Genomic DNA, 137,384 nt, shown 5'->3' with positions numbered 1-137,384 from the left:
CCCATCAAGACATCCGGGTTTCTAACGAGGGTTAACGGGATCCCCTCACCACAGAGAGCAGGGTGAGGCCGGGCAGGGCGGAACGGACGCCACCCCCTCCCAGCCCGTGCGCCCCGCCGGCAGGTAACGGCCCCGGCTCCGGCCCCGGCCCCGCTCCGGGAGGAGAGACCCGGCCGGGAGCCGCGGAGCGTGGACAGCTCCCGGTGCGCGGGCACGGCCGCTCCGAAGGAGGCACCGGGAGGAGGAGGGTGAGGGCGGGGAGAGGGTCGCGGCCAGCACCGGGGCCCTGCCGGAGGCGCGGGGCCGTGAGCGGCGAGGGCGCGACCCTGACGTGAGGCGCGGCCGGTGGGCGCCGAGTCCTGCGGCCCCGCTGCCCCCCCCCCCCCACGGTACCTGCGGCCCCGCTGCCCCCCCCCTCACGGTACCTGCGGCCCCGCTCCCCCCCCCCCTCACGGTACCTGCGGCCCCGCTGCCCCCCCCCCCTCACGGTACCTGCGGCCCCGCTGCCCCCCCCCCCTCACGGTACCTGCGGCCCCGCTGCCCCCCCCCCCTCACGGTACCTGCGGCCCCGCTGCCCCCCCCCCCTCACGGTACCTGCGGCCCGCGGCCGGCGCTCGGGGCCGCCGCTCCCGCTCCGCCTTTCTCCGGCGCCGCCGCGCGCCCCGCTCGCAAACGGCGGGAGGGACGCGCCGCGCGCGCACTTCGGGGCCCGCCCCCTCTGTGAGGGGTCTGCGCATGCGCCGCCGCCTCAGGGCCGCGACCGCGGGTCTTGGTCAGAGCGCGGAGCGGTCGGTGCGGGGGGAAAGCGGCATGGACACGGACACGGACACAGACACAGCTCTGTTCAGCCGCTGGCATCGCCCACCCGTTGTGTGCAGTCATGGAACCATGGAATGGGGTGTGTTGAAAGGGACCTTAAAGCTCCTCCAGCTCCAACCCCTGCCACGGGCAGGGACCCCTTCCACTGGAGCAGCTTGCTCCAAGCCCCTGTGTCCAACCTGGCCTTGAGCACTGCCAGGGATGGGGCAGCCACAGCTTCTCTGGGCACCCTGTGCCAGCACCGCAGCACCCTCACAGGGAAGAGCTTCTGCCTAAGAGCTCATCTCAGTCTCCCCTCGGGCAGGTTAAAGCCATTCCCCTTGGCCTGTCCTTGCCAAAAGCCGCTCTCTCTCCAGGTTTCTTGTCCAGGTACTGGGGAAGCAGAGGAATTTTTCATTGGAAAACAACACAAAGGGTTGGATCAAAGGGCAGGGACAGGCGGGTGTTACACAGCGACACAGCAGATGAAGATGCACATGAGCAAAGGCTGTTTATTGGAGCTGTTTACCAAGGTGAAGCCATTGCTACAGGGAAACAGTGCTGAGGAGAGATGGTGCTAAACACACAGTGGGGAGATCCTCTTCCCTGCAAGGCCACATACCGGTCAGGAGCTCTGGAGCCAGCAAATACATTATTGCTGTAGATACCACCTGTAGTCACAGGCCCATCTGATCTTGTGCTTTAAACAATCCCCCTTGAACACACAGAACAGCTGCTGTAGCCATCATTGCCCGCTGCTGGTACAAGTCCCAGTAAGGAGTGACTTGGGGAGATGATACGCTCCGTGACCTTCTTCGGTTCAGAAGCATCTCTGTAACACCTTGATAACTTAAAGAAACTTAGCCAAAATCAGTAGCCATTTCTGAAAACCCCACCTTGGTGCCTCCTGGGTTGTTCCTGCTGCCCCAGCTCCAACTGGAGCTGCCCAGTGCCCCTTTTCTAGGACATGGCTTTAAGGTCTCAGCCTGGAGCCATTACTGCTTTCAGCTGGAGCTCCCTCACAGAGTTGCTCCTGAGGGCATGCCTAAAGCTCGGTTAAATAACCTAGAAAAGCAAAGTGGCACTTGTGCTGTGAACCCCTCACTCACTAAGTTGTTGCATCCATGCCAGCTTCCCTCACTGAGAATTATTCAGCAAACAAGTGTCTGGACTAGAGCTTTTGCCATCACCTGTTTTCATGTGAGAGCTGCTACAGAACTGACTCAAGCGCTTTGCAGACACTCCTGATGCTTTCAAGAGAAAACACAAACTCTCCGGCCACATTTGGGGCTGTACTTGTAAGGCACAGAGATCAACAAGGTTTCAGTATTCACCTTTCTCAAGCTCTCAGCTTCTGAACTGAGGGCTAAAATTACATGATTCTGGCTTTACTGAGCACAGCATCTGCTAGAAGTTCAATTTTGACTCTGACCATCAGAGGACAAGTTAAACTACCAGGTGAAAGAGTGTTATCTTCACAACCAGGCAGCAGGAACACATGCCGCTGCAGCATTCCACTGGGGAGTAGGCAGGAAAGGGAAATTAAAGCTGACACACAATTAAAGTGAGTCTGCAAAGTGCTCCTGAAAGCCCATGGAAAGCAAATGGGAATCAGGCAGAAGCTATTTCTAGGCAGAATTTGGGGGTGAGAGCATAAAAATAGGCTTTTGCTCAAAACTAAATTCAAACCCTCCCAAGAACCCAAATTTAGTGCTTAACACCTCCCGTATCTTGCTTCGTGCCAGCTCACACACACCAAGCTGCAAGCCTGGTTGCAGAAATGAAAGGAAAACAGAATCAGGAAAGATTTCCCACGATTAGCTTAGACATAAGGAGCTCTGCCTGGCTTCCAGCACAGGGAGCACTCTGCAATCCTAATGGAGTTAAAACAGGCAGAGGGGCTCAGCACCTCTGGAATGTCAGCCCACTTATCTCTGCAGGTGGCACTGCCTTATCTCATTCACATCAGCACTTGTCCTGGTGCAGCTGCAGTGGATGTGAAACTCTTCATCATGACGAGGCAGCGGGAGGGAAAATAACTTGAGGAAAGGGGGGAGCAGGAATTCTGCTCTTAGCCAGTCAGGAACTGCTAGATACATTCTGATAGGTGCTGCTGAGGACTTCCCACTGGCTGCCTTCTCCAGCAGTGCAAAGCCCTGCAAGCACACAAAGAGCAGGTGAGGACAGGAGCTGGGTACCACACACAACACTGCATTAGAGAGGGCAGTGGAGCAGGATGAAAAGGGCTGGCTGGTCACTGCAGTAAGAGGCAAACAAAGCCACTGCACATACAGTGAGGTAGAAGCCCCTCTTCCTCCTCTCCACTGTGAAGCCTCTTTTATAAACCCAGTACAGCAGCAGCATTTCTGGTTGCCACTGTGGTGGCTCCTGCCCCATACAGGTAAGCAGACAAACCTACATCCCACCTACTCCCTTGCTGATCTGTCAGCAGAGCATACAACTCTAGTTTTCCCAGTGGGTTTCATCTCAAAGGATTTTTATGTAAAGGAGTGACTGCATCTGGTGCTGCCTTCTTGCTGGAGGAATGTTCTGGCTGCAAACAGCACCCAGCCTGCTCCAGGGTAGCTCAGGATGGAGAAGAAACCTCTACCTTCTGAGAGGACCCTCCATCTCTGAGGAACATTTCTCTCATCACTGAAGCCTGCTCTCTGTGTGTCTTCCCACATGAAGCTAACACAGCCTGTTTATCACATGATGTCCAGAGATCCCTGAGGAACTGAGGCCCCTGGATTAGCTCTACCATGTTTCCAGCTAATTCTACAACAGCAGTCACTGCTTCCCACTGAAAAGCCGCAGGAAAATTCCTGTACAGGTCATTCAGTAACTGTGGGGGTTAAATGCTCTTCACTCAGAGAACTCCACGAGCTTGCTCATCCAGCCATGTGTGCTGACACTGCACAAGGCACTCACCTAGAAGAGCTTCTCGTAGCATTTGTCACAATGGACAATGTCCCGGTGGATGAATATTTTATCCAGAAGATCTCCCATTGCTCTGTGGCAAATTCCACACTGCCAAAAGGAAAAGCAGGTGGTCAGACAGTAACCAAAGCACCGTGCAGGAATGACAGCACAAGGGGGCAAAGGAACGGTCTCTATATCACTTTATAAAGGTGTGAGGATGGCAAAGCAGTGGCCTCTCAGGCCTGACTTCTCTATGGCAGACTAATTTCACTGCAGGCTTCCTCCTCCCACACTCACCATTTCCACCAAATTGTAAACCCTGCGAAGTCTGAGATGCAGCAAGACCTGCGCTGGGGCACAAAGGCCACAAAGCAGCACACAAGGTCAGCCGCATGAGGAAAAAGGGTAAGGGGTGGTGCTGCTTCTTCAGAGGACAATAAAGAATTCTCCTTGTTCTAGTATGCAGTTATGTGAGGAACTGAAAACTTTCTGGGGACACAACCAATACAACACGCCTTTTTCTGTGCCAGTGTGGATGCAAGCATTTGACAAACACTATATATACATGACTAAGTCTGAGGACAGAATTTAACAGACAGATTCCAACCCCCACCACTCCATTTCACAGTAGCACACAGAAGGCAATCAGTAGTTAAGGGGTGTTTTTACCCTGAAGCAGTATTCGTGGCAGCAGATGTTAAGATGCTCTATTATGATCTTAGGGCAGTCTCGGATCTCACGGCTGCAGTAGCTGCAAACAGGTTCACTGGACCTGTGAGGGAACAGAAGTGTGAATTCCCCTGTAACACAAACTGATTCCAGGCCCAGCACTGGTAGCAGAGGCTCCTTTCCTACCACCAACATCACTCCCCATGAGCTGCCTGCTCCTACCTGTGTCTGACTCCATCCAGTGACAGAGGGACATTTGTTATCCCAGGGACAAAACCAGGGCAATACAGATCTTAATGTCACTATATTTTCCAAACATCATTTACACTTCATGCTGCTATTCCACCAAAACCATACGTATATTCTAATACAGCAAAACCTTAAAGTCATTTGTGTTAAAGAGTTTGCTGAAACCCCCAAGGCAGCCCCCAAGGTAATGTCCTACCTCTGGAGGGGAGCACTGGACAGGTAACGGTGGTGGCTGTAGGTTGCTCTCTCCAAATCACTCATATCCACAAGGTTGCCACTGGAGACAGAAGGAAGTATCAGCACTTGGCAGTGATAGATGGGAAAAGCATCTCAGATGGAGTCATTAATCATTAATCTAAAGCTCTAACTGCAACATCCCAGCTGCCTGCTCTTTGCAGAGGAGGCTGGTCCTTCCTAGAAGGCATTTACCTAATAGAGAGGGAGTGGGGCTGTCAGCAGCAGCATCTCCACCTTTGCCGGTTTCATGCTGCTTTTCAGAGCACTGGGAGATGCATTTGGCTGCTGCTGTCCCCTGGGAGACAGGCAGAATATGGGTAGCACAGCTGGGAAATGGGATGCACCCTGAAACCAGTGCCTTCGAGCCTGAGGCCAAGGGAGGTGGCACAGCAGCATGCTCTGCAGGGTGTCCCACCCTGTCACCCTCCCTGCCAGGAGCAGGGGACATCAGGGAGTCAGTGCTGAGAGTCCTATGCAAGGTCTGTCAAATGCAGCCCAGAGGGGGCTGGGAAGGTTTAACAACCATGCCAGTGCAAAGGGAAAGATACTGCTCTCCCCTGCTTTCCACTGGCAAAATGAGATGGGGTTGACAAAATCCTGCTCTGGCTGCTGGGTGGGCAACCTGTGAAATCCTGCCTCCGATTTCCACTCATCAGGGAAACTTCTCTGGCCTCACCACGGTCCTGATGTTTACATATGGACCCTACAAACAGCAGCTATTTGACTGCTTACCACACTCCCAAATCCGGACCTACTATGCAGGAAAAGGCACAAAACACACCCTCAGTCTCACCCAGCTGAGTGTTCCCTCTCTGTTCTGCCTGTGGTGTTCCAGGCACTGCAGCAACACGCTGATCTTTGGCTGCTGACATCTGCTTTGCCAGCCTACAGGAAAGGCTGGAGATTTATGGAGCCTGTCATCAGCTACCACAATAATGCCAGCATAGCACTGCGAGGACAAATGCCAGCAGGGAGGCATCGAGCTGGCTGTTAACTGCCTGCCGTGTCAGGGTAAGCCCGAGGTACACACGGCCACTTTCTGCTCTTGGTCACTTTGGTGTTAATCTGGAGAAGTTTTACTTATCTTTGAGCAGAATACAAAAGACTGAAGATATAAGCTTGAAAGTGACATCTTTTAACTTGTTCTAACTCATAAATAACTTTTTTTGAAGTGTCAACCCTCCACCTCCACATTTTTCTCAGCAATTCCAACCATTTGTTTATGTGTATAAACGCACAGTGATGCCTGACAGTGCCGATATGCAGCCTAAAACACTCCAGCGTGGTGTTTTCATCCTGTCATCCACCTTAGAGGCTGGCTCACTTGGAGGGGGGGTTATCCTTCCACTTGGAGTTGGGAGACAGACATCCTCCTGTCTCCACAACAGGACTGACAGCAGGGTGAGGTCCCCAGAGCAGAATTCCCTGCCTACTCCATGAAATGATCCATCCAAGGCTAATCCAGTCATGCTGACACAGCACTAACTGTGAGCTTGCTCAATGTGTGTGAGCTGGCAAAGCCACACGCTGTTGCTCTGCACACATACGTTGAGACGTGACTGTGTGTGGACACTCTCATACCTGCCATAGCGTGGGGAGGCCGATAACTCGCTGCTGTTCATGTACTCCTTCACGAAGAGGACCGCTTTTCTAGGAAGGGGTGGAAGCACAAGGAGAAACATTTGCATTAGAAAAGACTGGGGCTAATGAGAGACAGAGCAAGGGACCACATGTGTGCCCTTGGACACGTCACGTGCTTGAAAAGACAGAGAGAGAAGCTGTTGTTCTTGAATAAATACTAAATATCAAGCATTGTTGCTAAATAACACCTAATAGAACCCAGTAATTAACCCACCGAAACAAATCAAGTTAATTACAAAGAATGGGATGGATAATACAACTCTCATCCAGTTATCCCTGGTTTTGCAAGGATAAGTCTTTTCCAAACCATGTCAGGATTACGCAGACAATAAGTATTTAGAGAGCTCATGGTTCTGCCTGTTAACAGGAAAGCTCTGCTGGCACAGCACTGCTCACTGTGGCTGTCACTGGAGTATCTCCAGCGTTGTCATCCATTCTCATTTGCTGCTGGCTTGCTTTGGGAACGGTTTTGCTTACAGAGCTGCCCTTTCTTGCATATTTCCCTCTCTTTACAATTCTGATTTCAAAATTACATGCCCCCATCTGTCTGTCTGTGGCTCTGTTGCAGATCGAAGGGAGACTCAGTGCCCACCGGCTCTTCCTCTAGCCATGAAATGAACTAATCAGCCTCTTTATCCATGGTGCATTTTGGTTGTTCCCTATAAGCTATGATTAATCCTCTTTCCTTACATGAGCAAACTAAGCCATGGCACAGCTAAAGAAAGGAAAGAAAAGCTGTTTTGTAACTTAGCATAGACACTTCCCATATAAAGTGTTTCAGATGAGTCTTCTGCTCAGATCGGTGCTGCAATATGTGGCTGCAGCAAAGCTGCAGGACCCAAATATTCCCCACCAAAGCCTCTACTGACCTCTCACTGCTTTGAAACCCCTCTCTAAAATGCTAAAAACTGGATGGTGGTTTTCAACTCTGAAGAGGAGCCTGTGGAGACCATGAACCCCAGAACACAGCTCTGAGCTGACAGTTGCGCTGTGGTGGGACACTAACACACTACAGATCAGGGTCCTGCACCCACCCCACACCTCTGATAAGGGTATATGGCATGAGGAGCTCCATCACATCCCTCCAGCTACAATATGTTATGGAGGATTTGTGATTTTGCCATGCTAAAAAGACATAACTCACACAGCGAACTACATCGCGGTATCTATGAAAGGGCACCTGGAGAAAAGCACTCAGCCCATGTCTCCCTTTTAGGTGGCTCTGTCTATGCTCTTATAGCCAGAAGTGGCTAAGTGTCCTGTGGCCCAGAGCAGCAAAGGCTGGCTGGTCTTTAAACAGGATGGCCATGAGCAAAACCTCTACTGCAGCAGGGGGATCACAACCCACTGACCCTTACCCAGTAGCGCTGGAGTCAGGCTGGTACCCTGAGGCCAGTGCTGGGCTGTTGTGTGGTGAGGCAGTGTTTGAAGTGCAGATCCTCTCACTGGAACTGGAGAGAAGCCTGCAAGAACGAGGAAAATCTGTGGGCACTGGGGACATGAGCTGTGACATGATCCCAGCTGGTAGCCAAGGGAAGACTGACCACTAGGGGAGTAGGCTGGGAAGAGGCAATATGATGGCCTTTAATCATATTGATGGATTCATCTCTACCACTGACCAAAAAGGCCCCTTTCTCTTTATAAAGCTACAAAACAGGACTGATTCCCTGGAGAAGTGACTTGGAAAAGTCACTTTACAGGGCTGTGGGAGAAAAGATCAAACAAGATCTTCAAACAAGTACAGATCTTAAGTGAATGATGAAGCCTGAAGGGGAGCAGCTATGGAGGGAAATGGCACGCAACATATTGCAGGAGAGAAGGAGATGGGGATGAATTTGCCACAGTCCAGTATAATTATCCCCAGCATAATCATAGCCAATTTAGTAATCTCCAAAGCTGCAGAAGGGAGAAGGTGGCTACTAAAATGTCTTTGGAAAACAGCTCTGTCTGTCCACTCAGGGAGACCTGTTCAGTTTGACTTGCAGGGGTGAAGCTGATCCTGTGCCTCCTGCTCACACCCACAACATAGTCTACTTTACAGATCCAACCTCAGAGCTATGCTGGTGCCTCCATACAGTGTCAGATGCATGGGGATGGACTGACACTGCCATGAAGGAGTGCAGAAAGCCCAGGGTAATGGTATTCTATACTGGATACCTCCTATATGTTCTGTTCTGAACACCCATGTTCTGTGACCAGTTCAGTCAGTTATTGACATTCTGCATATAGTGATCCTCTGTTTTGATATCCCTCTTTTTTCCTGCAGCCTTTACAAAGGCCAGTTTCTGGTCAAGGGAGGGCAGCCAGGAACAGCTCTTCGTTCTCCTGTCCCTCTGTTCTGGCACCTCACATGGTGAAAAATCTCCAGAGATGGATGTATCACAGACCCTGTGCTGGGTGGCTTTTACTATGAAAGGTTTAAGAGTAGTTCTGTGCCTCCAGATCACACATCCACTGCCTGGAAAACACTCCTCTCTCTCTCAGCTCTTGGCTTTGCTTCCTAGCTTCTTTTCCACCACTGTTTCATGGAGGTTTGCCTCACAACCATGAAGACTGCCCATTTACCTGGTGCTGTTACAGTTTAAGCTGTCCATGTAGAACGGCACCCTGTGGCTTCTCTGGGAAATGGACATGGTGGTGTCTCTGGGAAGGGAGTCGTAGCTATGAAAGGAAGTGACACAATCTCAAGCACTGAACTTGAGCACGTGTGGGATTCTCACAAGAGAATCTTGGCTAAATGTCTCCCTGCTTAGTGTCAAAATCACCCCCGCACCACAGCCATCCACACAAACAGCTCCTCACTGCGTGTGCTTAGATCCAAGGAATGAGTAAGAGGAGGGTTGTGACACTCAGATGGTGAGTGAATGTAGCAGTGGGGTGTTCTTTGTGTTAACAAGCCTGGATCCCCCCCGCTTTGCCCTCTTACCGCCCAGCCATGGGGCTGAAGTCGCAGAGCCCTCTGGCACTGGCGCTGTCATATCTGCTGTTCCTTGGGCTGCTGCTTCCATTATAATCCGAGGTAGGTCTGGCAAGGAGGCACAAAGACCTGATTATCACTGTACTCCCTGGAGTCCCCCCAGCACCCAAGCAGTGTTTGCCCCAGCAGTCACCACCATGGTGCCTCCTCCTCCTGCTTTGCCCATTTCACCAGTGCTGGTTCTGAAGCTGCAGGATACACACGAAGCTCTGGGGCTAAGAAAGGGTCAAAACCTAACCCCTGCACCACCCACATGTGTGAGGTGCGGACAACTGGCCCATACAGTGTCAGACCTGCATGTTTTCCCTTTTCCAAGGCAGAAATCATCAGGGGAATGGCTTTAACCTGTGGGCAGAGCTCAGGCTCTTTCAGCAGAGAAAATGAGCTTACAGCTTACAGTCATTCTTTTCTTGCAGGTGCCCTGGGGCACAGATTATGTTTATATTGTATATCAGCAAATTGATCCTGATCAAAGCTTCAGGCAACTGTATAACTTAATGTTCAACAATGCTGAAAACCCCTGAAAATCAATGCTGCATGAAAGAGAGAAAGAGGGACAGGCTGAGATCACCATAAGATGAGAAAACCCTGCTTTGGGCAAGACATGCATTTGGTCTCTGATATAAACCCAAGGGTGGGAGTGAAGTGTGAGGTTCCTGCTCTGCAGAGACGTGTCAGCATCACACAGTGCCAAGGGTGACATCAGGCTATGAAATACAATAAAGATCTGTCCTGGTTTTTCTAGTCCCAGTCTGCAAATGCCTCCAAAAGCAAGTGAGAGCTTTGTGACACCAACTGAAAAATGCTGGAAGAGGTGTTGGTGGCATTCAGATCCTATGAATGTAGATATCAATATAAATAGTAGTTCTAAGTGTACAACTTGTCTCTCATATCATTGAGAGTCATGAGAAATAATCAGACTGCTTCTGAATCCTCATCTCTGCAGTTACAGAGGAGAAGCAGATGTGGTTTCTACACACCTATGAGGTTTCCGTGCCCTGGGTAGGTGACCTGAGCACAACCTGCCAGGAACTCTCTGGTGTTACAGAGCAATTATCAGCTTGGATCTCCCGAATCCCTTCTTCAGCCCATCAGGTCCAAGAATGATCCTGTTCCATGTGTTGTGACACCTGCCAATACTGTTGCTCCCTCTGGGAACGAAGTCATGCAACCTGGACCAGAGTTTGTCCTGGGTTTACCAGTAGCCATTTTGCTCCCTCTTAGTAACTGGTGCAAACTCTGTGTTTTGACTTCCAGCCTGGGCAGAGAGCTGATACCACCGATTGTTTTTAATTGTTGTTAAGTAATGTTTATTCTGGCCAAGGACTTTGTGAGTCTCATGCTCTGCCGGGGACAAGGGGAGGCTGGGAGGAAGCAGAGACAGGACACCTGACCCAAACTAGCCAAAGAGGTATTCCATACCACAGCATGTCATGCCCAGGGAGGTAACTGGGAGTGACCCGGAAGGGCATGGTCTCTCTTCAGGAGGGTCAAACTTGTTCAGTGGTGGTATCGTATTCTCTTCTCTTGTTATTTTCTCTTACCAATATTATCATTGGTGGTAGCAGCAGTGATTTGTGTTATACCTTAGTTACTGGGCTGTTCTTATCTCAACCCGTGGCAGTTACATTCTCTCGATTCTCCTCCCCATCCCTCCAGGAGGCAGAGAGGGTCGGGGTGGGGAGGCAGGTGAGTGAACAAGCTTTTGTGGTTGGGTTTAAACCATGACAGACTTTCTGGCACATATTTCTGTGCCAGCAGCTTTCCCTGGCTCTGCACCCCATGCCTAGGCCCTTACCTTCTGGTGCTGAAGGCCTGGCTGTCCACATAGGATGGTATCCTGTGACTGGGTGCTGACATGCTGATGCTAAAGGGCTGGCTGTCCATGTACAGTGGCACAGGCTGCTGGGTCTCACTGCCACTGAGCACACTATCTGAGCTGAAGTTGGACCTGCTGAAGAATTAGAACAGATTTGACCATAAAGCCAACAACTGTATTTGCTACAACAGCTCACACAAGTGTTCAGAATTTGCTGAGGCTGGATCATGCCTCTTTTAACTGGCAACAAGGAAAACCTGGGACATAATGCTGCTGGAGGTGCTTAAGGCCAAGGGAAACAGAGGTCTGTCCTACTTCCCCTCACCTACACAAGCTGAATTCCCAGCACAATGAAATGCTGCAAGATTCAGCAGTCATCCAAGTTAATTTGTCATCTGAAACAAAATATGAACAACTGGATGTGCAGGGAATCCTAAACCAAACATTAATTCCTTTTGTCAGCATCATTTGATTAGTATATGCTGGGCAAATTTCCACAGGCCCAGGGCTTCAGCCAGATTTGTATCAAGACTGAGAACGGTGAAGGATGAGGATTTGAGAGCCACTGATGGGGAGAAACAGAGGAATGGTCCCACAGTACCTGGCTGCCAGATCAGGCTCATTGGGCCTCCAGTCTCCTGGGCTCTCATGGCGATTGTCTGTGGTGGGGCAGGTTTGTTCTTCCCAAGCTGGAGTGATCCTGGTCAGGGAGGAAGAAGCCTGTTAGAAGCTTTGGCACTTGTGTCTCAACCTGTCCACTGTGTTGAGCCAACACAGGAACACACACGGTTTTGCTGGTTTCTGAATTCTCCAGCCAAGAACTGAGCAGAACAGAGCAAGAGGGAGAGCACAAGATGCAGGAGAAGCCATAAAGCATGCCTGATCCCTGACTCCGTACCTTTCCCGGTGTGGGTCAGGTTCATTTCCACGTGGGGTCTCTGGAGCAGTGATGCTGCTTTCTCTAGGCAGAGAGCTGAGCCTGCCAAGACAGGAGATCATTATAGTCTGGAGGAGCACCACTGGGCATAGAGTTACTGTAGGATGCAGCTGCAGCCCCTGGTGAATCTCCTGCCCTCCAGGAAAGCACAATATCCCTGCATGGGAATATGCTAGATAATCCAAAGAGGTGTGAAAAAAAGGAGGGAAAATACAGATGCCTTAAAAAAAAAAAGAAAGGTGAAAAACAAAGCTCCTGATGAGCATCATCTACCTGTTCATTCTTTCCAACTTGACAGTTTAATTCTGGTCATTCAGTTATGACCATTATGGGTTATCCTGTACCTCTGTGTTACATTTCACACTGCTAAGAGCATAACCTGGCCTCACTTGGGTTAGCACCACAGAAGTGTATCCACTAGATAACCACAGTGCAGAGCCACACTGGACATGCCCACATTAATCCAGGGAGAAGTTTGTTTGATTTTTCTATCTGGTTTTGTATGTTTATGTACACCAACCCCTCTGGGACTCCGGATGCCCTGTAGGAAATCTGGTACTGGCTTTGATTCCTGCATCAAAACTGCATTTAACTACCTTATTCCTTACCTAGTCATGCTGGGTTCATGGTCAGTGTGTTCCCTTGACCTGGGAGGCTCCGTGTGGACAGTGTGGGCAGAAGGTTCTTGTCCCTTCTCAGTATGGTTGGTTGAGTCTGAAAACCTAAAGTAAAGATTTCTGCTTAAGGCACTGGAGATTAAAACATGGGTGGACATCCATTCCCTAGGCAGGAGTCATCAGGCAGGGAGCAGGAGACACAGTTTGGCCAGATCTATTTGCATACTGCCCAGGTACCAGATCTGATGGGAATCATGCTTACGAATCCCATTCTAGCTTGCAGGTTGCAGCTGAAGGCTTTGCAGCCAAGATTGTTGCAGAAGGAAAACATCAGGCACAGGGGAAAGCACTTGTGTGAGAATTCCCTGGACTGACAGATGCTTCTGACACTTCAGGACACACTCATGCTTGATTCTGCAGCATTCCTGAGTGCTTGGAGAGTACTTGCTGAAATCTCTGGGCAGTTGGTCTCAGTTCCATCAGGAACAGATGAACATGAAGAATTATGAAGTGTGGGTGAGTCCTGATGACCACTTACCCTTCTTGGATCAGCTCTGGTTTGTGGTCATCCAAGGCCCTCATGCTCTTGTGCCCCCTTTCCCTAGGGGTGTTCTCCTCTTGGAAATCTTGGGAAGACCTGGCAAAGGGAAAGAAACCCCACTCATGGCTGCCAGGTACAAACACCTGAAAGTGCAGTTTTCAGTGCACCCTGAGAAGAAAGAAAGTCATGAGGCTTTGGTGGAGGATATTGCAAGGGCTAAGCTGTAACCAGCACAGCATGAAGCTCTGCTTAACTGCTTGGGATTCAGTGGAAGGGTCAAGCAGCAACATTTTCACATGCTGAAATTAGCTCTTTAAAATACTAGCCCAAACTATGTTTCCTTCTTGCGGAGTACCAGATTATTTACTGTGGCTTTATCATACATCAGGAGGTGTTTGTCATGCCAGGCATCACATCTGCTACAGTCTGATAGTACCTGAGGTTGACTCACTCACTGAATGTATCCAGTGATACCCCTCCACACAGCTTCACCTCCCCTTGCAGCCCAGGTCCTTACATTGCGTCATTCCAGTGTGGTTTGCTGTATGCTGGGGCCTCAGGACCTGTGTATCTGTTCTCCTGGGTGCTGCTGCTTCTCTCCTCATAGCCCAGGACAGATCTGATAAGGAAAGAAAGGCCCATGGCACCTTTAACAGCTGGCACATGAATACTCGCACTATCTACTCACCAGGCAAGGCCTGTGTCAGTCTGTACCATTCCATGTCCCCCACCAGGATTTGTCTCTAGGGACCATATTTAGACTATAGTTGCATTTCAGCTGCCTTTCAGCTCCCCGCTGCCCCTGCAGCATCACTGTAGCACTTCGCTGAATGAGGAGGTACCAACTGTACCCTACCAAGCACAAACACCAAGAGGAGAGAAAAAGCTGAGGTGGGGCTGCTGGGTTTCTATCAGAGAAGACGGAGGAGGGATACAACACAAACCTCTTGGTTTATTTTGCAAGCTGTGCCTTAAGCCTCAGCTGCCTTCGCCCTTGGGACAAAAGGTGTAAAAAGAAGCCCCTGTCTGTGCCTGCACATTCAGACGTCCGCTAATCCTCAGTACTCACACACTAAATGTATCCCACTCGTACCTTTTGAAGGAATATTCTGTGTCCTCCAGGTGCACAGGGGCTCTCTCAGTACGAGGAACTGGGACATCAGAATGCAGGCTAGACCTGTCAAAAAACCGAAGGAATCTACAGCTTGCCAAAGGCTTCCAAGGGCACTTGTGGGAAATCACAACAGTGCACTTCATGCGAGACCAGAAAATGGGAAGTGTTTTCTCGGAGAACTGGTTTTCCCTCAGAAAAACACATTTTCACTGTCTCTGATTAAGGAGAATAGAGGCTGTTGGTGGAACTAATGCAGTTTGTAGGCTTCAGTTCACACACATCTTGGCTGGATACAAGACTTTTCCAGCCTGCCACAGGATCATGCACCTGGGATGAAGTACAATAGGAATGACTTCAGGGAAGATGTTCCTACATTACTAGCAGCAGCTCTAGGTTTGGGATTTACCCTAGTGGGAGCCCTGTGATCCTGCTCACCTCAGCTAGGAGGTCTGAAGACATCATTTGCTCATCTCAGGTCTTTTGGTAAGCAAATACATGGAGCCAAGTCCCAAAGTAATGGACGTGTGACAGTGACCACTCAGAATTTTCTGCCTCCCCTTGCTTTGGTGCCCAGTTTGGATTCTGATTCCAGCTCTATTCCAGACAAGTTACTTGTTCATACCACCGCCCCCCCCCCCTTCCCTCTGTGAGCAGCACTGTGAGTACCAGCAGCAGGCCCTGACCTTGCAGGTTCAGACTTAGCATCATCCAGGTGGTCAGAGGTCTCATAGGGGTGGTGCAGCTTGTCTGTGGCATCTGCAGCAATGTCTCTGCAACCAGAGTTGGACCTGGCAAGAGAAGAGAGTCGTGGGTCACAGAAAGAAGCTTGGCACATTGGAGAACAGAGCAAGGAGCAAAAACATCAAGCATAAGATTTTCCTGTCTCAAACACAACCCCTTTTCCTCCTTCCTGCTTAGCTTGGTAAAGCTCCTGCAGCAGATCTGAAGGACAGATGTAAAGCCAACCAATTCATGCTAGTACAAGCAAAAGAGCTGGAAAAATCTCAGCCCATTTTGAGCTGGTGGAACAGGTCCAGCCCACTTTGCAAGTGCTGCTCCCAGAACAGGGAGTTCCTGCTAGGGAGTACTGGGTCAGCAGAAGACCCTTCTCACTCCAAAAGTGAGAAAGAAAGGTTATTTTTACACTGTTAGTAGGTTTACACTTACTTTGGTGGGTAAAATCCATTGTTGGCTTCTGTGTGTTCAGGATAACTGAAAAGGAGAGACATCAACTTTAGGAGGCATCTTTGGTTTGGTTTGTGATGTTCTACTATGATTTTCTTCTGCATTTTATTAAAGAGAGGAGAGGAAAAACCTAAAACTTCCCAGAGGTGCTCCTTAGTGGATTTCTACAGGTCAAATGGCAAGAAACTCTGGGGAAATGCAAGTCAATGATGGAATTTCACCCCAGCTTTACCTTCCATTCGTGGACACCATGGTTGCTCTGAGGGCCCGTTCATCCCATGGGAATGGCTCAGACTTTTCCTTCAGAGGTTTGTCACTAGAAAAAAGAAAATGCCAGTGAGAGATGCCCTGGCAGCATTTATACGGTATCACCCTAGAAGAGTCTACAAACAGTTAGGAGGAGCACAAACTGGGGCTAACAATATATCAGGATGGGAAGGGCTAACCTTCTGAGTACTGTGATCCTGACCACTGCTCATGGGTTACTCAGAGATGGGCTGCTCCCTGCAGTGAGAGTCTACTCACCCCTTTGCTAAAGCGAGCCTAAGTACCCTACAACAGTTGTTCTCTCTCTGCTCATGGTCAGAAAGGGCAGGCAGGCCCTACACCCATCTATCTTTCACTCCCCAGACCTCTCAAGCTGTGCATCCATCTCCTTCCTTTCCTCAATTACTCCCTCTCCAGTTTTAAGTGGGTTAAGTAATGAGGCAGCCTCTAATTTTTGCCTCACAATTAGGAGCAGCTATGTGACCCAAGTGACCCTGAGCACAATGAGTGCCTTGTCATCAACCTGTCCTTGCAATGACATTCACAGATATATTTACAGGCCTCAGCTACATGACCATGAAAATAGTCCAGCCTCTACCTTTTCTTAAGCACTCCAGACTTTGCTTCAGCTGCTGACACCAGTTTGGGGACATTTTTAGCTTTATCTTCACTGATGGAGGTGGAGAGCAATTAACTGTATATGCTACAGAAACTCATTTGGTCAATCCAAGCCTTCAGCTGCTTAAGCACAACAGAGCAAAAGGTGAGGCCACACATGCAACTGCCTGCTTCATTCTAGAGGCAGCCAAGCATTCAGGGTGGTAACACTGAGAACAAAAGAGGCCTGAGAGTATGGGGTATATTTTATGTATCTGAAATGCTCAAAAGTACAGACCAGAGGACAAAGACCACTGGACATAAGTGTACAAGGAGGGAGTGATCTCTCAGGGGAGCCAGAAGTTCCCTGCCATCAACTTCAAATTAGAGCTCTGCCCCTTAACATGCCCATCACCTGTATCCATGCCTTTAGCTTCCTCAAGTTTGCCTCCGTACAACACATCTTTCTACACTTCCCCATTACTCCGCCACCCCTTCAGACTTTCTACAGGGTGCAGAGCACTAGAACCAATGTCAGCAGGAGCCACCAGCAACCAAAGTTCAACACATCCCTTGGAGGAAGAAGAAGCTCCCCAGGGAACAGTAGTGGGGAGGCAATTGGAGCAGTAATAAAAAGAATGAATGCATGAGGTAGACTCTTTAGGGACTGAGCCAGAGAGGAGAATCCTTGAGGGACGTGAAGGAAGAGTAAACTGACAAGTTGCAGCTTAGCCAGCAGATGATGCTCTTGGAGTGCAGCCCAGGACCATGACTGAGGACATCCCATCTGCTTGAGACCACTAGCAGGTAAATGCCATGTCTGAGCAAAAAGCAGGGTTACACCTTATGTTCAGCAGCACAGATCAGCCTTTCTCAACTGCTTACCTGTCCCCATGCTGTGACTCGGTTTCAGATGAGGATTTCCCATTAGGGGCCTGTCCATTTTCCCCATTTCTGCAAGGGAAACAGCAAGAACGATTAGGTAGGGACAGGAGGGGACACAACGTGAGGCATAGGAACTGTATGGCAAGGTGCTCGTTGGAACCGTGCTACCTACAGTGCAGGGACTGGATTAAAATGAAATCCTGATCAGTTTAGGAGATAGAAAGCTCTGCTCTTTCTGGGTATCATAAAGAACTGGGTAATGTTCAAGCTGTGGGAGGCCTGCAGCTTCCATGTGGGTGTATTTCCTCCCAGATTGCTAAGGCTTTTGTAAAAGCTCCTTTCCCAGATTCCCAGTCCTATGGTATTTATTTTTCCAGGACTGCACTGTTTCCAGAGCAATCATGTGTAGTGGGAAACCACCAAGTGCAGCATGTCCCTCATTATCCTTAGCAGACCTTTAGGGTGATACAAGACCAACAGACTGACCTGATTTCAGCAGAAGCGGAGATTCTCTCTGAAGTTTCCTTCAAGGATGTAGTTGTTTGGCTCTTGGTGCCTGTTTCAGGGCTGCAAGAGAAGGCAAAGACAGAAGCTGTCATTACTGAAGGAGCTAGCTCCCCACTGCAGCTGCCCAAAGCTTCCCTGCATCCAAGTGTGAATGAATAACATCACTGTTTTCAATACCTTCACTTACAAAGTCATCTTATCAGAAGCAATTTCTACCTTAAAACACTGACATTGCCAGGAATAGCTGCCTTCTGCCAACCACACACACACAGAATAAACCCAACAGAACCAGGTCAGTAAGCAAAGTGCTCTTTGCAGTGCTGTGGAAAACCAGGTCAACATTTTTTATCCCCCAGTCATGAATTCAACCAACCAAAATTAAAAGCAACTGAAAATTATCCCCCTACACATACTTTGTAAGGAAAACTTTGGCAAGTTTGGGTTTTTTCCTTTCAGGTTTTGAACACTTTTATCAGGATGCTGTCAGCTCCTTGCAGGATCTTCCTTAAACCTTCCTTAAAACAGCTGCCTGCATCTAAGAAAAGTCTCCCATGTACAAGGCTGACAAATGTGCTTCATTTCACCCCCCAGAGGGGTGCCCACAGGATCCTCTGACCTACACAGCTACCTGTGGGCTGATACAGCTGCAGATGATATCTGAGACCTCCTGGCTGTGCTGCAACACTTACCTGGAGGGAGATGATGCTGTTGTCTTTGGCTCATTCCAGGAAGATCCATCAGTGACTTTTCTTAGCCCATTAGTACTGACAATAAAACAACCAAGTAACAAAGCATTAAAACCAGAAGGTTTTTTAAGTGCTTTCTGTGTGGGGGACACATCCTTGTCTGGCCCACAGCTCTGGTGCCTGCTTCCTGGCCAATGAGGCCAAACCCTGCTGTGCTGCTGTCCCCATGCCCTGCTGCACTGACGTGACCAGAATCTGCCTTTCTGCTGAAATACTCTCCCTTTAGAAACTGCCTTTTCCTATTTAACACTCTGGAGCTGTTTCCAGCCCCAGTGTTTGAGTCTGCACTAAACCCCAACTTCCCCAAACAGATTAAAGCTGAGTGCATCCACAAAATTGATTTTGCTATGTGTAAGTGTGTAACATGTGAGGGAAGGAGGAAAACTGCTTTCAAGCCCTGCCTTAAAGGTGCACCACAGTGGCACAGAATTGCTACCAACATTCATAAGGCAGCTCCTTCATCCTGAAAACAAAGGTTTCAGGCTGAAAAGCCTCATTTATTGGGCTCCCTGCTGGCCCACTAAGGACCAGAGTGGTAGAGAAGCCAATAATGCTGCTGCCTGGCATCGAGCCACCCCTCAGAGCAGGAACACAGAGCTGAATCCCAAATTAAACAGATCTGTTTGAAAACATAGGAGAATCCCATGAGGATTCTTCTCTGAATCCTTCCATGAGGACAGATTGAAAGTTGGGGTTGTTCAGCCCAGTGAAGAGAAGGCTCAGGGGAGACCACCACTGTTGCGTTCCAATATCTAAAGAGGGCCAAGTTGGATGGTTCTTGGAGCAACCTAAAGGTGTCCCTGCCCATGGCAGGGGGTTGTAACTGAGTGAGCTTTAAGGTCCCTTCAACCCAAAGCAGTCTGGGATTCTATGATTCTACCTCCTAGGGCAAACATTTCCATTTCAGCCAAGCATTTCTGCCTCTCATGGCTGCCCCACACCATGTGCGGCTGTTCCAACCAGTGTGGGCTTAGGGGCATTGCCACTGCTGCCCCTTTAGACCAGAGGCAGCCTGTCCCCAGGTCTCACGTACCACAGGAAGTATGCTCCACCTTGCCTGTCACTGCTCCTGAATACACTTAGGCTTCACAGTAGCCTGTGAAAAGGGCTGGAGATTTGAAACCAGGCTAAACATTTCCCATCGAAGCAAAGATCAATTTAAAGATAATGAACCTTTCAAACCTCTCTGCTCACACCTCTCTGCTGCCATTAGACAATAATAATTAAATCTAACCCTAAGGAAAGCAGAGAGCTGGCTCAGGGGAGTGCAAATAGTGAGGCATTGAGTATTTCATGTCTAGGTGATGAGGTCAGGTCACACAGCCAGTTTGGGAGTAAAGGAAGATCATCACTATCTGATGGCTGCTCCAACTCCTCTTGGAGTTGTCTCTCCAGAAGTGCCACCAGGCTCATTCCTGTGGTGTGAGCTCCTTGTGAAGTCAGGAGTGTGATCAGCAGAGGAGCTCAGTGGCAGGTTGACCCACATTAGAGTTGGCCTGTAGTTACATGCAGCTTGTCACCCCCAGGACTGTCAGTTGGGCACTTGATGCCTCTCCCTATGTCTGCCCATTTGTTCCACTAAGTCAGCCTGTGTCATTTTCATTTTGGATTTCCTGAGCAGCCCCTTTGAAAAGCCCCATCTCTCGTGTTCAGTCAGCTGCTACCTTCAGACAAATACAGTTATCTGCGAAGATGGCAAATCAGGGTGCTCTGAAACCAGAGACAGCCAACCCGCTACTCCAGGATGAGGTAAATACCTGTTGTCATCTGGTGTGGACCTGCAGGAACCGGTTGAACTCCTCCTCTGCTGTCCCTCCTCTTCTATCTCAACTCTTGCAAAAGGCAAAAAGAGAGACAAATATCACTGCTTCATATTCCCACTGCTAACTCAGGCAGCTTATCCTTGTTTCCCATAAACTAGGTTTTCCCCCTGTTTCCCCCAGAGGCAGATTTTCCTGCTCCTCATGCTCCTTGTGTTCTGCCATGGGTGAGCACCTCAGATGAAGTAAGATCAGTGGCATTCTGCTGACACAGTTGCTTTACAAACAGCATCATCTGAATGCTGAAATCCCAGAGAGTGCCCAAGGCATTGTTCCCCATCCCACCCACTGCTTTAGAAGCTAAATGCTAGAAGAGCATTCACCCTGCTAATTGGAGCCAGAAGAAAGGTAATGAAGAGTCTCTCCTTGTTTCAGGTTGCCATAACACAAAGCATCATCAGTTCTATATTCTCAGTGTTTCCAACACTTTGGGCTCTCAAAAGCCAGCGTGAGACAACCCAGAGCATCCTTTTCAAGGGAAGTGTCCCTCCTGTGCTTTGAAACACCCAAGATCTGCTGTCCCAGCACTTAACAGCAGCCATGGTACAGCACAGACACACAACCCCAGCAGTGCTTCAGAGGGCCAGTGACCTACCTCTTGGCAAACAAGGGCGGAAATTCTTGTGTTGGGCTGCTGTAAAGGAAGCATAAAGGCAAGAGTTAGAAGTTTGGAGGTAAAGACACACTCTGGGCAGGGCAATGCCCACAGAGTCTCTGACCCATACTGACCCAGATGGTGCAAGGCATTAAGGGGTCATGTAACACCATTTGGGCAGAGCTGGCAGTGACCATGTCTGTTAAACCTCTGCAAATTACAGAGCAGAGGGAATAAAAACAGGAGGAGCTGCTACTTACAATATGCAAAGCAAAGAAGCTCCCCCAAAGGGCTTCTTTAATTTCATACCTTCCTGATGGCTGTTTTTCTTCCTGCATACAAACCTGCCTCCCAGAGGAACTAGCAGTCAGTGCAAACACCCTTAATAGCCTCACAGATCCCAGAGAATGCCAGGATGGTTTGGGTTGGAAGAGACCTCAAAGCTCCTCCAGTTCCAAGCCCCTGCCACTAGCAGGGACACCTTCCACTAGAGCAGCTTGCTCCAAGACCCTTTCAACCTGGCCTTGAACACTGCCAGGGATGGGGCAGCCACAGCTTCTCTGGGCACCCTGTGCCAGCGCCTCAGCACCCTCACAGGGAAGAGCTTCTGCCTAAGAGCTCATCTCAGTCTCCCCTCTGGCAGGTTAAAGCCATTCCCCTTGTCCTGTCCCTACAGGCCCTTGTCCAAAGCCTCTCTCCCGGTGTCTTGCAGCACCATCCAAACACTTCTCCCACTCTGGGCAAAGCTGAGCGCTGCTGGCCATCCTCTCCCTGCTTCCTGTTGCCCTTGCAACCTCCCTGTGCCTCATTGTGTCACCCTGAGTTATGTCAAGAGGAAAAGGGTTTACAGTGAAAGCAAGCTGCAAAAGTCACTGCCATGATAAACAGGGGAAGTTTAGATTGGATATAAGGAGGAAATTCTTTCCTGTTAGGGTTGTGAGACACTGGAATGGGTTGCCCAGGGAGGTTGTGAGTGCTCCATCCCTGGCGGTGTTCAAAGCCAGGTTGGATGAAGCCTTGTGTGGGATGGTTTAGTGTGAAGTGTCCCTGTCCATGGCAGGGGGGTTGGAACTAAATGATCTTGAGGTCCTTTCCAACCCTAACTATTCTATGATTCTATGATGGGCTCCTGGGGGTCAGAGTCCTTGGAAATCTGCTTTATTTTACCTTTTCCAGGAAAAAGATGGACAAAAAAAGTCCTGAACACCAGTAGCTCCCACACATCTTCACACTCCTGTTACGTACCCACATCACTGTTAGGTTCTTTTTTTCCCACAGAACTATTCTGAAGCTGATCAGGATCTTGTAAGTCTTATCATCCAAAAAGAGTGTAAAGGCAAACTGTGGCAAAAAGCTGCTCCACAGTGGATGCAGTTTATATTTGCTCTGATTTTCCTCCTGCATGCAACAAACTGCAGGGAGCAGTAGTGAGAACTGAGTCTGAACACTGAAGTCTTGATTGCAGGCCTCCAAATGCCTGGTGCACCAAGTGCAGATACCCTTGGCATTCCTGGAGAGACGGCAGCTCTGTCATCTCCTCTCATTGGAAAGGAGCCCATCCCCTTCAGAGAAGCCTGGCTCAGGCCACCACTGCTGTGAGTCCCCTCTGCAGCCCCTGCCCCGCTCCTGCCCCATGCCGCACACTCACCCACTGCTTTTCTTGGCTGCAGAGAGGACATAAGCACGTTCCCTGCTTGCACTGTGCCTCAGGACACTGTTGGCTGCCTCCGTCCTGGAGGGAAGGGAAGAGAAGGGGTCACATTCTGCTCATGCCTGTAGCCTTGAAGAGACATGAGGTGAACAAGCCATGTGCCAGCCCTGCAGAGCTCCTGTGCTCTGGGAGCAGAAATCCAGCCAGAGCTGAAAGGGGTAACAACATCTGATCTTTTTCTTTCACATCATTGATGCTGGGTCACAGCACTTGCACATGTAAAGTATGAGGAAAAAAAACAACCTTCCTCTTCCAGGTGGGCAGAGGGAGTTCTCCTTTTGAAGACCTGGACTGTTAATACTGCACACCATGGGACCAAAAAGTGGGGCACAGCCTTTGGGGCTGACACGCTACATGGACTGCATGTGTCTTACAGACATCAGCACCACCAGATGTACAAATGGAGAGGTGCAGATCCATGAAAGGACTTTTGCTGTGGGCAAATAACCAAGTTTTCATTTGTAAAAGCCTTGTATCTGAGGAAAAGCATCTTCAGAAACTTGACCAAAAGCAACAGGGACTCTGTCTGCATCGATGCAAGTCCACCGTACAGACAAAACACATTCTACTCCTGGTATGAGAACAAGAGACCCATCTGGATCTGCACTTAGGTGCAAGTCCCCCTGTGGTCCAGACTCAGTTGCACACATATAGGCTGCGGGAGGTAGTTCCTCCCCTCACTGCCAGGCTGGTTGTAGTCTCTATTTTCCACATAGACACGATGCAGCTAATGGGTTCCACAACCTGTACCCAGCTACCAGATTAATTGGGGTATGCTGTCAGGTTGAATCATGTCAGGCTTTTAATTATATGTGGTTGGGAGTGCAGTCACCCATGGGCATAGCTGTGCTCTGAGTAGAAATATCTGCTTATCATTATCTTACTGCAGTGAGCCCTAATGGCTCAGCTGCAATCATCAAACTGACCCTCCCAGTAACAGTTAAACTGAAGCCTACTTGTCACTGCCCGGCAAGCAGAAGGTGGTTAGATGAGGACATACCTCTTTTTGTGTTCATCTGGAGTGAAAGGCACATCTTCCTCGTCCAAGTCCACTGACTTTTGCTTAACATTATATGGAGCTCTGAAACAGGAAGGGGAGAGCCAAGGTAAGGGAACTGCCTCTGTAGAGGCAGCACAATCAAAACCCAGGATAAATCCAAGGGCAGGGTATGTGGCAGTGGGTTCAGACCCTGTAAGTGTGGCACACAAGTGTGGAAGGCACTTGTATTTTTTATGCATGTGTCCCCACATGAGTTAGTCAAGGGGTTAAGCCTAGAGGCTGGTTCATCATAAATGCTCAGCTGCATTACAGATTAGAGCCATGGTCTTTGACAGGTAAAGCTGTATAGGAAACCACAGCAGTGGTGCTCTGTCCCTCCTTTCCCCTGGTTGCAGAAAGGTCTGCAACACTGCAAGTCCCCAGGCTGCATCCTCCAGCTTCTGCCTTAACTACTATCTAGTGATAGAATTCACCCTGCACAAAGGCCATTACCAGTTTGAGGGACCCCTGATGCCCACTCAAGCCTGGAGGGAGCACTGGGAACTGCTGCAGTTTCTAGCAAAGCTCTGCAGTGCTTGGCTGATGAAGCCATGCCTGGATGTCCTGCGCATGGGCATCCACATGCAGATGGCCTCACCACTGAGGCTCAGGTGCTGCTGAGCCTGGCACGGGCAGAAGTGCTGCTCCCCTTGGCACACTCACAGCTTCTTGTAGTCCTCAGTGGTCATCCTGTAGCCAGAGGAGGAGCGGCACAGGCTGTGTCGCTTCGTGGTGGTGGTGCTGCAGATGTACAAACCACATGTTAGCATGACCCTCTCCAGCAATTACCCTTCACTTCCCCTTCCTCAGGTAAGCCCATGCTCCATGTGATAGGGGGAACAGGGTGATCCCATATATCCACTTTCTGAACTCGGGGGATCCTGTTTAACTAAAGGGCAGCATTTGCCTCCTTTGCACAGGCTTGGACTAGGATTTGAGGTTGCTTTGCTTCCCCAGGGCCACTGTGAGTTGTCAGTATGGGCAAACCCTCTGTGGGATGGTGCTACTCCAAGACACACACATACCTTTTTTGTGCTTCATTAGAAGGTGAAGAATCTGGCACAGAAGAGGTCTTATCAATGGTTTTTGTGAACACTCCTCTGGGGAGGAAAGAGACACGTCAGGAACTCAAACTAAGTGACTTGCAGCCATTCCATAGCCTAACAGTGTCTGCGTGTCCTGATGGAAGGAAGGTGCTGATCAGTGTATCATACAGAGGAGATCTGCGACTCTGTTAACAGCACCATCAAACTACCTGTTAAAAGAAACACTCTCTCTTCACCAAGATATTCCCCAAGCATTATAACGTTCCTAATAGAAGAACCCAAGACATAGTAATATTTTTCATGCTTGCTGCTCCTGATCTAGTTCTCCTACCCCTGCAGCCCAAATACATCCCACTTTATACTGACCTGATGAGGTAACCAGATTGAGGCTTGGGGGGAACAGACCTGTGCAAAGAAGACATTGGTGAGTAGAGACACATGGGGAAAACAGCAGCAGCAGCACCAGGATTTAAGGGTCCCTGTGGCCATCAAGCTAAAAATCCAGCTAACTGGGCTGTGATACCTCAGCTCTGCACACACAATTGTAGTACATTATATTGAACAATGCAGGCTCTCCTCAGGGGCTATTTTTCTTCAGGCACAGCAGTGAGTGACTATGAGGAGGTGAAGAAAGAGCTCAGGTTTGTGAAGAACCAGTGAAAGTGTGCACTGACCCTGTGAGATAACACAGAAAAGAAGCAACAGGATGTGTCCCCAGAATTACCTGTCACTCTGGGGAGCACTGGGTACTGAGGATCTCCCACTGCCATGGCCAGATCTGAGTAAAGAGAAAACACAATGACATAATTAACTTCTGATCTTGCTGAGCTGCCTCACTGAACATGGCAATGGTGTTGGACATCAGTGGATGGGGGGAATGGCTTTAACCTGTCAGAGGGGAGACTGAGATGAGCTCTTAGGCAGAAGCTCTTCCCTGGGAGGGTGCTGAGGCGCTGGCACAGGGTGCCCAGAGAAGCTGTGGCTGCCCCACCCCTGGCAGTGTTCAAGGCCAGGTCGGACAGGACTTGGAGCAACCTGGGCTAGTGGAAGGTGTCCCTGCCTGTGCAGAGGGCTGGAACTGGATGAGCTTTAAGGTCCCTCCCAATGCAAACCAGTCTGGGATCCTATGTTTTTGGAGAGAGCTGCTGAGAGAAAACTGATGTGGGCTTGGATTTGTTTCTAAGAGGAGCTGGTGCAGGTTGTGGTGTTCCCTGGTACAAGGGTTGCCGTGTTACACAGCCCTGTGAGCTGCAGGGGGAGATGCAGACCTGGCTGTTTTACTACTTAAACTCCCTCCCATCAAGGTCTGCTCCTGCCTTTGTCTCCCTGGAGATGGTGAAACACAATCTGACTTCAAAGAACTTTGGAGTTCTCCCAAAGACTTGAAACCTGCCTGTGTTGCTGGATTCCAGCTCTCAGGAAAGGGCATTTCTCAGAGCTTCTCCCCAGCCTGTATTTATCAGAAATATGCAGGAGCACCACTTTCTTCTGGAAATGACAGTTCCTGGCATCATGGGGACCCCAAAACATGCTAGCACCAAGTGTGCTGCTTCTGCAGGCTGGAGAACAGAACTCAGGGGAGGCTGATGAGGGAAAGGAGAAGAGGAGCATTCCTCATTGGCCACACTTACAGTGTGCTGCTGCTCTTCTCATCCTCAGAGTCTGAGTTGTGGTGGTGGATCCAGCTCTTATCTCCTTTCAGGGTGGTGCGAACCTTCATCTGCTTAATGATCCTCCTGCGGTCTTCATCCGTGGGAGGAAGGGCACGTCCTGGGAGAGGCGGAGGGAAAGGGAGGAATGAGAAGGGTTGCTGAGAGAAGGCAAGGATTATCACTATCAGCAGGTGAGCTGGGGCACATTAACAAGTCATTTTCTCTCAAGACGATCAAAGACAACTGAAAATTAAATTTATTGCTAATGGAAATAAGGCATTTCCACTCTTCTCCCTGTCACTGTTACAGCTTACCTCTGGATTTGGGAACATCACCCCATCTATTCACATCTAAGTCCTGTGAGCATGTTGCTTATAACTAAACCTGAGTTGAGTCTGCCATGGAGTTCTGCAGGGTGGGAATGTTCCTGGGACCACTCAGAACAGTCTGGCAGCCCCAGTATGATTTGTTTCATATTCCTCTGATGATAACACATTCTTAGGAGTTTATCAGTAATAAAGGCAGTGTTCTCATTGCTGTCTGGCTATTGCACACTGCAGAAGCGTGGTCTCAGCTCAAAATCTCAGCCAGGTTCTAAGCTCTCCAGCTCTCTCTGCCTTCATGGCTACTGAAATCACAGCTAAATGCACGACATGTTGGAGCTCAGGTTGGAGCAGGTCACAGCTAAGGAAGAGCTGTCCCCTCCCTTGAACACACTGCATTGAGGGAGTTGAGCAGAGACAGATACAACCAAGCAAAGCCATCCCTGCAGCTTGGGATGGGGAAAAGAATTACCTTTGGTGACACCCAGGGACATCATGGCTCTCGGAAGCACCTTCCCCTTCAGTCACTGCTTGAAGACAACAAGCCCCTGGAAGAAATGGAAAAGAGGAAAAGCTACAAAAACCTGTGGAGTTCTGTGAAAGGGAGAGCATCACAGCAGCGGCACAGCCACAGAGCCTGGAAGGCGGTGAGACTCCGGTATATAAACCGAAGGTGAGATCTCTCCCCATGTCATGTACTTTCAGCATTGAAGTCAAACACATGGGACTTTTTACTTTGTGAGCAAACAAAAGGAAGCAAAACTCCTCAAAATGGACACATTGTTTTCAGATTAGTAGAACCTTTATCCGGAATATTTCTTTTCCTTTTTCACTCCACGGTGTTTCATGTAAAATGGGATAAGCCCTTGTTTCAGAGGAGAAAATCCAGGGCAACTTCCAGCTTCTCCAGCCCTTCCTTCCCAAAACTCTCTGCTGAGCCTGAATTCCTAAGTACCTATGCTATTCATTAATGAAAACACCCAGCCCTGTTTGGGAGCCTGTTAATCTAAAATTAGGCTGTTATCTCCTGGTGGGCTTGTCCCTGCAGTACTGCCACGAAGCCACACACCCATGAGGAATGCCGAGTGCTGAGCTCACAGCACTGCTTCTTGGCAAACTTGGCTCCTCTGCCTTGTCTCAGCTGCAGATCTACCCACTGCACCATCCACTCCTCATTCAGTTTGCACTGATGGTGAACAAGCTCTCTGCTATTACCCCAAGGCTCCCTCTCTTCTGAAACACTCCCAAACATTAATTCAGCTTTCTCTAGCAGTAGGCAGCCCATCTCGTTCCTTATCCTTCCCAGATCCCCCTTGCCATGCAGATTTAACCAAGCCTGCTATAAGGGTGGTAGGACACTGGCACAGGCTGCCCAGAGAAGCTGGGGCTGCCCCATCCCTGGCAGTGTTCAAGGCCAGGTTGGACGGGGCTTGGAGCAAGCTGCTCTAGTGGAAAGTGTCCCTGCCCATGACAGGGGCTTGGAACTGGATGAGCTTTAAGGTCCCTTCCAACCCAAACCAGTCTGGGATTCTACGATCTACAGATGCCAAGGGAGTAGTTGCAATGAAGAAACAAGAACAAGAAAGATACATGGGAGCCACTAACCCAAACCACAGACAGATCAGCAAACTACTAGCAGGAATAACACTCGCATCTTCCTCCTTAACTGCATTTGCCCGTGTTTCATTTTGTCCATGAAAGTGTTTCTTCAAAAATATGCTTTTATGCTACCAGAGCCTCCATGCATGACATTAAGTTACAAGAGGGAAAATGGTTTTGTTGGTACAGCTTCTTTGGGAATTATTAGTACAGCCATAATAGGATACTATTTCCTCTATTGGTACAGAAACAAATGCACTTGCCTGGAGCCAGAGGCAACTGCAGCTGATCCCAACAGCAGGTCCTCAGCTCTAGGCACCTCCAGACTTCAGATAAGACAAATACTTTCTCTCCCAGTGGGTTAAGTCCAGGTTTCACTAGAGTGGGCAGGATTTCTGGAGTGTTGAGGATCCAAAAGCAGCTTCCACCTTGTGAGTGTCTTTCAGAAGCAGGAAGGAGGGCCCGTGAGTTTGGGAGCCAGGAAAACCCTCCTTCTGGCAGCACTGTGGGGTACCTGGAAGCCCTGGAGCTGGCTGTGACACAGGCTCTAGCCATACACCACTGCAGCTATGTTTGCAGGACAGGTCCTCAAAGAGCCCCAGAAGAAACACTTTCCTTTGCTCAAGATGTCAGAGACATGGTGTTCCCTGGCCTCCTCTTGCCAACACAACTCAAATATTAACCCAGGCACCTGGCACTTGTGGCACAATCAGAGACAAAAGGGAAAAACACAGTCCAGATAACTTGCCATGGTCTAAAAGCGATGCTTCAGGACAGGAAACATGGCGACGGATCCCTCTGTATTTTGTGCAATCCAAGTCCCCATGTCAACACCATCCGGGTGCTGACACAGAGCACCTCTCGTGTAGACCAAAACCTCTTTCTTCTGCCTAAACCTAGATCCATCTCTTGCCTTAGAGTGGGGAAATAAGCTCTGCCAGGCTGGATGCAGCTTTCTGTATTCTGTTTATTCACTGCCTCATAGAAAATGCTTTTACTGGCAAGTAGGAACATCTCTATTAAAAGGACATGCAGTAAGTCACCAAGTCACTGGTTTAGATACCAGAGCTGGTCAAGAAAATACATTGTCTCTCAAATGTTCACTACAAATATATAATCTGAGACCAAACAAAAAATCCCTATTCCCCATTTATATAGCAGGGTTTCCTCCAGATGCGCGGTGGAAGCCCTTCAGAGCCAAGTGCCTCCTATTAAGCACCTGCACAACACCATCACCAGGCCCTTGATCCTAATTGGCACCCTTGGGTGCCATCATTATGTGAATGAGCAATAGTCCATCTCCACTTCCTGATCCCAACAACTCCTGCAGGCTCTGCTGCACCGTTAGGCATTGCCCAGTTTGCTCTGAAACACTGGGCTTTGGAGAACAATTCCCTTCATACACTTCCTCTGGACAACTTCACAGAGCCGCCCTGGGCTCCATGTGTGCAAAGTGTCCTGGGATGCTGAAATACGAGATTGGGTTGTGTGACCCCAGCTCTGAGAGGTGATCCCCTGCTGACAGCAGCCACAGAAAGGAAGGAATTGCATCTGGCTGTGGACAGAGAGCCATGTATTTCCTTTGCTGCTGAGTAGCTCGAGGCTGCCCCTGTGGCACACCACTTCCCAGGTGCCCTATCCAGGTCTGGGCTCCAGCCATGTACTGTCAGAGTTCCTTACTGAAACAAAGCCAGTACAGGCTTTTCTTCCCAGTTACGTACTGATTTCCACGTGGACAGAGCCCTGGCACTCAGGTTTTAGGAGGCCACAGTGTACTACAGTAAGTCTTTTACCCAGGACTGACACAAAGTTGTCAGCATGACCTGCTAGAGACACCAAACAAGCAATAAACCCCCCAAGTGACCATGGTGGAGCAGCTCCTTCCCTCAGCAGAGACAGCCAGGCATTGCCACAGGTAATACTCCAGACACAGCTGTATCCATCCATGACCTACCTGTCAACTACAAAGCTAGGGACACTTCCTAGGTAGCACAATGGACAGAATTCAGTTCCTCCTGCACCTTCTTACAGACTTCTGAGCTAAAATAACTTGATTCCATCTGTTTTAAAAGGTCTGTGGCTCACAGAGCCATGCGTACTGCCCGTGCAGAGTACGTCTGGGTGCAAATTCAAATACCATACCCCAGAGCTGGATCAGGACCACAGGGGGGATCCCCAGAGTGCAGCAGAGGGGGAGAATCCCCTCCCTCAACCTGCTGCTCACACTGTGGGGGTGCAGCTCAGCACACTGGGGTGTTTGGGCTTAAGTGCACACTGAAGCTGGGTCACAGGGAACTTCTCCTCATCCAACACCCCAAGTCCTTCTCCTCAGGGCTGCTCCATCTAGACTCACCCAGCCTGATGAAGACACTAACACTGGAGATCCTCACCACATGAATGACAACAATTACAAGATATTTAATGAGGAAAGTAGAGCTGAAACCGTATTTAGATTCAGCCTCCAAGGCACATCTGCTTGCGGGCAGGCACCAGCTCACCTTTGGTGTGCTCTGGGGTGCCATGGTCCCAGCCCTAACCCGGGTGTCTCAATGCACTTTGAGTTCATAAAGCAGCTCCCAGCTATGCCAGTGCTGTAATGAGAGAGTCTCTCTTTGCAGTGCTTCAGGGAGCAGCTCCTGGTGAAACCCGTCACCCTGCCAGGCAAACAGGCAGCTGAGCTGCTTCTTAGCTGCCCAGGGACCACACCAGTGGGCATCAACAGCAGTGGTACCAGCAGAGGAGATGGCTCAGGCACCGCAGACTCCTCTCTTACCCTTAGAAGGGAGTGATCCCTACAGATCACAGCCTGTGCACTGCTTCTAGCCCTGGGCAGTGGGCAGAATGTGATACATCCTTACCCATTCGTTCCTCTGCACAGGAACTGATGGACAGCCACACCAGCCCTCTTTGCTAATAAATTCTTCAAGTGCCTGAAATCAGCAGCTCATAACTTAATTGGGAATGATTCTTCTTTCCTTGTAAGCCACTTAAAAAAGATGTAATTACACCCCAGGAGATGAAACACTCGCTGTTCTTTAAAAGCTGACTGTAGCTCCTATTACCTGCAAGCACAGAAGAAAAACCTGCCAGCATCCTCCTTTGTGACAGCCCAACTGCAGCTTTACCATGTTAATAACCATTTTTAGCCTGCTGTTGTCAGGAGTTTGCAGGGCACTTGCAGTAATAGCCCTTAATGGGCACCGTGCCATCCATTCATCCCAGTGATGAGCTGGATCTGACACTGGACCCAGTTCAGAGGACTGAATGAATGCCCTAGGAAAGGAAGCAGAGCTGCTTTGATCCTGTGAATACAGTGTTCCTGGAGAGTGCCACAGGCTGCCTTTAAACTCCTCATCTGTCCACACAGCCCAGGCAGGGCATCAGTTCATGTTACAGCACTTCTGTTCCCCATGTCTTGCTCCCTGCTCGCAGAACAGGATCTCCCTTTGATGTCCAGGGCACCAGGATCCCTTTATTATGCTGGTCTCTGCGAGAACTGCATGGTGAGATGCCCTGTGCTGCATCAGCCAGCCCCCCCTTCAGCTGACCCATGTTAACCAAGTTAAACTCTTGCGGGCTCAACACAGGTCATTAACAGGTGACAAACTGTCCTAAACCTGCTCTTTCCTTCAACCCAAAGCCCTCATGGCATCACTTATGTGACCAACAGCAAATCAGTCCTGTCTCACCTACTGTGACCCAGGACCGGCAGCCAGCAAAGCCCACCCGTGCCACCATGCTGCTTTCCAAGCAGCTCTCACATGTTCCTCCTGACCCTGGGTTGAAGCACAAAACTCACCTCAGCAGCAAGGAACTTAAGTGCTAATGGAGGATTTGGCCAGTGACCTGAATGCTGGACCTCAGCACCAGCAGGACTGAGCTCAGTCATGCAGAAAATCCCAGTTTAATTGAGGCCTATTCTGACCTTCACAGTCCTCAAATTAAAATGTATTTAAAGCTTGCAAAAGGTTTGACCCTTCTTCATTTGAACCTCCTAAACCCTGCTGAGAATCCTGTCATCTGGACCTAAACCAGGGTCCAAATCCCTCTCTGAGCCCATGTGGTGAGTGGTGGGACCCTGGTTTAGCACTCAGCACATCCGACCCAGCTCCTGCCTGCAGGAGGCAGAGCCAGGCTGCAGGGCTGCTAATCCTGACTGCACTGGGTTAGGCGTGGGCACGTACTCTCATTGCTCTTGCATTAGCCAGAGCACACAATGCAAACTTTGTGCCTGTGTTATGCTTTTGCCTAGCTGTTACCTGATCTGCTGTGAAAGACAGCAGCCTGGCTAGACTGCGCCTGACCCAGCTAAGCCCTGCCAGGGCACACTTAACCCTTTCTATTAATTTCACCAAGTTTGAATTGGTAAAGGAAGTTTACCCTGGATCTGTGTCCAGTGGCTGTGACAGTTTGGAGCAAACATACTTAAAACTAGATGTATTTCTGAGCTCTGACCCGAGTGACATCCCGTGCCTGGGAACGATGGGTGCTTCAGTCCCACTGTCTGCACTTGAGGAAACCAGTGGCAACAGGAATTACACTTCAGGCTTCATGCTGGGAGCCCACAACCTGCAATTTAGGATCAAATCCCACCTACTGCACACTGAATGTTTGAAGTGGGAGGCTGTCAGTCAGTCTCTGAAAGGGCAGACCACAGCCTGAGGCAAGTTTCTGGACTTGGACTGAGTCTCAGTGGCAAATAACATTTATTGTCCCCATTGGCTCAGTATTAGGAGCAACTGGATGGTTGTAGGCTTTCAAATGGAGATTAACTCATGCATAAGTACCTCTGAACAGCTAAAGCCCAGCTGGATGGTCATCTGTACAGGCAGGGTGGCGAGTCCTCACATTTTAGGCAATGTTTAACTTCTCTGAAGGACCAGCTTTACTCTTGCCTTTTTTCCCCTTTACCATGCAGTGACTATTTAATACTGTTCCAATGGTGATTTTTAAGAAGCACCAGGAGATGCCCCATCCCTGGCAGTGTTCAGGGCCAGGATGGATGGAGCTTGGAGCAACCTGATCTAGTGTCCCTGCCCATGGCAGGGGGTTGGAACTGGGTGAGCTTTAAGGTCCTGAGCTTTAAGGTCCTTTCTAACCCAAGCCATTCTATGATTCAATGATCTCTCAAGTCAAACCTGTGAATGATCAGCAATGCAATCGTTGAAGAAGTCCAGACAACCTTAAATCAGTCCTTTTAGGCTCATGCAATACACCAGCTCATCCCTATCTTCTTCAGTGCATGCAGAGATGCTCTAAGGAGCAGCTAGGCTGCAAAAGGAGGGAAAGTAGAGATGAAACCCTGTAACTGCACCAGGGAAGCCTGCACAGAACTCATTCACCTGAGCAGCACAGACACATTTCAGCCGTGTCAGGGACAGCAGCTGTAAAGCTGCAAATGCCCAATAATCATCTCTTGTCATTCATTTGCAACCACATACCCCACAAGAAAACAAAGATTCAGTCTGACCAGATGGAGTTGGCAAAGATGTGAGCTACTGGAGTAAGGAACACGTGGCATACACTGACTGAGAGCAGCACCCAAACCTGCCTGCCCCAGGAGATCAACCTGGGGCTCTGCTGTACAAACTTCTGCAGCATGAACCCCCAAAACCCAAACCTCGATACTGTTACTGTCCAAAACTACATTTTTCCCTATCCTGGCTATACAGATTCATTACTGTAATTACAAAGCATTAATTCCTAATTGCTCAGCTAATTTCTGTATTTGAAAAGGAAGAAGGATGTGGAGGGTGTTTACCGCACCCACATGCCCTTGACCTTAAGCCTTGATGTCTACAGATGAAAGCAAGGCAGAAGGAAAAGTTCCTTCTGCTTTCAAAGGCAGAGCTCTGTGCTTGTGTCCCAAAAACAGAACAGGGCAGAAAACCCCATGGAAGCTTCACTGCAGAGAAGGTACCAAGTTTTGCCAAGAAAAAACATTTGTGGAAATGGGACTTCCAATTAAAACCTGATAAATTTGAGGAATAAACTTGGATGGGTGGTTAAAATAAACCAGTGTAACATCCTGATCAGTCTGATGCAGGGGCACCTCTGCTCCCTAGCTTGAAGTGGAGCAACCTGTGCAGCTGAATCCAGCTCATCCTCCTGCAAGGGGTTTGTCCTGGAGCAGCCCAGGGCTGAGAAGAGGGGTGTGGATATAGGAACAGAGGCAGCTTCACCAAGCTGGGATGAAGCAAGGGCTGAGGGAGGTGCTCATCTCCTCCTCAGCAGCTGTACCACTCCTTTCCGGGGTGCTGATTTCATCCTGATTCAGGGAGAGCAAAACAAGGCAGAGAGAGCAAAATATCTCTACCTGCACCTACCCCTGTCCCACATGAGTGCCGGGAAGTGGTGATGGAGAGGCAGAAAGAGGCACACACAGCTCACCCCACACCTCCCAAGAGGCTGTCAAGGGTCACAGTCTCACATTAACTGGTGTTGCCCAGGCTCTGCTAGCTCCTGCCCACATACAGACTGTCCCCAGTTAGCTCACACCATGCCCCTGCTCTAGCAGGTAAAGTAAGAGGGGGACAGGTTTTGGAAAGACTTGTGGCAATGAGCAAAGGAGGGAATTTCAATCAGACAGGGGTAAGCAACAAAAAGCCATACTCAAACCTCCCCTCTTCAGCCTCATGGGTGTACTTCTGCTAACACCATCCCTGCAGTACTCATGTACCATTTTAGAGCCACTCTCTGAATCAACACACTAAAGACCTTCACTTCCCCTTGCAGGAAGAGGACTGAAGGTACTGGTTCAAGCCTCCCTCACCCCTCAGATCCCTGCAGGTCAGGAAAAGACAGCTCTCCTCTTCCTCCTCCCCAGGCAGAGAGAGTGCAGGGAGAGAAGCAGCACCCAGAAATACCAGAAGCAGCACTTCTGTGGGACTCGGAGGACTAACCCCCCTGCCCAGCCCTACCTGCAGAGGCTCCTTCAGCTGCGGTGTCCCCCCAAAGATGGACGTGCAGCAGCCTGCGAGCAACCTCCAGGCACTTCAGCCCCCCCAGGCTGGCAGCGGGTACCTCGGATGGCAGCAGAGGCAGCTGTGGGTGAGGCTGAGTGTTACCTGCCAGGGCTGAGAGGGCTGGCTCTGGAAGCCAAGCCTTGTTTTGAGGAGGAGACTTGGGTGTGTTTTGCCCTTCAGGGAAATCAAACAGGTTTCTCCTTACAGGTCTCCCCTCCCTGTGAGCTCGCCTCTACATTCCTCACATTCTCCAGCAAATGCCATGCTCCCCAGCCCTGTGCTAGGATGGGGCAGCACAGAGCAGTCCCCCAAGCTCTCACCCCACTGAATTTCATCCCAGGCCAAGCGCTCCCAGTCCTGAAAGAAGGGGGCAGCAGCCACCCTATACCTACCAGGTACCAGCAAGCCCGCAAGTCTCAGAGCCGCTTGCAGCGGTGGTACCCAGGTAGCATGAGGGACTGGTGTAATTAGCACCCAGCAGTGATTGTCTAGTTGTAACTAATTAAATGAGCTGCACAGGTGTGAATATCACTATTCACTGCAAAGGAAATTGCTAGGTACTCTGCTCCTCCTCAGCTCAGTTCCCCTTCTAATTGCTGTGGTCTCACAAGATCCCCGAGGCCCAGCTTTGGTGAGTCTGGACAAAACAGGACCCTTGGACACACATTTTGCCAGTTCCTAAAGACTGGTGGTTGGGGACATGAATTTAGAGCACTTGTGAGAAGCCAGGGCTTCACCCCAGCACTGCTGCACATGAGGTGATGAAGCCCCAGCTAAGCATCTCTCAGACCTTCCCACCTCAACACACACTTTCTTCTGCCGCATGCACCAACCAGAATACCATGCCTGTAGTAGATGAGCTGCTAGAGAGAAAGGCTTCAATTCTCTCCTTGCAGCAATGTGATGGATCTGCTGTACAACAGTGGGCAAACCCCAGCAGGCTGGGCTGGGATGTGCTCTAACAGGGATAATAGCCCATCCCTGGCTCCCAGCAGCACTGGGAAGATAAGGTATGAAAAGCCCTGATGTCAACGTTGTTACTCCAATCCCAGATCTTTCCCTCTGATGTACTCGGGCTGAAACACCACAAGCTCAGCTGAGCTTCCTTCCCCAGAGGCTGCTGGTGATCCCAACTCAGATAAGGACAGGAGAGCAGATGTAATATCCACAGATCCACACCCTGAGCTGGGAGCAGGCACAGCAGGGTGTCCAACCCAGGAAAACACACGGTGTTTGAAGTGGGCTGTTTAAAACAAGGCTGAGACCCTACCTCTGTGAAGCATCCTCTGCTTCAGGGCTCCAGCTGACAGTGCAGCTTTATTTTCAGTAACCCCTGAGTCATCCCATCATTTGCTGAAGGTTTGTTCAGGTTCTTTCCTGAAATAAGAGTGACTAACAGCCTGGCCAGCCTCTCGGGTGCAGGAGGTGCTCTGCCAAGCAAACAGAAGGGACACCCCAGGCTCTAAGGACTATGCTTGTTTTCCAGTCTGAACACACTGTTCCACAATGAACCTTCAAACAAACAAACAAACAAAAAAGCACCTATCATGAGCACCTGGATGTTAAAACACTAAAAGAAATGGATGAGGAGATGCTAAAACAATACACACAGAAGCTGAGTGTTGTTTTACTACATGCAGACTAGCCTGTTGAACTGGCACCCACGGAGGCTAAAACATCAGCTATCAGCACTCAGAGGAAAGGAGAACACCAGGAACTGCTGTTCTAATCAACTAAGAGGAGATAGATGCATCATGAGGTAACATTTTGTTATTAGCTTGAAGATACAGGCCCAAGCACATGTACAAAACTTCAAGACTAAGACAGGTCATGGTCAGGGGCGTGGTGGCAAGGGACAGCAGCAGAGAACCAAGCTGGCAGCTCCATCACAACAACTTGGGTGAGCGAGTTGTTAGTGAAAGACACACAGCACAGCACGTAGCCTGGTGAAATAGAGACAAGATTCTTCTCCTCCATGTGAACCCTCCATTCAAACCTTGTCAGATCAACTCTCTAAAGTCGTCTCACTCTCCAGCCTCCTGATGCCACCCAAAGCTCTGCTGATCCAGCACTGACCTGGCATGGCCTTCCGGTGCTTCAGGAATCAGTTCCTTTGCTGCTCCAGTCTGAAACCTGTATCAGTCCTACAGGGGGTTCTCCATACTGTCCTTATCCTGCAGCAATGCTCCTGAGAGAAGGGGCAAAAGGAGACATTAGTTCACTTCATGTACCCACAGCTTTCTGGTGCAAACACTACCTGAGTAATTTCAGCTGCTGGCTAACACAGCAAGGCTGTTGCACAGCAGCACTTGTCTGAAGGACATCATTCGACTACTCACTGCTGTACATCACACCAGCCACATTCAGCTTCTTGGGAGTAAAGCAAGAGAAGAGCTAAGGCTTACCTGGGAAAGACAAAGGAGAACTATGACACTGCTACAACTGCCACACATGGACAGTTTACACTAGAATAAAAGGGATTTTATTCTGCTATATCCACTCCCCTCTCAGCTTATTTCCCATTTCAATGAGGTACATTTAAGAAGCCATGATCCAGTTCTTAATGCAGCCCTGGGGAAGGGCAGCAGCACAGCTTCTTCCCCTTACGTGCATGGTCCTTCAGTGCGGAGGTACCCGTGTCTCCTGGCAGCGCACTGCTCCACTGTGGCAATGCCTGCACTTCAGCTGCTGGCTTGCATGGAAAGTACCAGCTTATCCTTGCGGCTAAACCCAAGACCTATGCAGAAGTTGTCTCTCTCCTGTCTGTTTCGAAGCAGTGTCACCCTGCATTTCAGGGGAGCTGCTTTCATTTGCAGCAATATAACTGCCAGAAGAATCAAGCTCACACATCTCAGAGACTCAAGGTCTGCACAGGAGGATCACCAAGGGCCACAACACATCCCTCAAACACTGCACCCTTGTCACCATTTAGCAGATGGCTGCCAAACATTGCTTCTACAGAAAGAGTAAAGCTGGGAAGTTCTTCCAGCCACAGGTGCTGCCAAAGAGGAGCAGAAGCGGATGTTCCAAGGACAGAATGAACGTCACAGACCTCTTAGGGAGTGGGTGTCCCAAGAGAGAGCACTTCAAAAAGCCTGGAAAGAAGCCTCAAGAACAGTTGTCTTCCAGGACTGGCAGAACATGGAAAGGGACCTTCTGTCTTCCTCACATGGACTAGGACAACACCAGAGTGTCAGGGACAGTAGATAACAAAGGATATATACTATATATGTATATGCATGTCAGTATACAAGTAAACCACAGCTTTGCCTTATTTCCCAGTGAGGAGAGTAGAACAGGAACACACTTTCCTTTTCCCTTTTTCTTTTTTTCCCCTTGGTAGAAAAGGTTTTTCATAGGCTTTGCTCATTTGACAACCAACACAGCCAACCATGCAAACAGCTTACCTTGAACTGGAGCTGCCATGTCACCACAGTTTGCAGTCCTCCCATTCTGCAAACAGAGCTCAGCAAGAACATATGTGGTGCACAGCAGCTTGAGCAGTTCAAGACAATCAGTCCCAAACAAGCCTTTGTGGGTTTATCCCAATTAAGCTCTTAGATAAACCACTCTTTCCAAACTATAGCTGGATGTCACTCACACCAGCAGGCACAGAAACCCTGATGGGTGGTTTGCTGCCTCCTAATTACAGGAGCATGTTCAGGTTTTAATGACATGGCATTTCAAACCCACAGCAGTGGCCAGAGGCAGGAGGGTTTTGGCAGCAAGTAGCAGGCCTGGGTGACACCTGGGAGAGCCCCACACCACAGAGCCCCCAAAACACAGCTCCACCAGGTACCTCCAGAGCAAAGGTAAAGGTGACATCCAGTCAGGCTGTAGGGGAAGTCAGCTCACTTTAGGCACTTAACTGCAACAATCAGATCAGGAGCATTATCTCTCTCAGCTTCCAGAAGAGGCTTGGAATAAAGACTCCAGATTTATGTTCAGCTTGAAGAGAAGGCTCCTTAAGGGGAGACCTTAGAGCAGCTCCAGTGCCTAAAGGGGCTGCAAGAAAACTGGAGAGGAGCTTTGGACAAGGGCCTGTAGGGACAGGACAAGGGGAATGGCTTTAACCTGCCAGAGGGGAGATTGAGATGAGCTCTTAGGCAGAAGCTCTTCCCTGTGAGGGTGCCGAGGTGCTGGCACAGGGTGCCCAGAGAAGCTGTGGCTGCCCTATCCCTGGTAGTGTCCAAGGCCAGGTTGGACACAGGGGCTGGGAGCAAGCTGCTCTAGTGGAAGGTGTCCCTGCCCATGGCAGGGGCTGGAACCGGAGGAGTTTTAAGATCCCTTCGACCCAAACCAGTCTGGGATTCTACGAATTCATTCCGTAGACAGTGTGCGTGTAGGTGTGTGTGTAGCAGGAGTGAAACTGGGCCTTTCTGCTACAGTCTGATACCAGTCTGAAGTTAGCAAAACTGTAACTCTTACCATGGCAAGAAGTAGCAGCTTTTCCCAGGTAGCAGCTACAGGTTAAACAGTGACAAATTCACCAGGCTTCAGGAAAAAGCCACCAAACTCAGTCTCCCTGGCAAGACCACCCTCATCTGGAGACAGCACAGCCAACCTGCACACCTCTGGAGCAAACCCTTGACTTCCTCAGTCCAGGAGCAGAATCCAAGAGGGGCATTTGCTTCCTCTGTACCAGGTTAAAAGCAAGAGGGTCTGGCTTGAACCACCCAAGCAGACCTTGTGTCCTGCCCCAGCCCTGAGCCTGGAGTACCCGACTTCACCAGGAGATGGATTCTCCCCCAACCTCCTTCACAAGAAAAGCACAAGCACCTCATAAAGCTGTTTCACCATCAGCACTGCTTGATGCTTGCTACTGCTGTTTGTCTCTTAACATTCTTAGTGCAGTGCAAAACAGATCACTTGGGATCGGTGAGACATGAGAATTGCATCACACAAGGAAGCTGCAGCCACAGAAACCACTTGCTGGTAGGAGAGAAGGTGGAACAGCAAACAGCTTAAAAGGCTCTGTTTAGGTACATAAATAAATACATAAGAAACAGAAGTGACTTCACCACAAGAACTGCCCAGGAGAGATCATGGCAAGTATGAGGAGTACTTGCATCAAGAAATAAAGAGAAAAATTGAGGACTGACCTGCAAACCAGACACTTTCCTACAAGAGTGTTTCTGTTTGAGGCTAGGGTTTGAACACTGCATTCAACAGAGGAGCTCTAAACTCCTTGGAGTCCAGATGCTGTCCCAGAGGGAATCCCTCACAGCCCAGCAGAAGCAGGTCAGGCTGGCTGTGAGCTGCAGTCATGCCTGTACTGTAATCTCTTCTTGCTGGGTACAGCAGCCTGCTCTGAGCTCTTTTCTGCCACAGACACACTGCTATCGCTTCCAAGAGCAGCCCATTTAAAACCAGCCCGTGTAACTCTGCAGCTACATTCCTCTCCAGCGGTGCAGTACACATACCTTCACAAACAGTGATGGCTGTGAGGTAGGAACCTGCTCAACCCCCAGGCCAGGCAGCCAATGTCAGGGGAAGGCGGCTGTACCGAGTAGCACAGCAATTCTTGTCATTCCTACCACAGAGGCACAGAGTCTCCCTGACCAGCCTGGATTCAGTTACTACTACCCCTACATTTTTGTTACTATCTTCTAGTCATAAGAAGTTGATCACCATCCTCCAGAGCACTGAGCTCCATTGGAATGTTTCCTGTTTATTCAATAACACGTTCTCATGTGTAACTCTGTCCCCCATCCTTGTGCTGAAGGTGGAAGGAAGGTGACTAACCCATCAATGCTGTGGGCCTTTGCCAAGGTGACAGAAAACTAAAGCTCCAGTAGAGACTGAGCAAAGCTGTGATGAGTAGAAGGGTGTAAAACCACTACACCCATTTGTTACAAGGGAATCAAACTGGTTTTTCATGAGGTGTCATTACAAAGTACTGCCAAAACGCCAGACCTCACCTTCCTAATAGCAGGTAGCAGAACAGAATCGCAGATCCTGGACTATTTAGTGCTAGAATACACTAATCTCACCCATGGTCATGAAGACACACCTCCATAGGAAGCCAGGAGCTCTCAGCACTGAGACAAAACCAGCTTGTCAGCAGAGGCAGGGCAGAAGAGCAGCCACAGCTCAGTGCCAGGCTGATGGCATTGCAAAGGCAGGAAAGCAACATGTGCAATCAGGTAGCAGAAACACCACAAACATGCCCTGCTGCAAGCAGTGAGATGCTTATTTATTTCTCATCACCAGCTCAGCAAGCTTCCTCCAGGCTCGCAGGCAAACAACTTGCTTTCCTTCTCCCATAATAAGCACCGAGTTGCACCATCACTTACATCTGTGGAGCTGGCACTTGCCAAAGGCTTGCACAAGCCTTAGTGAAACTCAGTAAACGGAGCAGGGCCCGGCCCACTTGTGCCATGTTTGGCTCTGCAGTGCTGAAGGGTGTGGAAGCTCCTATTGGTGCTTGGGGATCACCACATCAGCACATCTTAGTAACCTACGTGAGGATCTACTGAGCCAAAGGGGCCCTTTCCACAGCTTCAGAGGGCTGTCCGAGCAGCTGCCATGCAGCACATGCAGTCATGCTGGAAGTCACTGGAGATGCTGAGCTTCCACAGTGTAACATCACACACACAAACTGGTTTGTGTTGGAAGGAACCTTAAAGCTCATTCCGACCCCCTGCCATGGGCAGGGACACCTTCCACTAGAGCTGGTTGCTTCAAGCCTGCCCAACCTGGCTTTTATCCTCCACCTGAAGCCTCCTACTTATCTACCTTAGGCTTGACTTAGGTCAGTCTCTCTGTAAGGGGGGATGTGGGCTTCTTGGTTACCTTAACTCCACCTAAAAAAGCACTTTCATTCCTCTCTTCCCTTTCTCTAGGGTAAGCAATAGAAGCTATCTTCTTTATCTCTCCCACTGCTTGTCAAACCAAAACCAGTCTCAGGTCAGCAAAACTAGGAGCTGCAGCAAGAAGCAGCCTGGAAAGCAAAGCGAGAGATAAGAAGTTTGTCAAGAGCACTATAGGAAAGTGTTTGAAGTCTTCATCAGCTCCTGCTGAGCATTACTAGAACAACAGACTGCATCTGCCCCTAGGTATTTGGAAGGAGATGTCAATAATGGCAGTTTTGCTCTGCAGATCCTGCTCACTTGCCTGCTCACACACACAAAGATAGAGGTTGTGAAGAGGTGGCAGGATGAATAAATCACAGGCAGGAAAGTACAGAACAATCTCTTTGGCTTACCCAGAAAACACAAGATGGGACTTATGCAGGTACTTATTAGGATGAGAACATGAGTTGAAAGGAGGCTGGATAAGGGATAGAGGGAGCTATAGACAAAGCAAGGCTCCTTCTATGTTGTGGCCAGGGAGTACAGGCAGAGCACAGCCAGGCTCCACCGCAGCAACAAGGCCTGTTTACTCCTGGTTTGGAAAACAGAAGCCAGTGAGCCTGCCAGAAGAAATTCTGGGAACTGACCTAATTACATAGGGAGTACCAAGTCAAACAGACTTCAGCATGATGCAATGCCCCTTCCCATGCCCAGCTCTGGGAACTGCTCACCCCCATGCAAGCAAAACCTCTGGTTTACCCTTCTTGGATGAACCAGACATGTGAGGGAAACCATGGTGCTGCTGCTCCATATCAGCATACCTGCCCTTCCAGTGCCTCTTGTTTCTGTGGCGCCTTCTGGTTGGTACCTTCACCTCTTACCTTGACAGTCCTCCAAAGATGAGGGGAGATGAGTAACTTGCCACCAATACAGGCATTTTTGGGCCTGACTGGAGCTGTATGGCAGATCTAACTGGGAAATGCCATCTAGAGGCCAGAATGCGCTTTTACCTGTTTTTGTATGACCGACTTCAAGCAGTGGTAGTAGCATTTGCTCCTCTTGCTTCAGCATAAGCTTATGCTTTCATCATCTCTGTGTGACGGCAGCATTGTACCTGCTTCACAAACGAGGAGCTGAAGTTCCCTGCTGTGCACCATGAGCCTCAACAATTTTTCCTATGTCACTGTCTATATATAGATGGGGCACTGGTACACACTTATAGAGAACCAGTGAGGGAAGAAAGGGTCCTTCCACTGACACTGAATTTGTGCTGGCACATGGATGGATCACAGAGGTTAACACAGCTTAGGTCTTTGAAAGCAGCAACTGTGTCCCACTGAAATGGGATGTGGGATGACACAAGCAGATTCCAGACATGTAGCAACCACAGGGCTTGTTTTCTGCACTCCAGAATTCAAGCTTTAACAATCTAACACTAGAGGCTTGGACAAAGCAGAAGGAATAAAGAAAAGGCCAAGTGAGTGACCAGTGCAAACCAGAACTGTGTGAACTGGCTGGTATTCACTTTAAGATCCAGCAAGGCAAAGGTTAGTAAGACTGGTTACCTGGTAAAGCAGCAGGTAAGTGTCTAGAAGGAAAAAAGCCCAACATAAAAGTCCCCATAGAGCAGTCAGGAGTCAAAATAAAGCTCATTTTTGAGGACACCAGAAGCATAGAGCTTCCAGATGAGGTTAAGGCTCATTGAGTGAGGCACTTCCCATACTTCTGAAATCTGAAACACCCAAACTCCTGGGGAGGCAGAACTGGCACAGAGACAAGTTCCAACTCTAACCTTGACTCTTCATTTAAAAACAAAACTGAAGCACTTAGAAAGATTATAGGGTGAAGTACACTCAATATACATGTCAAACTAAACAGCTTGGTGAACACAGTATTATGAGAACCATCTTCTTGTGGAAATGAGCTTCTTTTGATATACTAAGTGGTCAAAGCAACAAACCCCACCATTACCAGCATGTCAGACAAGAGGAGAGCTTTGTACAGGAGGATCTTCCACCCAATGCAGCTCTTGTGGGAAGCAAGTAAATGATGGTGCAATAGTGCAAGCTGACTGATGACAGCCCCAGCAAAGATTTCTGCCCCCTTTCAAAGGGAAGGCCTGAAAACCTATCTGCGCTGAGATGATCAGAATGGGATCTGCCCTTTCAAAGATGGAACACAAAATTAGGAGTCAGTGTCTTCTTGATTTATTTGGGTTCTTTTTGAATAGAAACAGGCTCCTGCAGAAAGAAAGGCAAATGCTTGCTCACAAAGACAGGCCCCACATGCCTGTTCTCAGGTTACCTCATGGTATCTTAGTAAGAAGTCAAATCACCCATCAGTCATGTAGGGAATAACAAAATTAGCTTCAATGATTTAAGAGGTGGTGGCAGGACTCCTTTTTGGTGGCCTCTCTTTCACTGCTCTTATATAGGAAAAAGCCAAACCACAGAGGAACCAGTGGTGGGAAGTATTTCATTGAGAAGAGGTGGCTGTGATCACCAGAGCAACAAAACAGAGAAAAAGGGTGGAGAGAGGAATGCTGATGTGCTGGGTTGGGACTGAAGAGGGCACAGCAGAGTGTTTATTCATAGTCCAGAGGGTTCACCTTCTTGTTTCAAAACAAGAAGTCACATCAAAGAGAAGAACTGTTAGCACAGCTCCTACAGGAGCTTTCATTTCAACCCAGATAATAGTGAGAGGGAGGAAGGACTTCTCTGGACTCTGTTCCAGAGAATTAGTGAGATTTGGCTCATTGTTCATGTTAACACGTCAAAGCAATTCCAAAAATCAAGTAGAAAAGAATCCCTGTAGGGCTCCTCAGGCCTTGGCCTGGCGTAGATGAGGGTAGCTCTGCACAGTCCTCTCTATTGCTTCATCTAGGCTCACCACTGGTGTGTAGCCCATGGCTTTTTTAGCTCGGTCACAGCTGTAGTAGTGGAAGGTTCCAGCTAATGCCACCCGCATAGGGGTGAACGTGGCCTTGATGGTGACCAGTGGACTCAGCAGCCATAGCACCAGAGACAGGACCAGGGCCAGGTAATAGGCCAGCCAGTAGGGAATGTGGTACTTGGGAGCATCGTAGTTCAAGCCAGTCAAGATACGGGACATGAAAGCCCAGAAAGGAATTGGTTCATCATTTGTGATATGAAATGCCTGGAAGAGAGGAAGACAAAAAGCCAAGTGATAAAATCATTGTGGTTTTCACAAACTGTTCTCTGTGATGGCCCATCTCATGTTCATGCTGAGGAGAACTGATATCCCTGACTTAACTGAGACCATGAGAAACTGCTTTGTGCTCACCACCTCTGTACGGAAAGTGATGAACCCCTCCTTGGCTAAGGAAGGCAGCTACTGCTGACACTCCAGAGGTCAGGATCACTTGTAAATGGTCAAACTGAATGACACAGCACAATGCAAACAGATTGAAGTACATAAACCAGAGCATGGCAGTTCCATGGACATCTAGAAAAGTTTCTCCTGCTTTGAACTCTATTGTAAAAGCTAAATAACTATGTTTATCATGCACACATCTTGGCTGCCCACAATTCTGCCTGGATTTCCTTTCACAAGGAGTTTTATAGCATAAAATTAAAAGTATAGTCCTACATCTTAGCCCATGTGGTTGAATGCAATGGTCACCACATGGACAACCATTCATTATAGCCATAGACAGAAAAACCCTGACCCATTTGTGTGCTAGTTCCACTCATCTCCACAACAGAGGTTCAGGACAAACAGCGGCATGAATTACAGAGCAGACACATAAAGCCAGTGCCTGGCTTGCAAATGAAGGTTGTCTGAGGGACACCCACTCCCCTCCCCAGGTCCTTCCTTACCTTCCCACACAGGGGAGAGCCTTTCTGAAGATTTTCTGCAGCCAGGATGTGTCCATGGACCACATTTTCCACATAGGTGAAGTCTACCAAGTTTTTTCCATCCCTGCGCAGACAAAAGGAAGAAGATTAGCCCCAAGGCAAGTTAGGCTGAAAGTCTGCCAAAGGAAGGACTTCCTCACAAGGTATATTTGTTCCAAGCTTCTTCTCCCACTTTCATATGCTGCAACTTCAGGCTATATCATGTCAGAGAGATGAAATCACTGCATATGGTTTTAGAGATAGGAAAGGTTATTGGCTTAGCTCTTGTCTCCAACTTTATGTTCCTGTAACAGTACCAGTTCTAAACCTCACAAGTTAACCAGGTTTTTAGGTGCTGCAGATCCTACCAGGTTGGAGTGATTCAAAGAAGCAGAACAAATAGAAACAGAGAGCAGAGAACAGAAACCAGCACAGACAGAGTCACTTAAGGACAAGCTTTCAATTATGAATTTCTTGGCTCAGGAAGCTCTCGCTCAATCCCTCAATGAGCCAACTTCAGCCCTGGCTGAAAGAGATTCAACCCACTGTGTTTCTACCCAGGTACAGAAAGTGAATCTGCACATCACTTTCAAGAGCCTGGCTAAATCAAACCAACAGTTTGTTACAAAACCATTACTCATTTGGCCATAAACCAGTATTGCTGCAATCCAGCATTTTGAGAAAGAGTGATTTTCATTTCCTGCATTCATGGATGAATAACTATTTTATTTGCTTTCTTGGAAGGGATGTACAGGCTGTAGCTGTAGGAATACTCAGATGAGGAATGCAGGCTTCAGCTGGAAGAGAATGCAGACTTGCACAAAGTGGAAACCTTGAGTTTGTGTAGGTTTGCTTCTCTCAGAACAATCTAAGAGATCAATTCAGAATTGAGCTGTGAGGAAGAATAAGAATCAACCCCCCCCCTAGAATCCAACACCAAAATCCACACAACCCTATTCCCTTCCTTCCACCCCAAGCACGTATTCATGGCTGCACATAAACACACAAACTAGCTCCTTTCATGTATTACAGGTCTATTATAGACTAAAGAGCATATTTCTTTTCAAGAGCATAATACCATCAATAAAAATATCCTCAGTAGTAGCTTGAACTATTTCTTGCTTGAAACTTTCAGCTAGAAGCTCTGCCAGGCTTAATAACAAGGCAAATACCTTTAATCTTATAAGCAGAGATATTCAAACACTGCCATAGAGGCCTTTTAATTGCTAACAGAAGGGTGTATTAATTAAATTAACAGCAACTAATCTGAGCTCTCTCATATTTAAAAGGACAGCTCTTTAGACAATACAAAGCAGCTCAAGCTACATCAGCTCTCTCCACTGATAGTCTTTTTGCACTATGAACACTTACCTGAGTGCAGGAGTACCTGACGTGAAAGGATTGTTTAAAAGAGAATCCTGAATCACAAGTGATAAATCAACTCCCCCCTAACTCCTCTCCATGCCACAACAGCAGCTTTAATTGAATAACAGATTTAATATTATTCCTTTCCAAAAAGGCTTTGTAGGTTGAGCATCAGTTTTAACAAAAGCTATTAAAGGACTGAGCCTTCCTCACCCAATGATGAACTTCATCTTGCCACTCTTAGCTGCTTCAATGAGGATGGGAACCAGCTGAGGGTCTCTAGGACCAAATATCCCATGGGGACGAATAGCAGTAGTGAGGAAGTTGTTGCCTGGGTCATTTGCACTGAGCACTTCCTGTAGGAAAAAAGAGAAAACCAGATCAGGAGAGAAAGGCTGAGAAGAAAAATACAGCTTCATAATACATTCTCAGATCATCCTGAAGGGGTGGGTGTTCCCCCATCTCCTTGAAAAGGCATCAGTAGAAGAAACAGTCCATCCATCTCTTTATAAGCAATCCTTCCTTAGTTCCCATTTCTTCTCCCACTCCTCTTGAATGAGAAAAACAGATAAAAATCTGTCCTCATTACTGAACGCTTCATGAATTGACAAAGAAAGGGTACTCCTCACCCCTCTCATTTAACACCACAGAAATCAGGGGAGCTTTCAAAGTTCCTTCTCTCCACTGGAGAAAAGAAGGACACTGAGCAATTCCATCTCTCTCTCATCCATCAATGGATGATTTCCATCATAGGCCTCCTCAACCCGATTCAGGAGGGGTGTGATCACACCTTCCCGCAGCACCAAGTGCTAAGCACATTTAGCCAGGCATCTTTGAAGACGATTTAATTCTACTGGGAGTTTGCTGTGTCCTACTTATTTTTAACAGCTGCTGCATTTCCCATAAAAAAATCCAAGAACAACCCAAATAAACACTAATGCTTTCAGTGTTCCACCCCAAAGATGTCATTACTACTTTTAGAAGGGCAGTTTTTAAGCACTGTGAAGAACAGTGTTGTTCGTATTATGACAAATACCTTCTCCTGGAGGATCTTTGTCTCTGTGTAATAGTCGATGGGTTTTTTTGCATATGGGAGATCTTCTGACCCATTTTTTATGTCTGTGCCCTCAAAAACGACACTGGCACTGCTGGTTAACACCAGCCTCTGCAACAGATGCAAATGAAAACAGCTGTTTAAAGCGCAAGACAAAAGGGTCCTTATTTACAAAAGCTGAGTAAAGACAGTAAGACTGTTTAATCAACTGAGACAGTACTAAGTGTAGAAGAACATAGACTTGCAGGAGATGATCTGAAAGTGCAGGAAAGAAAACTACCACTCTTTCAATTGAATTATTTAGTGCTACTTAAAGGAGATTGAAGCATTTCAACTAGCACCCAAGACATCTCCAGGAAATGAGAGCACCCACTTGGCACATTCCAGCCCTTAACACACAAGTGTTTTTAAGGTATATTCACTCATCTTGATGGTAACAATATTGCAGAGATCAAACCAGAAAAGAATTCTTATCTTGGATGTTTTTGTGCACTAGTGGATCCAAACCAGAATGTCAGTGATGTCTTGGAGTAATCAGAAACATGTGGGTTTAAACAGGATCTACATTGTAATAGAAAGAAGACCAGATCCCACAAAGTTCCAACAGGATGGAACTCCTCGCTCTGACAGAATCCAGACTAAGCCTGAAGGAAAACACCCCATGGCCCATTTCCTACAACAGCTCATTACATGAGAGGGGAAACCACCCCAGCAAATAACAGACTCTGGGCTGGGAGGCCTGGGTGATAGACACCAGTTAATTGTAGACATTAGCACTGCTGCATTTGCACTGGTTTGCTCTGGCTCTTTCTTTAATTGGCAAATGACTTTCTAAAACAAATTAGACTGGCTTATGGCACAAGCGTGTTTCTTCTCATTATACATTAAAGAATTACTGTAGGTAATAGATACCATGAACACTTCCAGTGCTGGAAAAGCTCTCTTCAGAACCATCCCCTTATTACAGCATTGAGAGAGCACCCTTGTGGGTGATCTCCTGTGGGTGGTTCCCAGACGTCTGGTAGGACAAATTTTCATGAATGCTTTTCCTGCAGTCAGGAATATAGCCATGAGTGGGTTTTCTGTGACAAACATGGCCTGAGCTTACACCAGACACTAAGCAGGAGACCAACTGAGTCTCTTCTACTAATTTTCACACAAGTAGGTATTTGCTATCTCAGAGACCTCTCTCAAACTAGACTGAAATTGGTCCATGCTGTAACTGTTATAAAGTCACATCAGCAGCTTATAGTCTCTATATGCTTTTCTTCCCTTACCTGCACTCCAGCTTCTTTGCAGGCTTCAATGACAGCTTTGGTTCCCAAAAAGTTCACCTTATAAAACAGTTCCCTGTTGTCACTTGAAGGTGCTGGCGATGCGCAGTGAAATGCCACTGACACACCTTGTAGAGCTGGGAGCAAAGCCTGGAGGAGACATCACATGAGACAGCAGTGAAGCAACAGCAGCACCACTCAGAGGAAACAAAGAGAGGAAGAAAATAAAACACAAATCTTTTTCTTATGGAAAAAAACCCCACTAAATTTCAAGTCATGTTCCCTCCATAAAGACAAGCACCTGGAACAGGATTAGCATCCAGGATCTCTGTTGTCCTCTCCTTCTTGCTAGGCAAAACCACACTACATATTTCCTTCCCAGAGAAGAACCTGGGAATTTTCGAAGACCTAGAGGCTACCTTGACTTAACAACCTGCAGTAGTCTCAGCGCAGGTATGAGACTCCAAATTACCTGGAGACAGGAGTTAGAAAACCCAGCAAGCAGCAGGTTTAGCAGCACCAGCACCCTGTGGCACTGTCTGCATTGGTGATTGGCACAGAGCTCTGAGCCATGGCTCTTCACCCTTCTGGGGAGATGCCTGTTCACATCATATAGCCATGGCTCAATACATGGCTGAGCTAGGCAGGAGGTCTCAGCTGACTGTTAGAAGTGATGCACTATGGTGTTCTCACGCAGCTGGGGTTAGCCAGGAGAGCACCCACACACCATTACCAACAGGGACTGTAATTACACTGTATGTCTGAGCTAAAAGTAATGCAAAGCATGATATAGAAACAAGTTCTGCTCTTTTCAGCTTCAAGAAGACCTCAAGTAAATTCCTTTAAATGTTCTAGAGGAAGGTCTGAAAACTGCTTTGGCTACTGGCTTCCCAGGGCATAGCTGGGGGCCATATCCACACACCCTTTACAACCTGTGCAATGCCTTCAGGTGTTTCAGTGCCTCAGGCAAGGCTCAGTAAGCTGCTCAAGGGAACATTTATTTAAACACACATCCCTTCTCTCTGCCATGCCATGTACTGTCTGTCATTAGTCTGTACCTCTTTGTCACAGAGGTCTCCCAAGAAGAACTGCACTCTGTCATTGTCAAACCTCTTCTGAATATCAAACACGTTGACTGCATAACCCTTCTCCAGGAGCTGCTCCACCATGTGCTGGCCTAAGAATCCAGACCCGCCGATCACAGTACATTTCTTACCAGCCTGTGGAAACAGGGAGAAAAACACCTTAACATGCAGACATACACCAAAGTGCACAAGGAAACTGCTCTGAGAAATTAATGTGCTGGAATTTTGCACTAATCAGTGTGTAGTTTAATTACAGGAGTCTATATTTAGATAGAAAAAGACTCTTCAATCAGTCTGTGCTTAAAAGTTCAGACACACAAACGATCCACATGGCTCACGTACTGGTTTGTTTCGGCAGTGGCCGAAACCAAGTGGCCGACCAAGTGGCCCCCATAGTAGTGAAGAAAAAGAGGAATGGCTCCCACAAACTCTGCCCTGTGGCAAAGCAAACAATCTGCTTCAGCCACAGGGCACAGATACTTCAGAACACGAAAATTATCACCATTAGCAAGGACAAAACCATTTTCAGACCATGTGAAACTTTAGGTTTTTCCAAGCTGAGGAAGCAAACAGGTCAAGGCAATGATAGTCCTTTTCAGTCAGCCATTGGTTCTTCCTTCCTTTTAAGCTTGTTCAAATCCATGGCTAAAGTCACCAACAGATTCCAGTCTGGTCACTCATGTAACTGAACTGAGACTAAGACCTCACCATCAACACAGAACATGCAAGCAATGAGTCTGAGGAAGCTTTCATACAAAGAATGCTCTGTCCTGGTTGGAAATAGGTTTGCTCCTTATTGTTGCTACACAAAGCCCCACCTCTGCAGTTACATTATCAGGCTGAAGGAATTTTGAACCCAGTGAGACCACACAAAAACAACAGTTACTCAGAAGTTTCCAAGCACTACATCCTTAAAGGTTCTACTGCAAAGTCTCAATTACCCACAGCAGAAATTAGAGAAGCTCAGCACTGCTGCTCAGTCACATTAAAGTATAACCAGTTATTTCGAGTGGTGCATGCAAAGTACAATATGATTCAAATCATTAAAATCAAGCCCTAACGGGTTGGCCAAATCTGTGTGGGTTTGATAGTTGTAAGAGAACAGACAGAGAAAGCATATGTAAGTTTAAGAACCCTTTGCAGCTCACTCTCCCACTACAACAGTTTTACACATGCTTTGCTCTTCAGCTCCCTGATTCTCTGAAGTCAGTTGCACTCCTCTGCAGTGTCCTTTCCCCAAGTGTACCCTCTTCAGAGGCAGTCACTCCATTCCATCAATATTTCTACTTGCCTCCCCCTGTGTCCTTTCTTCTAAGGCTCCTTCCAACTCAAATCAGTCCAATTCTATGATTCCAGCTCATTCTTCACCAACTGAGAGCACCCGAGCTGCACATCGTGCTTGGATGTGCTGAAGTGCTCGACAGTGGCAGAACAACGCCCTCTAGCCCTAATTATCAGAATCATTTTCTGCCAGTACAGATGAGACCATCCAGGCGCTTCTGAATTATCGTTTTCCACTCCCTCAGCTACACTAGCAGTATTCTAACCGGTGATGAACAGCAGGGTATTTAAATAACTTTTAAGATACACAATCTAGTGCACACACCTCTTGGGAAAGGACCAAATGAACCAACTCAATGACCAGAGCCAGTGTAACTGCAGCTAACAGGCCTGCAGCTAGATTCATGAGCAGGTAGAAAGCCAGGCTACACAGGATGGTACTGGGTTTAGGATATGAATTACTACCTATCTAGTGTTGTGCTGTGAAGATATGACAGCTTGCTCACACTGCACCAGGATACTACATTGGGTTTTCTGTTTCTTTGTTTCCTAACTATCAGAGATTCACTGGGCCTCAGTAAGCTTCATATAGATTCATAAGAAAATAGTTCACTAGGTAGAAATGTCTCTATAAACAAGAGCCACGGGTAATGCAACAGAACAGTTGAGTAAACTGTACTCCTAAAAGCAATATCCAAACACCCTTCTGAGCTAGGCAAAATGTTACTCTTTCCATGTTCTAACTTCCTGTACACTCAATGCAGCAACCATAGAGAGGTTACAATGGTGTGGTAGATCTCAGGGGCCTCCGCTGCGCCTTTATAACAAGGAATATGTTATAAAGCACGTAGAAATGCTCCTGGAGTAACTAAACTTTCAGCTCTATTGATCTGACACTGACAAAGCCACTGGTATACTTGGGAGGCTGAAGCATTCCTGGAGCTCTTTGGAACTAACAACAGCAAATGATTCCTTAGAAAAATCCCAATTTCCTTGCCAGTATCTCTACTAATGCAGGAACAGTTGGAAGTATCTACGAAAATATTTCTGCAAGACAAATCTTCATAAAGCATCATTTAAATCCTCAACTCACTGATCTGAGGCGTGTGGCCATTTCTCAGGTGGTTCACTCTCAACCCGATTCCTTTAAGAAAGAAGAGGATTATTTCATTATAATACTTTTAAACACATTTCTAGTTAAATCAAGATTTGAAGCCATCGCACTAAAGCAGAAGCATGAGAAGCAGTAATTTTCACTGCCCTGCCGAGCAAAATAAGCAGTACAACAGTGACATGAAGCAGCTTTCTCAAAGGCTTACTTTTAATATCACAAAATACCTTTATAACAAAGGCAACATCTTATTTTAAATGCTTGTGTTAGCTTCACAGACTTCCTTTAAGTCTTAATATTTACACCCCAAACAACATGAACACAGCTTCAGGTTTTGGCAACATCCTCTTCAAATATAGTTGTTCGAGAACAACAAAATAAGCTGGAGTTCAAGCATTTCAGCAGCACCAAGCCCGCCTGTCCCACAGCAGCAGGCACAGCACAGCCAGCTTCTCCCACCCCGGCTTCCTTCACCCCCTTCCTCAGCCCCTACCCCCAGCACCTCAGGCCCCAGCTGCCCACTCCACACACCCACAAGCTACCCTTTTACCCCCACCTCCTCACACAACCCCCACCTTCTCTGCCCCCAGCCTGCCCTTCCACACACCCCTCACCCTTCCCTAAGCCCCAGCCCTCCTCACAGCCTGCAGCCTCCCTCAGCTTGCCTCCCCACACACCCGACGCCATGTTCATTCACCTTCAGCCCTCTCAGCTCCACAGTCCCCACAACCTATCCCTATCCCTATCCCTATCCCTATCCCTATCCCTATCCCTATCCCTATCCCTATCCCTATCCCTATCCCTATCCCTATCCCTATCCCTATCCCTATCCCTATCCCTATCCCTATCCCTATCCCTGCCCCTCTGCAGCCCCCACGACCGCTCACACCGCCCCTGCCCCACTCACCACACCGGCACCGCTCTCACACTCCACCGCCCACCCTCACGCCCGGTCTGGCTCCGCCCATCCCTTCACTCCCACCAATCAGCGCAGACGCTTCCAGCAAACCCCGCCCACTCCTTCGGCTCCCGCCACTTCTGCTCCCGCGCTCGCTGGGCTGAGCATCGCGTTAGGTGCCCGTCGCTCGCTGATTGGCCAGCGGCCTCTTCCCTGAGGCCAATCGCGTTGACAGAAGAGGGAGAGGCTCTTCCCCAAGCCGTCAGTCACCTCTTAGACCCGCCCCAGCCACCTGTTGGCCAATAGCAATTGCCCAAGCACCTCCCAATAGGAGTAAGGGTTGCCATGGCAGCGGCGTGGGGGCATTAGCCAATGAGAAAGCGCAACCGCCAGGAGTGGAGCCGCCTCAGGGCAGCGGCCGCAGGGATGGTGAGTGCGGCCCGACCCGACCCGACCCGACCCGACCCGACCCGACCCGACCCGACCCGACCCGGTCCGGTGCGACCCTGCGGCGGCCTCAAGCCCTGCCCTGCTTCGCTCTGCTCCGGCTTCCCAGTGCCGCGGCCACGCTGGGGGTTGAGGCTGCCGCTGCCCTGCGGGTCTCACCCACCCTTCACGGGGCGACGCGGCCTGATCCTCTTTGCTCTTGTGTTGCTGCGCCAAGGCTTCCAGCTTGCCGAAGGCCTCGCAGGGGGCCGCGTCCCAGGGGAAGAAAGCGAACGCGAAGCTGGAGCTCACCGAGGAGCAGAAGCGGGGTATCCGAGAGGCTTTCGACCTGCTTGACACGGACGGCGCTGGGTGCGTGGATGTTAAGGAGCTGAAGGTGAGAATGTGCCTAGTGCTGAAAGCACAGTTCTGCCGAGGGTATCAATAACAGGGCATAAACACCTAAATGTCCTTAAACGGGAGAGATCCCCCCGGCTTAAAACACTGTTGTCAACAGGTCCATTTGTCTCTTTTAATTGTAGCTCTGTCCTGCTGCTACCACGTGTCTCCAGGGCTGGGCTGGCCAAAGTACATGGATAGTTCTGTATTTCTGTACCATCACCTCCTCTGTTACTAAACCATCAAAAAGGGGTTGTGCGTATTAAAAATGTGGGGTTTTTTCCCCTGCTTGTGTGTTGCTGAGGACTGCTGCTTTGCAAATGGGGTTATCCGAGCTGTGGAACACACCAGTGGGATTTGTTTTCATGCTTTTATTTATTGCAAAACATTTTCAGTCCCTCCCCGCCCCTGTCCTGTTGGAAAAATAGGAACCAATAAATCAGGAGTTACTTTGCTTTCAGAATTTGTAGCTGGATATCCATGCACTTAAGACTGTGGAAAGAGAGAGACCTGATTGCAAACTTGCCACTTGTGCCTTTATCAGAGGAACTGAGACTAAAGCATGTAGGTGGGCACTGGTCACCACGTGAAGGCATCCTCTGGTGCCCTGCTTATAGGACTGTTCTCAAAGGCACGGAGTGTTTGAGCTGTGTTTTCCCAACATCCACTGGAAAACATTTTTGGAACTAGAATAAAAAAATCAGCTGATTGAAGTTCCCTGAGGTCTCTTATCTTCAGACCTCCCACGTTTGTGCCATCAGATCCGCTTGTTAAGAGTCCAGCAGAGCTGCAGGTGTGATAGAAGCTTCTTTCATAGAGTCAGTTGGTTGAGACACTTCTGGGTGTCCCATTTGCCATCTTGCTTTCAACAGGCCCTGAAATAAGCTTTATTATCACTATTACTATTCCTCAGTGTCTTGTTCCTCATTGCAAAAGGAACACTGGTAGCAATTCCCCTGACAGGAATGGCATAACATTCAGTTTTCCAGCAGCCTTGGAAATTGCTCTCCACAGTCCTCTGTGACAGTCTGGGATTTTTCCTTCAGCGTATGAATGGCAGTGGCACTCTCTGAGTGCCCATCACAACAATTTTACAAAGCACTTACCAAAATAGGCTTTTGTAAGAAGAAATCCACATTCTATCAGTGAAAACAGTTCTCCAGGGCTCTGTTACTGAGCTTTGTCCTCAAGAATCTCACCAGTTCTGAGCTTGGGGGGGTTGGGGGGATACAGTTTTTCTGGGAACATAAGACTTGGGTTTCAACGTGATAAAGTTCAACTTTCCCCCCTTTCTCCTGTGGTTCTGTTTAGAGATTTCTATGAGTTATAATTGTTTTTTGTCTTTACAGGTGGCCATGAGAGCACTTGGGTATGAACCTAGAAGAGAAGAGATCAAGAAAATGGTATCAGTTATCGATAAGGAAGGAACAGGAAAAATCAGTTTCAGTGGCTTCTTAAGAGTGATAACACAGAAAATGGTATGTGACTTTAAAAAGCACTTGCAGAAGTGGTGGAGCACTTCTAAAAACATACTGAATAAAACCAGATATTTAACAGTGGAAGATCCCAAATCTGAAATCCCAGGGACATCTGGCCAGCTATGAAAGAAAAAGCATTCCGTGAAGCCCTGGGTCAGGAGCCCTTCACCTTTTCTACATGTGCTTCCTTCTGGCTGGGCTTGGTTAAATTTGCTCTTCAGAGAGTTTCTTAGTCTAATGCTTGTCTTTATATCGAGTGTTACCTACCACATAACCACTACTATTCTTCCTTCTTTAAGGCTGAAAAAGATTCCAAAGAGGAGATTCTCAAAGTCTTCAAGCTCTTTGATGACGATGAAACTGGTAAAATCTCTTTCAAAAACCTCAAACGTGTCGCCAGAGAACTGGGGGAGAATCTCACGGATGACGAGCTGCAGGTTTGTTTGAATGGGAATTACCTCAGTGAGGGAGGGAAGCTCAGGGTCAGCTTCCAGGCAAAGGCAGCAGCCACTCAGGTTTAGCTGCTGTCCTCTAAAGGAATTGTTAGGAAAATCTGCCCTTCCTGGCAGGAATGGAAGAGCTCCCTTTAGGTAGGGATTGGGGATCACTGATCTTCATGAGGGCTGGAGCACTGTGGAGACAGTCTTGGAGAGCTGGGCTGGTTCAGCTTGCTGAAGAGAAGGCTCCAGGGAGACCTTAGAGCAGCTCCAATGCCTAAAGGGGCTACAGGAAACCTGAAGAAGGGCTTTGGGCAGGTCCTATAGGGTCAGGACAAAGGGGAATGGCTTTAACCTGCCAGAGGGGAGATTGAGATCAGGTATTAGGAAGAAGTCAACGTTTTGTGGCATAACAGGTCTGGCGTTATACCACTGTCCCCTCCAATGCAATGTACTAAAAAGTTGTTCGAATTCTGAATTAATCTGCCAATCCTAATCCAGTCTAACCTGCCTCTGATTCCTGAACACAAATATCTACTCTGCTCTTGTGAGACCTCACCTGGAGCATTGTGTGCAGTTCTGGTGTCCTCAACATAAAAAGGACATGGAACTGTTGGAACAAGTCCAGAGGAGGCCACGAGGATGATCAGGGGCTGGAGCACCTCCCGTATGAAGACAGGCTGAGGAAGTTGGGGCTGTTCAGCCTGGAGAAGAGAAGGCTGCGTGGAGACGTCATAGCAGCCTTCCAGTACCTGAAGGGGGCCTATAGGGATGCTGGGGAGGGACTCTTTGTCAGGGACTGTAGTGACAGGACAAGGGGTAATGGGTTAAAACTTAAACAGGGGAAGTTTAGATTGGACATAAGAAGGAAATTCTTTGCTGTGAGGGTGGTGAGGCACTGGAATGGGTTGCCCAGGGGGGTTGTGAGTGCTCCATCCCTGGCAGTGTTCAAGGCCAGGTTGGATGAAGCCTTGGGTGGGATGGTTTAGTGTGAGGTGTCCCTGCCCATGGCAGGGGGGTTGGGACTAGATGATCTTGAGGTCCTTTCCAACCCGAACTATTCTATGATTCTATGATCTTCCAGGAAATGATCGATGAAGCAGACAGAGACGGGGATGGGCAAGTGAACGAGCAGGAATTCCTGAGCATCATGAACGAGACCAGCCTTTTCTGAAACAGTTTCGCTTCTGTTTTGCACATATGTATAAACATTTAAGAGGTGCCTCACTTTTTTACAGCCTTTATTTCTTTTCAGACAGCAAAAAATGAGGGTCATTATTCTTGAAGTGAATGTTCTTACACTTGTGTTTGTGAGCAGTTACCAGCTGCAAACCTATTTAGGTGTAGCAACATGGCTGCTCCTTTGTGCTCATAAGATCTTTACATTCTGTGTATAGATCACATTTGTCACTGCCAGTGTTCATACCCTTCTCTGACTAAAACCCATGTGTCAAATGATTAGGGTTTGGCAAAGAGAGGACTCAAAACCCGAGAGTGCGAAGCTGTTATTCAGCAGTTGATGGTTTTAATTCAATGCCTTGGTTTGGGTGCAGCTGCAGTGAACTGTTTATATGACATATTTGCAGGCATCAGCACTTCCTACTCTGTTTGACAGTAGTTACCCTCCTCCCCGTTTTTAGTATGTTCTTTAAAAATAAAGTAATAAGTAAATAGACTGCTGCAACTTGTTGTACTGCTGCTCAGTGCCCACCTTCAAAGAAATCTCTTTGCAGCAGGAGAGGAAAGTGGCCAGAGCTGCTGCTCTGGATAGCTGCAGGAATATTCAGTGGTTTCACATATAAGATTGTATTTAAACTAAAGTGTCTTATTTTAAGCCATCAGAGCTGTGGAAGGAAGTACACAAATGGCACAGCAGGCCCTCTGGTCTGCTGCCAGGGAAACAGCTGACTCTTTGCTTGCTATGATTTACCCTCATGAAATCCCACACAGCTTCATTGCTTCTTTCATAGAATCCCAAACGGGTGTGGGCTGGGAGGGACCTTAAAGCTCAGCCAGTTCCAACACCCTGCCACAGGCAGGGACACCTGGTTCTAGACCAGATTGCTCTAAGCCCCTGTGTCCAACCTGGCCTTGAATGCTGCCAGGGATGGGGCAGCCAGAGCTTCTCTGGGCACCCTGTGCCAGTGTCCCACCACCCTCACAGGGAAGAAGAACTGCCTAAGATCTAATTACCTTTACATGTGTGTGGGTTCTGGAGAAGAAACCCTGGCGAAGACTGAGAAGCTCTGGCCACAGTGAGCATTTAGGAGGTGAAGTTGTCCCACCATTCTCACCCACTTTCCTACCCTATCTGTGAATTTCCTCTGTCACATTTTCATGAGCACACCAGGATAACATTAGTCTAGAAAGGTTGGACCAGGTCACCCTTGAGGTCTCTTTCAATCTGGGATTCTATGATTTTGTTAGCACAAAAGAAGAATTTAACCTCTTCCCATTAGACCTGTATGCTAACATGGGTTTGATTCTGCTTTCATCTGTCACATTCATGCCCAAGTCTGAGTTCTAACAAATCCCAGCAAAACAAGTGGGTTTTGCTGCTGGTGACTTCTTCCTGTATCATTTTCGCACTCACTGGCCAACAAGTAGCACATGGAACATATCCTAATCCCAAGTAAAAGGCAAAAATGAAGCAGAATTCAGCCTGTGTAAAGTCTCAGCTTTTATTCAGTAGCACAGCCGTGTTCCTGCCTTTCGCCGCTAACCCATCTGTGAGGTGGAGGTGTGGGGCAGCCTTGCAGTGCTGGCAAAGATGGATGTTTGAGGAGTCTGAAACAGGGACTACTCCTGTTGACACATGACATGCTCATGTTGGGTCAGCCCAGTCACACTGACATGACCTAGCCAACTCCTCAACTGCTCCGAACCAAGGGTAGTGGCTGTGCTTGAGCCCTGGGGAGACCTGGGTTCTGCATGCCAGCTCCATGCGTGCCCACACTTCAGTTCCTACCAAGCTTGCTGTCACTAAGGGCTCTGTCCTTGGCAGAACACGGCAGCACTTGTATTCCTCTGGAGTTCTGCCTCCTCAGCAGCACCAGTGGCCCGATGGGGGGGCAGAACTCCGTCTGAGCGGCAGTCTGCCTGCTGTGATGTGGATGTGAGGGGGGAAGAACGTTATCTGCACTCCAGAGGAGAATGGATTCTGTGGCTTTGTGGCATTCAGGCAAGTCTGACCACTTCTTTGACCATCTTTCCAATGCCGTCGTAGATGTCGTGGATGGGGGCGTTGCACATGAAGGCACTGGTGGTCACCAGCTTGTTCTTCACATCCACGTGGATTTCAGTGACGTGTTTGTTCACGTGCTTACAACCAAGTTCCTTCATGGTCTCTGCAGTCTTGGCGTAAGGCCATCTACAAGAAGAAAAGAGAATGAACCCTGGGTGGGAAGTTATTGCACAGAGTGACTGATGAAGCCAGGAATAAAAGTCTGGATTACAGGGAGATGGATGGACCCTACAGAAAGCCAGCTCAATAGGATCCAAATGTTTTCCCATCAGAGGAGTTTCTCTGTTACTATAGAACCAAGAAAACCTCCACATTACAGTGACATAATAAAACAATTCTCCCAAGTACTTGAAAGGTTTCAACTTTTAACTGTTAAGTGCCCCCAAGGGCCCTGGTTACTAAATGCTTCACTCCAAAGGCAGCAGCTATGGCACAGTTTGTCTTTGAAGTGGTGTCTACCAAAGTAAGGGCATAACTGAAGGGTGGCTTTTGCCATGTGTTGCAGGGAAACAAGCTCCCTCCTGTTACTTCTCTTTGTTTCACTGATCCCTCTGGTATCCTCCTTCCCCACTCCTAGTAAAGGGGAGGACAGATTCCTCCTGCCCAGGAATCTTAACATTGTCCTTACTCAACCTCTCATTTATTCCTGTATGATTCTCTTGTACCCCCCATGGTAAAACACCCCCACTGCAGAAAACTGTCCAAATAAAATCAGATTTCTACTTTAACATAAGGAATGTGTAAGTTACAAAGGTGGGCATTAAAAACACTGAGTATTTGATTTATCAGCATGACATGGATCATTCTCAGAAATAATGTTCAGCTCATCACAAGACTTTCGCTATCAGGACACGATAGCTGGGACAGGGTGCTTTATCTAGCAGGTGGGCATTGCTGATTCCATGACATTCCTGATGGGATTTCCTCTGGGCACACTGAGGTTACTCACTTCTCACACTCTGTGTCATGACCCACTGTCAGCTCACAGCCTGGGAAGATCTTGGCTGCCAGCACTGGGGAAATGCAGCACAGGCCAATGGGCTTCCTGGCAGCGTGGAATGCCTTCAGGACATCCTCCACCGCTTTGGAGATGACGCAGTTCTTGCCTTGTGTAGCCCAAGTACTCAGGTTTTTAGCCACTCCAAAGCCACCTGAGAGAAGAGAAACAGATTAGACTGGAAGATCAGTACTCCAGGGCAGGATTTTCCCAGGTATTACTTGGCAGGACACTGAAACGGTTTGGGTTCATGGCAGCATTTGCCCAGTGCGATAAAGTAATTAAGACCAGACAAGCTGAACGTCTGTGAGCTGACTGCCAGGAGATGAGACATCACAGCATCTTGCTTCCCTCCAGGACTGAAGGAGAGTTATAAATGCTCTGTTGGGTGCTGTGTTTCACACATTAATTTTGTTTTTCACCCCATGAATTAGGGTGGAACATAGTATCGACTCAGAATCAGCTAGGCTGGAAAAGGCCTTTAAGATCATCAAGTCCTGACAAGTTTTCACTTGTCCCTTAATCCTTGCTCCAGGCCTAACCCATCCCCACTGAACTGCATGGTCCTGATAAGGAGGTAGCATGTTGGAAAGGGGGACAGTGGGCTTGCATCCAGTGAAAGCGAAGCTCAGTAGATGGCAGGATGCTGTCCTACCTGGTATGATGAGAGCATCCAGCCCCTTGACATCCAGCTTGGCTAGGTCCTTGATGTTACCTCGGGCTATCCTGGCACTTTCAACCAGCACATTGCGCTTCTCCTGAGTTGGCTGCCCTTTCACATGGTCCACCACATGCATCTGATCTACATCAGGAGCATAAACCTCTGCCTGGAGAAAGAGGGGAAAAGTCTGTTATCCTTTAGCCTTGTATTGTAAGTGTGTTAAAGATGACAGGTAGTGAATGAAAACGCTTGCGTTACTTCATTAGGAAAGAAATCTATTTTCCATTCTCCATTCTATTCCATTCCATTCTGTTCTATTCTATCCTTTGCTTTGCTTCCTTAGACCAGCATGACCGAAAAAGAAAAGCAAGAGGTTGAACTAGCACCCGAGTTTCCCCCACTAGAGGCCTCTGCTCATCCAGGGATGAGGCAGGACTCTGCTCTCAGCTGCCAGCGCAGGGAATGGCAAGAGGGAACCGAGCGCAGCAGCTCCGGCAGAGAAGAGGCAAAATTGCACACGCAGTGGACGAAAGGTCTGGATGAGTCTCAGCTTTAAACCGAAGAGAGAATCCCTGCTTTGAAGGCTTTGGGATTGGGTGCCCTGGCTCCGCAGCACGGGTCCATCCATCACTACTGTGCCGTTCTATTTAACTGAGGTATTCCCATCCCAAGGAAAAGAGCTCTGAGCTGAGGGTGATGTTACACAGGGCTTCTCTCCCTCCTCTTCCAGGCTCGCACAAACGGCACATTAGAACAGCTGCCTGAGGATTGCCTCTTTTACCCCTACTCAAATTCAACTAACAAGAACTTGTCTGTTTTCAGTTCTGATCTTCCAGGGGGTCAAAAAGATGAGTTTCAAACAGCCCAAACCAGTAGTAATCTTTCAGCAGAAGCAGAGGAGAGGGAGTGCAAGCCAAAAAGAACTGAGAACACGCTTAGGAAAGTTTGTTTCACGGTTTGGAAACACTCCACGCAGAGCTTCAAGCCCTCATATAACAAAGCTGTGAGGGCAGAGCAGAGCCCAGGGAGTTCTCCATGCTGGCTACACCCCTTCAGTGTGCTGTTCACCCCAGTCACTTACACTTGGCAAACCCCATGGCAGCAATGGGGAGCTCTGAGTTTGTCCAGCAAAGCTCCATCGAGGTAAGTAGCTTTGGCAAAAGAGAGGGGTTGAGAAGCAGAGCAGGGCGAAAGGAGCCGGAGATGGGGTTGGTGCTGCTGGGGTGCCTCTTACCTGTGCCCCTTCCCTGCTGAGATGCACCAGCACGGCCGAGGACTCGTGGATCTCACTCCCATCATACACCCCGCAGCCAGCCAGCACCACGGCCACTCGCTTTCCCATGGTCACAGCCGGAGCAGGAGGATTCCCTGGAGAGCCCCGACTCGCTGTGAGTCTCTGTTCAGCACCCGAGTCTTTTATAGCCCGATCCCTCCCCCTGGAGCAGGTGGGGCTGGGAGGGTTGGGCTCAGTCTCTTCCTGGCAGGAAGGTTTTATTTCCAGTACCACAGGCAGGGCATGTCAATATTATTTGTTTCCTCAATTGGCTGCTGCTTTGCAGATCTTCTTCCCAGCACGTTGTGTCCAGAGCATCCCCAGCTGACGTGACCCGCGCAATAGAGCAGCAGTGTTTTTCCTTCCCAGCCCTCCATTTTCCATTCTATTTCAGACCAAAGAACCGAAGTCTTTGCACATAGGATGGTACCAAATTGAGCCCGCCCAGAGCAAGTATTCAAGCCAGTGTGGTCCTCTCTGTGCCCTGGTTTTTAAACCCTATACTCAAGCCTTAGCTTTTTAACACCAAGATTTCCCTCTCTGACCTAAATGTTCTCATCCTCATATCCCATCTCTCAAGAGCAGACATTTTGCACTCAATTGTAACTGTTTCCTGGCCTTTGGGTCCCAAGGTTAGATGAGAATAACTTAATTTGTCACCAACAGCACATTAACAACATCTTTCCTTATGCCAGGAAAGTGGGACCTGGAATTGGCAGAGCCCTGACCTCTGCAGGGGCAGATGGCAGCAAGATTCACAGTGTGTGATGGGGAAAATCCCCTCCTCACCTGGACTTGTTCTTCCTTGTGCTTGCTGTGCTCTCACCTGAGATAATTATGTACCTCTCTACTTCACCTTTGCACTGTCGAAGTAGCTGTGGCCCTTTGGGGCTGTCTTGCCATTCTCAGAGAACAAAAAACTTCATACAGCATGCTGAGGAGTGTTCTTCAGGGGTTATTTATGAGACATTTTCCTTTGGTCTCCACCATATTTGCAGGAGACATGAAGTATATGTATATACACAGGTATATAGACTGGAATGGGTTGCCCAGGGAAGTTGTGAATGCTCCATCCCTGGCAGTGTTCAAGGCCAGGTTGGACAGAGCCTTGGCTGACATGGTTTAGTGTGAGGTGTCCCTGCCCATGGCAGGGGGTTTGGAACTGGATGTTCTTGAGGTCCTTTCCAACCCTAACTATTCTATGATTTTATATAATGAAGTTATACTTCATTTAGTAGTTAATTATGGCAGGCAAGAGGAAGATCTTCATCGTTGATGCAGGTGACTTGATTTATTCCATGCACTTAAAACTAGTGAACCCAGGCACCAAGTACCCCTAGTTGCTACCTACACAAGCAGGATCAAACAGCACATGAGAAAGGACTTGCAGTATAGCTCATCTCACACAGGCTTTGCCTTTCAGTTACTTTTATTACCCAGAACAGGTGTGGAAAACACCCAAAGCCTTTTCACGGCTGTTTGTTCTCTGTTATCCAAGGTGCTCTAACTGTATTTTAGAGACGTATCATTTCCTCTTGCTTGGAAAAGCAGCTGAATCATGCTGCAACTTGAAGATAGTTTCTTCCTCCTTCAGCTGGTTAGGGAGCAGTCCCGTTAATGATGGAACAGAGATAGCCAGAGATGATGATTAAAACCAACTTCATTTAGTTCTGCCTGTTGCAAACTGAGCAGGTTTGCCTTACCAGTATAATTCCCCTTACCACGTTAGGTGTAACTGGACACCCTACGCTGGTTCCAGTGCCTGCTTCCTCATGTAATAAGATCTATCTCAATCAACATATTGAGCCTAAAAATCTATCTGCCATAAACATATTCTTTGTAACAGTTTTCAGCTGAGTTATTCCATTCTATGTAGGAATGTCAGAACAAATTTGTTGTGGCAAAGACACTGGGCTTTAATATTAACACCTTGCTTTCAACCTGCAATAATATTCTAGTGAAGGTGAGTGTGGAGCAACCCTGTTGCCTCAAAGCTCTCCTGGAAAGGTGAGCACGGTTAAAGATGACTGTCCTCCAAAGCACTGAAGAAATCAGCGGAGGCATTGTAGGGTTGATGCCGTGCAATGGGAATGTGCCATCATGCTCCAGCAGGCTGCCTAGAGGTACATCACAGCTTGCTACTGTAGGGCCTCTGCAGAGCCACCCTTGGCCGCCCAGTCTTAGTAGTGGGAAGCTCTTTATAATGCTCTACATCTGTCATCTTATCAAGAGGCTGAGAGCGGAATTTGCTGTAACTGGGGCTGATGGGGACAGGAGCTGGGTCCTGCATGGGAGCAGTCCCCACACTGGCCCATTGCTCACCAACAAAATGGTGGGGGAATGTACTCAAGTCCAGGCAGGTGTTGTCCTTCTTTTCCATCAGAGCCCTGTCAGCTCTCACAGAACAGTTCTCTTGCTAATTCCCACTGGATCCTGAGGCCAGTGTCCACTGCTTTCCGCAACCTCTCCTCCACTGGTAAACACCTCAATGCCCTGATCCCATATTCTCCATGGGAAGCAGTAGGAAGCTGTGAATAGGTACATCGTGTCTCCTTTGGGATACAGCAGTGACCATGGCAGTGCCTGGTACTCCCTTGTTGCCTGCATAGCTCTGGAAAGCCAGGAAAGCTCCTCTGGGTTCATCCTCACACCAGTGGACTCCAGACTGCACCTTTGCATGGGCACCTCAGTCATGAGAGCCACTTAGGGGGAGTTCTCCGTGAGGGTGTGCAGAGAGGCGGGATTAGATGGATGTGGAGTGACACAGGGACAGAAGTCACCTCTAAGGGAACAGCACTGCCTCTGCCTTGGGTTTGCCTAGCACAGGATGCTGCTGCCAGACATTCAGAGCTGTGACAGGGACAAACAGCAGGACCATGGCCAGTGTTAGGAGAAATAACTGGTCCCGAGGGAGCTCCTGGGCTTGCAAAGGGCTTGTTTGCTCCAGCAAGATGGATTTGTTACAAACCCCGCTTCATTTTAACCGCTGCAATTTCCTCACTGGCAGCAGCAAAAAGGCAGCGACAGGAACAAAGCCTTGGCCTTAGTTTTCAAGTGTCTTTTTTAACAAGGGCTAATCAACAGTAAAATTAAGAGGCCCCTGGAGGGAGCTACCAGCGGCCCCGGCTGACTCACAGAGGGAAATTTATTGCGGCACGGAACTCATCTGCATTTCCTCCCGCAGGCGGAAAGGGAGCGAACAGGAGATGTTTGTAGGGAAAAGGGGTGGAGAGCAGGGAGGAACGCGGGCCAGAGGAGTTGCTTTGGTTATAAAGAGCTAGGGAGGCAGGAGAGCAGCACTTCAGCCGCTGCTGGGGCCGCAGCGGGCTCTGCGATGGCAGACAGGAAACCTGAGTCACTGCATTCCTCCATAGGGCTCTTGGGCATTTCCGCAGGTAGGGATTGAGTCTTCTTGGCATGGGAGGATGAGGTTGGGATTAGCTTGCCTGGACAACTGCCTTTCCAAAGGGGGCTAAAGAGCCTGTTTAGTCGGAATCTTCTCTGTCTGGGTAATACTTTTAGATCCGGAGATCCCGGTGCCTGTTCCAGCAGCCAACAAAATGTTTGTCTTGGCTTTCAAGTGCTGGCCTGAACCTTTGGACTCGATCCATCCTGGGTGGGAAGCAAACCAAAACTTTTTGGTAGTCATTTTCATAAATGCTCTTGATTTGTATGCACTTTCCTTCCCTTTCCTAGCTGTTTTCTCTGCAGCCGTTTTCATAGAGTCAGAGAATCCCAGCCTGGTTTGGGTTGAAGGAACCTTAAAGCTCATCCAGTTCCAACCCCTGCCATGGGCAGGGACACCTTCCACTAGAGCAGCTTGCTCCAAGCCCCGTCTGACCTATTCTGCGTTCACTGCCTTTCATTGGCTCCTTCTCTGTGTTTCGTCTGAGTGCTGCCCCTTCTCATTTTGGGCTGGTTTTCTGTCAGCACCACGTTTATGTGACCATCTGCAGTGTGTCTGTGTCCCTCCCTGCCTGCCTGTGACTGTGAGCTGAGTTTTACCTCTTCCTGACAACGGGGGAGCACTTTCAAACATGATTAAGTTCAAGTTTCTTAAAGCTGAGCACCCAGAAAGAGGTGAGACCTTGGACACAAACCGAGTTACAAGACACCCTTCCTGCTCCCCTGAGGTTTCACTGTGTGCAGGTCTTGTACTGTTCTTTGTTCCTGTTCCCCGCTCTTGCCACTCTGGTTCTCTCCTGGTTTTGGGGCCAGATTTACAAGCTCTTTCTCTCTCCCCCTCCCTTGTCACTCACAGGAGCACTCTTACTGGCGGTGCATTTCTACAGCTTGCCCCGAGCAGCCCCTCTGATCCCCAGCACAGCTCTGGGCGTCCTTCTGTTGGTTTTGTCATCTCTTTTGGCATACGCAGGTAAGACTCAGGGGGTGGCCAGCTCCAAGGCCTCCCCCTGCTATAGCTTTGCATGTACTTGGTCTGCTTTCCAACAGGGTTGTGCATACCACAGCAGTCTTGTCACAACCCCCTTCATTCTGCTAGCAGGGTGTGTCAGCACAGCAGATTTTTCTTCCATAGACAGCCAAAGAAATCCATGTTAGCTCTGACCAAGAGCTTTACCAGCATCTCCAAGGGTTTCAGCAGACTGAATACATGTTTTCTCTAAAAACAGTTCCCAGGATCCCAGGCTTCCATGGATTGAACTGGCAAATGTGCAAATGCCAAAAGAACTGCTTATGTGAGAGAAAAAATCACTGGCTATAACAAAGTCTGCACTTCGGAATGAATGCTGAGTTGTTTCTCCCTGTGAACTTGGAGTGATGAGCTCCCGTCAGGCATCCTCATGAACGCAAAGTGTTGTGCTGACGGAGTCTTTACAGTCATGTCTACACAGTGTAATGGTGCAGACCTACCCAGACTCATGATAGCTCTGTCTAGCATCATGCAGGACCTGTGCAGCTCCATGTTAGCATAGTGACGATGCTTCCAACACACCATGTTCCTATAGCGTAACCTACTGTCTCAAAATCACAGTCTGTCTCCATTATTGTTTGTTTCGCAGGAATTTGGAGAAGCCTAAGAAATGCCTCCCTGCTCCTGTCCCTCTGCCTGACCATCTCAGTGTTCTGGTGTGGCTATGGAGTGGTCTTCATCCTGGAAGGACAAGGAGTTTTGAAGGACGCTGGCAGTTTCCGCAATGCCGTGGTTCCAGGCCTGGTCACCTTTACTTTGGCACTCCTCATTATTGCAGCGGTGGGCTTCCTGTGCAGAGAGGTCATCCTAGCTATGATTGCTTCTGCTGTCTCACTTGCCGGTGCTCATGAAGTTGCCATGCATTACAGCCCAGCTTTCGGTTCCTCTGCTGTGGCTTGCAATTATATGGTTGTCTGCTTGGTTGGTGGCTACTTTGCTCTGGGCAGGATTCTCTATTTCCTAACCAAAGAGAAAGCTGCCCTCCCTGGCACAGATCTGGCCAAGAAAAAGAGCCATGAACAGATCCAACCCTCCAGTGGTAGCGTGAATCCCTTTGCAGTCACGGGCCTCATCCTGAACATGCTGCCTGCCAGTGTCTTTGGCTGCAGGCTCCTGGGCGTCACTGGCAAACTCTTTATTGGTCAGGTGCCCTGGCTGTGGGCAGCTGGGATCTACCAGATCGGCATCTGCATCTTATCATACCGTGCCAGGGATGTGCTTATGGCTACATTCTTTGGTTTCACTTCCATCCTGAAAGTGGCTGGGGGCTATTCCCTTCTGTACCCAGCCTGGCAGCCGGAGGAGCCATCTTTCCCTACACCATTCCTGGTGGTTTTTGCAATTCTTTTTGCTGTCCTGGCTCTTTTCCTTACTCTGAAGAGCCCAGTGGATGGCCTCTATTTGCAGGTTTATGTGGCCTACTGCATTGCATTAGCTTGCTGCCCCAAGGGGTTCTTTGAAGGTGGACCCCAAGGCGTGGATGTGGCCATCTTTGTGGCCTCAGCCTTGATGACTCTCATTCATCTGTACAATGCAAAAGCAAGCGCCAAGATCCCAACAGGGAAGGGGGCTATGAAGGCCCTGCTTGCTCGCAGCTCTTTCCTGAAGCTTTGTGAAGGGCCAGACCTTCATGCTCCCTACCTAGGGTATTCCAAGTATGCGGATGCAGAAGTACTTGGCTATGCATGCAGTGTCCTCGCTTCTTTTGCTATCACAATGACAGGGGACCCACAGGCTCCGCTTGCTACTGTTGTAATTCCATGGGTAGTGGTAGCTGGTGGGATCCTGAAGCTCCTAGGTGGCTCAGTGGCCTTTGCCCGGGGTAAAACCCTGGAGAGCAGTGCCTTCATTCTCTATGCTGTCATGTGGATCGTCTGGGGCTTGACAAGATATGCCGGCCTCTATGGCACTACCAGAAGCTTCCACACAGCAGTAGGCATCATTGCTTTCATGCTCTTCAATGGCTTCATTGTCTTCTGCACACTCTTCTTAAACATCGCCTGGTTCTTTTACTCCCTCACCTTCTTCCTCATCACCGTCAGCTTCTTGCTGGATGCCATCCATGCTCTTCCAGCTGGCTATGACATTGCTGCCACTCTCATCTTTGGTCTGGTCAGCTTTTACTGCTTCCTGTCTGCCCTTTGCAACAGCATCTTTGAGGGTTCCTGCTTACCAATGGGTAGACCCATTGTGAAGCTTAGTAGTGTAGGGGGAGGAATGACCAAGTGCCTTCACCTGCCTGCCAGGAAAGCTTCCTCAGTCAAGAGAATTGCAGGTAAGAGAAATACATAGGGTGTAATGTGGGGTAGGGGGGTAAATTCTGGGAGGTTCTGTAGCAGAACACTATTAAAAGGACATTGCTCAGTCCAGATGTGGAAACCAGGATAATCTGATGACATTTTGATGAAGTGGGCCAAGTTACCAGATTCATTAGAAGCTAAAGACACCAGGGGAGAAATAGGATCAATTCCTTTGTAGGAGCTGGGTTTAGCAGTGGATTTGCTGCTGTCTGTCCTGCATCATGAAGGTGCTGCGGCAGTGGTACAGGATGCCCAGAGAAGCTGTGGCTGCCCCATCCCTGGCAGTGTTCAAGGCCAGGTTGGACACCAGGGCTTGGAGCAAGCTGCTTCAGTGGAAGGAGGTTGGAATGGGAAGAGCTTTAAGGTCCCTTCAACCCAAACCAGTCTGGGACTTCATGATTCTACGATCTGCTCATCCAACCTGAGATACATGAATCCTCCAGGCTGGGGCTGCCACTGGAAGCTTTGTACAGAGAAAGCAGGGCAAACGCATGGTGCTTGCTCTCTCCACAGGGCTGAATTTCTTCTGGCCCTGATGAACGTGGCCCAGAACTCCCCTAAATGCCAGCTCTCCTCTTGGATGAATGCTAGAAAATGCACTGTCAGAGGAAAAGCTTTGTTAGTTGGGAGCAGGAGATGAGAGCACCGAATTGGCTGTATTGTCTGTGACAGCTCTTCCGTGAATTACAGCCCTTCACTTCTAGTCACTCAAGGGGTTCTGCCCTGTTCACATGCCAACAGATATCCTGAAGAACGGAGGGACTTGCGGCATCCCCACAGATACTGTCTATGTGCTTGTGGCTGCCTGTAACCGCCCTGATGCCGTGGAGAAAGCTCACCAGTAAGTACTTGTCTTGCTGCCCCAGTGAGGGCTTCCTTGGCTTGTCGGAAGAAACCTCTAAGGCTTAGAGCTGCTGCTGAGTAGTGGCTACAGCAGCCGCCGAGATATGAGATGCATAGCTTACCCTTCATGGGAACAACGAGGTGAGGAGCCTGAGGGAGAAGATGTGAATGAGGAAAGGAGACAATTGAGCTGCAGTTGTCTTCTAGGAGACTGAGGCAGGTGATGGACCCTGGTAGCTTGGATATCACAAGGAAACCCAAAAAAGTGGCGGGTATGCCTATTCGTAGGTATAAACTGTCACAAGCAAAATGCCTCTCATGTTAAACAAATGCCTCTAGCTGTGCTTCTGTAAGCAGACAGGACCCCTTGTGTTGGTGCACTTTACTTACAACTTGGACAGCTGGAACTTCTATCCATCACTGTGTAAGAAGCTTAAACCTTGAACTGGAGCAGGCATCCCAGGTTGGCAATAGTCACTAATGTCCTTTCCTGTCAGGTTGTCTATTGAACAGTCCTACTTTTACTACAGACCGGTGACGTGGGGCAGAGCCTACACACTTGTCTTTACACAGTTTCCTTTCCAGCTTGAAAATCAATCCCCATCTTACTTCCAGGCTCATTTCTCTCATGTCCTTTCCAGGTCCAAGCGCCAGGCTCAGGATCGCCCCATGTCACTCTGGATTTCTAGCCTAAAGCAACTGGAACCTGCAAAGCATTTGTTCAGTCCCCTCCTCTGGGACTTCATGGAGGCTGCCTGGCCATCTCCTATTAGCTTGGTGGTTCCCAGAGGTGAGGAAATGCTGTTACTTCCAGGCTGTCCTGGAGAGCTTTGAAACTCCAACTGGAGTCGCATCCCTGCAATGCCACATGCTCCATGGTGGTATTTCTGGCACGATCTTTGTGATCGCAGTGATGTACATCCGTAAGTGTGGTGGCTCTTCCTCATGCAGGTGAATGGGTGGACTTCCTGGGGATGAAGGACTCTGCTAAATACGTGGGTACCCCTCAGAGTGTCGCCATCCGCATCCCCGACTGCTCTGTCACCACACACCTCATCGACCTGGTGAGTGTCCAGAGCATGCTCGTCCAGCAGCACCGGACCAGACCTTGCCCTTCCACTGCCCAGGGAGCAGGCTTGGTGTCAGTCACCAGCACCCAGGTCCTCTGGCCTGCTGGAGGGGAGGATAGTGAGAGACTGGAGCACCCTGACAGCCCTAATGGCATGTCCCACTCCTCTCTTGCTGCTTTTCTCAATGAAGAGAGATTCCTAGCATGTCCAGACATGTTTTTGGAGTGAAAAGTGCTAGAATGAGTAAACCCCACAGGAAAAATATCACTAAGAAGGGGTGGGGAATGCAGGCAGCTGGTAGCTGACTTTATTGCAGAAAAGTGGTTAAAAGGCGTAACCACCAGGTCAGAAAGCCAGGAAAGATGCAGGTAACAGAACCCTTCGAGTTCCTACATAGAACATTTGTGTTGCAAGCATGGGCCAGAATAGCTGATCTAGAACACAGCCAGAGGAACTGTGATCCTCTGAATGTTCTGATCATCTCTAGGAGAGACACTGTAGGTCTTTGGCAGTTGCTGTTGCTGCAAAACAGAATGTTCTTTCCTGACCAGCACCAGTAAACCCCAATTCAGCAGGGTGTTAGTCACCCATACACAGATTTGGTGGGACCTATGGAGAAGATGTCTCTACCTGTGAGTCACAGAGCTCTCTTTAGTCACAGGGACTCATGAGTGAACTTCAGAGCTCAAGTCATCTGTTTTAAACAGCAGAACCTGTTCAGAGCTTTTATTCCCATGTTTCTGTCACCAGGTTGGTCCCATCGTGGTCACATCAGCTAACCCGACAGGAGAGGCAGACACAACGCACCACAACCAAGTGTATGCCAAGCTGGGAGATAAGGTAACTGGGAATCTGTGTCTCTTTATTCCAGCTGGTCCCAGAAGATGTGGGATGGAACAATACAACCACTTTGTTTCCAGCAGACAAATCAATAGGGGATACAAAGCATCTGTAAAAGCATCTCATTAAAAACTTCTTAAGGACACTCCTCATATTGGGGTCAGTGGAAAAGAGTGTCAAAGACAGAACTTGGTTCTTGGTTTGGGAGACCACGCCAAAATTCTTCTGATTGATACAGTCTGCTTATGGCTTGGCAAAGGGAGTTCGTTCATCTTCCAGCTCAGAATGATATAAGCAACAAAAAAAGGCTACTTTGCTTACAAGCGATAAAACCACTGATGCCTGAGTGTGCCCGGGCTCCAATTGGGTTTGAGATGTCAGAACACAGCAGATTCCCATCTAAAGGTGAACCTGGTCTAAAACTGGTGCCAAAACTCCAGAATATTACTGGCTTTTAGAACTTTCTTAAGTTCTGGAAGTACAACGGGCAGGCCATTGAAATGGCTCCTTCACATCACTGCTAAGCCCTGAGCACACCACATTTCCTGTGTTCATGGCAGCTTGTGGGAGGGCAGTTTTAAACAAAAGACAGCACAAATCTTCCACCTCTAACTCCTTTAAAACCTGATTTTCTACACATTTCCTGTGTGGATGGGACTTCTTCAGAGCCCCTCAGCTGATGTAAACCTGTCTTTACTGTCCTGCTGACCCTGCAGGGAGCTTTCTCTCTCTCTGCTTTTGCTGAGTTCATTCATACCAAATTCAGCCCTCAATACCGATACAGTGGGGCAGGAAAGAGCAGATTTGGCTTTGATAATAATTACCTGCTGCTGAGAGGGGGAAACTGACCTCTGTTTTCCAAGGGGAACTTGGTGTGTACATCTGCTGCTCTTTAGGTGGATGCAGTTCTTTGTGATGGGCCTTCTCCAGAGAACATTGCCTCTACAGTCGTGGACTGCACCAAAATCGACAATGGAAACATAGGGTTCTTCAGAGTCGGCATCATCCCCAAGTCTCAGGTAAAATTAATCTTGACTCTATTTCTGCTCCCTTTCTCCATCTCTGTTAAGTGGGTTTCAGACTGGGGGGTTCTTGGTTCCATAAGGAGGTGAAGAAATCTGTGACAGCATGAGGAGTTATCATAGGGTGGTGTGAAAGAGCAGAAAAACAGAGCTCCATGTTGCCTGTGTCCTGTTCCTGCCCCTGGGCCACCATTATACCTCTCTGTGTGAGGTGAGACTGATTCATTTGTGTAATGAGCTCTGAGATCCAAGGTCGTGGACATCCATGAGGCAGGCTATCCACTGGAAGAGAATAGGGCATTATCTCAATAGCTGGAGAAGAAATCACTGCTTTCCCCTAGTTACTGACCCACTCACAGCAGAGTTTATTACTTCCAGGTACTGCAGATACTGGAGCAGGTGCAGAAGAAGCACGCTTTGGTTCCTAACAGTGGCCCTTGCACCACAAAAGGCCATGCAGAGCATGGGAATCGTGGCCATGCTGTGCACAACGGGGTGGGCTCGGCCGCCTTGGAAGAAGCAGCGCCGGTACAGCCCCGCGACGATGGCTGGGAGAACCACACTCGCCTCTGACTCTGTGCAGGTCAAGCAGTTACGTGCTCAGGAGGGAATTGTGTGCTGGAAAATGGCATATAGGTCACATGTGGGGAATGGGAGAGGTTTCCCAGCTGTCGGTGACTTACTCGTCTTCCTATACTGCTACAATATCCCAGTGCAGCGCTGACTGACACACCACAGTCCCCCAGACGTACAATTCACTTACAGAGACTTTCACTGAAGATCAGACACAACCAAAGGAAGTGTTATACCGGTGACAGACTGGCCTTAGAGTATCAGAGCTTTATTCCTTCCAGGATGACTTAATACCTTCAGTTTGGGGCACAGAGTAACGTGAAGTGTTTCATGATTATGTGTTGGTGGAAAAACACTGCATGAAACTTGATGTGGGAGACGGGAAGATGTATTCAGGTGCTATGCTGTGAGTACAGTAGATGTTCTGAAATAGATGAGGCAAAGCATCGCCTCAGGAGATGTGCTATGTTCTGATACGTCTTCTCAAATGGAGCTCACAGAACCCAATACTAATAAGAAATGTCATTAGCTGAGGTGCCTTTTTCTGTATTTCAAACAGTGTGAGGGTGGAATGAGTCCAATAATATCTCCTTAGAAGTGCTAGAGCATTGTGGAAGACCCTTCCTTCCCACATTATCTTAGAGTATGAATTTCAGGAGACTCATCTGCACTGCATTTGAGGATGCTAGAAGCTGGTCTCTTGCCCTACAGCATAACTGTACACATTTCATAGTACGTTTCCTCCAGAGTGCAGATTTAGTGCAGAGTGGTAGCTGCTGACCAGGAGGAGGCGAAAAGAGGTTTCAAGCTAACGGGAAGAGTTTTCCTTGGCAAACACTGCGTGGCTGCGCAGGTAATGGTGCATTTAGCCTCTGAGAACTGTTGATCTTATTCTTACCTGACTCAGGTGCAAGGTGCTGATCAAACTCCAGTTGAAACCAATGAAACCAGCACCCCATCCCTGGCAGTGCTCAAGGCCAGGTTGGATGGGGCTTAGAGCAACCTGGTTTAGGGGAAGGTGTCCCTGCCCGTGGCAGGGGGTAGAAGTGGGTGAGCTTTAAGTTCCCTTCCAACCCAAACCAGGCTGTGGTTCTATGAATTGATTCATTGATTTCACCTGAAATTCTGCTGGAACTTAACCATAAATGCTGTGCGGTCAGAGGAGCTCAACCTCTACGGGCTACAGCAACACCAGGTCTTCCCAGCTTGTTCTTACAGAACTGGCTCTCTTCCTGCAGAGAAAGAAAATGCCAGATAATCGAGTTTCTTGAAGAATTTTGCTGGTCTGTTTACTGTATCTCTTTGGAATTTATTAAAACTGATTTTTAGAAACCAATAAAATATTTTCAATGCACAGTTGTGCATTGCACAGGGCTGTGCTCTCGTCCATGGCATGAACCTGGAAAAAACCCTGGGGGTCAGAGGGTTTGGGATGTCAGGATGTTCGGGATCCTGGCCAGGCACGAAGGATCTTGCAAGGGAATCAAGCTGCATCGCTTTCCATGGTGGGGAAGAGGGCAAGAGAAGATAACTCTTAGCGTCACCACCCTGGTGCCAGCTCCCGTGCTGAGGAGTGCTCATGAGCTCATTTCACCTCCAGTATGAGCTGAATTCATGAGCTGAATTTCAGCCCTTTCCTTTACTCAGTTATGAACCCCAACCATAAACAGCGAAATCTGAGGGAGGGGGATAAAGAGAACTAATCTGGAGAGATGCTGAAGCATCACAAAGCCTTTTGCTGCAGGAAAACAGCCCTGGCTTAAATACATCAGGGATGCTGCTGCCCTGTGCTGCAAATAATGACACATTTCAGTGTGCTACAAGTCCAAAGTGGTTTAAAAGGTGGATTCCTCACCAGGTGCCTTGCCTGGCTCCATCCTTCCTCTTTCACTGTCTCCATGGTGCTTGTTTCTCACCTACAGAAGGTTTCGGTCGCGGTATCAGGACACTGGGAGAACGTGGGGGGGAACCAGTTCTCACTTTGCTGAGTGAGGTGCAAGACAGGGAGATATTTCAGTTCAGTTCAGTCCTTATTTCACCCCACCCACATCTCTCCTGTGCATGAACAAACTGGAAAGAAATAGTGGAGGGGGGAGATACAAAAGAGATATTTCAGTTAAACCAAGGCAAAAAGAATTCCTAATATTTCCAGAGTTTTCCCAGCATTCAACATGAAGCCAAACACTTTTAAAGGGGAGTGGGAGAGAGAAACAAGAGCTTCTGTTTCACGTGGCAAATCCAAAACACTTCAGCCAGACAACGTTGAGATAAACATTTAGACATTGCAATAGATCTGCTGAAAAGTCACAGATCAAATCCATGTTGAGCTATTGACAATACATACCAAATGTTTTCATCACTGAAAATGGAGGGTTTGGTCAAACAAGTTACCCAGGCTTCCTCAGTGGAGACTTAGTGGGTCCTCCCGGTGATGTTCCTCGCCTGTCCTGCTTAACAGGAAGGAATTGCTCCATTGCGGTGTACCAGAGGAGAGGGACAGAAGAGGACTTGCGGTCCTCAGACCTCCATCCCAGGAAGTCTGAAGTGACTGAGGAAAACCAGGCTTCTGCGAAAGGCCAATTCTGGTTGCATTGTCAATGACTCGGAGGCCTTTAGGCCTCAAAGGTTGCCCTCGGAAACAAAATAATGTCATGAATGGGCTTCTTTGTGAAAACCCCAACATTTCAATCCCACTGGGATTGGAAACAACCCAGGAAGAAGGGCTGTCCCACGCTGATTTTGCCCTTTGTGGAGTCTAGACATGCATTTCAATGGAAAGAAAAAAAGTGGAAAATAAGGTAGTGTATTTTCCAGTGGCAGGAAAAAGCCAGCTCACCCTCCTGAGAATAGAGCTGTGCCATAGGAACAGGATCTGACTCAGCGACATCTTCAAGGATGCATGTTGGTATAGAGGGTGGACCTGATACTAGAGTGGGCAGAGTGGTTCAGAGAGGAAGGGTGTCATCACCACCACCTCTTGAGTGAAACCAGCTGAACAGAAGCCTTGAGACATGGACAAAGTTGGGAATGTCCTTTGACCAACTCCAGCTTGGAGAAACACCAGGATGTGGGAGCTCAGCAGGGACAGGGTCCTCCCCTCTTTGGCCTCTGCTCCTGAGACAGTCAAAGCCTACCTATAGCTTGGGATGGGACACGGGTTGGTGGAAAAGGCAGAAGCAAAGGCCTGGTTAATGGGGTGCCAATCAGCCAAAGCAAAACCCTTTCATCTTGGTGCTTTTGAGAGCACAGCATCTGAAAACACAACCTGCAGTTACTGTCACACTCACCTTGCTACATTCTTCCTGGTACTCCTCCCAGGTACACCAAGGGCCTGGGGTTATTAGAACACAGCCACCAGATAATCTGGTTTATTGCTTTTGGGGGAAATACCAAGAGCAACAAAGAAACAGCATATTTTGAAATCCTGGGCTGGATCCTCAGCTGCTCCACCAAGCACAGCTTGGGCCTAATGGCCAAGCTGTGGTACCCAGACAACAGCGGGACAGCAGGTTGCCCGGAGAGGTGATGGATGCAGCATCCCTGGAGACGTTTAAGGCCAGGCTGGATGTGATTCCGGGCGCCCTGATCTAGTCGAAGGTGACCCTGCTCATTGCAGGGGGGTTGGACTGGATGAGCTTTGAAGGTTCCTTCCAGCCCAAGCTGTTCCATGGCTCTATGAACCTCTCATGGTCAAGAGCCACTTGGGGCCCCTGGTGTCTGTGCCAGCTGAAATGCTGAATTTACAGAAGAGCTCTGAGCTGAGACTCAGAATAAGTCAGGACAGAGCGAGCTGGGTGACAGCAGCTGGGCACTTCACCAGAGCAGAAATTGACTGTTATCTTTTGCTGCGTGTCTCCCTTGTAATTCATGGTGCACCTGAAGTTGTTGGTTAGGAACAGCGGTAGGAATTTATCTACCTAGCAAATGAAATCAATTGTGGGAAAACTCATGGGGAAAAGCAGCCATGTGGAAATGGAGCTTCTTGAGTCATAACAAGAATTAACAGGATTAACTTGTGACTCCATCATATTCCTCCTTTTTTCCCCAACTAGAAAAGCGTCTGATGGCTTCAAGACTTTCACCTCCTCTTTATGGCACTGTCATAGCTGGGGCTGAGAGAGGAAAGGCTCTGTGATAGCTGCATCTTCAGGCAGGGGTGGTGGCTTTATGAAATCACTGTATCCCCCTGCTCCATTTCCATGGCGCTGGCATCTCACTGCCACTGGGGCTTGGTTTATAACTGACCATGTGTGTGAGGGCTCGTTTTCAGCTTGGTGACTCCACGGTGTGTGTGTGTGTGCGGTCTCTGATGGAGGTGATCATGTACCTCTGGCTCTGTCAGTGTAGATGCTGAACCCATCAGCTCTCTGTTCACACTCAGCACGCATTGGTGGGGTGTGAACATTCACAAAGACAGGATCCAGCCCCCCACATTGGTCCTCTCTCTACTCAAAGGATCCCACAGCAGCACAGCCTTGGGTCCCCCCAACTTCTTGCCCTACATACTGGATGGAGGGCGATAAGCAGAAGGTGCTGCAGAGCAGCATGACCAAGGGGTCATGTTGGGGGCCGGATGGGGAGGTCAGTCCTGTACATCCAGTTCAGCGCTGCCTCCAGCCATGGTTCAGCAGCTCTAATAAATACCTCAGCTGAAAGCCCATGATGAAAGGTTCAGAAGTGTTAGTTTGTGTGAGAATCGTGTTTTCATTCCTTCCTGGAAAACACAAAGAGAAGATCTCACTCCTGTTATTATCTCTAGATACCAAGAAAACAGGATTTCAGCAAATTCTTCCGCTCTGGCCATGGGACAGATGCCAGGGGTTAGACAGTTATCCTGAGATAGATATGCCCATCTCTGGAGCTGTGGGACAGAGACACTGCAGTCCCTGCAGGGCCATGCCCAGGCGTCCTTGAGGAACCTCTGATTCTCCATGTTCTGCTGCAGAAGCAGGAAGCCTGTCTCACAAAGCAGCCTGTTTTGGCCCTGTGCAGCTCCCAGAGGAGCAGGACTTGTAGGAACACATCCCAAACACTCTCTACCTGAGCTCCTCCATTCTCAGACCCTGTTTTCATATTACCCACCCAGCAGGAAGTACCATGGGCCTTTCATGAGATGTTTATTGGTGAGTTCCAGTAAACAGCCAGCTCCGAATTCCTTCTCTGGAATCAATTACAGGAACAACCTTTCTCCTTCGGCCTGACTGCTAGTTCACACCGAACAATTGCTCTCTATTTGCTGATCCATGTAACCAGTTTCTCACTGTCACGGGTTTCACTGTGACCTTATGCAGTCAGAGACAACACCCTGCGTTAGGAGGATGTGCCCAGATTGCCTTTCAGTGCACCGTTCTTGGGAACCTGAAGAATGGGTAAATCCCAGTAGTGCTGACTCTGCCCCTGGCCAAGCTCACCGTATCTCCCCGATGTCCCTAACCACCTGCGGCACCCTTTCCCCTGCAGCCTTGCTCAGGCGCCTGTGCTCCCACACTAGGTTATCAGATCTTACATGACCCAAGGGGGACCACAGACCCTGTTCTCCTTCTTACCACCCCCTACACTTGCTCCAGGCCCTCATTGCCTGCAGCTGCAGCTTCACTCCCGTGCAAAACAAACCAAGTCCTAAATGGTAACACAGGAGTCTCCTGTGGCCATAGGGGTGGAGGAGGAATAAGGAGCAGACATAGCAGCTTGCTGTGGTGCTGGGTGTGAAGAAGAAACCAAATCCAGACGACAGCACTGACCATGATGGCTGGGACACAGGATACAGGCTTGCTTCTCCTTGTGGTGGGGTTTCCAGAGACATAATTCATAGAATCATTGAGTCTCAGGTCAGAAGGGACCTTAAGGATCATCTGGTCCAACCTTTCTTGGCAAAGCATGACCTATATTAGATGTCACAGCATCCCAGCCAGACCTTAAAACTGTCCAGTGCTGGGGAGGCCACCACTTCCCTGAGGAGATGATTCCAGTGGTTGATTCATGGTCCAATTGATGTAGATAATGTTCTCCATCTTGCTTCCAAGCTCTAGCTCTCCAAAGGCACGACAAAGTGTGAGCCAAAGGAAGCTAAAGGCCTTGCCTGTATCTCTTCACAATTAAACTGGTATTAAACAGAGCCACTTTGGGGGTTCATAACTGAAGACCAGCTTTACACAGCAGCTGGTGGATCCATTGAGGTTGCCTTGGCTGTGATGCCACAGGTTTTGGTGACTTTTTTAACTTTCTGGGTGTGCTTTGCCCAGAACAGCACCATTCATTCCATCTCTTGAGGAAGCGAGTCCCAGCAGGTCTCTGGCAAAGGGTAAGAGCTGGGTACAGGGGGTGTAGCAAACATGGGAGACAGGTTCATTTTCTTGCTACTCTGCACAGAATTACATTTCAGCCATGCATTGATAAGATGCAATTGGATGGAGTCATGACCTCACCACCTGTTGGAGATGCCCTTTCCTCACTGATAAGATTATCAGAGAAATAAAATGAAATAATCAAGCAGTGAGAAAAACAAGGAGGCAGGAGCTCAACTGACTTCTGAGCAAGTGCCAGGAAGGGAAGTGGGGGCAAAATGAGGAAACTCACCCACAGGAGAGATAGAAGGACAAAGATGATGTGGTTCACCTCATTCACCCCTAGCTCAGTTAGAAACTAAAGGTGTGGTTGCTCATTGCTGATTCCAAGTTGGAAATGAGCCTTGAGCAGTATATAGCATCTTGTAACAGGAAACGCAGCAAGAGGTGTTAAATATTAGCAATAGCCCCAATGAAAGGACCTTGTGTTTCAAGAGCTTGAATAAAGGAATTGAAGGCTTTCGCTGCTGATCTAAGGGACATGTGTTTCTTTCCCTCTAACCTTGCCCAAATGCTGGCAGGAGCAGTGCGGACCCAGGGAGTTGGGGAATTCCCTGGGAAGAGCCGTGGATACAAGATAAGGCAGATATTGCTGCAGGTCCCCACCTTCTTGTGCTGGGTTTAAGGGAAACAAAGCCCTGTTATGGAGCCTCAACACGGTGCTGCTTGTTCACATGGGGTTGGTGACTGAACAGTTTTCCTTGTCGTTATAACTATTCAACACCCAGTGAAAAATCCTGTCTTGTATTTGGCTAAACGTGGTGTACAGACCAAAATCCCAAAGGATCCCTGGAAATCTGACAGACAACGCTAACGCATTGGGCAGGATCTCGTCACACGCGCTTGGGATTTAGAGTTGTTGCTATTGGGAATACAATGAAATTATATCGTCGTATCACAGAATGGTTTGGGTTGGAAGGGACCTTAAGGATCAACAAATTAAACCCTCTTGGAGGCAGCTATGGGTGGCTGCCTTGGGAAATCTGGACTTTCCTTTGGCATTTGTTGAGTCTATCGGCTGGGCATCAGCTCCCAAGGCAAACACGTTGCCTTCAATTGGTTTAAGTTTTACAGTTCCTCCATTCCCATGGTCTTGCGCACGCAATTGGGTATTTCTGACCAACATGACTGGAGGTTATGGAACAACAGGCTTGCTTGTCAAGAGGAGAATCATGATAAATTCCAGCCAAGCCACCAAAAACCTAATGTTATGGTACACAGCATTTGAACAAAAAGGCTTTGTCATGATGGGGATTCACCCCAATACGTTCGGTAAAGCAGCACTAAGACAACACAAAGCTAATTTATTTCCTTGTTTGTGGCAGAGAGACATGTGCTTGTTCCCAGCACAAACTGGGGGAAGAGGAAGAAGATCGTGTGGTTTATTGTGTTAAATAAAAACGTCTACGTTCTTTTCATCATGCCACACCTGATGCTAGAAAACAGGTACAGTGCAACCACCTCTCTCTAATCGCTTCTCGTAAGTCATCAGAGCACATGAGATGATGAGTATCAAGGTACGAAGCCCAAATATGGTGAATGGTTTCGTGTAACACCGTTTGTTTCCTTGGTTATTCAGCAAACCATACAAAAATCAATGCATGAGCCCACATCTTTACATCTCTGGCCTACACCTTGCCTATATGTGCAGATGGTTTATTGATTTAATTGTGCTCTGCCAGTAATCCTTTGCATGTTGTCAACAGAAACCACTGTTCATGGTCCTCCGTCATCTGAAGCCAAGAGGCTCCTGTAATTTTCTCATCTTGTTCTATTTATAACGTAAATTATAGATTTGTCCATAGCTTTGAAGCTGCAAAATAGTTTCTATTTTAACCCCTGATTTCCCAATCACCACAATGCTCTCAAGTGCTTTCCTTAGGGGCTGAGACATCCTGGTCTTGATTTACCTGCCACATAGCAGCACTGCATGCTTAGCATGCAACGTCCCAGGAGCCCGCAGCCCTCGTTGGTGACTTTTCCAACTGGACAAAACCTGCCTTGATTTCCCCGTCCTGGTCTGTTTGGTGTGTGCATGGACCACAGCAGATGGGGAACTCCATGTCCTTCCCCTGAGCTGAAATGTCCTGTGTCACCTCCATGGGGAGGGTCTAATGCAGGCCTACGGTTGCAGAGGTGACAAGTCAAGAAGGAACTTTCTGGCTTTATTTGTACCAAGAGTTTATAGCCAATATTAAAAACCCAAACTCATTTGCTTGGAGAGGTCAAGTAGTTTTTCAAGTATTAAAGTATTAAGACATGAGAGAAGTCCCATGCTGTGGGACTTCACCACATCCTTAAAGTTAAGTCTCTGCTGGGTGGTGGTGGACCTCAGCAGGCACTTAAATGTGTTTATTGAATAAAGGCTTATCATAGAATCCTAAAATGGTTTGGGTTGGAAGGGACTTTAAAGCTCACCCAGTTCCAACCCCCTGCCATAGCAGGGACACCTTCCACTAGACCAGGCTGTTTGGCTGCCATAAGGTATGTGCAGGGAGGAGAGCGTGACTTCATTCTGCTTACAGATGCTGGCACAGGCTGGGAAACCGCAGGAGGTTGGGAATACCCGTCTGTGCCCGAGTGGAGTGAACAGGGGCTGTTCAGCCCAGGAGCGGAGGGTCCCGGCGGGTTTGCAGGGTCAGAGGGCTGGAGGGTGAAGGGGAGCCTGTGTTCAGACCCAAGGAACAGCCTCCAAGGAGTTTTAACCAGGAGTTTGGGGAGCTGCTTGAATGAAACAACATCCGTCACCTGGAGCCGGAGCAAAAGCTGCTATTTATGGTGACTCCTGAGTGCAAACTAAATAGCAGGCTGCACCTCGTGGAGGATCAGATGGACAACAACCCCGGTGCCAAAGCAAGCTGAGCACGGTTAAAACCGGAGTTACTGTTTACATGTTAGTAACGAAGCGTAGGAGGAATCTAGCCCCAAAAAGCTCCCAGGTTTGGCTGCTCAGGTCCCAGAGCCGTGTCTTGTGAGCAGGGAGGGAGTAAGCTCCTGCCCATGGGTGTAAAGGGGGATGTGGTTTGAGAGAGAAGCCCATGCGAAGACAGAATGATGCTCTAAAATGATGATAAGGAAGAGAAGGGAAGGAGCTCATCCCTTGGCTTGTGGGAGGTGGCACCATGGCTGTGCCAAGGGAACAATCTCCCTGCCCAAAGCAGGAGGGAGGAGAAGGAACAACTGTAGGGAACTGGCAGAGATCTGCCGCTTGGACACTGCCTCCAGTACAGGAAAAAACATTACAGAAACCCTCCAAATCTGTAATGCACATCCCAGTGCTTCGGGGCCAGCGTCCTGCCTTCAGGTCCTAACTCATTGTTTCCTTGGTTGGGGTTTGCCTTTATTAAGAGTGAATTTCCCTCATCCCTGGCTCCCCTGGGTCTTACTTGTTTTGGGGGAGAGGAAAGTTCTGTTCTCTGCTCTTGGCAGAAAGCCCCTTCCCCGCCATGCTGTGCTGCACAGGTCCATGTGCCTGGGGTTTGGCCACAGACCCACATCGGCCTCTGTACATTGTGAGGAGCTGAGTGCCCCAAGGCCGGCTGGGGACTCACCTGGGCCAAGCAGGGAATGGTTGGGGAGATGCCAGAGGATGACAGGGAATGACTTACTCGCTGTGAGCCCTCTGTTAGAATCCTGCCTTCCAATATTTACTCCTTCCTCTAGCGTTCAGCCATGGGGCTTGCAATGCTTGGTGGAAAAATCAAATGAAACTTGATGTTGCAAAAAGAGGATTTATTTAGTGGATTTTAGCAGTTTAAAATATATAGATCCGAGTGCTATGGAAGGGGATGTACAAGCAGGGATGGGCTTCACAGTTCAAGGCGTTTAGGAAACAGGTGCTCTGGGAATTCCTGCAGTGAGGCATCAGCTCCCGATCCTGCCTCACTCTGTGGGCAGGTCTCCCGGTGGTTTCAGGCACTTACTGCAGATAAACAATAAATAGCCACAGAAAGCTCCCAGGAGAGATGCTGAGTGCGGAAGTGCTGCTGCTTCCCAAGGAGGTGGGGGTTTGTTTTCAGCGAAGGTATGGCTTTCACAGCGCCACGTCCTCCAGTGAGGCTTGGGATGCTTTGAGTCCTTCAGCAAGAGCGGACGCTGCTCCTTTGCTCAGGAGGTGTCTCCTTCAGTTCAGACTGCTCTGTTCTTCACTCTTTCAAATATCTGCATCACTTTGCCTGCTGGTATGCAGCCTTCTCTCACAATGGTGATGCCACCTTCCCAGAAGAAGAAAGAAGTCAGGATAATCTCCAAAGGGTGGAAGAGATGGGATATAAAGGAATATCTTGGACCAGGAAAGCCATCCAAGTGCTCAGGACAGCCAAATAATAAGGTTGTGTAGCAAGAGGACCAGAAAACTTGTTGCAAAGCAAAACCACCTCCTGACACTGACCCCACGCTTTGTTCAAGGGTTTAGTTTTCTGCTAGTGAATCCCTCTCAGACAGCACCCCACATCCAGCTAATGACACCTCAGCTTGCGCTGTTATGTCATTGTGGATGAGCTTCATTCTGGTGGGCTGCAAGGAGCATCCACCCTTCCTCTCAGAAGCATCCACCCTCCCACTTGAAGCATTTTTGCTGTTACAAGGCAGGTTTTGCTTGCACAACTGTGTTTCTCCTCACTGCCTTGTTCTCTGTCAACACAGAGGTCTTCCAAGGACATCTTTTGTTTATTCCTCTTCATCAACATGTTTGGAAATGTCCAGGCACTAGAGAACTGTTACTTTTGGATCATGCTGTGCTGCCAGATTGATACTACTGAAAGGGCTGGAAACCTCCCAGGAAAATGCACTTGCTGACATAGAAAGGGTGGTTCGTACACTCACTCTCGTCAATCTTTGTGCAGTTGACCACAGTGGATGCCACCACCTCGTCAGATTCTCCATCACACAGGACACCCTCCAGCTTATGGCCAAGACGCCTGTAGGGGGGGAAAAAAGCAACAACACTGCACAGTACTTCATATTATATTGTGCCAAAGCTACCCTCCATGCAGGACATCAAATCGTGGTCTATACACCACCCAGACGTGCTGGGCACCCTCTAACAGTGGCTTGCACTGCAACAGGAGTGCTGGTGAACAGGGTACTCACGAGATGACCATGTCATGGTGTGTGCTGTCAACCTCCCCACTGGGATTAGCAGATGTGATCGCCAAGGGCCCTGTCATGTCAATGAGGTGCACCAGGACAGTCAGGTCAGGCACTCTGATCATGATGCTGTCTTGAGTTCCCACTCTGCTGTAGCCTGCTCCAACCCCTTGAAAGACAGACAGGGAATGTTGGCAGAGGCATGACTGGCACAATGCCTGGTGTAGCATCAGAGGGAGACCTTCTGCTTCCTTTGCAAGTGGCCCTGCTCCATACTCTAAACAAAATTGTGAGTCTCTCTGTATATGTTCAGAAAAGAATTCTTTCTGATCAGAACTCCATGACAGCAGCTGTCAGATCTGGGGGCTAGCTGGGTTAAAAGGAAAAGATTGATGTCTGGAAATCAGCATAGCTTTTTCCATAGACATGGGATCATAGAATCATGGAATGGGTTGGGTTAGGAGGGACCTTAAAGATCATCTGGTTCCAAGCCCCTGCCAGAGCAGGGACACTTTCCATTAGAGTCTAACTGCTTGTGATCGTTGCCCGCCCTCCCACTCCTGTCACACTCCTCTCCCTGTTATGCACCCTTCACTCCTGCTGTGTCTTCAGCCTCTAATATTGTCATTGATTCCCAGAAGCCAGGTTTGAGTGAGTCATACACTGCTCACAGTGTTGTGACTTTGTCCATAGGATGGGAAGGAAGAGGCAATGAGAAGTGATGCACATAGGAACCCCATCCCCCTTGGGACTGCTCATCCATCTGATGCTCCACCCAGGCTTTGCTCATTCCCAGCTAACAGTTATGGGCTTGAAGGAGGTGACCCTCCCAGGCTGATGAACCTCCCTCGCTTCAAGTCTGCCTGAGTTACAGAAATCACGCTGCTGGCTCACACTGTTCACGAGTCATTGCAGCGCTTTAACAGCCTCTTTAACGTTCACCCAGGCATGCAATTGCTCCGGAGATGATATCTGGGGATAAAATGAACATAATTTCTCCCCATTGACATCCAGAAAGGTGTGTGGATTGCAGACCTGCTGTGCTGAAAACATGATAGCAGGAGAGAAGAGCTGTGCTGTTCATCTCACCTAACTTCTTCAGCCACTCTCCTTTCTTGATGATGCAGCCAATGCCACCAGGGTAAACGTTTTCCATGAATTCCCAAAGCAATGGGCTGATGGGGGGAGCAGCTGCTCGCAGCTGATCTAGGTTTGAAATAAAGATGCAGATGGGCTTCTCTTGAGGCCTGTCCTGCAAAAAACAGGAATAGAGGAAAGGAAAAAATAGATGAAGAGAGAGTTTGCACTGAGAAGACGTAAGCCCACAGGAACCCTGCTTTATGTGCTTCCCAGGGTCCAGGAGCTCCAAGGAAGTAAGATGTCATCTCTACTCCAAATGCTGGCACAGGAGGGGGCCGGATGCTGTGACTGATGCCTCAGCTCAGGTCTACATGTGCAGACTGAAGAAGAGAGAGAACAGTGGCCTGCTCTTGGGATCTTGGTGGGATGCATGCAAATCCTCTGCTGTAGACACAGCCAACACAGGACCACTGATGCTCTGCTCTTTATCAGTGCTTTTAACACCTTCTACACCAGGGTCCTGATCCTCTTCTAACTTACACTGGTACAAATCAAGGTCAAACCAACCAATTCACGACTGGATAATGGAAGGGAGAGCCTAACCCCTGCAAACCAACACCTACCTGACCACTTCATCAGTGCTTTGAAATAAGCTTGCTGTAAAATGAACAGTGATACGGAGGGAACATAAAAAGAGCTCACAAAGCAGTGTCCTTTCAGTCCTCAACTGACATCAGTTTCAGTAGGGCCAAATGACTAAGGAACTGAGCATGTATTTACATTCTGTTTATATTATCTCATCGAGAGGGAAGGTTAGCATTGGCATCAAAGCAGGACAGAAAAGACTGCCTTTGTTGCTGATGTTCACACTAAGTGCCAGCTGAGATAGTCTGTTATGCTTATTTCTCCAGGCTAGCCAGGAAATTGCCTCATGGAGAATAGACAGGGCCAGGCTGCAGAAGTTGTATTGAAGCTGCAAAGTTTGGGTCTGATTCCAGCACTGAATGTCTCCAAAAGTCTGGGGAAATTTAGAGCCGGGATTCTTATTCAGCACTTTGTAAGACAGAGAGGACAAACAGAGGTTTGGATCCACTGGTGACAAGCATCAGGGTGGTTCCAGTTTGGGTCTGTGCTTTACCCCCCAGTGAAGCAGGATGTAGATGTCTTATCCCCACTGCCCCACACCCAGAGCAGAGGGTGCTTCACCCCAGGTTGCTCAGATCAGGAAATGGGCCCTGACTTTTTGGTCTGGCTGCTCATAAACTCCATCTATAGTCAAATTCTGAGGCTTAGGACAACTTGAAGTAAGGGGCTCCCATTTCTGTTCCTGTACATAACTCATCTATAGGACATAAACAGAAGCCAAGTAACAAGATGACAGCCTTGTATTCACACCTTGATTCTGTAGACCTTCTCGATGGCTTGGGGGTGTTTGCAGGAGGCTGCCAAAGCGTACACAGTATCTGTTGGTACGCCACATACTGCCCCTGTGTTCAGCAAGTCAGCAATGGTCCTCAAGCCACTTGTACAGTGGGACCTGGGGCAGACGCAGGGTGGAGGATCCTTGGTGTCCTTCTTAGAGCTTTCAATCTGGCAATAAGCAGGAGGCAACAAATCCATTACAGTGGGAATAAGGAAAGATGAGACAGAGAGTAGGATACAGTCCACCCAAATGCAGGTACCTCACTGTGCCATGCTCCTTTGATAGCCAAAAGGCATAGGCAGCACTTCTAAGGATGTTTCACCTCAAGTAGGTGAGATGAATTACAAGGCAGAAGTGACTACTTCCGTCCCAGTAATAAAGACAAAGCTTAGGTGAGGATTCAGAGGAAGAGAAATTCCATGGAAATCTGAAATCCCTTAGGTAAGATTGAAGAACTCAGGTTATCCCTCCTGATCAGGGAAGCTACACCACTGTGCAAAAGTGTCTTACTGTGAACAGCGGGGTCCCCATCATCATGAGATCCTTCCCAAACATGTTGTTTGCAAGTGATGCTGTGGCTCCATAGAAGCAGATGATGCTGAAGATGCTCAGCATCACAACTGGGAAAGAAAAAAGAGAGAGTCAAAGGCAGGAAGGGTTTTATTTTCTTCTCTATCTCATCACTTCCCAGCATTGCAAACTTACTTCAGTCTTTCCTGTCATGCACCATTTTCAGTCCAGCATACTTGTGAGTCTAAAATTCCAAGGCATTTCCAGCCTTGCCTACCTGTGCATCTTTTGCCATATGGCTTTGGGTTTTTGTTCTGGTGGGAAAGCTTCTACAAAGCATCTTGCTAAAGCACTTAATGTCATTACAAATCAAACTGTCACTTGCAGCAAAGCCAAAGTTTCAGCAGAACTACAGCCATTCACACCGGTGGCACGTTTAGCTCATCCCAAGCCTTAGCTCGCTGGACAGCTACTAGCAAGAAGGGGTATACAGAACCTCAGGAGGCTGCCTTCATCTAGTACTATCAGCCACACCTAAATGCTTATCAGGAAGCTCAAGGACCTGTGAATGATATGAGGAAAGGTTTCCTCCTCCAATCATGGAGCTGAGAGGCCAGTCTTGTAGGGAAAGATGACACACTCTTCCACTTGTGTTTTCCCATGTTGAGTTTGTGCAGGGCGTTGCTCCTCAACCAGGAACCCACTCATTGCACTCTATGGGTGAAGGTTTGATGACCAAACGCACCCAAAACTCACTTTCAAATGGCAAAGGGAGTTTCTCCAACGTAAAGAGCAGAAAACAAATGGTCAAGAGCTCCATTGCAAGGGTCATGCAGAGAAGCACCACGTTAAAAGTAGAAGCTGTGAAAAGAAATGGAAACAAGAGGGAACCGCATCAGAGAATGGACCATAAAAATGTATGTGAAACAGCAGAAGAGTTCCTAAGTCAACTTAATCTTATCCGATTAAACTGAGCAGTCTGTGGCCTGACTTCCCTGTTCATGGAGGAAGAAAGGCTTGGCTATGGTTTGTTCAGCCCTCAGCTTTCAAGAGACAAGCTGCCAAACCCTTAACCTGCCAGTACACTGTGCTCACATGGAAAACACTTCCTGGGCAGCCAAGACTCTGATTTACAGCAGCTGGACCATGGATAAACGCCAAGGGCCCAGTCCATCTGACACTTTCACCTCACTTGAACCGTTTATTTTCTTTGAAATGTTCTTCCGTTTTCCCTTACGACTGGTTCTTCTAAGCTCAAGTCAGCTTCTGTTACTGGCTGTGGGCGACACATTTTGGTTCTTGCTTAATCGGCATGACAGAGAGAGCTGAGACTCTTGTGCATGTCCACCACAGAGCAAACATGACGGGATTAATGCTCTGACCCCAATTATCCCTCAACAAACAATCACACATGGCTCTGAGACTTACCCAGAACAATTAGAAAAGCATTGAGCACCAAAAAGGCCACAGAACCTGCAGTGAATCCTTCGCTGTTCCCCACACTGATGTTCACCAACTGGCCTGAAATAGGACCAGAAGATTGGGTTGTGAGCAAACCATCATGTGCAGCATAACAGAAGGATGACATATCTGCAGCTGGAATGACCACAACTCAAAACAGTTGATGGTGACCACTATAAAGAAAATCATCCACATCCAAACCCATTGCTTCTGAAATGCAAAACATTTTAGGTATTAACTGGAGGACTGAGGATGGCTATCCAGAAAAGGTGATGATTTTGCCTCCAGCTTGTAATAAACAGGGTCTGGCTGAAAACATTAACAGCTTCTTGCCATTACCTCTTCAGCAATAGCTTTAACTTTCCCCACAGGTGCTCATTTTAATAGCACTTGGCATGGAGATTCTATGAATATGCTGCCTACCTGGAGCCAAATAAGGCTTTTTAAAGCCCAGGCTCAGCATTCTGAGCTCTTCTTTCATGGCTATGAGTAACTGAGTTGCTCTAGGCTTCTGAAGGATAAATCCATGAACTTGGAGCCTGCTACTGCCTGAAAAGCATCTCCTGAACTGTTATTCTGAGATAAAGATGCAGAAACAGCCTGAGCGTTGTCTCACAACAGCTTAGCTGGAACATTTTGACCTCTGTTGGGTTGAAGACACAGCTTGGACTCCTGTAGCTGTGAGAGTACTAAGTGACGGCAGCAATGGCAATCAATTGCTTGAGTACAAGCTGGGATGTTCAGTCATTATCTATTTACAAGGAGAAATGCTGGTAAACCTGGTGTCATTGAACCTCCTGGGAGAAGGAATTACGTTAAAGAAAGTAACCTGTAATTTCCTAAAAGCACCCCTTTTTTGAGAAAGCAAAGTAATCATCCTGACCTTGCATTACCTGCAAACCGAAGCCAGGTCCATGCTCCCCAGAAGGCAGCGTAGCAGAATGGAAGAACACAACCGAACCTTCTCCCTCTTTGAACCTGGATCCTGCAGATGTAGAGCTGCATTATGGCTCCTGGGATGAGCACGGAGGGTACGGAGAGTTGCTGTCTGCTGGGGTCACTGAAGCTACCCTGGATGGCAGAGACTGCAGCCAGGCCATTGCAGATGTAGAACAATGCATCTGGCACTTCAGCACTGGTGCCACTTGGGAAGTTCTTGGACCTTGTGAGGAAGGTTTTGGCAGCCATCAGCGTGGTTTGCAGAGCTGAGCTGGACATAGCCTGCATGCCAACTGGAATCAGGACCTTCTCCCCGATGGAGTTGATAAGGGTGGCAAAAGTGGCGTACAGTGAGAGGGCAGTGCAAAGGCTGCAGGCAGCCCCCAGGAACAGGTAAGCACCTGGCATTGGGATCTGATGGATGGAGGCTGCTGTGAGGATGATGAATGAGGCGTTTTGCAGCATCTCCAGGGTATCTTTGTGGGTCGACATCAGAAACAGCATGCAGGCAACGGCCAGGAAGAACCACCCTCCAAACATTCCTAGCCTGCTTTCCTCAGCCTTGGACAGCCCGAGGAAGGTGGTGACTATAAACTCTTCCCAAGACATCACCAGCCAGTAGAGGCTGTGGACACCAAGCTTGGTCGTGTGGTAGACATCACCTCTTAGATAGCTGTAGAAGCTGGACAGCAGCTGGCAGCTGGAGATGATGGATATCCACGCTGCTCCCACACAGAAGGTCTTCATGTACCCAAAGAAGTAAAAGGCAAACATAAAGGCAGAGACGGTATCGCAGATGTAGCCTAGGGCCATGGGCTCGGCATACTTTGTATTCTTCTTCTTTTCTTCCCCAATGGCCTTGGAAGAGCTCCTCTGTGCTGATCCCAGTAGCAAGACATTGAAGAGAGGGTGCCCAAAGCCTGGAAGGACGTACCGTTGTGTGATGCCCTTCAACAGGAGAGCCACGGCTCCGTACAACCCACAGATGACAATGACAATCTCAATGACACCAGACACTACCAGGGCCCACTGGCCAAATAGAGCAACTGCTTCAAACACAAGGGCGAGTGCGATGGCCCCAAATATGAAGGGCATGATGTAGTTCACCGTGGCTGAGCAGAAGGACAGGATAAAGGAAATGGAAATGTAGGCCACCAGCCCAGCCACCACGCTTTGGCTAGAAGAGAGCTGGGCCATGTCAGTGAGCAGGAGGTGGCTGGCATTCCCCAAGGGCAGTGTGATGTTCTGCAAGGAGGGGTACGCGGCCACAATGATGCGTGTAGCCCCGTAGCTACTCCACAGAGCAGAGAAGGTGAAAAAGGCTGTGCCTCCAAGGTGGTCATACTTCCGGAAGGTAAGAAATCCTGCCAGGAGCTGGACAAAGCCTCCAGTCAGGATGAGGTGGACACCTGAGAGACACGATGAAGGGGTCAGGTAGAGTTAGAGGCTAGGCTAAGAGGGAGTTATACTGTTGAGGTGGGTACAGAGGACATTAAGATGCTCTGAGAGCTGAAGCACCTCCGCTGTGGAGACATGCTGAGAGCTGGGGTTGTTCAGCCTGGAGAAGGCTTCAGGGAAACCTTAGAGCAGCTCCAGTGCCTAAAGGGGCTACAGGAAACCTGGAGAGGGGCTTGGGACAAGGGCCTGTAGGGACAGGCCAAGGGGAATGGCTTGAACCTGCCCGAGGGGAGACTGAGATGAGCTCTTAGGCAGAAGCTCTTCCCTGTGAGGGTGCTGAGGCGCTGGCACAGGGTGCCCAGAGAAGCTGTGGCTGCCCCATCCCTGGCAGTGTTCAAGGCCAGGTTGGGCACAGGGGCTTGGAGCAAGCTGCTCTAGTGGAAGGGGTCCCTGCCCGTGGCAGGGGTTGAAGCTGGATGAGCTTTAAGGTCCCTTCAACCCAAACCAGCCTGGGATTCTATGAATCGATTCAATACGCAGCACGTACGTGCCTGTGTGTGTGTAGTGGGAGTGAAACTGGGGCTTTCTGCTAATATACACAACACCTACAGTCCAATACTATGAAGCAGTGCTCTCAGGCCAAGTTCACCTCTGAGCAGCACCCCTGGTATCCCCCCTGAGCATCATCACCCACCTGCGAGGATGTCCTCTGCTCCCTGTGGCTTGATGCCGGTGTGCACCACAGTGAGGTTCTGCAGGCAGAGGAGGAAGGCGCTGACCACGTTCGCCAGGAGCCCCAGCACTGCCGGCTCGCTGTAGAAGACAGCAGCGAAACCCGAGGTGCTCGCCATGGCCCCTGCAGACACAACAGGAGCGCCGGCGGTCACCCCACCGCCTCACCGTCCCCGGCGTCTAGACCAGTGCTGCCTCGGCGCGGGCACTGGGCCAACCTTCAGAGCCGTGCCCCTGCTCCAAGCAGGGAGGAACTGGTGACAGGCTCAGGTGTTTCCACCGTGCCTCCCGGCTCGTTGCTCCAGACAAAGGCTCGATTCAAAGCAGAGCTTTAGGTGTCTACTTTCCGGAGTCCTATCCAGAAAAAACACACACAACCTATTTAGGCTACGAGGATTTCTGGCAAAAACATGTTTAGGTGCCTCAAAGCGCTGCAGGTGTTGGTGATGGTTCCTGTCCCCTCTCCTCCAAGCTGCTGGAGATGGAGAGCAATGAATAGGCTAACACAAACGAACAAACATTCAGACAAAACCCACAAGGTATTTTTGAGCCATTCCAGGACGTTTCTTATCCACTGTTACAGACAAACAGGCAGGCACGGCGCACGCATACACTGTCTCCCTTCCAGATGGAATTTTCCAGCTCCATCCCTTTCTTGAAACCCCAGTGACTAAACAGTTTATTTTCAAACCCTTCATATTTCTACCATTAACTCGTCTATTTGCAGGCAGCCCCCACATTTCCATTCCTCTGCACTCCTGGGTACCATGAGCTGGAGTTTTCTCTCTGGAGGTTTTTGTTAGGAAACAAAGATGAAAATAAAACAGCAATGTTCTTGTTATTTTGGTATTTTTGGCACACCAGATGACCTAAAGGAGCTGGGAAAGGAGAAAGTGATGTAGTCTGTTCTCAGCCATTCCAAAAAGCCTTTTGGAAAGCAAGGGAAGCATGCAGCACTACTATTGACATGGGAAGTGAGGAGTGGAGGAGCACCACCCGGAGAAGAGAGAGTTTTGTGAATATTAATCAACCCAAATCCCAATGTCTGCTCTTAAACACACAGTATTCATCAGCAGAGGTACAGTTTGCAAACATCACAGGCCTCTGGACTCTTTTGTTCCACTAAACCCCCATGGTTTCCTTTTCTCCATTGATTCTGAAGGATGTGATTTTCTCCAGAATGAGGAATGAAGGACAAATTGAGTCCTAATAGCTCTGAACTGATTCAGTGACTTAAACTTCATGAAATGTGGAAATGGTAAAAAACAATCAAGTGAGCCTTGGGGAGGGCAATTCATTAATTCAGTTATTTGATTGTGCTAAAGGTTAGGGGGTTTTGGTTCAGAGATATGCACCAAATCACAGTTCTGCAGGAGGCACAAGCATCTCTATAAAGTACTGACCTGAGGAAGGCCTTAAGGATGCACCTTAGGAAGGGCTGAGCAGTACCTGTGCTGTCCATGATGCTGTCATGCCAAATGGCATTCAGATATAAAGAAGCCGTTCGGTTTACATGGTTATACTTGGAGGTGGGCTATGATCTTTAGTTCCTCCAGATGTTTTGCTCTGAAATAGCTCAGACAGTGGCTTTCTAGGTATGCTGCAACAAGCCCCTGTTTTGAGTCAGTCTCTGGAGGAGGATGAGATGGGTTTCTGGAGGAAGACGGGCTGGCCAGGTGTCTCCCTGGCTTGCAGAAGTGCTTTTCAATTTGCCAAGGCTCGTATTGGCAGTTCCTTCATAACTAGTGGTTTTAGAGCCTGCAACATACAGCTTGGCTCTGTGAAGGATGTAGAGACATAATTCATGGCAATGTTACTCTCTTCTTGCAGTGCAGCCCTTCAAAGGATGTCTGAGAATATGCCATATCATGCTACAGAGGTGTAAAGGGAAAGGATGTGAGAGAATTTAGACCAAGATATGGAAAAGGAGGAGGATGAAGGAACTTCACTTAGGAGGAGAAGGGCTTGGGGTTGGAAACTGCTGCAGACGTACCCACAGCATCCCCCACGCTCTGCAAACACAAACTGTGCATTGTTTCCCCCTCTATTTCATGCAGCATAAAGACACATCCAATAATGAATCCCCTCCCATTGTCGTCTCAGAGGTAGCAGCACTAGTGAGCTGCAGCAAGAAATGAGGCTTCTGCACGGTAGCAGAGGTGTTTTCTGTTCAAAGCCTTGTTTGTCCATAGGATAAAACCCCTCATTGCTGTTGTCACTGTTTTGCACAGCTGCTGTCTCTGGCGATTTGGTAGGACCTGTTTCTCTACATGCACTAGTGAAAACCAAATGTGACACCTCTCTGCTCCATGAAACACAGCAAGGAGGCATCTCCCACCAAGCCTTTCCTTTGCCCTCAAGCCTGCAAGCTGGATGTCCTCAGCTGAGACTGATGCAAAGCAGCTCTTTGGGTATTCTGCAAGCAACACAGGGCAGTGTGGAGGCAGAGGAGCAAAGGGGAGGTCTCTTTCTACCATGTGGGGTTAGCAGCTCTCTGCAGACATGGGGTACCAGCCAGCACAGCCACTGTCCAGGAAACCACAAGGATGGAGATGTCCTCACAGTGTGGAGGCACCTGGAGAGCTGGGGCACTGCCAAGCCTGGCGGATGATGGGGCAGCCCGGGGCGATCCTTCTTTTGCACGAATCCCTCACGCAGTGAGGGCAAAGCCAAAGCCATCCCTTTCCTCACCAACCTCCTCCAACTTCTTTCTTTTTTCCTGTTTGCCCCTGACATTCATCAGCTTGGGGTTTGCAGAAAGGGCTTGCGAAGTCCTCCCTCCGTCCTGGCTCTTGTCCCCGCAGCATGAGCCATGCCCATCTGGGCTGCTCGCTGCAGCCTCTGATCACCTTTTTCTTGCCTTTCTTGCAATAACTCCCTTTCCAGAATAGGTCACAGCCCTCTGCACCCCTCTTCCACTTCCACCTCACTGCTATACCTGGGCTTGCAGACACTGCTGTGTGCATCTGCTTTGCACTGTCATTTGTGCTTCACCTTGACTTATACTAATGGGAATATTCTGATGTGTGGACATTGCCTCCAAAGGAGGTTGGACCAAAGCTTAGCATGCCATGGGACACATATATAAATACCAATATGATACATTTATCAGACACTTGTTCTCATGTGGCATTTTGCTATTAGTTTTCCATCCCACCTTATTAATGATAACAACTGTTTACACAGCTCAAAGGAAACACTGCTTCTCTCCAGATAAACATGTTAGGAGAATGAAATGCAATTCTTTTTGGCTAAGCACGTAGCAAGATTAACAGTGCACAACAATGCCATGCAGCTGGGTTAAATACCCCAAACCTGAATCTCCTCTGGTGAAAACAAGCACCAAGCTGCCTGAGGTGCATTGCTACATCCACAGTGATCAAGGATCTGCCTTAGTATTTAGTAGAAGATTCTGGTTTTAAATGCAAGGTGTACAACACCAGGCTGCTGTTCTGTACTGAAGAACCTGCAGCATGTTGAAAGTCCCCCAGGTTTCACTCTTGGACCAAGCAAAGAGCCATGGCATCCCCCCAAAGTCCAAACATCCATTTGGGAATGAAAAGTCCCAACGTCTCCTGGCAGCAGCAGCGTCCACCTTCGCACTAACCCTTCAGTGAACCCACAGCCCGTGGCAGGCAGCATCACAGAGCTGGCTATTTAGAAGGAGGAGAGCTATGAAAAGATTCAGCCAAATGACAGAACACTGAATGTATTCAAGAAAAGCACCAAAGAAAACCACCAATGCCTCGCTTCTCCCTCTGCAGCTTGGATTACCTGGTTTGGTGACACTTCAGCTCAATGGGAGGATGCTCTTGTCCCTCTCATTTCCTGGTCAGTACCAGTTTTATAGTCCTCCTCTGTAGGAGGAGCCTAGGGCCAGTTGCTTCACATACTGGCACCTGTAGCATTTGGACACAGGAATTTCCTTGAACTTTGTCAGTTATTGTCCTAAATCTTTATTTCCTGAAACCAGGGGGGGTTTCCCTTGTGTCCAGCACAGAAAAACCACCCCTCCTCATCTATTCCCCCCACCCTCTCCGTCCCCAGAGGCTGATGTCATCCCACTTGAAATTCATTTGCAAAAAAACAAAAAGCAAATTGCCTTTCAGAAGCATATATAAACCCTGACACCAAAGCACCTTGCAGACAGACACCTCTCCCATCCCTCGAATAGCGCAGCGCAGAGCTGGGCACTAGGCAGTGGTGACAGCCACCAGCATGGTCTACTTAACCTTACAGGTAACTACTATTTCATGTACAAACCCTATCCATCTCTGCTCTTTCCTTCTTCACTTTAAAGAGGCAATGTCGTTTTCCGGGCAGTTCCTCAACTGGCCGAAATTGCCGTGACATGAAGTGGGAACCTGCCCCAATACTAACAAAATCAGGAGGTTTTCACAGACACTCTATTTACAGTTACTAACCTGTTCCTTTCATGCCTGTTCCTTTTGATGCATCCCACATGGGTTTATATGGTGCCATGGCAGGGGGGTTGTTGTTGTTGGGACGTGTTGTGTGGTGTTTTACTCCCTGTGTCCACCCTGAGCTGGTGCTGCTCGCAGCTGGAACGGGATTATTCCATGGTAGGTCTGCAAAGGCTGTGCTGCCCCTTCTACTGTACTGCTTTATTTCCCTGGCTAGTCTTGGCATCCCTGCTGGACCGAGCCCTGGAAAATGTTTTTCTCCTTTAAATATGTAGCCAGTTTTATCCGCCCGTTTGATCTGTGAGTGTCTCACAGTGCCATGTTAGAGGCACAACCAGAGTAACGCGGCTTTGAAGGAGTTCAAGCGGCTTTGGTGACAAATGCTCTTTCTCTGTCTTTAGATATCGCAGAAGTTCTTGGCAAGCTCCCGGCAAGTTCACAAAACTGCTGCTCACGGTTTGTACCTCCCTGCAGAACAGCATTCCCTGTCCTTCTTTAAAGAGCATCCAAATAACCATGTTACTGCTTTAAAAGCAAAGGTTCTGGGCTGCTCGCGCTGAGATAAACCGCTCAAATCCTGGGAAGATAAACGTGTTTGGGGGGTTTTGGTGTGATTATTGCCCGTGGTTGCTAAAGAACAAGGAGGAAAGTAACAAATGATAAAAATGCTGATTGTTAATCCTGCGCTAAACCAGAAGCTTTAACTGATGTAGAACCAGACTTTCCAAATTCTTACTCTTTGACCATAAAGGTGAGATCTTTAAGTTGGAGCTGTCATCGGCTTGCTCAGATCCTTAACTCTCCCGTCTGTCACCACTTCTTTATTACATCTGATCTTGCTATTAGCACTGCTTGAAGCGATTCAGGGGTCATTCCCTGTGTCTCACAGCGGAGGAGCTTCTGCACAGATACAGCTTCTAGCTTCAGGAAAATTATGCAGGACTTAGCTGTGTAGCCACTTGGTCTCTCATAAGTTTGTCTATTAAGTGATTTTCAAATGTGTTATTAATATAAAAAATGCAATGAATTCTGCTTAATCAACACTCGAGAAAAGAGGATTAATAATAATTACATAGATCTAGTTGGTCTTGGATGGAGTATTTTGGTTTTAATGAAGTTCTGCAGCACCATTACCATACCCGGACAGAAACACTGGAGTCATGAAATGCTTTTAATGGAAGGGTTAAAAAAATATCTCTGCCTACTGAAGTGACAAAGAGCCTTTGATGACGGGAAGGAAGCAATCCAGATTTTATGGCTGTGGTGTGATTCGAGCAGATTTTCCTCCAGCCTCTCCAGTCCAGTTTGTTCCTTCTCCTTGAGGGCGGAGGTTTGTGGGATGCTGAGGATGCTCCGGGTACACAGAGAGGACACAGATTTTTGTCAGCAGAAGCTTTTCCAAAGTGCTGAGTGTTACAGATTCCTATAGCGATGTATTTCATGGAGCCGCTGCAAGGGGGGAATGTTATCCCCGTGAGTCACAGCCATGATGACATTCTCAGCTGTGTTTACAAATGGATTTTACTGAGGCTCTAGGTGAGTCCAAATACGCTTGCAAGCAAACTGTGAGTCAGTAGGCATGACATTTAAGGATGAATACAAGCTACTGAAATTAGGGAATGGTCATTTTTTTTCAATTGGGATGTTTTCTGGTTGAAAAATAAAATGTTGTCATCTGCTGCTTCTCATGAGGTTTCCTGTAAGATGTTGAAGCAAAGTGTTTTTACTTGGTTGCTTCACTCATCCTGACTTTTTCATGTCATTAGTTTCATTTGGATATTAATGCCGGCTTTGATCTGTGTGCATGTGTGTGTATTCCCCCATCATGCATACCTGTATGTGGATTTGAAATCATGCATGTGTTCGCTATATTGAATTTTATGATTTTTCTGCTCTTGTGCACTCTCAAAATTATCTTATAAATTATAATGGGTATAAGAATGATCGTTTTATGAATTATTAATTCATCAAAACAATTTTGTCCCAAACTGGGTATTTTCCACTGAATTTCAATGTCACCAAAGATTTGGAAATGGTGACTTCCAAACCCGGGAGTGCCAGGACTTTGTGCTGTCTGCCCAGCTCTGCCTTTGAGGTCACAAATACAGGAACCAACTTTGCCTTGGGAAGCTTGGTAGGCTGGTTTTTGTCTACCAGCAAAGATGCTCTCAGAGACAGGGAAAACTTTCCTTCAAATACCAAGCTCAGGAGATCTTCTGTTTAATCCCCCTCTGAAGCATAGGCTGGATCCTCTGATAAGCTGAGCTCAACGATGAAAGAACACAAAAAGACTTGTTTTAAGCACTAGCATCCTTTTGAGTACGTAGGGCTTGAGGGCTTTGTGGCTGAGTCAAGACACCTCAGTGACTTGTAGGACCCAACTTCTGGGTAAATCCAGGCTTTGGGTGTAGTCCTACACTGGCAATGTAGCAGGGGTTCTGCTCTGCCTGTTCTACAGATAAAGAGACATAATTTGTATTGACCATCAGCACATGGCCCACACATGTCTTTATCCCCTCTCCTCTCTCTTGGTGCTGCAGTGGTGGCCAGGAGTGCTCCGGAGGAGACAGTGACCAGCAGCTTTGCCTCCTTCATCCATGCAGTTCGACCCGAGCACTTGTCCAAGACTGTCCGTCACAGAAGCAAGAGGATGATCCTCGACAGCATCGGGGTCGGCCTCGTGGGTAGCACAACACACGTGTTTGACATCGCTCTGCAGTACTGCCAGGTAGGAATGGTCCCATATTCCCACGTAGTTAATGTGGTCCTGACACCACCACCACATCCAAGTCCTGCTTTCATGGCTGACACAGGACTTTTGCCTTGCAGTAGAGGAGTGTTCTGGCATCACAGTCACTGCTTCACCCAAGCTCCTCACCTGAATCTCCCTCCCTTTCACAGGAGCTGTACTCTTCAGTTGCTGTGAGCTCTGTCTATGGCAAGCCAGGGGTAAAGCTCTCCCCCACGCTGGCTGCGTTCACCAATGGAGTTGCGGTAAGGCGAGCTCTTCCAGGAGCAGAGCTGCACTAGTTAGGATTATAGGAAGCAGGGGGTTGGACCTGGATGAACATTAAGGTCCCCCATAAACCATTCTATAACTCTGTGGGAGCTACTGGGTGGATGCTGTTACAGATGCAGCTTCATCAGCAAGGACCTGTAGCTTCCTCAGCCTCCAGCCCACCACACCAGCATGTCCTTATCTCCGTTTCTCTGGCAGACTCACTCCATGGACTTTGATGATACCTGGCACCCTGCTACTCATCCGTCAGGGGCTGTGCTGCCAGCTCTTCTGGCAGCTTCCCAGATGCTACCTCCAAGCACCAAACCCAATGGCATGGATTTCCTGCTGGCATTTAATGTGGGCCTGGAAGTGCAAGGAAGGCTCATGCATTTCTCCACTGAGGCTCACAACATTCCTAAAAGGTAAACCTCCTTTTCTTCACCAAGTAGGAAGAGGGTTGGTGAGTGTTAACAGTGCTACTCAGGGTTTCAATATGTTAGTTTAAGTCCGGCTGAACTCAGGATCAGGGTAAGAACCTACTGAGAGCCAAATGCCAGTTCTCCCCAAGCTGATGAGGCACCACATATTCATTTGGTGACCTCCAGTGACCTTCCCTCAAAACTAACCATCTACAGGACTAGCAATGAGTCTGCAGCGTTATCACCTAAACTAGCCAGGACAAGAGCACAGGACAGGTAGTGTCCACAGCCATGCAGACAGCTTAATTGTGGCCACAGTCCCAGGCAGTACCTTGGTGTGGTCCAAGGGATGGCATGACCAGGCGCTGTTACCCTTGAGCATGGTGGATGAGGCCACCTTATCTGTTTGGGGGAAGAAAGTTTAGCTGTATGGACACAAGCCATGACACCTACCCTTAGGGAAAACTACAAATGGCTTTCTGGAGATGCTGAGCTCACTCTGTTGTCCCCAATGAAGTTTCAAGAAGACAGTTTGTAGACGGCTACATTTTGAGTTAGGTAAATCTCACCTGCACCAGAGCCGTGAGGGTAGCTGGCAGTTCACCCCAGTCCCAGGCAGGTCTGGTGGATGAAGTTCCCTGTGTCAAGCAGGCAGGATGCTCATATCTGCAATTTCCCCCCATATCTGCAGGTTCCACCCTCCCTCGGTGGTCGGTACCATGGGCAGTGCTGCAGCCACAGCGAAACTGCTGTCCCTCAGCACGGCCCAGTGCGCACACGCTTTGGGCATTGCTGCATCGCTTGCAGGGGCACCCATGGCCAACGCTGCCACCCAAGCCAAGCCATTGCACATTGGAAATGCCACCCGCCTGGGCTTCGAAGCAGCGCTGCTGGCTGCCCGAGGGATGGAGGCCAACCCCTTGATTCTGGATGATATCCCTGGTTGCTCTGGATTCAGTGCTTTCTACAGTGTCTATCAACCCAAACCACTCTCCACACCAAGTGACCATCATGAGTTCCTCTTGGAGAAGCAGGATATTGCTTTCAAGAGATTCCCAGCCCACCTGGGGATGCACTGGGTAGTGGATGCTGCCTTGTCTGTCCGGAACCTCTTTATCAACTATGCAGGGTCCTTCTCTCCCTCTTTGATCCGCACCATTGTGCTGAAGATCCCGGTGTCAAAGTACATCAATCGGCCTTTCCCCAGCTCTGAACACCAGGCTAGACACTCCTTCCAATTCAACGCCTGTACTGCCCTGTTGGATGGGGAAGTGGGCCTGAGCTCCTTCGCAGAGAGCAGCATCCAGCGGCAGGAGCTGAGGGAGCTGCTGGACAAGGTGGTGGTGGAGCACCCTGAAGATAACGTGGCCAACTTTGACAAGATGTACGGAGAGGTGGCACTGCTCCTGCACAGCGGGGACGTCCTCACAGGCAAATGTGACACTTTCTATGGGCACTGGAGGAAGCCTCTGAGCAAAGAATCGCTCCTGAAGAAGTTTCGCTCCAACGCCTCCCATGTGCTTCCAGAAGAAAAAATAGAAACCATCATCACTACGGTAGACAACCTGGAGAACCTGTCAGACAGTTCCCAGCTGGCCTGCAGCCTGTGAGGGAACAGCAACCAGGGTTTAGATACGGGACTTCCCCCAGTGAAACTCTGAATCCTCTCTTCATTGGTGCTTTACTTTTGTTTTTCCAATGACAGGAAAATTCCCTCCCCTTGAAGTCAAAGTAGATGCTTTAATATCAAAGGAGCCCATGAGGCAGGAGGTGTGCCTGTGTCAGTGATCAGGACACAGACTGAATCCCAACACATAGTTGGCTGCTAGGCCATTACAAATAACAGAACTCCCATGGAAATCTGTGAGAATCCCGGGGTATCACCTGGAAGCCAGCTCCCCAGAAGGAATGGTGTCTAGATCTTTTTCCAAGCTGCATTCCAAGGTTTTCTGCGCAGGATGCCTGACTGCTGAGTCTGGGAAGGAGAGGAAGCTCAGCTGCAAGCTGTGTGCTTTTCTTAGTGCTCTTCTGGGCACTTCTGTGGTCATGGTTAGTTAGTCACGATGGCCAGCTGAAAAACCTATCAGTTACTGTAAACAGCCCTGCCTGCAAAACCCTCAGGCAGAGATGGATTATTTCCTTTTCCAGTAAAAGCCTCCCATTTCTCCAGTACTGGGGAAGTGTTTTTCACTTCTCTGTGTACAAGGGATGGTTCAAGGAACTTTAAAGCTTGTATTTCTTTTCTGAAAGGAAGGCAGTTGGAAGGTGAGGAGCCCTACGCCACTCCTACACTTGATCCTATGCCTCCTGTAAGGTGATGCCTGCCAGTTCTTTGTCTCTGCCACAGCATCCCTCCCAGCTTTGCCCTACTCAGAGCTGGCTCAGCAGAGGTGGTCTTTACAGTCTCTGCAGAGATGGGCCCTTCTGGATGGTGACCTGGGCACATACACACCATGACTCACACTGGGAAATTCCTGATTCTCTCCCCTTAGAGGAGGGAAAGCTCAATGAGACTCAGTCCTTAACTCATCTTCCCAGCTGGGATGAGATCAGCACTTGTGCTCCTGTGCAGCCATTCACTGAAAGGCTTCTGACTCTGCGTCCTTTGTGAGCAGAGAGATGGAGAACTGTGCAATAATCCCCTGTACACGAAACAGATACTGTGACTGCTGATCCAAAGGACTGGCTTCCAATTATGATATAGGTGCAGAATCCATTGCAGAAGTGAAGGTGCCTTCTGCAAGGCACAGAGAGATGGGACTAGGCAAGCAAGAAGGCGTGTGGGCTGGCTCCTTTTCAGCTTGCCTGTAGTGGTGTTTGCAGAGAACTTCCCAGTCAGAGCAGAGCTGTTTGCCCACCTGTAATTCCCCTCTCTCATACTGTCTTGCATATACCCACTGAAGCTTTCTGAATAAAGAACTGAAGTAAACTTATTTTCTGCATGAAGATTTAATGCTACATTATGTGGACCATGAGGTTTTCTGTTTAATCTGAACATATTCAGTACAGAGGCTTTTCCAATAGAAACCCAGCAGAGGCTAGCTAGAAGGCTGGACTGTGCCCAGGGATTTCTCCAGACTCATATATTTACATTGAGCCCTGCAGGCTGTTTTTCCTGATGAGGACAATAGCCCGTAGGCAGCAAAGCCTGGCTGTGGTTTAACATGGTCTCTCATCAAAGAGAAGATGCTTACAAACTGCTTCCCCACTGAGCAACTGATTTCAAATATTTGTCAGGTTTCCATTACAAGCTTCTGGTTTCCCTTGGTTGGAGTCCCACCTTTTACCAGCTTTTCAGCTGGGTTCCAGGCTGCATTTCACCCCCATGATCCAGAAACCTCCCTCATGCCTTGGCTGTCCCATCAGGTGTAATCCTGACACCTTTCAGCAGACACGGTGTAAAATTAGGAAGGGAAGGCACAGGAAGGCTGGTGGGGCACAACTCCCCTTTTATCAGGCCCCTTATCAGTTGAAGCAGTAAGAGGCTTTTCCAGAGGACCCAAAGCCAAGGTTTTCTTTCATGATGTTTCCTCTAAAAGCCAAGAAACCCGAAAACACCTCCAGTATCCCAGTCCAGGAAAGTGTCTCACTTGTTGTTTTCACTTTCACACAACAAATGCTTCATATTCTTAACTAATTCAGAGGCCCAAACCCTTGACAAGGGAAACAAGACCTTAGAATAGCCAAGGAAACAAATGACCTATGAAAATTACAGACCAGCTTGTGTGATGCTGAGGGTGTTCGGTGATTAATATGGTGCTACCAAAATCCCCAGCTTCTCTCAGGCAGAATAAGAAAAGAGCCATTTTCCTTCTTTCTCCTGCTGTTCCAAGAAAAATGACACTTAAAATTAAGAAAAGGACACATTTCTGCACAAACATATTTATGGTAGCAAGCTCAGTGACTGAAAGGACACTCGCAGTGCAGAGACAGGCAGGATCTGTGTTGGCAACCGATCAATAACTACAGTCCCACACCAGAAATTAACTCTTGCTCAGGACCTGCCCCTGGGCAGGACCCACCCGGCAGGAGCCGGGCCGCCGCGCTCAGCACCCTGGAGAGCAGCCGCCGCTCGGGGTGCGGGCTCTAGGACCGCGCGGGCTCCGTCGTGCCGGGGTCCCCCCTGGGGTCCCCCCCGGTCCCCGGCCCCAGGATAAGGCTGTGAGATGTCTGCGGCTTCCTCCCGGGGCAGCTCTTGTCCTTGGCTCCCACAGCGGCTCAGCTGGAGCTGGGAGAACCCTCGGCCCCACCTGTGACCGTTTGCGGCTCTGCAGCTCTTCAGGACTTACATTTTTTGCACGGAGGAATTTGGATTTCCCGTGAAATGCCGGCAGAAAAAAAATACCCCAAAATAGCACAGTTCAGGGATTATTTCAATTTTAGAGAGGATTTTGGCTGCAGAGGTCAGAAGAGGCCTCTCTGCTTTCCAGCAGTGATGATAACATTGCTACCTCAGTGTGGCCAGCTGGGGAACTGCTCTCCTTGATATCCCCCAAGTCCTTCCTTATTGTTTTATGCTTTTTAAATGATTGAGGGGCTGCTTTTTAAATCATCAACTTGAGCCTTGTCCTAGGTTTGCAAAATAAAAGCTTGATCCTGTAAACCGGCCACCAAAAGCCTGGCCTCTGCATCCTGCAGACTGCTGGGATGCAGGCACAAAACACGCTGTGGTCAGGGTTCTCCTCCATGGGCTGCAGTCACATCCGGGCGGTACCTGGAAACCTCGATCAGGTTCTCATCAGGGTCTCGGAAGTAGATGGACGTGATTGGACCCATGGCACCAGTTCTGGCCACGGGACCTTCTTCAATAACCACCCCACAGGCCTGGGAAGAGACAAAGAACAGGGGTTTAATGCTTAAGGTCACTCTTCCCCCCGCCTTGAAAACATGAGCTGGCAATTCTGACATTCCCCAACACAGAGACCCTCAAAGTGTCACTTGGGAGGCTCTGGCTTCATGTCTCCCAGGGTCCCACTGTGGACACTCTGTGCCTTCCTCACCTTCAGATGACCCTGCAGCTGGTCCAGGGGTACCTCTGTGATAAGGCAGAGATCTGCAGAGCCGGGGATGGGGCACCGAGCCTTTGGTTCAAACTCCTTCCCAGCCTCATGAAGGTTAAACTTCTGGTTGCCAAAACGTAAAGCTTTGCGAGTTCCCTGTCCTCAGAGAAAGGAATCAAAGTGCAGTGGGACTTCCTGAGCTGGAAGCCTTCAGCATCCACTCACCTGTGTAGTCCTAAAAGTGCTGGGGACCTGGCTGTAGTCCTGCTAACTCTGAACATCCATCCCCACCACAAGGACATGCCCCAGAGAACCTGTCAGAGATCCACAAAGCCCAGCCACTGGCCCAGAACTGCAGCTCCCCTAGACCCAGGCCAAGCCTGTGCCACATGTTACCTGGAAAGTCACCACCTCCATGCCCAGGACTTTGCAATAAAAGGCCACAGTGTCCTCAATGCTCTTCACAGTCAACACAAGGTGGTCCAAGCGCTGGATGAAACATGAGGGTGAACTCATGCACTCCTCCTTCCAGGACATCATCTCAGGGCTGGGAACCAGCAAGAAAAACCACAAGACGTGAAAGTCAGGAGCTGCTCAGGGAAATGGTCCAGGCAGCTCTGAACTGACCTGTGAACGGAGATCAAACAGGTTTGCTTTTGGCCTGTTGGCAGCACAAGTACAAGGAGGCAATAAATCCTCCTCCCTGGAAGGGCCCCAGACCCCTGCTTTGCTCTGGTGGGACCTGACCATGCCAGAGCCCCTGGCTTTGGCCAGATTCAGAGCACCTTGCTGATGTCCCAGAGATGCTGAGCTCTCAATGCACAAACCCCTGTGTGCACCAAGGATGGATCACGTGTGTGATTCTTCCTTCCAACCCTCTCTGGGGTTCTCCCAGCCTCCAGGAAGAGACAGAATCCCTTCTGGTCCCTACATAATGTAGATGGAAAACATGGACCATAGGGTAAGGGATGTGGCCTTTACCAGCATCAAGAGGATGGGAACTTGTCATCGATGTAACTGCACTGTGGGACTGAGCCCAGGGGGCAAATGGCTGAGGGGACAAACCCCTGATGGTCCTGCTCTGATGAGCCTCTGATGATCCCTGGTCATTGCCCTTCTGCAGAGTCCCTGGGAAATGTCCGGCAAGGAGAGATCTCAATGCCCCACTGGCACAGGAGCAAGGTCAGCATAAAGCAACCTGCTCCAGTGGAAGGTGTTCCTGCCCATGGAAGGGGGTTGGAACTGGATGAGCTTTAAGGTCCCTTCAACCCAGATCAGTCTGAGGTTCTAAGAAGAGCGGCTGGTTTGGAGCAGGACCCTTTTGTCCCCCATCCCAAGCTGGGACTGCAGCACTGCCCAGACTGTGCCCAGTGACTGCACCACTCGTGGAGGGAGCTGCTAATGGAGACAATGAAAATCACTGCTCCTCCTTGCTGCAGATGGTGTTTGGTGTTGAACACCCTTACCTCTGCCAGCCTGGGCTCTGCAAAGTCCGTTCCACCCAGGAAGCCCTCCTGGGTGCTCCCAAGTTGGGGGGCCCTCATGTCACAGCCTGCATCTCCCTGCTCCTGCCCAGCAAACCTTGCCAGGACAACCCTCCTCTCCCATGCGAGCCCTGCAGCAAAGCGCGACAAGGAAACTGGACTGCAAAACCAGGCCAGGTACCTGCGAGAGAGGACAGTCCCTGGGCAAGCCGGTGCCGGATGATTCCCTTAGGACCATCCTCTTCCTGCTGCCTGGAGCTGAGCTGTGTGAGCAGACACGTCACAGGAGAATGAGGGGGAAAACCCAATGAGGTTAAACAGGAGCTGTGGCTTTGTCATACCGCAGAGGTGTACTTTGACCCAAAGGACCTGAAAGTCCAACTACATAGAGCTGCTTGAAATATCCCGGAAAAAGAGCCTGGATATTTCAGCCATGTATTTTCCCCTCTGCATGGGAAAGATGTGTTAATGTGCTATATAATGTGCTATATTAAGTTGATCTTGGCGCTCAGTCGGGGGTAACTTACTGTCAAGAAGCAAAGATATTCCTAGGCAAGAGGAGCTGTGGCAAGCAGATGCAGTGGGCTTCCTGCTTTCCCACCTCCCCTGTGCCCATTCACCTCTTTGCTCCCAAGATTATTTCCTTGCATCATGCTGAGGTTTTATCCCCCTGTGAGGCACTTGCTGTCCCTGGGAACAAGCTCCCACTAGTAAAAAACGTACGGGTTGTAGGTACTGAGCTGACAGCCAGTATGTAGCAATGAGCAATAGAAAAGCAGCCTCAGGGTGATGCGCACAGCTTTGGGCACCTTTTTGGATCCCTGCAAGCAGACACGTCCAAAGGGGCTCCCTGGCCTGTGCCAGAGTTACAGATTTTATTTTCCTTCCTCTACAAACCCCAAATCTGTCAAAAATCAAATGGAGTTTTGGAAGCCCTCAAGCTCTCTGCACAGCGGGCTTCGGAGGAGCGAGTAGTTTGTAACAAGACATGCAGGAGGTGATTTCTTCTGTTCTGCCCACTCCAGATCAAGAGGTTCAACAGCCGCACACTGGGGCTGGCAGCAGGCGCACGCTGCTCTCCTGGACCCGGTGTACCTGGTCTCCCAGGCTGTGTAGCTCTTTGCACAGACCCAGCGCTGCAATCTCCCCATGCAGACACTCACAGCTCCTAGGGCAGAGGTTTTCACCACTGCCCCTTCTCAGGCTGGTCTATGAGCAGATTTGCTGCTCCAGGTCTTGGCACAGGCACAGTTGATGTCAACATGTGGCTTCCCTTGACCTCAGTGGGCTCAGGGCCAGGTTTCCTGGCCAGTTCTAATGGAGAGCTTGTCTGCAGCCGTCTGCCATGCTGCCCTCACTCCCACAGCCTCCTGGCACTCTATATGAGGGAAACCCTTTGGTTTGAACACCCTTGTAAGACGAGGTGCAGATGGCTGTTAGGTTTATCCCACCTCCCTCGAACACAGTCTGTGATGCAATGGGGCTCTAGTCCTCCCAAACCCAAAAGAGCAAGATCCCTGCCTCACATAAACCAGCATTGCTTCCAGTCATGTTAGAAGTTTGGAAGGTTCTGGAGGAGGTGAAACATCACCCAGATCTACTTGGGTTTACTCCTACAGATACTCGCAATGCACTTGTTGAAGCTGTTCTTGGCCAGGAGGTGATTTCTTCTGCCCTGCCCACTCCACATCAAGAGGTTCAACAGCCGCACACTGGGGCTGGCAGCAGGTGGACCTCCCAAAACTCACTTTCTTGGGAAAAACACTGATACCTTTTCTTTACCAACACTCCCAGTGTTCTTCCCACAGGTGTGAGTAACAGGACAACTGACACCTGGCAGGGCTTTAAGGGCACTAATTGGCCTTAATAGCCCTGATCAGCCTCACCTGGAGGCTCCAACCCACATCCATGGGTCCTGGAGCATATTTAAACTCTTCTTGGGAGCTTTCACTCCTTGCCTGAGCTTTAGGGTGGGGGTGTTGCTCTCTAGTCTAGGCCTAGGCATGCCTCTACCTGGCTAATGGCCCTGCAGGTGTGGACCTCAGTTTGTAGGCTGGTATTCTGGTCCTTAACCTGGTGTCATCATTATGGACCTGTTTGGTGTTTTGTACTGAACCAGAGTTCAGGATCTTTGGGGGCCTAAGAGAGAAGGTTACAGTGGGCAGCATTAGCCCCATGGCTGTCATCACAAGGTAAGAAGCTGTGTTTTAAAGTGGAAAAATACATTAACAAGCTGAGAAAGGTGGAGCTGTTTAGCCTCGGGGAGAGAAGGCTGCATGGAGACCTCATAGCAGCATTCCAGGGTCTGAAGGAGGCCTATAGGGATGTTGGGGAAAGACTGTTACAAACTGTAGTGATAGGACAAGGGTAATGGGTTCAAACTTAAACAGGGGAAGTTTAGATTGGATATAAGGGGGAAGTTCTTTACTGTGAGGGTGGTGAGGCACTGGAATGGGTTGCCCAGGGAAGCTGTGAATGCTCCATCCCTGGCAGTGCTCAAGGCCAGGTTGGACAGAGCCGTGGGTGACATGGTTTAGTGTGAGGTGTCCTTGCCCATGGCAGGGGGGCTGGAACTGGATGATCTTAAGGTCCTTTCCAACCCAAACCATGATTCTAAACTGTGATGTTGCCATAGATGCATGAGCAAAAAATGAGGTAAGAAGAGGCAGCTCCCTGAGAGGCCAGTTTGGATCTCTAGAACTGAAGCATTTGCTACTTAGCTAAAAACAATAAACCTTCTTATATTCATACTTCTGAACTTCCATCTGTCTCTGATGAAGAGCTGATGGAGCAATGGTGCAATGGTGCGTGTTCTGAAACCTGGATATAGTAACACTACATGCATCTGGGTGTCTTGGTGCGCTGTAACCCTCTTGTTTTATTACAGGTTTGCTGTGAAATCTAAGTGCAGATAGAAAGGGGAGAGTTCCTGGAGAGAAGATGCTTTTCACTGTTCAGCTGCAGTGAGAGGCTCTCTGCTGAAGAGGTGCAGTGCTGGCACTTGCTTTGGCAGTAATCTGAGGTTTAGGATGTTCCTTCACCAACTTCATGATGGTTTCTTGGAGCTGCGAAGCTGCGGTTTGGGTCTGAGAACTCCACCTCCTCAAGGGAGATTGAGCCCAAGACTGACAAGTCAGAGGCACCCTGGTGTTAAGTTCGGGGTGGGAGCCCCACATATCACACTTCAGCTTGGGAAGGGTTTTGTGCTTAGGTCTTTAATGGTGTAGCTGCGAACAAGGGTTCCTGAGCTGCTCCTGGCAGACATCTGGAGAAGGCTCCCTCTACATGCTGGACAGAGTGATGGAGCTGAAGTAGCTCAGCAAGTCCTGCACAGTGAAGTCCATAGCAATCCCTGACCCTGTGTAACAGCGCTGGATCAGTTCCTCAAACTCTTGGTACTGATGTATGAGCTCCCGCTCCATAGCGTGCCACACCACCTAGGGAAAACCAGACCATCAGCTCCCTTCATCACCCTGTGACAGCTATAAATGTGTTGTGGTCCTGAACCCCCGAAATGTCACAGCATCACACATAGACCACACTCCAGTTACCGGCAAAAGGTTTTCCTCAGGGGAGAGATCCTTGTGGATTTTCCTGTAGAGGGTCTCAAGGGCTCTTTTCACTTCCTTGCCAGGGTATTTGTCAATGACCTTCCTCAGTTCCTGCTTGCTGTAGGCCAGTTGGAAGCTGACCTCTTCTTCCTTCACCCCTTGAGCCACACGGGCTTTCACCCCTTCAAAGAAGTTCTGGAACAACAAGGACACATTCACTGGTGAGCTGCCCTAAGGTGGACCCCTGCATCGGGGCTGAAATCTGACTGTTTCAGTTCCCTTCCCATGTCTAATTAGGTGGAAATGAGGCATTGGAGGCTGTTTAGCCTCCTGGAAAGCAGGCCGTAGGGAACTTCACCAGTTCTCTTCCCTCCCTGCTCAGCCAGCAGCATCTCTAAGGGCTGCAGCACCACGGAGCAATGGGACTGCTGGGAAAATCATAGTGTTCCTTTGTGCTTCATATAGCTTTGCTCACTACAAAGCGCTTGGGGCCAGATGTGGGGCTGGGGAATTCCAGAGTCTGCTGAAGTCTAAAGCAAAACTCAGTTTCTCTTTGTTCCTCCAGGATATTGTGTGAAAGCAGGACAGGCTGTTCTGTAGCGAGGAGCACATCGCACCCCAGGGATGGCTGTTGCTTGAGAGCCCAAGGCTATGCCAATCCCTAGGGATACAGACCTCCGCTAGCTTTCAGGAAAGTGCCAGGAGCAGGGCAGCTCCGGGGGAAGCTCAATGCTGACAAACATCTTTCTGTACGAGCCTTTCAGGCACAGAATCTGCCAGGCTGGAAGGGGCCACAGGAGGTCTGCAGCGCAACCACCTGCTCAAAGCAGCTTCAACACTGGATTCAGAGGAGGATACCTGGGGCACTTCTAAGGTAGGTTTTGAAAACCTTTGAGGATAGGGACTGTGCAACCTCTCTGGGCAGACTGTTTCAGTGCTCTGTTATCCTTCCAGTCATTCCTGCCTTCTGTCCATCTGGAACCTTCCTTTTTGCATTTTCTGATGGTTGTTTCTTCCTGCTGTGCACCTCAGTAAGCTTCTAGTTTGGCTTGGAAAGAGCCTTAAAGCTCTTTCAGTTCCAACCCCCTGCCATGGGCAGGGACACCTTCCACTAGAGCAGCTTGCTCCAAGCCCCTGTGTCCAACCTGGCCTTGAGCACTGCCAGGGATGGGGCAGCCACAGCTTCTCTGGGCACCCTGTGCCAGCTGTAAGTATTGGAAGGCTGTACTTGTATTGTACTTGTATACAATCCAAGTATCCTTGTATGTTGCTTGCTTTGCTTTGTTGTGAGCAATGAAATGCTACTTTCCCTCACAGAGGAAGAATTTGAAGCCATTAACATAGCAGGGCTGCAGGTAGCATGAGACACAGAGCTGATCTTCCAGTCGAACCTACAAGATGTTTGACAGCAAAGCCTGGAAACAAATTGAAAGTAACAGGCCCTATAAATAATTCAAGCTGATCTCAGCCTCTGAGACATCTTATGCCAGTGAGAAGAGAGAAGGAGCGGAGCAAGGAGGGGTCTTGGGAGTAGCCATCATCTCTAGGAAGAAGGGGATGTCTGTTTGAGTTAGCAAAGCCAGATGCTCAGAGCTCCGCTAACAAAGCAGCCTCTTGGGAAGTGTGAAACTGTGTTAGACTGATTAGCCCAGGCAGCTGTGCAAGAGGACCTGATGCAGGCACGCAACTGGGGGTGGGGTCTGAGCAAGTCCTTATGCTGCTGCTGGGATGCAGGACTGGTACCAGCACCTGATGCTGCTGAGCTCTGTTCTTGCTGGGGTTGTGCTGGAAACCCAGCACTTAGTGGTCAGAGGAGGTGTGGGAGCATTGGGCAAGTTATAATGAACTAACATAATCCCAGAGTGGATGTGGGGAAGGGTGATCTGGACCCCAGTTAATTCATAAGTTTGGGAAGTGCCCTTTGAGACCCACTTTACCCTGTACTCACATTGAGCTTTTCCAGTGGCTGGCCCAGGTACGTGATGATGTATTTCTTCATGTGCTCACTATATCGTTGTTCTGCTTCTATCTTCTTGTCCTTCAGGCTGTGGATCATCTTTTGGCACAGGAAGCAATGAATGTGGTGGAAATTTTCCATCATCACCATATCTGTGTTCACCTTCAGGTTTGCTGAGGACAGGCTATTGACTTAAAAGAAATGAATAAATCTAAATCTCCCCTCTGACAATTTGAAGCCATTCCCCCTTGTCCCACCACTGCTTGTTCTTACAGAAAGTCCCTCCCCAGCTTTCTTGTCAGATCCTTTTAGGTACTGGAAGCTGCTCTAAGGTCTCCTGGAGCAGCTGCCTGCCTTGCTCTCCCAACCCTTCTCTTCCTACCAATATACCCAGGAGTTTTGAGGGAAGTTATTCTTTGGCTGTTGCTGCTGCTCCCAAGACCTCTGAGCTTGTAAGAAGAGCAGTGTGATCTGTAGGGAGAAGCTTCTCCATAGTGGGAAAGGAGAGGTTGACATTAGTTTCAAAGCTAAGCACATGCTTCAGCCCTGTCACAGCTGGGACCATCCTTGTGCAAGAGATGCCATGCAACTGGCATGCACACTGAAGGTGTCTGCTGCTCCCAAGTGAAGGCAGTTTCAGCTCCAGGCAGTCCCCAGGAGGCTGGCAGCCTGCATGTACCCTGCTCAGCTGATTGCTGGTAGCTCCTGAAGCTGCAGCTATACATTAGATCTTAGGCAGAAGCTCTTCCCTGTGAGGGTGCTGAGGCGCTGGCACAGGGTGCCCAGAGAAGCTGTGGCTGCCCCATCTCTGGCAGTGCTCAAGGCCAGGTTGGACACAGGGGCTTGGAGCAAGCTGCTCCAGTGGAAGGGGTCCCTGCCCATGGCAGGGCTTGGAACTGGAGGAGCTTTAAGGTCCCTTCCAACCCAAACCATTCCATGCATCCAGCCACCAGTGTACTCACTGCTGCTGAAGACACTGCTGGCCAGCCTGAGGTGTGCCTTGTCCAGCTCCCCTCTCCGCTGAGCTGTCCTGAACACCTCCTCTGAGAAGTTCACAAACTCCTCGAAGCGGCTCACGGAGGGCAGGATCCCACCTTTCAGCTTGCTGGGCATCCTTGTCTCCTCAATCTCTTTGCACAAGGTCCCCTGGGAACAGCACACAAGACATGGCACTGTCAGATCTAGTGTGGCCCCAGCTTCATTTCATGGTACAGAGGCATAGGCTGGACTTTCTCCATTTACAGTATTTCCTATGGGGAGATACATGAGCCTCTCTGAGGCTGGATGTGAAGCTGTGCACGCTGCTCTTCTGGACCTGGTGTACCTGCTCTCCCAGGCTGTGTAGCTCTTTGCACAGACCCAGCGCTGCAATCTCCCCATGCAGACACTCACAGCTCCTAGGGCAGAGGTTTTCACCACTGCCCCTTCTCAGGCTGGTTTATGAGCAGATTTGCTGCTCCAGGTCTTGGCACAGGCACAGTTGATGTCAACATGTGGCTTCCCTTGACCTCAGTGGGCTCAGGGCCAGGTTTCCTGGCCAGTTCTGATGGAGAGCTTGTCTCCAGCCGTCTGCCATGCTGCCCTCACTCCCACAGCCTCCTGGCACTCTATATGAGGGAAACCCTTTGGTTTGAACACCCTTGTAAGATGAGGTGCAGATGGCTGTTAGGTTTATCCCACCTCCCTCGAACACAGTCTGTGATGCAATGGGGCTCTAGTCCTTCCAAACCCAAAAGAGCAAGATCCCTGCCTCACATAAACCAGCATTGCTTCCAGTCATGTTAGAAGTTTGGAAGATTCTGGAGGAGGTGAAACATCACCCAGATCTACTTGGGTTTACTCCTACAGATACTTGCAATGCACTTGTTGAAGCTGTTCTTGGCCAGCAGCAGCATATTGCCCAGGATGGTGTTGAGGAAGGATGAGGGAAGAGCTGAGGAAGAGTCCCACGTCTCAAAGATGAAGTCATTCAAGGTAACCAGGACTTGCAAGCAGCCAAATGGGTGAATCTTATTGCAGATATCTAGAAACCCCCTCAGCTCTGGTTCCAGGCAACTGAAGATCTCGCTCAGCAGTGGGGTTGTAAGTTCTTCTAATCTGGAAAACAAAAGGTAAGCAATTAAATAGAGAGGGCACTGGCCCTGTGGCCAGCTTCAGAGGCTAGGGCAAAGCTAAAGGAAGAATTGGAAGCCTTCTATGTCACAGAGGAGGCTATTAATGCTTGGGTCATCAACTCTTCACTGTCCCTGCTTGCAGGAGGACACCGAAATATCCTTGTTCTGCCAGCCAAATGAAAAATTCCAGTGTTTTTATGCTGCCATTTTTATAAGGTTTCTATCCCATAGTATATTTTCACTTTATGACATTGTTAATAAGGAAATAAAACTGATCACGATTTCCATGAAACGCAAGCCTTGCTTTTTGATCCCCTGCAGCAGAGCTGCTGCAGAGAGGCAGGACCAGCAGGCTCTGTTCAGCCTTTCTGCTTGCCCAGCTATGATGCTGGCCCAGGGTCCAAATCTGAGGCCACTTAGCAGACATCAGGATGGTCAAGAAAGGAATATCCCTCCATCAGTTCTTCTGGCTGTCTCTGCAGGACACTCCAGACTATCTCATCGCCCACGTACTGGCTCCTGGACTTGGTGCATGGAGGGTCCTCGGGAGATGCTGTGCTCTTTTCTCCCTTAGTGGCAGATGTCTGGAAAAAGGAATGGAATGGGAATCATGATTTGTCTGCCTTGCCTCAGAGAGGAAAGCTGGAGATCCGGGTTTCATTTCTGCTGCCTCAATTGGAGTCCTGTGTTTGATGCTTAGAGGTTCTGTGATTTCGCTGGAGCTGACAGTCATGTTCAACTGGGACAAGAGACAACCTCAGGGTGCACCAAGGGAGGTTTAGATTGGATATCATGAAAAACTTGTCCTCCAAAAGAGTTATCAAACATTGGAACAGGTTTTTCCAACCTAAATGTTTCTATGATCAGGAATCTTAAGTTTCTCCACTACTGACACCATGAGAGGACAAGAGCTCAGGTACCTGATAGAGGTAGGCAGCCACCCCCTGTGCCTGCTGTGACAAGCTGGAGGGAGGACTGGCTAATGGGACTGGAGAGGACACAGTCCTCACACTTACCTCCAGGTCTGCAGCATCGTGGCTTAGTTGGAAGAATTTCTCAATGAACTGCTGCTCTGTGGTGCAAAGCGGTTGTAGCTCTCTCAGGACCTGCTCCAGTATCTGCTTAGAAACCATTGGGCATGTTAGAAAACCCTTGTAGCGCACACTGAGGACCCTGGATAGATGTCTATGTCCGCCTGATGTGATATCTAAGCCAGATCAACAGAGCATCTCTGCTTCTGCTCCAGGTACACAGCACTGGAAGGAGGACTCTGGGATAGGTTACAGCACTGAACCCTTTAGAAAACTTCAGTTCCTTACCATGACGATGTTTCCTTTGTCCGATGTGTGTTCCTGGCCCTCTCTGCTCCCAGGGAGACTCCATCGGGACTGCTGCCTGCTCCCCATCACCATCGGCTTCTCTAAGCTTTCCTGAAGACCTGCATATTAGTAGTGGTGAGACATCTCCATCCCTTTTGCCCTTTCCAGCTCCTTTGATCACTTTAACAGATCTAAATGTCTCTTTTATATCTCATCTTATGCGTGAATTGGCCTTTATCTGTTGGAATCAAATACAGGGGGGAAGAAGGTTTTGCCCTCATTTTTTTTATCTCCCTTCACATCTGTTCCTCTCTTTTTCATCAGTTCTTTTTCTTTCACTGTCCATGATGCTTAGCCCTTTGCTTAGTCCTAACTCTTGAGGACTGGAGAGTTAAAAATCTTAGATGATAAGAGCATAAATCAGCAGCAATGCCTGCAAGAGCTTCAGGAAAAATGTTTGTTGCTTAACTTTGATGGTAAATTGCTATGAAATAATATCCAGGCAGGGAAGAGGGCTGGCTTTTCTCAAGAAATAGCCTTTTAAACTGAGAAACACTCACCTGGAAATGAGTGCACTTCTCAAACATTACCAGGTTTTTTCCATAGCGCTTTCACTGGCTGCTTGGCTGAAGTGGAAAAGCTGAAAGATTTCTTTGAAATGTGCATTAAAAAATACTATTACACTCGCTGAAAGAAACCAGCGGGGAGCCATCCATATTATTTTCTAATTCATTCTAAAACCTGGCATCATTCCCCTTACAGAGGTCCAGGGTGAGTCGGGCCAGCACTCCATTCCTCATAACATCCAAAATACCTTTATGTGAGCCACTACCTCCTTTCCAAAGGGTTTTAGCTTTGGCAAGGATTTGTCAGATGCCCTACATGCTGAATGGGATGAGGGATGACAGAAAGCCCTGCTTGCGACCTCAGCCTTGTTAAACACAGAGAAAACTAATGAGCTGCTTCATCATCTCTTTCCCACCTTTCTGCACTGGGTGATGATAATTTCACCTCCTGGGAAGTGGCAAAACCAGGAAATAGGAAAGAATTCCCTGAGCCTATAAACGTTAGTGGGGAAAAGGGAACGGGAAAATGAGGAGAAAAGACTTAATTATTGGCTCATGATTAATTAAACACAGCCTGGGGTTTGCCTTCGAAACTCGTCATACTGAAGGTAATAAATCATCAGGTGATGTATTTAGAAGCAATGGACATAAATAATCCTTTATGAGGGCAGGGAATCAACCCTCGAAACTCACTGCCAAGGTAATCGGGAGAAAAAGAGGCAGGGAGGGAGAGCCTGGGATATTTCGAAGCGGGGATGAGGGATGTTATCAGGCGAGTGGCCTCGCAGCCTGGGCTGTCATCCATGCAGCTGCTCACCCCACGGAGCCGCAGTGCAGCTCAAACGTGGGGAAAGACCTTGGATGAGGCTCCCGCAGAACTTCATCAAAGCCCAACCTGCACAAACAGCCTGAGAAGTGCCCGTTCTGCAGGAAAATATTCCAGCAGGAGTCTCTGAAGGTCCCCAGGAGCTGGGGGTGACCAGGATCACATCAGTGCCCATTGCTCCTTCTGCAAAAGGACATGTGCCTGCATTGCCAGGGTGCTGCTGACCCTGCAGTAGGTCCTTGAGCCACAAAGAAGTCAGCTTGCAAAGGGAGGTGATACAGAAGGAGATGGGATGCTCTCCCTTCTGCTTTGTCCCCATGGTCCCAGAGGTGGGCAGGCAAACATCATCTGGTAGCATCACAAGCCTTGGGGAAGGTGCCTTGGGGCACCTTCGGGCTAAGCATCCCCATCCAAGCCTGGAGTTTCCTACCTGTCCCAGAGCTCACCCCAGGGAGCAAAGCACAGTGCCAGCACATCCAAGCACCAGCAAAGCTCATCTCACCTCATCCCATGGCCATGGGAGAAAGCCCAGGAAGACGCAGACGCCTCTGGGTGATTTACAGCAGCACAGCAACAGGCTTGTAGCCATCAAGGTGTCTTCCTACCACTGCAATGGATTTCATGGACACTGGATTCTCTCCTGGGATTTTAATTACTCACATTTCACGAGGCTCACATAGGCATCAAAGATAGACAAAGCACTGGAAGGAGACCACTGCTTTAACAGTTACAGAAGGGGATCAGGCAAACCTGGCTGCAACACATGCCCTACTCTCTATTCAACAAGCCTGTTTTCATCAAGGACCTCTTTAAGAGCATTTCTCTCCCCTTGCAATGCCTCCCATTTTAACAGCTTTCTGAGCAGACCCAGCTGTCCTGAGGAGACAAACTTGAGTGTTTCTATTTTCTATCACCCAGCAGAATTCAAGTCTCTTGCTTGGAGCCCATCAGTCACTTTGCAAATAGGAACCAGTGCCTTTTTATCCTCCCCATAATCTTTGTTATTTCCTTCTGTTTAAATAGAAGCAATCGCCCTTCTTCAGGAAATGCTGCTTGATCACATTATCTTATAAACCACATATCAGCACTTGCTTCCCCACTGTTAATTCCCCAGGCTTGCTGCCAGTGTGTTCATTACCTCTTATCAGGAACTCCAAGTTTTAAGTGAGAAAGAGCACGTTTTCCCAGGAAAAGCTGAGTCCAGGAGTGGAGAGAGGGGGGTGGGAGAGGAACGTTATCTTTTAACTATTTCTTTTACCCAATGTGTCAGGTGAGGCAAACCTCTCTGCTGCACTGAATGCAAGAGCTGTGTGGTGAGGGAGGAGAGGACAGCAAAACACCCACATATTCACACTGCCCTCTATGACCAACTCTGAAACTGTGGGAGAGGGCCCTGGAAAGCTACAGGGGTGGAAATCGCCTGCAGTGGTCTGATCCTGCAGCCTGGTGAGCTTCAGGGTAGCTCCCTCCAGGTGCCCATGGATAGGACTCCCTAACCACCCCCTGTCTCTCACCAGAATGGCATGGTCTTCACCGCAGAAGACAAAGGATGGGTGAATATCAGGGCAGTGGGTTAGCCGGATGAGGCATGTACAATCATTGCTGCAAGTGCAAAAAGGCAGAACCCTTCCCCAGGATCCTTCAGCCATCAGCTTCCATCCCTAGGCTTCATCCTCTGGCTCCGGGGTCTGGACACCAGTGATGAAGTAGGTGCAGAACTGGAAGAAGTCAGGAGAGTGCTATGATAGACTAAACACACCGTGCAAAGTGGTTTTTGACATTCAAGTTGGGCCAAGCTGGCATGGAACTTTCCATTACAGTGCTTTGTTTTGCTGAAGGAAAATATGACTTCTGCAATAAAAGACTTCCAGAGGAGACAGATCAGCTTCTCTTTTTATCTTCAGAAACACCTGACTGGAATATTTTGAGTCAGATGCAGTGATTTCAGTTGAAATGATCACCTTGGGACAACACGGCCCCAGTCGGCTCACTATGAAATCATTCTGCTCTCACAAATACGGCTATGAATACACTCATGTCTCCAGGGACAGGCTTGGTGCCATCTCTTTACAGGGAAACAGAGTGTATGAGGAGTCTGCGACCAGCTCTGCTTGCATGAAACATGGACCAGGCATTAGCCAAGCAGTCCCATTTCCCCTTTTTTACAGCTATCGCATCATTTCCGAGTCCTACAAAGGGAAGGTGGATAAAAGCTGCAGCTTGGAGAAGCAGCTAAACAAAACTGGGTAACCCATAGAGCCAGTGCTCTCACAAATACTGCCTGGTGTAAAGCAGAGTGGGGCTTCATCATGTGCTGCCAACTGTAGAGCCAGTCCATGGAGGAGGAAGTAAATTCATAGCACAAAAGCTGGGGAAGAAACCTGCAATAGGGGATGATTCCCTATTTGCAAACAAATCACTGCTCAGCAGCGCAAAGGTCGTATTTGCAAATCACTCACTTCCTTTTCTTCTTCCTAACAAGAAGGTTTTGGCTTGTTCGAAACAGGCTTTGATTTCCCGGTCATAGAGTCTGCTGAGGTTCTGGGCATAGACCTGGGAAGTAGAGAAATGACCAAATGAAAGCAAAAAACCCAAGTTTCAGCATTTCAGACCTTTTCTTCCAACACAATGCCTCCCGCTGAGTCCCAGACTGCTTTCTGTCAAGAACAGAGGTCCAGCCTCATGTGGCCACGTTGGCCTGACACTCTCCTAGAAGGGCCAGCTGCAGGAAGCTTGTGGGTTATCTGGGTTAGGTGAAACCAACCTTTCATCATGAATTAACCACTTTGACTAATCTGTTCCCTGTGGATGGTATGCAATATTGGCTCAGGATTCCAGCCATACCTTGGGGAGATCACAGAACAGAACTGGGTTTGCATTCCTCAGCCAGGCCATGAGCGGGGTGTAGGGCACCAGTTCCTCATGGTGGAGTGCATGGCTTGGTGCAGACGGCTTGTCTATGGGCTGAGCAAGAGCAGGTACCTCAGCATTTCCCTGAAGCAACAGAAACAGCAGTAGGAGTGAAATAGAGCATAGCCTTGGAAAGCTCTGTAAAGTATTTGCTTTATAATCACCCTGAATTTACAGTTCTGAATATGTTTGAGAAGGGAATCCAAAGGGTGAAACAGAGCATCCATGGTCACTTTGAACTCTAGATTCAATCCCATATCCTGGGAACAATTCTGCGCCCAGAGGAATGCCCAGGGTCTGGCAGTGCTGGGACTTGGCACCCACAGACTCAGAGTCATGTGGGTGACATGGGAGCTCGGCAGGTTCAGAGCAGGTCCTGGTGGAGCAGCTTGCTCAGGGATGTGTGCAGTCAAGGTCTGAGAATCCCCATGGATGGAGATCCCAGAGCTCCCTGACGTCACATCCCTTCCCAGTGTCAGTGCTTGAAGATATGTGAAACAACCTCTCCAGGGAGGCTCCCGCAGTCCCATCTCCGGGATGGTTGCATCCCCTACAGCACTGGTGCTATTCCACCAGAACATTCAACTCTCCCAGAATTATGGAATTCACTCCTCTGCCATGTGAGGAGTGAAGCTCACCTGGAGCTCGAAGATGTTTGTAATGTGACTGATGAAAGAGCTCTCAAAGTTCTGCTTGAGTGTTTCAAACATGATCAGCTGCTCAGCCACAGACTGCAGCTTCCGATAACCTTAAGGGGAAAAAGAAGAGAGCATCATGGTATTGAGCAGCATGAGTGGTTGTGGCTGCAGACCAACATCGCTCAGCTCACTGGCAAGTAAGACAGGTCTTCAAGGAGGAAGTTCTGGGATAAATCCTACCACCCAAAAGCTAACAGAGGAGAAAAGGTCTGCTGTTGTGTCAAGCAAAGCATCCATCAGTCCAACCATGCGCAAGGACGAACACCCAGTCTCTTCTCAGTATGTGGGGTTTAATGCCAAGTTGAAGTCCCTGTACATCAGTGGGTCTCCACCACCACTCACAGTGGATGCTACTACAATGAATGATTGTTTTTTCCATGCTCAAGGCATAGGGTACCCGGAGAAGCCGTGGCTGCCCCATCCCTGGAAGTGCTCAAGGCCAGGCTGGATGGGGAATTTAGAGAAATTGTAGCTATCTTGCCATAAGTTTGCCTCAGCTCTAACGTATACTGGACCAGCCAGTGCCTGAGTCTAGAGGGAGGTGCCTGCAGTGCCTGGATGCATCTGAGCTAATTCCTGGCTACATCCCCTCCAGCTCAGGAGGGGGCCCCTGCAGAGGCTGGACAGCAGGGAATGGTGCTATGTGTGCAGCACAGGTTGTGGATGAGCCAGTGGCTCTGCTGTCTGCAGACAGGAATCTCAGCTCTCTACTCACCAGGATGGATCTGGGTGTTCATGCAGAGAGATAAAGCCTCTGCTGCAGCAATGCAGGCTTTCACCCTGCTAGGGCTGGAAAGGTCTGCCTGGCTCAGAGCATCACAGTGTTCCCTGCTGAGGCTGAGGTGGGTCTGAAAACAAAGCCAGAAGAGAACAGGTACAAGCACAGCCAACTTCTCATCCCTTCTCATCCCATACGGAAGGTGCTGACTTGCAATAGCCAAGTGATGCCAGGCTGCATGTGTCCATCAAATCACCATGCTGCTCTGTCCCCACCAAAAGCAAAGGTCTGCACAGTAACAACTGCAGTGGTGGCCGTGGAAGCCCTGGCAAACATCAGCTTGAATTTCCAAACTCTGGTACCTCTGGGATCCTACTGCCAACAAAGTGGAGGGGAGGAGAAAGCAAAAGCTATGGAAAGTGCAGGTTGAGCTGCTCAGGAAAGAAAAGGTCAATGGCACAGAGGTCACTGTCAGCAGTGGAAGTGAGGATTAGCTGTGCTGTTACAGCACGCTTCTTTGGTATGTTATGTTTGCAAATAATCTGCTTTCCCACATTCCCAGAGCTCATCAAGAGTCTTTCCACCGGCTGCGCTGTCCCCTGTGCCAGTGTCTCTGGCTAAGAGCTGCAGAGCAAAGCTGCTCTGGATGCTGAGGCAGGCTGATGTGCACAAAGTCCACAGCTGACGGCAAACAGTGAAGCTGCCTTCAAAGGTGAAGGGAAAGAGGAGAGAAAAGGAATGGGGAAAGTCCTATAAATGGGAAGAGAAGGAACAAGGTCTGTGGACAAACATCTCCAAATGGTTCTCCCAAGGCAGATGTACAGTTTTCTTCAGGATCCACCCAACATTCCCATCTGTTTCCCTGCATGTAAGGTTATCAGTGCTGATGGGAGCAGGGGTGAGTGTTGCACACTCAGGCTCTAATTGCTGGTTAAGTGCCGTGTTTGTCCATTTGTGGGTAATGATTACTGGCTACTGTATTGACTACTGATCATCTGCTAATGAGAGCTGGATTTCCCTAGGACAAAGATAGAAACTGAAAGCTACCAAGTTGAGGGGAGGACCAAAGCCCTCAGTGACCACTGTTTCCCACAGGAAACCCCACAGTCCAGACATGCCTGGAGTTCCAAGGCTGGGAGCATCTCAATGCTTTGGGTGCAAGGCTGAAAGCACTGCTGCAGCAGCCTCCCAGGAAGAAGGTCCCAAAGCTGACAGTGAAAGGCGGACTGCAGCATCCCAAGCGGAAGGCTGCAGAGCTGCATCTGGAAGATCATTGTCATTGCATCATTTGAGGCTAATCCTGCCCAGGAAAAGGACTTTCAGAGACCCTTCTTACAGCCCTGGACCGCAGTGAGGGTACTGCGCGTTATGTCTGCTGCTGGTCTACCTGCAGTCCATCCCAGCTGTGTGGCCATCCTTACGTTATCAAGACAACAAAGCTTAGCAGCCTTTGCAGACAGAGAATAGTTTTCAGAGTGTTTGAGGCTCACTGGAAGCTTTTCCTAATGGATTCAACAGGCTGAAGGTTTATGTCTTTGCAAACCCACCTACCGTGAGGAATTGGATCTCATCCATCAGCCTTGTCTTGTTGGAAACGATGCGATGTAGCAATGAGTTTTCCCGATGGATGTGGTCCATCTGCTGTTTCACACTTCCCAGTAACTCATCGTAGATCTGCAAGGTCTCCTCCACTCTGGCCACCTCTGCCAGTGCCTCATCAATGTTGCTCATCAGCTGTGTCACCTGCTTCTCAGAAGAGATAATGGCTCTAAGGTTGGCCTGTGAAATGGAGAAACAGAGGCCTTCAGCACTGTAGCAGGGACTGGGCACCAACACTCAGAGGCAAATAGCCTGATGTTCACCCTCCCAAATCAAAGCAGAGACCCTCTCATTATAACGTGCAAGATGCTGCTATAATTGCATCAAATGTCCTGCATCACTGCATGCACAAGGTCAATGTCTTTGCACTTGGCTAAACTCTACATCAGCAACCATCTGCAGGTCTCAAGTGCTGCAGCAGGACAAAACCCCTCCCTGAGCAAGGTCAACACTCAGGGGGCTTTCATCTGCCACAGCAATGAGGTTACTGTGGAGTTGCTGTGTAAATCAGTCTTTGCAGGCTGGGAGATGGTACCAAGCCCTGCTGGCTTCTGCACCACTAGGAAAGCCCCAGGTGGACACTACACGGAGTCTCCAAACCTCAATCCCCACAACTGGTGGAGTCCTGTGAGGACCTGGATGTCCATCCCACAATACTAGTAAGGAAACGTGCTGGCTTTGAGGCACTGGCCATTCCTGCCTGGCTCTAACACTTTGATGCAGACCATGGCCATGCCAAGCGCCTGTCACAGCACGTTTAGCATCGCTCCGGGCATCGCCACTGCTGCCAGGGTGTTACCCAGCTGAGCTGCTCTGGCAGGGGATTAATAAACAGTGAAATCATGCATGAGACACACACATAGATGTCTCTAATACAGGAACCGAAGGCACAATTTGCCTAGGGAGGTCTCAGGCGTTTGCTTTGACGGGTGGTGGGGACAGATCAGCGTGTTAATGGCTGCTGACAAGCTGCACTAGAGATTAACTGCTTCCAAATGTTAATTGTACCGTTTTCAAGGCCTGTGAACCACGCAAGGCGTCAAAGAAAACAATCAATAGACACAGGCCTGGGAGGCTTCCAGACTGCCATTTTTCTCTCCATTAATAAAGCTATTAAAGAAGTTTGTCTTTTCTGATATTTCAATTATCTGATGCCTTTTTCATTAAATGAAGAGCAATAGCAGAAGCGTCTGCACCCCCCAGTAGAGCCCATGCTCAGCTCGCTGGTGGGGAATGGTCAGAGGAAGAGAAACAAAGTCTTGTCAACCCAACCACGGCTTGGACTGAGCCTGTGCTCAGAATTAGGAGTGCGCTGAAAGCACAGTAGATGCTGGACACCTACAACCCCCATGTTAAGGATTTTCTCTTCCTCAAGCTCCACCTACATTGCTGTTGGGATAAAGATGAGCTGCAGCTCCAGCTCTGAAGGTGCAGGATAAGATGCTGGAGCAGTGCTAAGGTGCTTGTGAAATGCACAAGAGTCACTTGCAGCACATATCTGGACCAGGTAGGCTCGGTGTCACTGCAGAGCATCAGTCCCGCTCTCCTGTGACAAATACAGTGTGTCCTAGGAAAGTGTGGGAGAAAGAACTGTGGGGAGTGGCTTCAGATGCAGGCAGATTCACAAAGCACCTGGCAAGGTTAAAGGAATTGTGTAGAAGAGAACAGCCTGGTATCACAGCAAACACAGCAAAGCATCTCTGTTGAAGCATAGAGATGAAACTACAACACCGCAAAGTGATGCAGCTTTCACAGGGAGCCCAGTGATGCCAGAGCAGGCTGAGGTTCACTTGCCAGCAGGCTCAGGGGTCAGATTTGAAGCAGCGTTTGCTAGTGCACACAGGTACTCATCTCTGAAAGCACCAATGCTGCTAAGTGTGTGCTCCAACCGGCCTACACAGGCTGGTGAGAGGGAGCTGGGAGGGAGCAAACCACCCTGCTCCCAGGCTGCTGCTTTCCAGCTGCACACCAAGGACCTGGCCCCAGCTCCATGTTTTATTAACTGTTCCTGAGTCACAGCCATGAGCCTGTCACTGCTGCACCTTCGGATTGTCTTGTTAGGGCTGAACAGATCCATGGGGGGTGCCTGGAGCAAAGCATCACCGATGGCACTGGCAGGGCACCCACAGGGAGAAAGGGCTCTCCAGAGAACCACCGCATGGGAAAGGGTAATAACTGCCCTGCTGCCAGCAGCACAGAGCTGCCAGGCGCTGCCTGTGCTTCAGCGGGTGCCGGGATCCTGCAGGGATGCAGGAATACCAATGTGGAAATCAAAGCTCATGGCCTCCCAGGCGCTGGGGCTGTGCTCTCCCTCCCTCTCAAATGGATAAGCGCTTCCTTGCTGCCAGTGCACTGCTTGCCATCCCCAGAAGGGATGGGTTAACAGAGGGTGATTAGTGTTGGAAGAGGAGGACAAGGTGTCATCACTGGGATGTGTGGAAAACCAAGTGAATATATGCACACACTAGTCTAAGCTGCTGGTATTAATAACGCTTAATATCATAGATTAAACCTTAGAAATAGAAACATCTCATTAATTAATCTGTATTAGCAATAAGTGACATTTATTCATTAGAGGGCATTAAAATAATGTATTCGGCAGTGCCTTTCATCTCAAATAGCTTAATAGAGGTTCATTAGTTGCTCTCATTGAGTATTTTACAGCTGGGAACAGTTACAGAGTGTCTGTATGACTTGCCAGGAGCAAGCAGGAGCAGACCTCAGGAGTCTGGTTCTCCAGATTAACTACTAAGATTCCAAGTGTAGCAACTAATATATAAATACAGATTGGGAACACAGCAAATACTGGAGATAAGGAGGTTGGATTTAAGCGGTTTGGGGTTCTTGTATGGTTTACAATATTCCCTTTGGCTTCTTTTTACCCCTTCTTCAGTTACCTGCCCATAAAATCCTAATAGCAGATATATTAGCTTAAGATAAATGCTCAAAGCAGCTAGCTCATTATCTTGCTCCAGCACTCAAAGAATCAGGTTATCCTCTGCAGAAATGCAATAAAATATAGCAACTCTAATAAGGTAAATTAAGCTCTCCAGCCTGAAAATGATGTGTGCCTTCTCTGCTATGGTTTAGCTTTGACTTTTTATCCTTTTCCAGCTCTGTTTCATTTCTCCCTCTTTTCTTTCTCTCTAATTGCTGCTTTTCCTTCTGTAGGGATCATTGCTGACCCTTTCCTTTCTTTCCAGACATCCCTGTCAGACCACCCTGTCTGCTCTTCATCACCCCACCACTTTTTACATGCACTTTCATCCTCTCCTTCCCTACTCAGCAGCCTTTATCCTTCCTATCCAGATGAGGTTAAGGCTTTTTGGTTGAGTCACAGCCCTTGGTCCCGTCCCCTTACCTCATCCAGCACATGGAGGTCACTGCTCAGCTGCTCTGCAAAGGCCACAGAGTTGTTCACTAGGGGCTCATACTCCTCCATCAGCTTCAACACATCAGCAGCTTCCTTCGGTGTCATCTCCTGGTACATATTGAGCTCCTCTTGGCTCTCAGCCTCTGCAGGGTTCTTCCGGGCTTTTGGGGGCCTTTGTCTCCCTGCATGGGCAGGAGGAGAAGGGGAGATGGCCAAAGCTTTCTATGTCATTTTATTAGCCTTGCTAATATTAGCTCCACTGAGTCCAAGTGACACAAATACAGTGGTCTCAGTTTGCTGTCAGTTTGAGTATGATTATGGCATGAAGCAAAGAAAGATGTGCGTGAGATAGAGGGTCAGCTTTGTAAGAGGGACAAAATGGACATTCGAAATGTAATCTGAGCTCTGACCGTGTTTTTGCTTGCTCACCTCTCTAGGACTGTGCATTGGGGCATGTTGATGTGTTCCTTATACAAAGCTGAGACAAATTTGAGAGATGAACAGGCTTCTTCTGATCAAATACACTGACAGTCATGTGTTGTAGAGTAAAACACATTTTTACATCCATTTCTATCCGTATTTCTTGTCTGAGGAACATCACCAGGCAGGCAGCCAGTCTCCGTCAGGCTGACATTACCAACACTTTACTGCTCACCTTCCCCATTCCAGACTGCAGATACCATCTCTGGAGATAAGATAAATTGTCCATCTATTTGTCTTCCCAGCCTAGCACTGTCTCTCCATGGCAAGGGATGGATAAATCAGGTGGCTGTGCCTCCAGATACACAAAACATGGATCCTTGGGCTTCCCTCTCACTGGTACCCCCCTCAGCCTCCCCCATCATCCCCATTCACATTAAATGTATTCACCTCCCATATACGACAGTGATGATGCAAAAAACCGAAACCCTGTGACAAGGAAACTAATTACCTTCTGCTGCACAGTGGGGGACATTCTCAAAGGCGATAGAGCCGGCCAGGTATCGGTGGCTCAGCTTCCACAAGCATCTGATGAATGTTTTCTTCTCATCTATGCTGCTGGTGGTCCACTTGTAAACCTTATCCAAATGCAGATCAAAATCCAGGCTTGCCTAGATGTCAACAGTTCATTACCACATCAATTAGACACCACCGAGCAGCTGGGTAGGATTAGAGAGGTGTGCTCATGGCACTTGGCAAATAATCACAGGCGTGATAAAAGCACTCTATAAGGATGCCCAGCAGTTCTGACCCTAGGCACGGACACCAGGACACCCATAACGGGTCAGATCAGTGATCAACCAGCCCCGGCGTCCTGATCCAGCACACTGAGCTCTTTTCAGGTTATACAGCTCCCTCACCTTTTACTGCAGCTTGTGGGGATGAACACTGATGAATCTTGACAGTGGCCAGTGGCAGATGCATGGGTGAAAAGGATTCAAAGGGCACGTTCGGAGTTACATTGCCTTCAGGATTCCCTGCCAGCCTCCAGCAGCCCATGATCTGGCAGCTCGCTGAGCCAGGGGTTGTATCCACAGCCCTGTGTTTAACAGCCCTTGAAGGACCTCCTGTCCCTGATTTCCTTTAATGGCTTTTTGAACTTATTCATAGTGTTGGCCTCTACAGCATCCTGTGGCAATAAGCTCTGCAGTATAACAATGTGCTGAATGAGAAAGCTCCAATCAACTCAAGTTAAGCATTTGGGGTAAGTGCAGCGTGCACCTTGCCTTCCTCTGCTGACTTTCCCCTCTGCAACCCTCATCCGCCCTTAACCTCAAACCTCTCTTTACTCAAGAACTGCGAACACCCAGAAAAACCCATAAACAGCCTGCCACAAGCTCAGTCCTGAAACCTTCACTTTCATCCTCCTGCAATGCTTTGCATTACATCTCCCAGCAACCCATTTCCTGGCAGGGAAAGGTCACCTGAGCTAACAGGAGCATGAGCTGGAATAAAAGCATCTTTTGCATTCCCCGTGTTGTCTTCATCTCTATAAATGTCAATATTGCTACGCCTACCTATGCCCAAAGGATGGAGTCTCATGGGGGGCGGAACCAGTCACAAGAGACTTTGTTTTTGCCACTATGTGGTACATAGGTGGAGATAATAAGGGAGGTTGCTGAATGAGGAACATCCCACAGGGAGAAACTCCTCCCTGCACCATCTCACCAGCTCTGCAGCACATCCTGATCTCGTCTCTTGGAGAACTTTAAAGCCACACTTATAATTATTGATACTAATCATCCTAACAGACGTAGCATTGATGAGGATGGACGCAGTCCTATGAACTTTAAAGGTTGCTTCCCAATCACCCTGAGGCAATCCATCACACCCCACATTGCTGTGCAGGCTCGGTAGCAGCCCCTGCAACGGCACAGAGCAGTGATGTCCGGGGAGGAATTTATGTGCTCGTGGTTTATAGCACGTCTGAGGAGGAGCTATTAAGGCAGGGAGGCATCTGTTAATCGCTTCATAAATATTAATACTGGTTTGGTCAAGGGAGCTGAGGCTTTAAGCACTGCTGGGCTTGCAGTGTCAGTACTTTGCTGGTGCCAGGGAACCGAAGGCTTCCCAGTGCACCAGAGCAGACCTTATGACCAAGCCCTTGCTGTGTGCACCGAATATTGACTCACTAGATGGGGTTTGGCTGTAGTCAATACTATCTGCTAAGCAACAGAGGAGTGCTCTTGGTTTGATTGCCATGGACCTGCCAAGCCAACAGGGAGGGATTGTGTTGACTGAGTTGCACTGGGGAGCTTGCCTTGTGTAAGGTGTCTGTGGTGGGACCCTGAGAGATGTCAACAGCCTGCTGCTTCAGCCTCTCCTCTGCCTGGGGCCCTTGTGCAGCAGCTCCAGCTGGTGAGCAGACCCCATTTCCATAGAATGGTTTGAAAGGGACCTTAAAGCTCACCCAGTTCCAACCCCTGCCATGGGCAGGGACCCCTTCCACTAGAGCAGCTTGCTCCAAGCCCCTGTGTCCAACCTGGCCTTGAGCACTGCCAGGGATGGGGCAGCCACAGCTTCTCTGGGCACCCTGTGCCAGTGCCTCAGCACCCTCACAGGCAAGAGCTTCTGCCTGAGATCTTTTAGGAGTATCTTTTAAGTATATTTTAGGAATGATACGGACGATCTTGGCTGCCTGCCTTCAAGAAAGACAAATTCAGAGTGATAGAGGCAAGGGAGAGGACTCCGGGCCTGACAAAGGGAAAAGAGAAGTCAGTACAGAAGAGGAGCCTGGAGGTCAGTCTGCTTATCCTGCCAGAAGGAAGCTTAACAGAGGAGGTTGCTACAATCTGAAAATGTATCTGCAAAAGAGAAGAGCTGCCTAGCCTAAAGGACAGCCACGGCACAGGCGCAAACAGGGATGATGCGGGCAGGACTGCAGGCTGGGAGTCATTAAAAGCCTTTAGGCACTGGGACAACCAAGTTCTCCATTTGCATCCCTGTAGGGGGGGTTCAAAACTACACCAGTACTTTAAGAGAGAATATGACCATTTTATCTCACTGGGATGGCAAATGGGGGGGAAAGGACTGAAAATCCTGGAGGTATCTTCTAATCCTGACTCCGGAGGAGCCAAAGCAGTTCGTAAGACTTGGTGTAGCCCGGCTTATCTGCTACAAGAAAGGCCAGGCAGAATGAAAGCTTGTTCTTCCTTGTGTACAGGATAATGTAAGACAACACGATATCAGTTCAGCTCTGCCCATAGCGTCAAGATGCCCTGCACACCTGCAGTTGGGGTTTTGCTTCCAGAGAGGCTGTGCAGATGTACTTTATTTGTCCTGGATGAAGTGAAAAGCTGTTCTTTTCCTCATTTATTTCTATGTTTGTGCAAACCCAGGCACTTCGCCAGAGTCCCTGGAACATTCTCATTAATAACAAAACTAATTATACCAACTTTAACGATGCTCTGCCAGCCCCAGCAGCAGCAAGAGAGTGTCTTGTCCATGCTTTCTTTCCCCCAAAAACCTTCATGTCACCCTAAAATCACAGCCTCACCCTGACTCCAGCCCCATATAATTCCCCTTTCAGTAGATGCCACCATTTAAGCTGTAAATACCCCATGCAAATGTCTGTCAAGAAGCTTTGTCAACCGGGATCGACAGATGGACCTGACAATGTGCTCTGCAAATGCTGGAGACCTGACAAGAGCAGTGCTTTGCAGCCCGTCTCTCCAGCCTCTGAGGGCTGCTGCACAGAGCTCCAGGAGGTCCTCTGCCTGAGGAATAATGGGAGTTTGCCCAGCAGTGTTGATGGAAGCTGTGTCCAGGCAGTGGTCACCCACCCACTGCTCACCCTGGTCAGGTATTTGGCCAGTGTGCTGTTTCCTGGCTTAGAGAGGGATGGTGCAGGAAGGAAACCCTCAGCATCCTGGGCAGAGGCATCTTATCTTCATAACCGTATCTCTCCCACCCCCAAGATCGGTTCAGCCCTTTGCCACAGAAGGAAAATCGATCCTACCTCATCCAGAGTCTTGCCATCTACCAGCTTCAGCTCTGCTAAAGGCCACCTGTAGGCTTCCTTGTACTGCTCTCCTCGGTCTACCTTGACCCTCACCAGAAACAGCTGCATCGGGCTGAAGGTGCTCACTGAGGATGAGGGACAGGAAAAAAACAACAGAAACAACCCACAATATTATTGTTAGCCCAGCACACAACAGCTCAGTGTGAGCAGGCAGGTACAGATGGACTCACAGGCACTGATTTTGCATTGTGGCTGTATGGAAAGATACTGCAGGTTTCCTACTGACTTGTCTCTTCACTGAGTATTTACATATGGGAAGTGCTCTCCAGGATTTAACCCAGAGCACTTTGAAACCTATGGATGGATTCCCAGTAATTTCAACGAGTTTTAAACCATTGTGCTCTATACAAGGCACAAGAAATACTTCAGCAAGATCCAAATGTGAAGGGAAGAGGTCATCCTAGTGCAATAAGACTTATGAGTTGCATACTATATTGCTGGCCCAAAGGGGTCTAGAACCACCCCACTGTGATACCTACACAAACATACCCCATCAAAAATCAGTTCCAGTTCCAATTTGCTTACAGTCACCTCTTGGTTAATCTGGAGGTGCTCACTGTACATCATTCTGGTTATTATACCTCCAGAAAGCTGACACAGACTGTTCTAGGGGTAACTCTGGTGTTTCAGATGCAATTTATAGCCTACATCATCCCCTGGAGATATTTATCCTGGCCTCCACTGATGACCAAGGAAGCTGAAGTGCATCATTTAGGTCAAACATGACGGGTAAGGCTGTAGAAATGAATCCTACAGTAGGTGACTACACCGTCTAGAAGGTCATTGACAGGAAAGTTTCTGCCCCTGTAAGTTTGCCCAAAAAAATCCATGCTGTTTCTCAGGAGTGATAGAGCAACTAGAAAAGCATAGACCAAAGGAGATGGAAAATTCCCCTAACAACTTGCACTTTGGATCCTAATCAAATAAGATCCTGAAGTGTCTGGGTACCATTAAAACTCTCATCAAAGCTACAGGGACAGAATGAGGCTGTAGTGCTGTGTCATGTTAGAATCGTTTGTTGCTGACCTCTAATGACAGATTCGGTGTAAATGGTGAAAATTAATAATCTGACATTGATGGAAGGCCTCAGCTCTCTCCAGACAGCTAAAGATCATCCAACATTCAAGAGGGAACTTGTGCTTTTGTTACCAGTTCTTGACATACTACATGACATGGCACAGCTCCTCTCTTTGGATAAAGGTTTCCTTCATTTAAAGTACAGCATTCCAGTAGTGTCCTACCTCTTCTCCCAGATGAGGAAAAGAGCCATCAGAGACCAAATCAGACAAGAGCTGCGAGAACCCTTCCTGGGTTTGCAACTAAACCTGCTGTGCAGTCCCCCCGTGGTTCTCACCCACAAGACACAGAATGGACATCTTCTTCCTCTTCTCTGTCTTCCAGACACGAACAGTTTCCAACAGCCTCTCCTTCTGTGGGTGGAACACGCCTTGTTCCCGAGAGCTCCAAAGAGAAGCCATGGCAGGACCTGAACACAAGTGCCTCCTGCTGATGCTCGTGGTCACTGCAGGATGCGCAGCACCTCCTGTGAAACACAGACAGGCTGGAGACGGGATCCACGGGCAGTGGCACACCACTAAAATCAATCACCCCCACACTGGTTTATCTCTGTTGTCTTGCAGATACTATGAGGGCTAAGTAACTGTTGTAGATTAGAGGTCAGAAGGGTCTGAATTCCTGCCCAGTGCATCCAGCCCAGTAAGGTCACAATAAAACTTTCCTCACGGGTTTCACATGCTTGCAGACTCATTAGCAGATCAGTATTAAGAGCAAAGCTAAACTCCCAAGGAGACCCCCTGTCTCCTGCTCTTTTTAGCTTCCCTGGCTCCAAGCTAGTCAGCTAATTAACCTGAGAAGGGAATAACACAGAGGGAAAGGGAAGCCCAAGGGTGGTCTCAGTTTCTGGGGCCGAGCCCTTCCTGCAGCTTGCCATGCTCATGATCCCTGGCTATACGTGTGTCCCATGGAAATGTGTGTGCCCTCACAGCCAAGTTCTGCAGCCAGTGCAAGCTTTTGGTTTCATAGCTAAGAGGAAACGAACCCACACTTCTTCTCCCCCTCGTTTGGCTTATGTAGCTGAACGTGCTGCTCTACAGCTTGAGAATGGCTGTGATGTGCAGGACTAAGTCATCAAAGGAAGCATCATCATCCAGCTTTAATCCTTTCATGTTTTGAGAGAGTATCATGACCTCCACTTCATAGAAGAGGAAAGAAAGCAACCTAATGAAGAGGATCTCTCCTTGCTGCCTCCTTATAAGCAATGCTCAAAGCATTTTTGGGTCTCAGTCCTGGCCCTGAGTCCAGCCCACACGGAGCAAGGGAGATCGCGAGTGCAGGCTCTTGATAGCTCAACAAGCTCAGCTCAGTACTAGGCTGGAATGAGATAACCTTGAGGTATTAAAACACTGATTCAGGTCAACCCAGTCGAAGAAGGAAAGGGTTTAAGCCCCCATAGCAGAAGCAGTGTTTTTAGCAAGAACATGTTGCTTGGTCACAAACTGGTCTTTTTAAAGCACAATATTCTTAAAGGAAAGTCCTCACATGACTTCCTAGCCAGACCTAAAGACTCATGGATGTGTCTAGGTAAGAGAAACCAGCACTATCAGGGTGCAGATGGCAGTTCATGCCCCGTACATCATGTCTAAACACCCGGGAGACTGCAGTAGAGCCTTTGATGTAGGCGGTGAGGAAATGAGAAAGCGGCTATGACTAAAACATTTAATGCAAGCATTTTAGTAAGAATTAGGGATAAATAAAAACACGGACTGCAGGAAAATAATAACATTTGGAAGGGGCACTTTGAATGTTTGCAAATAGAGATGGATTGTTATTGAAATTTACTCCTTGCTCTGCAGTGAGCGGAGGCAAATGAAACCTTCAGCAGCTCCCTCCCCATGGTGATGGGGCTTTCAGTGCAGCCACGTAGGTAATGAGCTTGAAATCACGTCTGCAATTAGTTAAACTAATTTTTAACTGTCTGTGACCAGGAAAGCATAAATAAAGAAGAGAAATTTACTGCTAAGAAGATTCTGTCTCTGCAGCACCTCTATGAGGGCAGTCCCTCACCGGGTTATCTTGGTTTCTCCATCCCTGTCAGCTTCTCAGCCCCTGATGGCATTCACCTCCAGAGGCAGGATGGCAGCCTGGAACCCCGACCATCTACACTGCTCCTGCTTTTGAACCCACTAATTCATTTCTAATAGCACTTGAGCAACAGCTACAGGAGAATGATTGAAAGCCAAAGTAATAGAGGGCTCAGAGCTCCCTGAGAAGTTAATGCAGGAAGCACAATACTTCCCACAAAAGTAATTGAAAAGCTGCCTGCAGTGGAGCCAGCAACCTTCTCCTCCCCCCCCCCCCCCCCCCCCCCCTTCTTCTAGAGACAACCTGTGAGACTACAGGATCTCAGGGAAGCCTTCCTGAAGCTTTCTGACGTGCCCATCACCCATCCAGGCAGCTGCCAGCAAGGATCAGAGCCTTAGAGAAAAGAAGAGCATTCAAAGACTTTACCGAAGGAGTCTCGCTGAGGATAAATTGCAGGATTTCAGCCGCAAGAAGCCTTCGAACAGGAAACTGTTGGTAAAATGAAGGCTTTAAGTGACAAACAGGAAGCGTGAAGGACCTGAGCGAAGCCTGTGAGCAGCCAGCTTGAGGTCAGGGCAGGAAATCCCTCGTGCAGACACTGCAGAGATCAGGTGCAGCCCCGGCGCAGCAGGGGATGGAGTGGGGTTTGACTAAAAGCGATGTAAAACTGCCCCCCATTTCCTCTTGGGTTTGTTTAAGAGTCAAAGGAGTGAGCATAGAACAGCTGTGATTCAGCCTCTAGCCAGACATTATGTCCCTTTAACAAAGGGTCTCAGAAACCTATAAGAGCTTTTAGGGTCTCACGGGATGCTAATGGCACAGTATGTGCCCTCATTAAGCAAGATGCATAGTCATGATGCATAACTTCATAGAATCACAGACCAGTTTGGGTTAGAAGGGACCTTGAAGCTCACCCAGTTCCAACCCCCTGCCACGGGCAGGGACACCTTCCCCTAGAGCAGGTTGCTCCAAGCCCCATTCAACCTGGCCTTCTCCAGCATGTTCCAGTGCGGCCACAACAGAGCAGTGGTTGGGTTGGTGAGGTGGGGGAGACTCCAAGTGAATCCGCTGGGGTCAGGTCTGGGTGCCAAACACAGCTGAGTAAAGCTGTGCCTACATGCCTGCTATGTCTGGTGCCTTGGAACAGCAACTTGCTTAACTTGTGAGCTTCAAGGACATTACGTGCACTCTGGAGGGTAAATTAGATGGGACAAGCGTTATGGAAGAGAGCAAAATAAGATCACTCTGCACAGCAGGACTGCATTAACGCAGTATCATTTACTGCAAGACAGTAAGGATGCGATGCCAGGGCTTCCATTCATGATTTCATGTTATTTCAGTTAACTCGACCTTTTTAACCTCTTCTCACTCGCGGAGCAGGTTTTCCTCTCCTCCAGCCAGCTGTGCCTTTCTTCATTATCATTCATGGGCATTGCAGGGAGCACAAGCAGGGAATATCTCCTTGCAGAAAATACCTTGCATGAACTCGGTTGATCTTGGTCCAGATGCCAGCCTGGCACACAAGCCCTGATTCCACTGGGAGCAGGGAGGGGGTTTTAACACCATCCTGCTTGGCTAATAGAAAAATTCAGGAATGACACAGGAAAGGAGGAGTTCCTATAAAATTTCTGGCTTTACTCCGGCATTCCCGGAGCCCACAGAATGCTTTGTAGTGCTGCAGTCTCAGCCACCAGCGCCCAGACAGATGATTTCCCTTGAGACTCATGGCTGATGTCGACAGCAAGGAGTCAAAGCTTGTATTTAAAGCAGAGCCTGGCCTTCGGAGGGCTGGGGAAGGAAAAATCCCAAGCAAGCCTTGAAAAAGGCAGCCTTCGCTGGCATGTTCCTCCCTGCATCTGCAACCAGAGTGAAGCAGCTGCAACAGGGATGCAAATGACCCATTAATCTCAATTGCTGCAAGCTCATAATCCTAATGGATGGCTTTTTCAAATACAGGGGTGTTTTTAGCAGTTCTCATGCAAAGGGAAATTAGGAAATGCGGGTGTACAAATGAGCTAATAAAGAGAAGGGAAATACAAGCGTGGAAGTGCAGTGTGCCTCGCATTGATTTATCCACCCGGTTCCAAATGTGGTAATAACGGGAGTATTTTAACCTTCAGGCTGCAGGAATGAAACCCATACACAGTTTGAAGTGTGTGATTGCCGTTCCCTGACCGAGATTAGCAATCTGCAGTAGTTTGCTTTTCTCTTCCTTCCCAAAACTGGGAACAGAAAACTGCTTTTGCCTCAGGCACAGCAGAGAATTTAAGCTATTCAATTTTCTGCCGCAGGGATTTGTAGTCCTGATTTGATGCTGAATCTTATTTTTGGTGGTTAAACAGCCTGCGTTCCCCAAGTACCCAACCATTGCATTGTTTAACGGCTGGCCTCTGCCATTCCAAGGAAAACAGGGGTGGCAACCAGGACTTCTCAGGAAGGACTTGCCCTGGACCATTAGATGGTCAGATATACATGGACAGTGCTGCTTCAAAAAAGAGCAGAGGGTCCCAAACCTTTTCCTTGCTTCTACTATGGATTTTCTTCAGCCTCCTTGCTGCACATGAAGAATAAATCCCCCTTTGCCTTACACCAGCAGCAGTGTGGGATATATACACTCATCAGGCACATGTTTGCTGCCCCATAGACCAGTTATGCCACAGAAGGTATGGTAATGG

At 48.9% G+C, this 137,384-nt stretch overlaps 10 protein-coding genes and 1 long non-coding RNA gene across 23 annotated transcripts in view; 4 read left to right on the top strand and 7 right to left on the bottom strand.

Moving 5' to 3' along the window:
• Positions 1-706, bottom strand: part of LOC136019638 (SLAIN motif-containing protein-like) — a 21,924-nt gene extending 21,218 nt beyond the window's left edge. For all 5 annotated transcript variants that reach the window (XM_065690032.1, XM_065690033.1, XM_065690034.1 and 2 more), the window contains exon 1: positions 595-706. The gene's annotated coding sequence lies outside the window, so the exon portion shown is untranslated. The remainder of the gene's footprint in view (positions 1-594) is intronic.
• A 586-nt stretch (positions 707-1,292) lies between these two features.
• ZNF185 (zinc finger protein 185 with LIM domain) lies at positions 1,293-37,551 on the bottom strand. Of its 6 annotated transcripts, none has more exons than XM_065689714.1 (32): positions 37,535-37,551; positions 27,367-27,442; positions 26,551-26,689; positions 25,644-25,697; positions 25,286-25,324; positions 24,899-24,973; positions 24,537-24,614; positions 23,835-23,915; positions 22,772-22,855; positions 21,124-21,162; positions 20,466-20,540; positions 18,652-18,726; positions 17,942-18,022; positions 17,456-17,524; positions 15,939-16,022; positions 15,689-15,733; positions 15,205-15,309; positions 14,501-14,584; positions 13,925-14,026; positions 13,405-13,503; positions 12,858-12,971; positions 12,211-12,291; positions 11,914-12,012; positions 11,292-11,447; positions 9,443-9,541; positions 9,082-9,177; positions 7,875-7,979; positions 6,457-6,525; positions 4,835-4,915; positions 4,390-4,492; positions 3,730-3,828; positions 1,293-2,954 (listed from the first exon to the last, which is right to left on the bottom strand). In XM_065689714.1, exons 2-31 carry the CDS (start codon positions 27,389-27,391, stop codon positions 3,730-3,732), a joined length of 2,535 nt encoding a protein of 844 aa, XP_065545786.1. In that variant the 5' UTR covers positions 27,392-27,442; positions 37,535-37,551; the 3' UTR covers positions 1,293-2,954. The 6 variants fall into 6 exon arrangements, with proteins under 6 accessions (XP_065545786.1, XP_065545785.1, XP_065545788.1 ...); XM_065689713.1 differs by lacking the exon at positions 37,535-37,551 and adding an exon at positions 35,414-35,554; XM_065689716.1 differs by lacking the exon at positions 37,535-37,551 and adding an exon at positions 35,414-35,554 and having other exon boundaries at positions 11,292-11,444.
• Positions 37,552-44,443: 6,892 nt separating this feature from the next.
• NSDHL (NAD(P) dependent steroid dehydrogenase-like) lies at positions 44,444-54,243 on the bottom strand. Of its 2 annotated transcripts, none has more exons than XM_065689424.1 (8): positions 54,187-54,243; positions 53,262-53,312; positions 50,861-51,022; positions 49,806-49,952; positions 48,511-48,639; positions 47,688-47,830; positions 46,092-46,194; positions 44,444-45,408 (listed from the first exon to the last, which is right to left on the bottom strand). In XM_065689424.1, exons 2-8 carry the CDS (start codon positions 53,280-53,282, stop codon positions 45,073-45,075), a joined length of 1,041 nt encoding a protein of 346 aa, XP_065545496.1. In that variant the 5' UTR covers positions 53,283-53,312; positions 54,187-54,243; the 3' UTR covers positions 44,444-45,072. The 2 variants fall into 2 exon arrangements, with proteins under 2 accessions (XP_065545496.1, XP_065545498.1); XM_065689426.1 differs by lacking the exon at positions 54,187-54,243 and adding an exon at positions 53,977-54,022.
• Positions 54,244-54,532: 289 nt separating this feature from the next.
• On the top strand, positions 54,533-58,190 carry LOC136019403 (uncharacterized). The gene is made up of 5 exons (XM_065689564.1): positions 54,533-54,606; positions 54,842-55,000; positions 56,352-56,480; positions 56,780-56,917; positions 58,002-58,190. The coding sequence occupies exons 1-5, from the start codon at positions 54,550-54,552 to the stop codon at positions 58,089-58,091; spliced, it is 573 nt and encodes a 190-aa protein (XP_065545636.1). The 5' UTR covers positions 54,533-54,549; the 3' UTR covers positions 58,092-58,190.
• A 1,394-nt stretch (positions 58,191-59,584) lies between these two features.
• On the bottom strand, positions 59,585-63,224 carry LOC136019402 (glutamine amidotransferase-like class 1 domain-containing protein 3, mitochondrial). Its single transcript, XM_065689563.1, has 4 exons — positions 63,054-63,224; positions 61,814-61,985; positions 61,111-61,312; positions 59,585-60,287 (listed from the first exon to the last, which is right to left on the bottom strand). Exons 1-4 carry the CDS (start codon positions 63,159-63,161, stop codon positions 60,095-60,097), a joined length of 675 nt encoding a protein of 224 aa, XP_065545635.1. The 5' UTR covers positions 63,162-63,224; the 3' UTR covers positions 59,585-60,094.
• A 3,148-nt stretch (positions 63,225-66,372) lies between these two features.
• LOC136019542 (uncharacterized) lies at positions 66,373-75,503 on the top strand. The gene is made up of 9 exons (XM_065689867.1): positions 66,373-66,487; positions 67,354-67,467; positions 68,114-69,799; positions 70,566-70,665; positions 71,309-71,457; positions 71,619-71,731; positions 72,488-72,577; positions 73,474-73,596; positions 73,978-75,503. The coding sequence occupies exons 1-9, from the start codon at positions 66,427-66,429 to the stop codon at positions 74,170-74,172; spliced, it is 2,631 nt and encodes an 876-aa protein (XP_065545939.1). The 5' UTR covers positions 66,373-66,426; the 3' UTR covers positions 74,173-75,503.
• Positions 75,504-84,227: 8,724 nt separating this feature from the next.
• On the bottom strand, positions 84,228-96,965 carry LOC136019538 (uncharacterized). The gene is made up of 11 exons (XM_065689856.1): positions 96,922-96,965; positions 93,110-93,501; positions 90,972-92,426; positions 90,046-90,138; positions 89,374-89,478; positions 88,618-88,727; positions 88,080-88,274; positions 86,694-86,856; positions 85,608-85,773; positions 85,341-85,435; positions 84,228-84,730 (listed from the first exon to the last, which is right to left on the bottom strand). The coding sequence occupies exons 2-11, from the start codon at positions 93,264-93,266 to the stop codon at positions 84,645-84,647; spliced, it is 2,625 nt and encodes an 874-aa protein (XP_065545928.1). The 5' UTR covers positions 93,267-93,501; positions 96,922-96,965; the 3' UTR covers positions 84,228-84,644.
• Positions 96,966-97,296: 331 nt separating this feature from the next.
• LOC136019326 (cis-aconitate decarboxylase-like) lies at positions 97,297-103,924 on the top strand. Its single transcript, XM_065689437.1, has 6 exons — positions 97,297-97,386; positions 97,973-98,027; positions 100,112-100,299; positions 100,473-100,565; positions 100,789-100,994; positions 101,683-103,924. Exons 1-6 carry the CDS (start codon positions 97,366-97,368, stop codon positions 102,599-102,601), a joined length of 1,482 nt encoding a protein of 493 aa, XP_065545509.1. The 5' UTR covers positions 97,297-97,365; the 3' UTR covers positions 102,602-103,924.
• Positions 103,925-104,857: 933 nt separating this feature from the next.
• GLOD5 (glyoxalase domain containing 5) lies at positions 104,858-110,246 on the bottom strand. Of its 2 annotated transcripts, none has more exons than XM_065689117.1 (4): positions 107,657-110,246; positions 106,388-106,538; positions 105,992-106,147; positions 104,858-105,815 (listed from the first exon to the last, which is right to left on the bottom strand). In XM_065689117.1, the coding sequence occupies exons 2-4, from the start codon at positions 106,529-106,531 to the stop codon at positions 105,663-105,665; spliced, it is 453 nt and encodes a 150-aa protein (XP_065545189.1). In that variant the 5' UTR covers positions 106,532-106,538; positions 107,657-110,246; the 3' UTR covers positions 104,858-105,662. The 2 variants fall into 2 exon arrangements, with proteins under 2 accessions (XP_065545189.1, XP_065545190.1); XM_065689118.1 differs by lacking the exon at positions 107,657-110,246 and adding an exon at positions 107,458-107,644.
• On the top strand, positions 109,445-111,934 carry LOC136019215 (uncharacterized). The gene is made up of 3 exons (XR_010614776.1): positions 109,445-109,667; positions 110,363-111,247; positions 111,592-111,934. It is a non-coding gene; the product is annotated as an uncharacterized LOC136019215 (long non-coding RNA).
• On the bottom strand, positions 110,675-135,239 carry LOC136019213 (exocyst complex component 1-like). 2 transcript variants are annotated; one of them, XM_065689115.1, is made up of 18 exons: positions 135,136-135,239; positions 132,962-133,150; positions 131,545-131,672; positions 128,038-128,197; positions 127,095-127,288; positions 123,686-123,913; positions 122,132-122,264; positions 121,357-121,466; positions 120,653-120,802; positions 120,268-120,361; positions 116,417-116,535; positions 116,114-116,218; positions 115,611-115,681; positions 114,840-115,080; positions 113,946-114,129; positions 112,975-113,174; positions 111,027-111,221; positions 110,675-110,912 (listed from the first exon to the last, which is right to left on the bottom strand). In XM_065689115.1, the coding sequence occupies exons 2-18, from the start codon at positions 133,083-133,085 to the stop codon at positions 110,757-110,759; spliced, it is 2,592 nt and encodes an 863-aa protein (XP_065545187.1). In that variant the 5' UTR covers positions 133,086-133,150; positions 135,136-135,239; the 3' UTR covers positions 110,675-110,756. The 2 variants fall into 2 exon arrangements, with proteins under 2 accessions (XP_065545187.1, XP_065545188.1); XM_065689116.1 differs by having other exon boundaries at positions 116,114-116,215.
• Positions 135,240-137,384: the final 2,145 nt, after the last annotated feature.

This window comes from Lathamus discolor, chromosome 9 (assembly GCF_037157495.1).
Source record: "Lathamus discolor isolate bLatDis1 chromosome 9, bLatDis1.hap1, whole genome shotgun sequence".
Classification (NCBI taxonomy): domain Eukaryota; kingdom Metazoa; phylum Chordata; class Aves; order Psittaciformes; family Psittacidae; genus Lathamus; species Lathamus discolor.
The sequence above is the reverse complement of the archived record's forward strand: the minus strand, read 5'-3'. Positions and strand labels throughout refer to the sequence as shown.

Coding starts and splice junctions, on each gene's coding strand:
- ZNF185 (XM_065689714.1), bottom strand. CDS start 27,391: ATGATGTCCCTGGGTGTCACCAAAG. Junction 26,690..27,366: donor GTCCCTGGGTGTCACCAAAG/GTAATTCTTTTC, acceptor CGCCTCTCCCAG/GACGTGCCCTTCCTCCCACG. Junction 15,310..15,688: donor AATGGATTTTACCCACCAAA/GTAAGTGTAAAC, acceptor TTCTCTTGCCAG/GTCCAACTCTGGTTGCAGAG.
- NSDHL (XM_065689424.1), bottom strand. CDS start 53,282: ATGGCCACACGCCTCAGATCA. Junction 46,195..47,687: donor AAGATGAAGTTCATCATTGG/GTGAGGAAGGCT, acceptor TTGTCTGCGCAG/GGATGGAAAAAACTTGGTAG. Junction 45,409..46,091: donor GCTCTCCCCTGTGTGGGAAG/GTAAGGAAGGAC, acceptor CCTCTCTTCCAG/GCATTTCATATCACAAATGA.
- LOC136019403 (XM_065689564.1), top strand. CDS start 54,550: ATGAGAAAGCGCAACCGCCAGGAGTGGAGCCGCCTCAGGGCAGCGGCC. Junction 56,481..56,779: donor GAGTGATAACACAGAAAATG/GTATGTGACTTT, acceptor TCCTTCTTTAAG/GCTGAAAAAGATTCCAAAGA. Junction 56,918..58,001: donor TCACGGATGACGAGCTGCAG/GTTTGTTTGAAT, acceptor ATGATCTTCCAG/GAAATGATCGATGAAGCAGA.
- LOC136019402 (XM_065689563.1), bottom strand. CDS start 63,161: ATGGGAAAGCGAGTGGCCGTGGTGCTGGCTGGCTGCGGGGTGTATGAT. Junction 61,986..63,053: donor TCAGCAGGGAAGGGGCACAG/GTAAGAGGCACC, acceptor CTCTTTCTCCAG/GCAGAGGTTTATGCTCCTGA. Junction 61,313..61,813: donor GGATGCTCTCATCATACCAG/GTAGGACAGCAT, acceptor CTCTTCTCTCAG/GTGGCTTTGGAGTGGCTAAA.
- LOC136019542 (XM_065689867.1), top strand. CDS start 66,427: ATGGCAGACAGGAAACCTGAGTCACTGCATTCCTCCATAGGGCTCTTG. Junction 69,800..70,565: donor CTCAGTCAAGAGAATTGCAG/GTAAGAGAAATA, acceptor ACATGCCAACAG/ATATCCTGAAGAACGGAGGG. Junction 71,732..72,487: donor CCACACACCTCATCGACCTG/GTGAGTGTCCAG, acceptor TTCTGTCACCAG/GTTGGTCCCATCGTGGTCAC.
- LOC136019538 (XM_065689856.1), bottom strand. CDS start 93,266: ATGGCGAGCACCTCGGGTTTCGCTGCTGTCTTCTACAGCGAGCCGGCA. Junction 90,139..90,971: donor GACCTGGCTTCGGTTTGCAG/GTAATGCAAGGT, acceptor GTCCTATTTCAG/GCCAGTTGGTGAACATCAGT. Junction 88,275..88,617: donor TGGGGACCCCGCTGTTCACA/GTAAGACACTTT, acceptor GCTTATTGCCAG/ATTGAAAGCTCTAAGAAGGA.
- LOC136019326 (XM_065689437.1), top strand. CDS start 97,366: ATGGTCTACTTAACCTTACAG. Junction 100,300..100,472: donor TCGCTCTGCAGTACTGCCAG/GTAGGAATGGTC, acceptor TCCCTTTCACAG/GAGCTGTACTCTTCAGTTGC. Junction 100,566..100,788: donor CGTTCACCAATGGAGTTGCG/GTAAGGCGAGCT, acceptor TTTCTCTGGCAG/ACTCACTCCATGGACTTTGA.
- GLOD5 (XM_065689117.1), bottom strand. CDS start 106,531: ATGATGTCCTGGAAGGAGGAGTGCATGAGTTCACCCTCATGTTTCATC. Junction 106,148..106,387: donor TGGAGGTGGTGACTTTCCAG/GTAACATGTGGC, acceptor CTCTGAGGACAG/GGAACTCGCAAAGCTTTACG. Junction 105,816..105,991: donor AGCTGCAGGGTCATCTGAAG/GTGAGGAAGGCA, acceptor GTCTCTTCCCAG/GCCTGTGGGGTGGTTATTGA.
- LOC136019213 (XM_065689115.1), bottom strand. CDS start 133,085: ATGGCTTCTCTTTGGAGCTCTCGGGAACAAGGCGTGTTCCACCCACAG. Junction 116,219..116,416: donor ACAAAGGAAACATCGTCATG/GTAAGGAACTGA, acceptor ATGGTTTCTAAG/CAGATACTGGAGCAGGTCCT. Junction 110,913..111,026: donor CTGAGGAAAACCTTTTGCCG/GTAACTGGAGTG, acceptor GGTTTTCCCTAG/GTGGTGTGGCACGCTATGGA.